The sequence below is a fragment of the Macaca mulatta genome, chromosome 1 (genome assembly GCF_049350105.2).
Source record: "Macaca mulatta isolate MMU2019108-1 chromosome 1, T2T-MMU8v2.0, whole genome shotgun sequence".
Taxonomy (NCBI): Eukaryota; Metazoa; Chordata; class Mammalia; order Primates; family Cercopithecidae; genus Macaca; species Macaca mulatta.
In genome coordinates, this window is record NC_133406.1 from 214,490,171 (window position 1) to 214,624,191 (window position 134,021).

The 134,021-nt window shown below is 47.2% G+C and overlaps 4 protein-coding genes and 4 long non-coding RNA genes across 20 annotated transcripts; 2 read left to right on the forward strand and 6 right to left on the reverse strand.

Annotated features, from left to right (window-relative positions):
• Positions 1 to 2,197: 2,197 nt before the first annotated feature.
• Positions 2,198 to 5,372, reverse strand: LOC144335065 (uncharacterized). The gene is made up of 2 exons (XM_077967909.1): positions 4,781 to 5,372; positions 2,198 to 4,441 (listed from the first exon to the last, which is right to left on the reverse strand). Exon 2 carries the CDS (start codon positions 3,917 to 3,919, stop codon positions 2,990 to 2,992), a length of 930 nt encoding a protein of 309 aa, XP_077824035.1. The 5' UTR covers positions 3,920 to 4,441; positions 4,781 to 5,372; the 3' UTR covers positions 2,198 to 2,989.
• A 29,459-nt stretch (positions 5,373 to 34,831) lies between these two features.
• HMGN2 (high mobility group nucleosomal binding domain 2) lies at positions 34,832 to 37,568 on the reverse strand. Its single transcript, XM_028837570.2, has 6 exons — positions 37,451 to 37,568; positions 36,548 to 36,592; positions 36,354 to 36,383; positions 35,938 to 35,988; positions 35,406 to 35,501; positions 34,832 to 34,957 (listed from the first exon to the last, which is right to left on the reverse strand). The coding sequence occupies exons 1-6, from the start codon at positions 37,463 to 37,465 to the stop codon at positions 34,922 to 34,924; spliced, it is 273 nt and encodes a 90-aa protein (XP_028693403.1). The 5' UTR covers positions 37,466 to 37,568; the 3' UTR covers positions 34,832 to 34,921.
• A 1,201-nt stretch (positions 37,569 to 38,769) lies between these two features.
• DHDDS (dehydrodolichyl diphosphate synthase subunit) lies at positions 38,770 to 83,240 on the reverse strand. Of its 13 annotated transcripts, none has more exons than XM_028837555.2 (9): positions 83,109 to 83,240; positions 82,475 to 82,592; positions 76,614 to 76,730; positions 71,388 to 71,530; positions 67,507 to 67,623; positions 65,693 to 65,794; positions 52,473 to 52,587; positions 50,227 to 50,334; positions 38,770 to 41,157 (listed from the first exon to the last, which is right to left on the reverse strand). In XM_028837555.2, the coding sequence occupies exons 2-9, from the start codon at positions 82,535 to 82,537 to the stop codon at positions 40,921 to 40,923; spliced, it is 1,002 nt and encodes a 333-aa protein (XP_028693388.1). In that variant the 5' UTR covers positions 82,538 to 82,592; positions 83,109 to 83,240; the 3' UTR covers positions 38,770 to 40,920. The 13 variants fall into 13 exon arrangements, with proteins under 13 accessions (XP_028693388.1, XP_028693369.1, XP_028693378.1 ...); XM_028837536.2 differs by having other exon boundaries at positions 38,770 to 41,160; positions 83,109 to 83,238; XM_028837545.2 differs by lacking the exon at positions 83,109 to 83,240 and adding an exon at positions 82,966 to 83,082.
• Positions 42,515 to 47,585, forward strand: LOC144335139 (uncharacterized). The gene is made up of 4 exons (XR_013405601.1): positions 42,515 to 43,002; positions 43,804 to 43,924; positions 46,909 to 46,966; positions 47,471 to 47,585. It is a non-coding gene; the product is annotated as an uncharacterized LOC144335139 (long non-coding RNA).
• LOC144335122 (uncharacterized) lies at positions 57,729 to 64,868 on the reverse strand. The gene is made up of 2 exons (XR_013405580.1): positions 64,252 to 64,868; positions 57,729 to 58,326 (listed from the first exon to the last, which is right to left on the reverse strand). It is a non-coding gene; the product is annotated as an uncharacterized LOC144335122 (long non-coding RNA).
• LOC144335115 (uncharacterized) lies at positions 61,484 to 63,618 on the reverse strand. The gene is made up of 2 exons (XR_013405563.1): positions 63,013 to 63,618; positions 61,484 to 62,384 (listed from the first exon to the last, which is right to left on the reverse strand). It is a non-coding gene; the product is annotated as an uncharacterized LOC144335115 (long non-coding RNA).
• On the forward strand, positions 77,066 to 82,592 carry LOC144335120 (uncharacterized). The gene is made up of 4 exons (XR_013405567.1): positions 77,066 to 77,256; positions 79,368 to 79,455; positions 80,488 to 80,593; positions 82,056 to 82,592. It is a non-coding gene; the product is annotated as an uncharacterized LOC144335120 (long non-coding RNA).
• A 3,118-nt stretch (positions 83,241 to 86,358) lies between the features above and the next one.
• LIN28A (lin-28 RNA binding posttranscriptional regulator A) lies at positions 86,359 to 105,003 on the reverse strand. Its single transcript, XM_015132018.3, has 4 exons — positions 104,898 to 105,003; positions 104,244 to 104,440; positions 90,842 to 91,026; positions 86,359 to 89,777 (listed from the first exon to the last, which is right to left on the reverse strand). Exons 1-4 carry the CDS (start codon positions 104,926 to 104,928, stop codon positions 89,561 to 89,563), a joined length of 630 nt encoding a protein of 209 aa, XP_014987504.1. The 5' UTR covers positions 104,929 to 105,003; the 3' UTR covers positions 86,359 to 89,560.
• Between the last annotated feature and the right edge of the window lie 29,018 nt (positions 105,004 to 134,021).

Consider the following 134,021-nt stretch of genomic DNA (forward strand, 5'->3'; position numbering starts at 1 on the left):
AAAAAGTTTTTATTTTTTTATTTTTTGAGAGACAGTATCTTGCTGTGTTTCCTAGGCTATAATTGGACTCCTGGCATGCACCACTGCACTGAACTTATTCTTTTTTTTTTTTTTTTTTTTTTTTTTTGAGACGGAGTCTCGCTGTGTCTCCCAGGCTGGAGTGCAGTGGCGTGATCTCAGCTCACTGCAAGCTCCGCCTCCCGGGTTCACGCCATTCTCCCGCCTCAGCCTCCCGAGGAGCTGAGACTACAGGCGCCCGCCACCACGCCCGGCTAGTTTTTTGTATTTTTAGTAGAGACGGGGTTTCACCGTGTTAGCCAGGATAGTCTCGATCTCCTGACCTCGTGATCCACCCGCCTCGGCCTCCCAAAGTGCTGGGATTACAGGCTTGAGCCACCGCGCCCGGCCTGCACTGAACTTATTCTTTACTTTTAGCCTTAAAAAATATTTTTATTATACCAAGCCAGGTGGGTATCTATAGTCTCAGCTACTTGGGAGGTTGAGTTGGGAGTACTGCTTGAGCCCAGGAGTCCGAGTCTAGCCTAGGCAACGTAGCAAGACCTCCTCTGTTTAAAAAAAAAAAAAAAAGTAAATAAGAGAATTGGGGCTGGGCATGGTGGCTCACGCCTGTAATCCCAACATTTTGGGAGGCCAAGGCTGATGGATCACTTGAGGTCAGGAGTTTGAGACCAGCCTGGCCAACATGGTGAAACACTGTTTCTACTAAAAATATAAAATTAAGCTAAGCATGGCAGCATGCACCTGTAATCCCAGCGACTCGGAAGGCTGAGGCTGGAGATTTGCTTGAACCTGGGAGGTGGAGGTTGCAGTGAGCCCAGATTGCACCACTGCACTCCAGCCTGGGTGACAGTGCAAGAGAAAGAAAGAAAAGAAGGGGAGGGGAGGGGAGGGAAGGGAAAGGAAGGGAAGGAGGGAGGGAAGGAAGGAAGGAGAGAAAGAGACAATGAGAGAAAGAGAGAGAGAGAAAGAAAGGGGGGGAGGGAGGGAGGAAGGAAGGAAGGAAGAAAGGAAGGAAGGAAATTAGAACAAAAAATAATAAAGATACAGAAAAGTTCTGAGCTTCTTACCATCCAAAACAAAGAGGGAAACAAGAATTATGTTAACCAAGAGGTTTATAAAACCAACAAACCAGCAGTTTCTTGTAATCATAAGGATTCTGGGGCCTGGTGTGGTGGTTCACGCCTGTAATCTCAGCACTTTGGGAAGGCTGAGGCGGGCACATCACCTGAGGTCAGGAGTTGGAGACCAGCCTGGCCAACATGGTGAAACCCTGTCTCTACTACAAATACAAAAATTAGCTGGGCGTGGTGGCGGGCGCCTGTAGTCCCAGCTACTCAGGAGGTTGAGGCAGGAGAATCGCTTGAACCCAGGCGGAGGTTGGGGTGAGCCAAGATCGTGCCTGGGCACTCCAGCCTGGGCAACAAGAGTGAAACTCCGTCTCAAAAAAAAAAAAAAAAAAGTATTCTGGTGGTAGCAAAATTCCCACTCATTATGGCCTACTGATTCACCAGTAGAAAGGCCACTCACCTGTTCTTATTTGACTATAATGAGGGACTGGAAAAGAGCTGGTGGCAACAGAAGGAGCAGAATGAGGTGGAGAAAGGTGGCCCTTACAGGATGGGGAGGAGGAAAGGCAGGGCATTCGGGGTAGAGGGCACAGAATGAGCTATTCTACCAGAATAGCCAGGGAGGCTATTCTATTCTCATAAAAGGAAAAATATACAAAATGTATAAAACCAGTCCCTTTCTCCCTACTTGCGCACACACACACACACCCTCCAATCCAACTCCAAAAAGCACCGAAAAAAAGCAAAAGCCCTTACCAAAGTTCTCTGGAGGACATTGCAAAGGGTTTACACAGCACATCTCACAGCAAGATGTCCATTCATTCATTCATTTCTGAGAGACAGGGTCTCTGTCACCCAGGATAGAGCGGCTGCTCACTGCAGCCTCGACCTCCTGGCCTCAAGTGATCCTCCCACCCCAGCCTCCAGAGTAGCTGGGACTACAGGCGCATGAATTTTGTTTATATTTTGTAGACACAGGGTCTCTCAATGTTGCCTAGACTGGACTCAAACTCCTGGCCTCAAGCAATCCCTCTGCCTCAGGCTCCCAAAGTGTTGATATTACAGACATAAGCCACACACAGAGCCCGGCCGAGATGTCCTTTCTTTACTTTTCTTTTTTTTTCCTTGTTTTGAGACAGAGTCTCACTTCTGTGGCCCAGGCTGGAGTGCAGTGGCACGATCTCAATCTTGGTGGCTCACCGTAACCTCTGCCTCCCAGGTTCAAGCGAGTCTCCTGCCTCAGCCTCCCCAGCAGTTAGGATTACAGGCGCGCGTCTCCACGCCTGGCTAACTTGTTGTATTTTTGGCAGAGACGGGGGTCTTGCTATGTTACCCAGGCTGGTCTCGAACTCCTGGCCTCAAGCAATCCGCCCACCTCGGCCTCCAAAGTGCTGGGATTACAGTCGTGCCTGGCCACTTTTACAGAAAAAAACTTTTCTGAGGGAAAAACAGGTAGGAAGAATTTCCGGGTATTTCCAGGCCGAATGGAAAAACAGACATGACAAAAAAAAAGGGCCCCCAGGACTCTGCACCTTGGTCCTATCCCTGTGCAGTTTGAGCTCTTCAGCCCTCAAAGTGCCCTTCTGGTCACCACCTGGTCCTCTTTTGCAAAGACTGCACGAGAAAGGAACCAGCGGGGAGCTCTTTCTCCATGTGGCTTGAGGTCCCAAGGTTTCCCCAATGCCCAATCCTGTTGAAACTGAATATGAAGGAGGGGCTCTGAGGGACCGCCATCGCTTTGCCGGGTTTTCAGAGTGGGGCCCACCCTGCAGTTGTGGAGAGAGGGAGTCACGGAGTCCCCAAACCCTTGAAGGACAGACCTGGACCGTTCCTGGAATGTGGGAAATGAGTGCGACGGCGTATTGGGGCTGCATAAACCCGTCTCTAGAAAAAACTATCGCCTACAGATCTGGCCCCCAGATTGAGTCCCAGGATTTCCGGGCTGGTTCCAAGAACCTGGTCCGGAAAATGGGCGGGGTTCCTGTCTCCTCCCCTCTCCCCTCGGGCCGGTTGTGCACAGTACTTGGGACCCAAATCAGGACCCAATGCCAAGGCCGCCCATCCAGCGCCCAGACCCAGCTGGCCTTGTGCTCCCTCAAGCCACTCGCGGATGCTGGGGACACCCCTCCGCGTGCCGCGCCCCCCACCCCCATTTCCGCGTAGTCCTGGCTCCCGTCACCCCGCGCGCGCCCCGCGGGAACCGGAGCCCGCAGACCCCGCCCCTCCAGGGCCCACCCCCGGTGACGCCCCGCCCCGGCACGTGCGTGCGCGTGCTCTGCCCGCTTCTCTGGGCCTGCAAGGCGACCCCTAAGCGCAATACCCGGGATCCGCGGTCGGAGAGCTGGGGTGAGGGTGGCAGCGCTCAGGGAAGGAGGCGGAGGCAGAGGCCTCTTTTTTCCCCCGAGGTGGGAGGGCCCCGAGTCGGAGAAGCGAGGGTCGCACCGCTGGAGCCCACTCCCGCCTCGTTCCCCACGGGCCGGCACACTTGGGAGCTGGACAGGACGCTCTTCCTGGGCTCGGAGCAGGGGCGGGCCCGGGTTGAGCCGAGCCTGAGCAGGGGAAAGCTGTAGCTGGGGGCTGGCCTGACGCCCTCCAGGTGCGCAGCGCGTGACCTGCAGCAGGGCGGGAAGGCCGCTCGAGAGTTCTTCGAGGGTGGCGGGCGAGTCACGTGAGCAGGGGTTGGGGTCCGCCGGATAATGGGGGATGCGGGAGCCCGCTGGAGGAGTGGAGGGGCGCCCTGGGGAACGGCGGTTAAGCCCCAGCGACGCTCTCGGCCTGGATGTCGGGCCCGGTCCTGGTCGAGGTCGGGGAGCTGGGCGGAGGAGCCCCATCCCGCGGGCGCCGCCTCCCAGGTGGGGCGCAGAGCTCGGCTCTGCGCCGCCACCGTGTGGCCGAAGGGAGACAGCGCTGCTTGGTGCCAAGAGGGTCCTTAGGGCTGACGGCGGGGACCCGCACGGGGCACCGAGGAGCCTCTGGGCGAACGGCTTTCGAGACCCTGCCCCCTTATGAGCTAGGGTCCAGGAGTGGGGTTGAGGTTGCCATGGCGACGGGTGCGCGGGCTGGTATCTTCCTCTGGCTGCTGTGGGGCCGGGGCGTGGACACCCAGCATCTGTGTCCACCCTGCTCACTGAATCACCTGGTGTGGACGAGGATTATCCTTCCCAAAAAGCAACCAGGCCTCCCAACAACCAACCAGCTTTTTTTGTTTAGGGTTTCACTCTGTTGACCAGGCTGGTCTCAAACTCCTGGCCTCAAGCGATCCTCCCATCTTGGCCTCCCAAGGTGCTGGGGTTACAGGCGTGAGCGCCGGCGCCCAGCCCCAGCTTCCTTTTTTTTTTTTTTTTTTTTTTTTGCTGGAGTTCAGCAGTATGATCTTGGCTCACTGCAACCTCTCTCTCCAAAGTTCAAGCAGTTCTCCTGCCTCAGCCTCCCAAGTAGCTGGGACTTACAGGCACGAGCCACCACGCCTGGCTAAGTTTTGTATTTTTAGTAGAGACGGAGTTTTGCCAAGGCGAGGCCGAGGCAGGTAGATCACGAGGTCAGGAGTTCAAGACCAGCCTGGCCAACATAGTGAAACCCCATCTCTACTAAAAATACAACAATTAGCTAGGCGTGGTGGTGCATGCCTGTAGTCCCAGTTACTCGGGAGGCTGAGGCAGGAGAATTGCTTGAACCCAGGAGGCAGAGGTTGCAGTGAGTCCAGATCACGCCACTGCACTCCAGTCTGGGCAACAGATCAATGCTGTCTCAAAAAAAAAAAAAAAATTATAGGGCCCCCAGGTGTAGTCATGTCCCATTCTGGAAAACACTACCGTAGGGAATTACGGGAAGTACCCTGGGGAGGTAGGATGAAGCCACTGTTGGTTGAGCAAGCTTGTCTGTGTATCAAGTAAGGAGGCTTGCTGCTTTTCATAATTCTTTCTGAGCCCCAGATCTATCAGCATATCTGATCTTAATCTTCCCTGCTGTCAACACTTCGGTGACTCCCAGTTCTCTTCCAGACACAGAGCAAATGTCTTAACATGGCCTGCAAGGCCCTTTGGGATCTTGGGATAGGTCCACCATGGCTCCACTGGCCTGGTGAATGAGAGAATGAGACAGGAGAACCAAGAAACAGGGAGGGCTTCCTGGAGGAAGTGACATTTGAGCAGAAATCTCACCAATTTATGTTCGAGAACCAGGTGATGCTGCGCTTTCTAGGGAGAAGGAACAGCGTGTAAGCAGTTCCTGAGACAGGAGGAAACCTTGTGTGTGTGACCACCTGAAAGAGGCGTGAAGAAGAAACTGGAGGAGTCTACAGAGGCCAGACTCGAGTGCCTGGTGCATCACAGACTGTGATCTTTTTTTTTGTTTTCTGAGACAGTCTCGCTCTGTCACCCAGGCTGGAGTGCAGTTGTGCCATCCATGGCTCACTGTAGCGTCGACCTCCTAGGCTCAAGCAATCCTTCCACCTCAGCCTCCCTAGCAGCTGGGACTACAGGTGTGCGCCACTATGCCTGGCTGATTTTTGTATTTTTTTGTAGAGCCAGGGTTTCCCTGTGTTGCCCAGTCTTAGACTGTGATCTTAATACTGTGCTATCAGAAGCCATTCAGAGTTCCAAGCTGGGGGATGACTTTTATTCAATGAGGTGAACAACAAATACTTCTTGAGCACCTACTACATGTAGAATGCTGGGGATTTTATAGTAACCAGACTCTTGCAGCCTCTGTCACTGGGAAGCTTATACTCTTTTCCTAATCAAAGTTATATATGCACAAAGTTTAAACAGATAAGTTTTTATAAAAGCAGAAAGCAGGCTGGGCATGATTTTCACACCTGTAATCCCAGCACTTTGGGAGGCCAAGGTGGGAGGATTGCTTGAGCCCAGGAGTTCAAGACCAGCCTGGGCAACAGAGTGAGACCTCCATCTCTACTAAGAAAACAGAAAGACATCCCCCATTCCACTGAACCAGAGGAAACCATTTTCAACTTCTTTAACTGACTATATTTCATATTTATCTCCATATCTCGAAATAAATGTGCTTGTTTTGCTCCTTGATGTTTCAGTTATAGGCACTATCTCTTGTTTTTCTACCATGGAAAAAAGTTTTATTTTGGGGGGTTTTTTGAGACAGGGTCTCACTCTCAGCCAGGCTGGAGTGCAGCGGTGCCATCCGTGGCTCACTGCAGCCTCGACTTCCTTGGTTCAAGCGATCCTCAGCTCAGTCTCTTGAGTAACTGACAATAGGCGTGCACCACCATGCCAGGCTAATACTTTTTCTGTTTTTTGTAGAGATGGGGTCTCACTTTTGTTGCCCAGGCTGGAGGAAGATAGCTTTAACACTTCCCATCACCAGCCATACACATAATTCCCATCTTTCTAAACTGCCATCATAATTTTGTTTTGTTCAATTCTCATTGTTTACATTATTCTATGGCACTATGATTCCTTTCCTCTGCAACTTTCTGTTTTCCCTGCAGCTCTCAATTGTCCTGTTTTGCCACTTGTTTAGCGTATTCCACTCCCCACCAGGTATCTAAATCTCTTCTCAAGATGTTCAGACAAATCAGGTGTCTCAGGTTGGTCTCTCTGGAAGTTACGGAGGAGAGGTTTGTTAGGGGTTGACACCTATGAAAGGAAGTGGGAGGAAGCAGGATTGGGCAGAAGTCAAACTACAGTGCAGGCCTGGCAAAGCCTAGGCCAACCTGGCAAGGATCTCTGGAGCGAGTTTTGATCATCAGAGTGTGCCAAACCTGGCTGGAATAGCCAGGCCTTTATACCACTGCCTGGCTCAGTCACCTGATGGGGCTGCCCTGGGGAAGGATGTGGAAGGATGTGATCTTGAGCGAGGGAGCTATCTGCATCTGAGGCCAGCCCTGGAGCTGACATCTGGGCAGCAGGCCCTTCCTTGAAGGGTAGGGGGGTGCTGGGAGGCTCATCTCCATGACTACCACATCAATCTTCTATCACTTTCATGTTCTTGAAGTTTTCTTGGAGTCCTGTGTTCTGCTCCAGTCTGGAGTGTTTGCCCTTTATACCTGGTGAGCAGGTGTCACTCTGGGCAGGGAAAGATCCAGATTGTTTAAGGTCTAAAACTTATGCAGGCATGGTGTGGTGGCTCAGAACTTTGAGAAGCCAAAGTAAGAGAATCTAGGCCAGGAGTTCAAGACCAGCCTGGGCAACATAACAAGCCCCACTTTCTACCATCAGTCATTCAATCCAAAATTACCTGGGTGTGGTGGAAGTTGAGGCAGGAGGATTGCTTGAGCCCAGGAGGTCAAGGCTGCACTGAGGCATGTTTGCGCCACTGTACTCCAGCCTGAGCGAAGGAGTGAGGCCTTGACTCAAAAAAAAAAAAAAAAAAAAAAAAAAAAAAAGGCTTATATATATATTTATTTATTTATTTTGAGACAGTCTGGCTCTGTCATCCAGGCTGGAGTGCAGTGGCGCCATCTCGGCTCACTGCAACCTCCACCTTCGGGGTTCAAACGATTCTTGTGCCTTAGCCTCCGGGGTAGCCGGGATTACAGGTGTGTGCCACCATGCCTGGCTAATTCTTTTGTATTTTTAGTAGAGACAGGGTTTCACCATGTTGGCCAGGCTGGTCTCTAACTCCAGGCCTCAGGTGATCCACCTGCTTCAGCCTCCTAAAGTGCTGGGATTACAGGCGTGAGCCACTGCCGGCGTTTTTTTTGTTTTTGTTTTTGTTTTTTTTTTTTGAGACAGAGTCTCGGTCTGTCACCCAGGCTGGAGTGCAGTGGCGCAATCTCTGCTCACTGCAACCTCTGCCTCCAGGGTTCAAGCGATTATCCTGCCTCAGCCTCCCGAGTCTCAGTGGTGCCATCTCTGCTCACTGCAGCCTCAAACTCCTGAGCTCAAGCAATCCTCCCACCTCAGCCTCCTGAGTAGTAGCTGGGACCGCAGGTGCACGTCACCATGCCCAGTTAGTTTTTTGCATTTTTAGTAAAGATGGGGTTTCACCATGTTGGCCAGGCTGGCTTCAAACTCCTGAGCTGAAGCATCCTCCCGCCTCGGCCTCCCAAAGGGCGGGGATTACAAGTGTGAGCCACTGTGCCTGTTCCTTAAAAAAAAAAAAAAAGGTATAATTTATTTATTTTGATAAAATAAATCAGTATATTCCTGGTTCTTCAGGTCCCTTGGCAGCTCAGGACCTCTCTTCTGAGGTCTCAGGCTGTAGGACCCTCTACAGCCCCAACACTCATGCACTCACAGGGGCCTGTGGAAGTGCAGGAACCTGACACTGAGGCTTTTGGGGCTTCGCAGTGAGTCCACCTCTGACCCTGGGATCTCCTTCACCATCATCCCAGGGTTCCCCTCACCTCTATTCTTATTGGACGTCTTTTCCTCTTTCTTCATTTTGCTCCATTGTTGGTGGAGTACCTACTCTAGTAGTTTCTTGGAAAGATGGTATGGGAGGTGACAGTTTTGAGACCTCGAGTATCTGCAGACTTCTTCATTCTACCCTCATGCTTAATAATTTGGCTAGGTACAGAATATATGAAAAAACCTTAGAATGGTGCCTGGCACATAGGAAGTACAATGAAAAGTTCTGGCTGGAGAGTATTTTCCTTTAGTGTTATTATAGATAAACCAAAGGCATTCTGCCTCCTGGTGCTTAGCACAGAATTTCTTTTTTACTTTCAAAGCTGGAGGATGCTCTCTTTGTCCCCAGGGTACACCCTGGTCATGATGGTGACCTTGCTATGGATCTATATTCATCTATCACACTGAGCACTTGCAGATACCTTTCTTTTTTCTTTTTCTTTTTTTTTTTTTTGAGATGGAGTCTTGCTTTGTCGCCCAGGCTGGAGTGCAGTGGCGCAATCTCGGCTCACTGCAAGCTCTGCTTCCCGGGTTCACGCCATTCTCCTGCCTCAGCCTCCGAGTAGCTAGGACTACAGGCGCGCACCACCACACCCGGCTAATTTTTTGCATTTTTAGTAGAAACGGGGTTTCACAGTGTTAGCCAGGATGGTCTCGATCTCCTGACCTCGTCATCCACCCACCTCGGCCTCCCAAAGTGCTGGGATTACAGGCGTGAGCCACCGCGCCTGGCAGCAGATACCTTTCAACATGGAAATGCATGTCCTTCAGTTCTGGAAATTTTCTTCAATTTTTAAAAATTATTATTATTATTATTATTATTATTATTATTATTATTTTTTGAGACAGAGTTTCACTCTTGTTTCCCAGGCTGGAGTGCAATGCAATCTCGGCTCACTACAACGTCCACCTTCCAGGTTCAAGTGATTCTCCTGCCTCAGCCTCCCGAGTAGCTGGGATTACAGGCATGCGGCACCACACCCAGCTAATTTTGTATTTTTAGTAGAGGTGGGGTTTCATCATGTTGGTCAGGCTGGTCTTGAACTCCCTACCTCAGGTGATCCTCCCGCCTTGGCCTCCCGAAGTGCTGGGATTACAGGCGTGAGCCACTGCGCCCGGCTTGTTATTTATTTATTTATTTTTATTGAGACAGAGTCTTGCTCTGTCGCCCAGGCCAGAGTGCAGTGGTGCCATCTCTGCTCGCTGAAACCTGGACCTCCTGGGCTCAATTGATCTGCTCTCCTCAGCCTTCTGAGTAGCTGAGATAAAGGTGCATGCCGTAGTGCTGGGCTAATTTTTGTATTTTTTCTTTTTGTGAGACAGAGTCTCACTCTGTCGCCCAGGCTGGAGTGCAGTGGCATGATCTCGGCTCACTGCAACCTCTACCTCCCGAGTTCAAACAATTCTCCTGCCTGAGCCTCCAGAGTTGCTGGGACTACAGACAGGTGCGTGCCACCACACCTGGCTAATTTTTTGTATTTTTAGTAGAGACGGGGTTTCACTGTGTTAGCCAGGATGGTCTCGATTTCCTGACCTTGTGATCTGCCTGCCTCAGCTTTCCAAAGTGCTGGGATTACAGGTGTGAGCCACTATGCCCGGCAATTTTTGTATTTTTTGTAGAGACAAGGTTTCACCATGTTGCTCAGGCTGGTTTCGAACTCCTGAGCTCAAGTGATCCGTCTGCCTGCCTCGGCCTCCCAAAGTGCTGGTATTACAGTCATGAGCCACTGAGCCTGGCCTTTCAGTTTTTAATTGATTCCTCCCCTCTGTTTTCTTTCTTTCTCAGGCTGGAGTGCCATGGCTCTGTCTCCTTGTTGCAGCCTCTGCCTCCAGGAGGATCAAGCCATCCTCCCACCTCAGCCTCTTGAGTAGCTGGGACTACAGGCTGGAGCCACCAGCTAATTTTTGTATTTTTTCTAGAGATGAGGTTTCACCATGTTGCCCAAGCTCCTCTTGGACTCCTGGGTTCAAACAGTCCGACAGCCTCAGCCTCCTAAAGTGCTGGGATTACAGGTGTGAGCCACTACGCCCGGCCCTGGTCCCCACTCTTTTCTATGCTTTCTCTTTTTGTAATTTCTTTAATTCAAATGTTGGGTGTCCTGGACCAGGCCCCTAATTATCTTTTTCTTTCCCCTTTTTCATCCCTTTTTCTTTTTGTTCTACTATCTGGAAGATTTCTCCAAATTTATCTTCCAACCCTTTCATTGAATTTTTAAATCCCAAGGACTTTTTGTTGGTGGTGATGTTTCACTGTTTCTTTTGTTTGTTTGTTTTTGAGATGGAGTCTTGCTCTGTCGCCCAGGCTGGAGTGCAGTGGGGTAATCGTGGCTCACTGCAACCTTCGCATCCCCGGTTCAAGTGATTCTTCTGTCTCAGCCTCCCGAGTAGCTGGGATTACAAGTGTGCGCCACCATGCCTGGCTAATTTTTGTATTTTTAGCAGAGATGGGGTTTCACCATCTTGGCCAGGCTGGTCTCAAACTCCTGACCTTGTGATCTGCCTGCCTCGGCCTCCCAAAGTACTGGGATTACAGACGTGAGCCACCGTGCCCGGCCTTGACTGTTTCTTTTAAAATAACATCCTCTTCGGCTGGGCGTGGTGTATTTTTGTATTTTTGTATTAAAAAAATACAAAAATTAGCCGGGCATTGTGGTGCGCACCTGTAATCCCAGCTACTTGGGAGGCTGGGACAGGAGAATTGCTTGAACCCACGAGGCGGACGTTGCAGTGAGCCAAGATCGCGCCACTATACTCCAGCCTGAGTGACAGAGCAAGATTCTGTCTCCCAAAAAAGTAAATAAATAAAATAACACCCTCTTCTTGCATCACAGATGTAATATCTTCTCTTCTCTCTCTGAAGATGTTAAAGGTAGGTCTTTCTTCTTGGCTTGGTCAGATTTCCTTTAGACAAAACTTTTCTTGCTCTCTTGCCTAGGGAGCAAAGCCATGGCGGCCAGCTTTCTGGGAGCCAGTTTGGGAAACGGGGTTGGCATGGGATCTCAGCATTCACAGTGTGTGTGTTCACTTCATCTCCTGATATGGGGAGAATCTCCCCGCCCTCAACCATGCCTGTGATCTCTCTTTCCAGTGATCCTGTTTTCTCCTCTCAGAGAATAAACCTCCAGTGTTCGGCCAGGATTAGGGAAGCCACCCAGGGACCTAATAATTTTCATCCTTGAACAGCAGGGTCCAACTCCTCTTTATTTGATTCCTCCTCACCCCCATAAACAGGTGCCTTAGCCTTTGGGGGAGTCTGTGATCTGGACTGGGTGGGTTCTTCTCTTTCCCCACATCCAGTTTAGGGGTACAGTTTTCATGGGTTTGCTGTGTAGTGACCACCTGACCATCTGCTTCCCAGCTTCCAAATGCTGTGCACTTGTCTCCTCCCTCATTCTCCCCATCTTGGTGGGTTTATGCCTTAAACAGAATCTCTTTACTGTAATTTCAGTGAGGTTATGGGAGGGAGTGAAATTGGATGTGTATGTTCAATCTACCATAATTTGCAGAGCCTCTATTCTCGCCTAAACCAATACATAGATTAATAATTACAGATTGTGAGAGCTACAAAGGAAACAAACAGGGGACAAGATGAAAACAGGCAGGATGACTCAGACTTGAAAAATGCAGATTTGTGTCTTTAAATATGTGTCTTACTGCACTCCCGTCTGGGCGACAGAGCCAGACCCTGTCTCAAAAAAAAAAAAAAAGATAAAATATGTGTCTTGCTGCTGTGCAGAGAAGAGATTGTTCAGGAACAAGCAGGGAGTGTGGGAGACAGCGAGGAAGCCACTGAGATCAAGGTGAGGGATGGGGTCGATTGGAAAGGTCATGGCTATAAAGCTAGAAGGAGCCGTTTAGGATTCAGAGAGACTGTGACCTCCAGGAGGACAGGCACCATGTCCATTTTATTCACTGATGTTTACATACCCAGAGCCTAACACGGTCCCTGGCCACCACAGACATTGTAGAAAATGCTGTGGAATGGACATGGTAGGTGAGGAAGAGAGAGGAGTCCAGGATGACCTTCAGGTCCTCTGAGGGCTATGAGTGTGTAGCCAAAGGGAGCCACAGGTAGTGTGGAAGCAGGGGAATGACCAGGTGAGAGCCTTACCTGTGTCATCGGGCCCCTCCACTTTCTGGCCTGTCTCCCACCACACCCCCCACTCTGGCCTCCTCACTCAAGCACTTCCCTCTGCCTAACATTCCCTTTCCCTAGCCCCACTCGTTCAACCTGGCCACTCCACAAGACCGTCGTCTGTCCTGGCCTCAGGAGGCCTCAGTCAAATTCTTACACCTGTTCTTTTTCTGCAGAGCGCTTTTTTTTTTTTTGAGACGGAGTTTTGTTCTTGTTGCCCAGGCTAGAGTGCAATGTCGCGATCTCAGCTCATGGCAACCTCAGTCTCCCGGGTTCAAGCGATTCTCCTGCCTCAGCCTCCCCAGTAGCTGGGATTACAGGCATGTGCCACCATGCCCAGATTATTTTGTATTTTTAGTAGAGATGGGGTTTCTCCATGTTGGTCAGGCTGGTCTCGAACTCCTGACCTATGGTGATCCACCCGCCTCAGCCTCCCAAAGTGCTGGAATTGCAGGCGTGAGCCACCGTGCCCGGTCTTCTGTAGAACTCTTACCTCAGTCTGCAGTTGTGCAGCCACTGGTGGGGTTCTGTGTTGAATGTCAGACTCCCCCATAGAACATAGGCTTCATGCGCGAAGGAACCTGCCTGTTTTGCTTGTCATTGTGTCCACAGCACCTAGGACTGGACCTGGCACACAGAAGAGGGCTCAATAAATAGTTGTTGAATGAACTAAAGTGTCATCTTGCAAAACTGGTAGGACAGGGAAGAGGCTGAGGGGAGACCACAGAGGAGGCATGGTCACAGCCGGGAGGGAGAGGCACAGTCCGGGCACAAGAGGAGCAGAAGCTCCGAGAGAGGGTCATTGTGGGGATTAAATGAGCACGTGGAGACCACTGTATGAGTGCTATTCCTTCCCTTCCTGAAGCCTCTCTGCTCAGTCTGGGTCCACTGTTTCTCTGGTCAGTGGTGGGCACAAGGGAGTAGAGGTGCTTCTTTGGTCTGGTCTGGGACTGAAGACAAGAAGAAATATAATTTCTTATGATCTTCTTTCAATAGATGAGGAAGCCAGGCCTCAGAGAGGAGAGGTCACTTGCCCAAGGTCACACAGTCAGGGACAGAGCCAGGATTAGAACCCGAGCCTACTCAGACCCTGAGCCTAGGGTCTTCCCTCTGTGCCTCCCAGCATGCTGTCGACCCCTCTGTGGGAGGTTGGGAACATTTCCTTCACCAGGAGATTCACAATGCTCTTCTTCCAGATCTAAGATACGCACACAACTCCCTTAGAAACCCAAGAATGAAGCTGGGCCTGGCAGCTCATGCCTGTAATCCCAGAACTTTGGGAGACTGAGGTGGGCAGATCATTTGAGGTCAGGAGTTTGAGACTAGCCTGGCCAACATGGTGAAACCCCATCTCTACTAAAAATACAACAATTAGCTGGGCATGATGGCGCATGCCCCTAATCCCAGCTACTGGAGAGGCTGAGGCAGGAGAATCGCTTGAACCAGGGAGGTGGAGGTTGCAGTGGGCCAAGATCACGACACGGCACTCCAGCCTGGGTGACAGAAAGAGATTCTGTCTCAAAACAAATAAACAGATGGGCGTGGTGGCTCATGCCTGTAATCTCAACACTGGGAAGCCGAGGCGGGTGGATCACCTGAGGTGAGGAGTTTGAGACCAGCCTGGCTAATGTGGCAAAACCCTATCTCTACTAAAAGTATAAAAATTAACCGAGCATGGTGGCGGGCACTTGTAATCCCAGCTACTTGGGAAGCTGAGGCAAGAGAATTGTTTGAACCTGGGAGGCAGAGGTTGCAGTAAGCTGAGATCACGCCACTGCACTCCAGCCTGGGCAACAGAACGAGACTCTGTCTCAAAACAAACAAACAAACAAACAAAAAACCCAGAAATCCAGGAATGAGGGTCACCCCCTTTCCTCCCATCTCCTGTGCTGGGTCAGAGCCCGCCTGCAACTGTGGCTTAGGAGCTAGTTATAGACCCCAACCTCCACCCCAATCTCCAGTGGACTTGGGATGGCCAGAGAGGGGGAGTTGGGGCACAAAGGCAGGCCCGGGATGGTAAGGGTCCTGGAACCAGGTGGTTTCAGGTTTGCATTCAGCTCTCCACTACCTTACTAATTTACCTTGGCTAAGTCACTTCACCTCCCTGAGCCCCATGTTATTCAGTTGTAAAATGGTTGGGGAAAACCCCTCTTCTTAGAGCTCTTCTGAGGTTGTTGACTTGAGATTGGTGCCCCATAGACACCCAGTCCATATTTATTGAGTGACTGGCTGGTTGATCAAATGCATGTTAGAGGTTTGTTAGCACAGGGCTTGGCTCTTGGGGGTTCCTGCTGTGCTTCTCCTTGGTGCCTGGCCCTACTGTGTGCTGCCCCTTTAATGCAGTCACCTCTCCAAGCCTCAGTCCTATCCCACAAGGTCCTTCAGCCTGTTGGGCCACCCCGACCAGGCGATGCTGCTATGACAAACCAGCCCTCCCCTTTCCCCTATTTATGGTCTCTTCAATGCTTTCCAGCCAAGCCCCACCCCCAGCTTATATCCCTCATTGTCCCACCTGTGGCCTTGCTTATGACCTCCGACTTGAAGCTTGTCTCTTTTCAACGTCTTGTGTTTGCCCTCAACCACAGATGACTTGGTCTCATAACATTATTTGGTTCCTGTATACCATCCAACAGTCAAGGCCTGGTTTGACAAATTATAACACTGCATATTATGGGTATCCACGGCACACAGCAGTTAATAACTTTTTTTTACGCTGTTGCCCAGGCTGGAGTGCAGTGGCGCGATCTCGGCTCACTGCAAGCTCCGCCTCCCGGGTTCCCGCCATTCTCCTGCCTCAGCCTCCTGAGTAGCTGGGACTACAGGCGCCCGCCACCGCGCCCGGCTAATTTTTTGTATTTTTAGTAGAGACGGGGTTTCACTGTGGTCTCGATCTCCTGACCTTGTGATCCGCCCGCCTTGGCCTCCCAAAGTGCTGGGATTACAGGCTTGAGCCACCGCGCCCGGCCAGCAGTTAATAACTTAATTGATGAACTCAAAATGCCCGAATTCAAGTCCCAGCTCGACCACTCATTGGCTCTGTGACTTTGGGAAAATTATTTACCTTTTCTGCATTTCAGTTTGCTCATTTATAAAAGGGAATAACAAACAGCCTGGGCAACATATTGTGACCCAGTCTCTACAAGAAATAATAAAACTAGCCAGGCATAGTGGTGCATGCCTGTGGTCCTAGCTACTTGGGAGGCTGAGATTGAGGATCACTTGAGTCTAGGAGTTGGAGGCTGCAGTGAGCTATGATCCAGCCTGGGTGACAGAGCAAGGCTCTGTCTCTTTAAACTTTTTTTTTTTAATTAAAGAGAGTCTTTTAAAAAATTTTTTTATTTTTATTTTTTTATTTTGAGGCGGAGTCTCACTCTGTCTCCCAGGCTGGAGTGCAGTGGCGCGATCTCGGCTCACTGCAAGCTCCACCTCCTGGGGTCATGCCATTCTCCTGCACAGACTCTGAGTAGCTGGGACTACAGGCGCCCACCACCAGGCCCGGCTAATTTTTTTTTTGTATTTTAGTAGAGACGGGGTTTCACTGTGTTAGCCAGGATGGTCTCAATCTCCTGACCTCGTGATCCTCCTGTCTCGGCCTCCCAAAGTGCTGGGATTACAGGCGTGAGCCACCGTGCCCGGCCTTTTAAAAATTTTTATTTTTATTTATTTATTTTTTTTAGAGATGGGGTCTCATCATCTTGTCATCTTGGCCAGGCTGGTCTTGAATTCCTGGGCTCAAGTGATCCTCCTGCCTCAGTCCTCCCAAAGTGCTAGGATTACAGGTGTGAACCACCATGCCCAGCCAAGACTCTGTCTCAAGAAAATAATTAAAACATAAACATAAAATAAAATGGGGTTGGGCATGGTGACTCACACCTGTAATCCTAGCACTTTGTGAGACCGAAGTTGGAGGATTGCTTGAGCCCAGGAGTTTGAGACCAGCCTGAGCAACATAGGAAGACCCCACCTCTACACACAAAAAAACTTAAAAATTAGCTGGATGCGATGGTGCTCATCTGTAGTCAGGAGGCAGAGGTCGGGGGATTGCTGGACCCCAGGAGGTCAACTTGCAGTGAGCTGTGATCCCACCATTGCACTCCAGCCTGGGTGACAGAGTAAGGCCCTGTCTCAAAAAAAATTAATTAAATTAAATGAGATAACAATAGTTTTTACCTGGTAAGGTTGTTGCTAAAAAATTAAATGACTTAAAATGGAAGCTCTATAAGGGCAAGGATTTTGTTCACTGCTGCATCCCCCATGCCTAGCCTAGTGACTGGCACAGATAAGCTATTCAATAAATGTTACAAGTGTGTGGAGTAGCAATGCACATAAAGCAGCGCTGTCAAACAGAAATATAATGCAAGCACACATGCAGTCTTCAGATTTCTAGTAGCCATGTGAAACTAAAAAGAAATGGGAAATTGGCCAGGCGCAGTGGCTCACACCTGTAATCCCAACACTTTGGGAGGCCGAGGTGGGTGGATCACAAGGTCAGGAGATCGAGACCATCCTGGCTAACATGGTGAAACCCTGTCTGTACTAAAAATACAAAAAATTAGCTGGGTGTGGTGGTGGGCGCCTGTAGTCCCAGCTACTCAGGAGGCTGAGGCAGGAGAATGGCGTGAACCCGGGAGGCGGAGCTTGCAGTGAGCCGAGATCACGCCACTGCACTCCAGCCTGGGCAACAAAAGCGAAACTCCCTCTCAAAAAAAAAAAAAAAAAAAAAAAGATTCATTCTTACTGTAATCTTAGCAACCTCAGTGTATAATTTTTTTTTTTTTTTAGACGGAGTCTCGCTCTGTCACCCAGGCTAGAGTGTAATGGAGTGATCTCCGCTCCCTGAAAGCTCCGCCTCCCGGATTCAAGCCATTCTCCTGCCTCAGCCTCCCGAGTAGCTGAGATTACAAGCACGCGCCCCCATGCCCGGCTAATTTTTATATTCTTTTTAGTAGCTACAGGGTTTCACCATGTTGGCCAGGCTGGTCTTGATCTCCTGATCTCGTGACCCGCCCTCCTTGGCCTCCCAAAGTGCTGGAATTACAGGCTTGAGCCATCGTTCCGGGCCTGATTTTTTTTTTTTTTTTTTTTTTCCCCTGAAGTAGAGAACTTTCACCTTTTCACTTAAAGAAAGAAAGCACTTTGTGGCTTCTCTTCGGCATATCCACATTATGAGTATCACTCCTCCTGTGCTTTGAGGGCTTTTTTTTTTTTTTTTTGAGACAGAGTCTCGCTATGTCACCCAGGCTGGAGTGCAGTGGTGCGATCTCGGCTCACTGCAATCTCCGTCTCCCGGGTTCACGCCATTCTCCTGCCTCAGCCTTCCAAGTAGCTGGGAGTACAGGCACCCGCCACCACGCTCGACTAATGTTTTGTATTTTTAGTAGAGACGGGGTTTCACCGTGTTAGCCAGGATGGTCTCTAGACCTTTTGATCCGCCCGCCTCGGCCCCCCAAAGTGTTGGGATTACAGGCGTGAGCCACTGCGCCTGGCCTGAGGCCATTATTAAAATAAGGGCTACTTGAACACAAGCACTGCAGTACCCGACCAGCGATCTGATAACCGAGAGGGCTCTGAAGTGACCAACGGACAGGGAGCACAGACAGTATGGACATGCTGGACAAAGGAATGATTCATGTCTTAGGCAAGAGGGAGAGAGATGGCGCAAGATTTCATCATGCTACTCAGAATGGCACATAATTTAAAATTATTATTTCTGGAAATTTCCAATTAAAATTTTCAGACCTTGGGCAACTGAAACCACGAAAAGTCAAACAGAGGATTAAGGGGGGACTACTGTACCTGACAAAAAGAAAGGCATTTTACTTCACTGCGTATCTGGAGGGTGGGAGCTCTCAAATTGGCTTGACAGCTCAGTGCTGTCCCAGGCTTTCCTCTGCTCTGCTATCGTCAGTGTATTGGCATTTGACCTTAGGGTCATAAGGTGGTTGTTGCAGCTCCAAGCTTCAGATCCGCATAAATATCTCAAGGAGGAAGCAAGGAGGGAAGGAGCAATAAATCCTTCCTTTCTAGAAACTCTTTTTCCCCTCAAGAAAATCTTTCTCAAACTTCGGGCGGGCACAACAATCACCTAAACAGTTTTCTTTTGTTTGTTTGTTTTTGTTTTTGTTTTGTTTTTGAGATAGGGTCTCACTCTGTTGCCCAGGCTGGAGTGCAGTGGTGTGATCATGGTTTACTGCAGCCTCCACCTCCTGGGCTCAATCAGTCCACTCACCTAAGTCTCCCAAGTACCTGGGATTACAGGTGCATGCCACCACAGCCAGCTAATTATTAAAAATTTTGGGCTGGGCACGGTGGCTCACACCTGTAAACCCAGCACTTTGGGAAGCCGAGGTGGGTGGATCACAAGGTCAGGAGATCGAGACCATCCAGGCTAACATGGTGAAACCCCGTCTCTACTAAAAATACAAAAAATTAGCTGGGTGTGGTGGTGGGTGCCTGTAGTCCAGCTACTCGGGAGGCTGAGGCAGGAGAATGGTGTGAACCCAGGAGGCGGAGCTTGCAGTGAGCTGGGATTATAGGCGTGAGCCACCACGCCCAGACTTTTCTTTTCTTTTCTTTCTTTTTTTTTTGAGACGGAGTCTCGCTCTGTCGCCCAGGCTGGAGTACAGTGGCTGGATCTCAGTTCACTGCAAGCTCCGCCTCCCGGGTTTACGCCATTCTCCTGCCTCAGCCTCCTGAGTAGCTGGGACTACAGGCGCCCGCCACCTCGCCCGGCTAGTTTTTTGTATTTTTTAGTAGAGACGGGGTTTCACCGGGTTAGCCAGGATGGTCTCGATCTCCTGACCTCGTGATCCGCCCGTCTCGGCCTCCCAAAGTGCTGGGATTACAGGCTTGAGCCACTGCACCCGGCCTCTTTTTTTTTTTAAGACAGAGTTTTGCTTTTGTCACCCAGGCTGTAGTGCAGTGGCGTGATCTCAGCTCACTGCAACCTCCCCATCCTGGGAAATTCTGCTGCCTCAGCCTCCCGAGTAGCTGGGATTACATGTGCCCACCACCACGCCCAGCTAATTTTTTGTATTTTTAGTACAGACGGGGTTTCATCATGTTGGCCAGACTGGCTTCAAATTACTGACTTCAGGTGATCTGCCCACCTTGGCCTCCCAAAGTGCTGGGATTACAAGTATGAGCCACCATGCCCGGCCTCATTTATTTATTTTTTATGTTTTGAGACAGAGTCTTACTCTGTCTCCCAGGCTGGAGTGCAGTGGCACGTTCTCTGCTCACTGCAACCTCCGCCTCCTGGATTCAAGCAATTCTCCTGCCTTAGCCTCCCTAGTAGCTGGGACCACAGGCGCCTGCCACCACACCCGGCTAATTTTTATATTTTTAGTAGAGACGGGGTTTCTCCATATTGGCCGGGCTGGTCTTGAACTCCTGACTTTGTCCTTGTGGTCTGCCTGCCTCGGCCTCCCAAAGTGCTGGGATTACAGGTATGAGCAGGAGCCACCGTGCCGGTCTTTTTTTTTTTTTTTTTTGAGACAGAGTCTTGCTCTCTCACCCAGGCTAGAGTGCAATGGCACGATCTCAGTTCACTGCAACCCCCGGCTCCCGGGTTCAAGTGATTCTCCTGCCTCAGCCTCCTGAGTAGCTGGGATTACATGCACCCGACATCATGCCCAGCTAATTTTTGTATTTTTATAGAGAGGGGTTTCACCCTGTTGGCCACCAGGCTGGTCTCGAAATCCTGACCTCAGGTGATCTGCCCACCTCAGTCTCCCAAAGTGCTGGGATTACAGGTGTGAGCCACCGTGCCTGGCCTGTATATCTTTTGTTAAAGAAGGGTGTATTCACATCCTTTGCCAGCTTCTAATTAGGGAGTGTGTGTGGGTTTAACATGCTCCTCAGGAAAGTATTTTTTCTGGGTTGTTTTTATTGTTGAAGTATAAGAGTTCTCTTTCTTTTCTTTTCTTTTTTTTTTTTTTTTTGAGATGGAGTCTTGCTCTGTCACCCAGGCTGGAGTGCAGTGGCACGATCTCGGCTCACTGCAACCTCTGCCTCCTGGGTTTAAGCAATTCTCCCTGCCTCAGCCTCCAGAGTAGCTGGGACTACAGATGACCGCCACTGTGCCCGGCTAATTTTTTTGGAATTTTAATAGAGACGGGGATTCGCCATGTTGGCCAGGCTGGTCTCAAACTCCTGACCTCAGGTGATCTGCCTGCCTCGGCCTCCCAAAATGCTGGAATTACAGGCGTGAGCCACTTTTTCTTTTCTTTCAATTTATTTTGAGATGGTCTTGCTATGTCCCCCAAACTAGAGTGCAATGGCGCAATCTCGGCTCACTGCAACCTCTGCCTCCCAGGCTCAAGAGATTCTTGTGCCTCAGCGTCCCAAGTAGCTGGGATTACAGGCATGCACCACCTCGCCTGGCTAATTCTTGTATTTTTAGTAGAGACAGGGTTTTGCAATGTTGGCCAGGCTGATCTCGAACCCCTGACCTCAGATGATCCAACCACCTCAGCCTCCCAAAGTACTGGGATTACAGGCGTGAGCCCCTGTGCCTGGCCTCAGAGTTCTTTCTATATATGTATATATGTGTGTGTGTGTGTATATATATATAGAGAGAGTTTTTTATGTTTGAGACAGGGTCTTACCGTGTCTCCCAGGCTGGAGTGCAGTTGTGCAAACACAGCTCACTGCAGTGTTGATCTAGGCTCAAACAGTCCCCCCTTGTAGGCAGGACTGCAGGCACACAGCACCGTGTCCTGCTAGTTTTTTGTTTTGGCGGGAGTTTTTGAGGCAGAATCTCAACTCTGTCACCCAGGCTGGAGTGCAGTGGTACAATCTTGGTTCACTGCAAACTCCGCCTCCTGGGTTCAAGCGATTCTTATGCCTCAGTCTCCTGAGCAGTTGAGATTACAGGCATGTGCCACCATGCCCAGATAATCTTTTTTTTAGATTGAGTCTTGCTCTGTCACCAGGCTGGAGTGTAGTGGTGGGATCTTGGCTCACTGCAACCTCTGCCTCCCGGGTTCAAGCGATTCTCCTGTCTCAGCCTTCCGAGTAGCTGGGATTACAGGCGCCCGCTACCATGCCCGGCTAATTTTTCTACTTTCAGTAGAGACAGGGGTTTCACCATGTTGGCCAGGCTGGTCTTGAACTCCTGACCTTAGGTGATCTGCCCGCTGCCTCCCAAAGTGCTGGGATTACAGGCTTGAACCACCTAGCCATGCCTTTTTTTTTTTTGGTCTCCCCTGTGTCACCCAGGCTGGAGTGCAGTGGTGTGATCTCAGCTCACCACAACCTCCACCTCCTGGGTTCAAGCAATTATCCTGCCTCAGCCTCCCAAGCAGCTGGGATTACAGGTGTCTGCCACCACACCCAGTTAATTTTTGTATTTTTTAGTAGAGACGGGGTTTTGCCATGTTGACCAGGCTGGTCTTGAACTCGTGACTTCAGGTGATCTGCCCACCTTGGCCTCCCAAAGCGCTGGGATTACAGGCATGAGCCACCAACCCTGGCCTAATTTTTGTATTTTTAGTAGAGACGGGTTTCGCCATGTTGGCCAGGCTGATCTCAAACTCCTGGCCTCAAGTGATCTGCCCACCTCAGCCTCCCAAAGTGCTGGGGATTACTGGCATGAGCCACCACACCGAGCCTGAGTTCTTTATATATTTTCCATATTAGATACTTATAAGATCTGTAATCCCCTCATTCTGTGTGTGTGTGTGTGTGTGTGTGTTTTGTTTTTGAGATAGAGTCCTGCTCTGTCACCCAGCCTGGAGTGCAGTGGCATGAACACTGCTCACTGCAGCTTCAGTCTCTGAGCTCAGGTGATACTCCCCCGTCAGCCTCCTGAATAACTGGGACTACAGACGTCTCATGATGCCCAGCTAATTTTTAAATTTTTTTGTAGAGACGGAGTCTAACCATGTTGCCTAGGCTGGTCTTGAACTCAAGGAATCCTCCTGCCTCAGCCTTCTCGAGCATTGGGATTACAGGAGTAGCCACTGTGCCCGGCCCTTCTTCACTTTCTTAATACCGTCCTTTGACAAACTAAGTTTTTAATTGTGATGAAGTCCGGTTTACTTATTTCTGGTTACCTGTGCTTTTAGCGTTATATCTGAGAAACCATTGCCTAGTCCACAGTCATGAAGATTTACACGCATGTTCTCCAAGAGTTTTAAATAGTTTTAGCTCTTCACTTTGGATCTTTGATCTATTTTGAGTTAATTTTTGTATAGTGTGTGAGGTAGGAATCCAAGCATTTCCTCCTTTTAAAAACTTTTCTTTTTTTTTTTTTTTGAGATGGAGTCTAGCTCTGTTGCCCAGGCTGGAGTGCAGTGGTGTGATCTCGGCTCACTGCAAGCTCCACCTCCCAGGTTCACACCATTCTCCTGCCTCAGCCTCCCAAGTAGCTGGGACTACAGGCGCCTGTCACCGCGCCCGGCTAATTTTTTTTTTTTTTTGTATTTTTAGTAGAGACGGGGTTTCACTGTGGTCTCGATCTCCTGACCTCGTGATCCGCCTGCCTCGGCCTCCCAAAGTGCTGGGATTACAGGTGTGAGCCACTGCGCCTGGCCTAAAAACTTTTCTAGACCTCTTTCTGGGCTAGAACTTCTAGTTTCCGAGATACCATTCCTCCAGCCCCTTTGCAATCCCCTCCTCTTCAGTTTTTCCTCATGATGTCATCTAGTGACTCACATTTGCATCCCTTCCAATCTCTCTTGAGGTCAGTATTTCCGTCAAACTCCTGTGTAGTCCCATCCAGATGTACCACAGGCACCCCAAACTCAACATGACCAAAATTCAACTCTCCTTGCTCTTCACAAGCCCACCTCCTCTACTTCCCCTCAATCTTTTAGAAGTATTACAGGAAAGAGATCTTGATCCAGACCCCAAGAGAGGGTTCTTGGATGGCAAGCAAGAAAGAATTCAAGGCAAATCCACAGTGCAAAGCAAAAGCAAGTTTATTAAGAAAGTAAAGGAGGCTGGGTGCAGTGACTCACACCCATAATCCCAACTCTTTGGGAGGTTGAGGCGGGTGGATCACCTGAGATCAGGAGTTTGAGACCATCCTGACCACTATGGTGAAACCCCATCTCTACTAAAAAATACCAAAAAAATTAGCTAGGCGTGGTGGCGGGTGCCTGTAGTCCCAGCTACTCGGGGGGCTGAGACAAGAGAATTGCTTGAACCCAGGTGGCAGAGGTTGCAGTGAGCCGAGATTGCTCCACTGCACTCCAGCCTGGGCAACAGAGCAAGACTCCATCTCAAAAAATAAAAAAACATTAAAAATAAAAGAAAGGGCCGGGTGCAGTGGCTCACGCCTGTAATCCCAGCACTTTGTGAGGCCAAGGCGGGTGGATCACAAGGTCAGGAGATGGAGACCATCCTAGCTAACATGGTGAAACCCTGTCTCTACTAAAAATACAAAAAAAATTAGCTGGGCCTGGTGGCAGGCGCCTGTAGTCCCAGCTACTTGGGAGGCTGAGGCAGAAGAATGGCGTGAACCTGGGAGGCAGAGCTTGCAGTGAGCCAAGATCGCGCCACTGCACTCCAGCCTGGGTGACAGCCAGCCTCTGTCTCGAAAATAAAATAAAATAAAATAAAATAAAATAAAATAAAATAAAATAAAATAATAAAATAAAATAAAATAAAATAAACAAAAAATAAAAAGGAATAAAAGAATGGCTGTTCCATAGACAGAGCAGCCCTAAGGTCTGCTGGTTGCCCATTTTTTTGGTTATTTTTTGATGATATGCTAAACAAGGGGTGGATTATTCATGCCTCCCCTTTTTAGACCTTATAGGGTAACTTCCTGACGTTGCCATGGCATTTGTAAACTGTTATGGCACTGGTTGTGAGGATGACCAGAGGTCATTCTCATTGCCATCTTGGTTTGAGTGGGATTTAGCCGGCTTCTTTACTGCAACCTGTTTTATCAGCAAGGCCTTTATGACCTGTATCTTGTGCTGTCCTGTTATCTCATCCTGTGACTTAGAATGCCTTAACCATCTGGGAATGAAGTCCAGCAGGACTCAGCCTCATTTTACCTAGTTCCTATTTAAGATGGGGTTGCTCTGGTTCACATGCCCATAATAAAAGCACCACCACCCATTCCACCCCTCAAGCTAGAAACCTGAAAGTTATCCCAGATTCATCTCTCACTCCCCATCATCACATATTTCTAGTGAGTGTGTTCAGTCATGGTGACTTGACTTTGAAAAAACATCTTATTTTTGTCCTGGAGAATTTCAAATGTGTGCAAAAGTAAGATAATACAATGAGCCTCATGCTCCCACCACACAACTTCAACACTTACTAACTTCTTGCGGTTCTTGTTTATACCATTGTCCACATTAATTTCTTAATATTATGAAATACCCAAATTTTAAAATTTCTAACTGTCCAAGTATCTTCTTTTGAAAATGCATTTGTTTGCCGGGTGCGGTGGCTCATGCCTGTAATCCCAGCACTTTGGGAGGCCAAGGCAGGTGGATCACAAGGACAAGTTCAGGAGTTCGAGACCAGCTTGGCTAACATGGTGAAACCCCATCTCTACTAAAAATACAAAAAAAAATTAGCCGGGCGTGGTGGCCTGTAGTCCCAGCTACTCAGGAGGCTGAGGCAGGAGAATGGCGTGAACCCGGGAGGCGGAGCTTACAGTGAGTTGAGATCGTGCCACTGCACTCCAGCCTGGGTGACAGAGCGAGACTCTGTCTCAAAAAATAAATAAATAAATAAATAAAATAAGAATGCACTTGTTTGAATTAGAATCCAATCCAGGTCCTTGGCTGGGCACAGTAGCTCACAGCTATAATCCCAGCACTTCTGGAGGCCAAGGTGGGAGGATCATTTGAGGTCAGGAGTTTGAGACCAGCCTGGCCAATATGGTGAAACCATCTCTACTAAAACTACAAAAATGCTCTGGGCGTGGTAGTGCCCACCTGGAGTCCCAGCTACCTGGGAGATTGAGGCAGAGAATTGCTTGGACCCAGGAGGTGGAGGTTGCAGTGAGCCAGAACACGCCATTGCAATCCAGCCTGGGTGACAAAGAGAGACTCCGTCTCAAAAAAGAAAAAACAAACAAGAAAGTCCAATCCGGGTCCATACATTGCATTTGGTTGGCATATCTCCTACATCTCTTTGAGCCTGTAGATTCTGTCTCCATCCCTGTTTCTCCCACTCTGAGCTTTACTGATTATATCTCTATATGTAATTTCTAACCATTTTCTCTATTGTTTGTATATCCTGTTAATTAGGGATGTATCTGGAGGTGTGATTGGATTCAGATTTTGTGGCAAGAAAACCTCACAAAAAGTGTGTTGTCATGATGTCTGGTTGGCTTTCTTTTTGTATGTTACAGCCATTAAAAACACCTGCCTTCATTAATTCATCAAGGGTTGTAAAATGGTGATGTTCTAATTATTCCTTATTTATATGGTACCTGAAATACTTATAAATGTTCACTCATCTGTTGTTTGGTTACCCAGAGTTAAAGTTCACGTTGGAAAAAGAAAATAAATATCCAGATATTCTCTTTCTGCCATTTCCAAAATAAGAGTTGGTTTACTAGTATCCTCCTTAGGTGACTAGTAAGTTGTTTAGTATTTTTAGTATCATGATCACTAAATTGAATATATTTCATGTGTTTCAGTTCACTGCAATTATTAAACTTACTGATGCTCAAACTGTCCTTATTTTTGGCCAGTGGGATCTGTGTAAGTTGGCTCCTGAGTCCTTTTGATACAACCTTAGTAGTATTTGACAACTTCCTTGCTATCTAACATGATAGAAGTTCCAGACTTATCTTGTATATTTCTTGCTCCAAACCTGGAATCAGCTATTTCTAGGAACAAACAAACCCTGGTTCCTTTTAGTGGTGATTGGCATTACAAGACCAAAATCTAACTTCTAGAATGCCTTGTTGCCACTGTGTTTGGGGGGACAGAGCATAAGGCACATGTTTTGTTTTTTTGTTTTGCTTTTTTGAGACCGAGTTTCATTCTTGTTGCCCAGGCTTGAGTGCCCAGGCGCGATCTCAGCTCACTGCAACCTCCGCCTCCCAGGTTTAAGCGATTCTCCTGCCTCAGCCTCCTGAGTGGCTGGGATTATAGGCATGCGCCACCATGCCTGGCTAATTTTGTATTTTTAGAAGAGACAGGGTTTCTTCATGTTGGTCAGGCTGGTCTCGAACTCCTGACCTTGGATGACCTGCTTACCTCAGCTTCCCAAAGTGCTAGGATTACAGGCATGAGCTATCGTGCCCCGCCAAAGCCCTTTTTTTTTTCTGAGATGGAGTCTCACTCTGTCACCCAGGCTGGAGTGCAGTGGTGTGATCTCGGCTCACTGCCAGCTCTGCCTCCCAGGTTCGAGCGATTCTCCTGCCTCAGCCTCCCGAGTAGCTGGGACTACAGGTGCCTGCCACTGTGCCTGGGTAATTTTTTGTATTTTTAGTAGAGACGGGGTTTCACCATGGTCTTGATCTCCTGACCTCATGATCCGCCTGCCTCAGCCTCCCAAAGTGCTGGAATTACAGGCATGAGCCAACGTGCCTGGCCAAGGCACATGTTTTAAGATAAAATACATCTTTTGCTCTACAGACATTTCCAATTCAAATCAAGACTTAAGAATTTATCTCACATCTGTATACCTTTTTTCAACACTGAGAATCCATTTTCAGTGATACCCTGAATTATAAAATTAAGAGTATCATAATTACTCAGTTCTTTTATCCCATATTACACAAGAGTATTAGAATAACAAAAGGCAGGCTGGCACAGTGGCTCACGCCTGTAATCCTAGCACTTTGGGAAGCTGAGGTGGGCAGATCACCTGAGGCTGAGAGTTCAAGACCAGCCTGACCAACCTGGAGAAACCCCATCTCTACTAAAAATACAAAATTAGCTGGGTGTAGTGGCGCATGCCTGTAATTCCAGCTACTCAGGAGGCTGAGGCGGGAGAATTGCTTGAACCCGGGAGGCAGAGGTTGCAGTGAGCCAAGATTGTACCACTGCACTCCAGCCTGGGAAACAGAGCAAGACTCCATCTCAAAAAAAAAAAAAAAGTTTTATTTGTTTACTTATTTTTTGAGACAAGGTCTCTCTCAGTCACCTAGTCTGAATTGCAGTGGCACAATCTTGGCTCACTTCAACCTCTGCCTCCCAGGTTCAAGCGATCCTCCCACCTCAGCCTCTCGAGTAGCTGGGACTACAGGCACACACCACCATGCCCAGCTAAATTTTTTTTTTTTTTGAGATCGAGTTTCGCTCTATTGCCCAGGTTGGAGTGCAGTGGCGCCATCTCAGCTCACTGCAAGCTCCCCCTCCTGGGTTCATGCCATTCTTCTGCCTCAGTCTCCCAAGTAGCTGGGACTACAGGCGCACGCCACCACGCCAGCTAATTTTTTATATTTTTAGTAGAGACAGGGTTTCACCATGTTAGCCAGGATGGTCTCGATCTCCTGACCTCGTGATCCACCTGCCTTGGCCTCCTAAAGTGCTGGGATTACAGGCGTGAGCCACCGCGCCCAGCCATGCCCTGTTAATTTTTAAAACAATTTTTGGTAGAGATGGGTTTTCGCCATGTTGTCCAAGCTGGTGTTGAACTTCTGGGCTCATACGATCCACTGGCCTCGGCCTCCCAAAGTGCTTGGATTACAAGCATGAGCCTTCGTGTTCAGCCCACTTAAAATATAGTTCTTTTCTTTTTAAAAAAAAAAATAGAGACAGGGCCGGGTGTGGTGGCTTGCAGGGCAGATCACATGAGGTCAGGAGTTCAAGACCAGCCTGGCCAACATGGCAAAACCTCATCTCTACTGAAAATACAAAAATTCACCAGGAGTGGTGCTGTGTGCCTGTAGTCCCAGCTACTCGGGAGTCTGAGGCAGGAGAATCACTTGAACCCAGGAGGCAGAGGTTGCAGTGAGCCAAGATCGTGCCACTGCACTCCAGCCTGGGTGACAGAGTGACACTCTGTCTCAAATAAATAAGTAAGTAGAGACGGGGTCTCACTATCTTGCCCAGCCTGGTCTCTCACTTCTGTGCTTAAACAATCAATTCTGCCTCAGCTTCCAAAGTGCTGGAATTATAAGTGTGAGCCACCACGCCTGGCCTATAGTTCTTCATATGCAGTCTTTTTCTTACTTTTTAAAATTATGTTTTTTTGTTATTTAGGAATGTTTATGTTTTTAGGAAAGTTTTTGTTATTTAGGAAAGTTTAATAATAGGATTATTAATATAAATATGTAATAATCTTAGTCTTTTCCAGCCTGAGACTTCTAATCCATTGACACATTTTTTTTTTTTTAATAGAGACAGGGTCTCACTATGTTGGCCAAACTGGTCTTGAACTTCTGGCCTCGGTGACCCCCTGGCCTTTGTTGATCCTCTTGCCTATGTTGGCCAGGCTGGTCTTGAACTCCTGGCCTCAGTCATCCTCTTGCCTTGGCCTCCTGAAGTCCAAGGATTACAGGCGTGAGCCACCACACCCAGCCGATTAACCTAACTCTCACCTTTTCTCCACCAGTCACCTCCTGTCTTCACATACCTTCTTTGTCAGCTTAGATTCTATGGTCCAGCACGAAGGGAGTTAGACACTGAATGCCCTTCTCTATCACACTTAACCCAGTACTTAGCTGGCACCTGTACCCAAACAGCTGGACATTGCATAAGAGTACTACACCATCGTGCTAACTAGATGCACCTCATAGTTACAACCGCAGATTTCAAATGGGCCCTCAATACTGCAAAACTCTCTAATTACACTTCCCTAATATAGGCACCTTTCCTGTCTTGGATAGACTATTTCACACCTTCACCTCATTCCCATCTCCAACCTCCTGCTTTCTTCACCCTCATCAGCAATTTCCCTTCATACTTCATGGTGATAGAAGATGTGGTGAGAAGAGAGCTACCTTGTCTTCCCACCATCTCCTCTACTACCTACCTGCAGCACAGTGCACACGCCCTTTGGGTCCCTTCCTATGATGGGGGAAATCTCTAAAGCCAAACTTTCAACTTGTGATCAGGACCTATCCCTCTGCTCCTCTAAGACTAAGCCCACACAGGTACCTCCTCACTTGCCTTATCCATTACTTCTGTTTGGATCATTCTTGCACCTCCCAAATAAAGTGTCAGCTTTTAAATTGTTTAAATATATTTTTAGGGGGCATACATGAAGTTGCATTATGTGGATACTTTGGTTAGTGTTGAAGTCTGGGCTTTTAGTGCAACCATCACCTGAAGAGTGTGCATGTATGCACTGTATCCATCAGGTAATTTCTCTTTTTTTTTTTTCTTCCCCCCGAGATGGAGTTTCACTCCTGTTGCCCAGGCTAGAGTGCCCAGGCGTAATCTCGGCTCCCTGCAACCTCTGCCTCGCAGGTTCAAGCGATTCTCCTGCCTCAGCCTCCCGAGTAGCTGGGATTAGAGGCATGCACCACCACGCCTGGCTAATTTTTTAATTTTAGTAGAGATGGGATTTCTCCACGTTGGTCAGGCTGGTCTCAAACTGCTGACTTCAGGTGATCCGCCCACCTTGGCCTCCCAAAGTGCTGGGATTACAGGCATGAGCCACCACGCCCAGCCTCCATCAGGTAATTTCTCATCCCTCACCACCCTCCCACCTTTCCAAGTCTAGTATTGGCATTTTAATCCTTTCCTCAGTCACCTCTTTCCCAACGGCCAAGGTTAACACCAGGATGAGACACAACCTAGTCCACGCCACCATTCTCTTGGGGACTAGTGCATCAGCATACCTGTGAACTTAGCAACGCAGTTTTTGGGCCCTGCTTCAGACCCACAGAGTCAGAATCCTTGGAGATGCGGCCTAGGACCATGGCTTTAAAAACTGTTTAGGGCCAGGCACGGTGGCTCACGCCTGTAAACCTAGCACTTTGGAGGCTGAGGCAGGTGGATCACGAGGTCAGGAGTTTGAGCCCAACCAGTTCGAGACCAGCCTGGCCAACATGGTGAAACCCCATCTCTACTAAAAATACAAAAATTAGCTGGGCATGACGGCACACATCTGTAATCTTGGCTACTTGGGAGGCTGAGGCAGGAGAATTGCTTGAACCCGGCAGCAGAGGTTGCAGTGAGCCGAGATCGCACTACTGTACTCCAGCCTGGGCGACAGAGACTCCGTCTCAGAAAAACAAAAAACAAAAACTGTTTATGTGGCTGGGCATGGTGGCTCATGCCTATAATCCCAGCTCTTTGGGAGGCGGAGGCAGGAGGATCACTTGAGCTCAGGAGTTTTAGACCAGCCTGGGCAACATAGTGGGACCTTGTCTCTATGAAATTTTTATTTTTATTTATTTTTTTGAGACGGAGTCTCCCACAATGGAATGTTATTTGGAAGTACAAGTTATCAAATACATACGACATGGAAGAACCTTGAAAACATGCTAAGTGAAAGAAATCAGTCGAGAAAAACCACAGACTGATTCCATTTAGATGAAATATCCAGAAAAAGTCTAGAGACAGAAATTAGTGATTGTCTAGGGATGGGGGGAGGAAGAAATGGGGAGTTAACTGCTAATGGGCATGGAGTTTTAGGGTGATGAAAACATTCAGAGGCTGGGCAGGGTGGCTCATGCCTATAATCCCAGCACTTTCGGAGGCGAAGGCAGGCAGATCACTTGAGGTCAGGAGTTCAAGACTTGTCTGGGCAACATGGTGAAACCCTGTCTCTACCAAAACCAGAAAAAATTAGCCAGCCGTGGTTTGTGCCTGTGGTCCTAGCTATTTGGGAGGCTGAGGTGGGAGCTTGAGCCTGGGAGACAGATGCTACAGTGAGCAATGAGCTGAGATCATACCACTGCAATCTAGCCTGGGTGACACAGTGAGACCACTCCATCTCATAAAGAAATATATATATATAAAATATATGTATATATGTGTGTGTGTATATATATACATGTGTATATACATGTATATATATACACACACACACACGTATATATTCCAGAATTAGTGGCAATAGTTATACACACATACATACACATATATATTCCAGAATTAGATAGTGGCAATAGTTGCACAATGTTGTGAATGTACTAACACCACTGTAGTATATGCTTTAAAATGGTGAATTTTGGCTGGGTGTGGTGGCCAGCACTTTGGGAGGCCAGGGTGGGAAGACTGCTTTGTGCCCAGGAGTTGAATACCAGCCTGGGCAACACATCAAGACTCCATCTCCTAAAATAATAATAAAGTGGTGACGTTTAATGGCATATGATTATTTCTCAATTTAAAGAAGGGGAAGAGTAATTCTCAGCAGTGTTAACTGCTGCAATCAGTCAGGCCAGGCCTGAAGAGACCATGCAGCAGGCTATCCACACAACAGCCATTTTCCTCTATCATGATCCCTCCTCTATTGAATTCCAACAATCCTGACTGGTCTAAGCAGATTCTGTGGTTTCACTCCTCTTGCTACGATTGGTTTAGGAATGGAGAGGTAATCCAGATCTGCCCAATGAAACACAGGCTGCTATGGTACTTGAACGAAATATTTCATTATTATTTTTTTTTTTTTTTGAGACGGAGTCTCGCTCTGTCGCCCAGGCTGGAGTGCAGTGGCCGGATCTCAGCTCACTGCAAGCTCCGCCTCCCGGGTTTACGCCATTCTCCTGCCTCAGCCTCCCGAGTAGCTGGGACTACAGGCACCTGCCACCTTGCCCAGCTAGTTTTTTGTATTTTTTTTAGTAGAGACAGGGTTTCACTGTGTTAGCCAGGATGGTCTCGGCCTCCCAAAGTGCTGGGATTATAGGCTTGAGCCACCGCGCCCGGCCATATTTCATTATTCTTAAATACAGGGAAAAAAGCAGCAGTCCTCCAGCCTCTTGCCATTGGTATGGCAAGTTACAATGCCTGGAACAACTGCCTTGAAGGTGAGGTGGCTGGAGAACATGTTGAGGGCAGCAGAGCAGAAAGATGGGAAGCCCACCTGGGTCCTCACAACTGCCCAACCTCGGGACTTGTATCAGATGAATCCTCTAGTTAGTGCCATTTATTTTACTTTTTTTTTTTTTTTTTTTACTTAGAGCCCAAGCATCTGGTGACTTTTCCTGAGATCGTAAGAATGGGCCTGGAGACAGTGCTGGCACTGAGCATGCTACTATGGCTGTCTTAGTGAATGGTCCTTACCACGTTTTGATGTCTGGTTTGGTTTTAGACCCAGCTACTTTCATGGTCCAGAGCCAGTCAAATCAGTATTTTCCAGGAAGGGAAAAAAAAAAAACTCCAAAAAGTTCAAGCTCACCCTACTCATCGTAATTATTTGGCAACAAGAAGAGGGCCAGAAAATAAGTAAAAACAGACTATCAAGTTTAACCTCAGCCAGTTGCTTCACATCTGAGCCTCACTCTCAACTACAAAATGGGGCTACACCTGTATCTCACAGGACTGACTCAAAGATTAAAGCGCATGAGGCAGAGATGCTAGCATAGCTCAGGGCTCAGCAGACTTGCCACCGACAAAGAACCCCAGCTATAGCTTTCTCAAATTCTGCAACCTCTGCTCAAATAGCAGCCTACTACCCCTGACCACTCTAAGACATCTCTGTTTCCTATGGAAGAGGACACCACTTTTAGAAAGAAAATTACCCATCTACAACCTAGAATGACTTCAGCAATAATGAAAATGGCTAGTAATTGGCTACATGGACAGATGGTATTTTATCCTGAATGTCTGTCAGAGATGACTTTTTTCTAGTTGAGGGTCTGAATCCTGACTCTGCTGCTCATGAGATGTACACATAACCTTCAACAAGTTTCTTCATCTGTGCCTGCTTCCTCATCCATGAGTGTGGTACTTACATTACACAAACGTCTCAACACTTGAGAGATAATACACAAAAAACCTCATGAGCTTAACTGATACTTTTTTGACCAAGGGAATGGACAAGGCAATTGTAGTCTCCAACTTTCTTTATTCCTGTCCAATACAGCCAGGAGGTCTGTGAAAGCAAATTAAAGGTGCAAACATCAATTTGTTACAAGTTCCATATTCTAACAAGTAACTTTTTGCCATTTCACTTAGAGAAACGTGGGGTTCTCTGCATCTCCAAACTAAAGAATCAGGAAAGACCCCATTCTGTCTTTGCCTGCAGGTCTACTTAGAGCAAAGTGTCATCTACCTTACAAATAGACAATTGTGCACACATTCACAGGGGCACAGGCCCTCTCTGACATGAGTCTATTAATTTACTAATTTTATAGAGGTTGCAAATGCAGATTGAAGTAGAGACTCCTGTCAGCTACCAAGGCAAAACCTCAGATCTACCAAAAATCTGCATTTAATACACTTCATGTATTCGGAGTCATGCAAAAAACAAACACTGCAGGGAATGCTGCATAACCAAGTACAGAAATCACTCCATACTCCCAGCCTTTCACCACTAGCTAAATCTACTCCTGGAATCCTTCCTAACTCCACCTAGCACTGTGTGTTTTGGAAACTGACTATTAATCAGTGAAAGATCATCATTAGACTGTACACAGAATACCTCAAAGCAGAATGCACCCTGTTCCAAGAGACTTGGATAAACCAGGTTACCCCACTTGTGGGAAAAGATCAGAGGCAGCATTCCAAGCCAAACTGTATCCAGCTTTATTAAAGATACTTTCCATAAACAATCATGGTATTTCAGGCAGGACATGGGCAGACAATCGTTAACAGTATACAACAACTTTCAAACTCCCTTCTTCAATGGACTACCAAAAATCAGAAAGCCACTATAAAACCCAATGAAGTCTTCATCTGATGCTCTGAACAGGGAAAGTTTAGAGTGAGGGTTGACATTTCACATTTAGCATGTTGTTTAACAACTTTTCACAAGCCGACCCTGACTTTCAGGAAGTGAAATGAAAATGGCAGAATTTATCTGAAGATCCACAATCTAGAAATGGAACCAATGCTGTTTTGACAGGTGCCATCTCAGTGGCATCACTGGAAAGTCCAGATTGCCTGACACACTGGTAACCAATGACTACGGGTCAGGTCCCAACAGATGTCTGGGCTTAAGGGAGTTAAGTCTATGCTGAAAGATGGAAAGGGAGAAGAGGACATAAAAACAAATTTGTTTTTCCATACCACAAGGCTTTTGTGCCAAGGTGGCCATGTGTGTCAAAAGTCAGGGACTCCCTCCTCCTGGGAACCAAGAGGAAGTCTCTCAAAACTAGAAGGGAAAGGTGTTTTCCCCACATTAATCCAGCTTTGGAGACATTCTATTAGTGACATATGTCCCTTCCCCCAAAAACAACAATGAAGTGTTCTGTGTGCTAACAACATAGCTTTAAAAAAAAAAAAAAAAAAAGTAAAACAAAATTCTGCATTTTTATAAAACTTGATAAAAAATAGTATTTCAAACTGTACAGTCACCAGAAGTACACAGTTATCAAAAATGCACACACTTCACTTGGCATCTCCAGCACCTTCAGCTTTCTGTGCCTAAAAGAAAACAGACAAATTAATGAATGTGTAGATTTCAAAACTATCTTTGTTCACATTCCACCTACAGCATCATTTTGCTCCCAGGCCAAAGTTCAGGTTTCAGGTTCTGAGACTCAGTATTTCTTCTGAGAATGACTTACTAGGTAACTATGCTAAGTCACCTCTCCTCTGGGCCTTATTGTAAAACTGAGGTAGAAGGAACACCAGAATTAGAGACCTGAAGTTACTTCTAGCTTGAAAACTTTATGTAGTATAAAACACAATGCCCTTCAGCTGACAGTAGAGATTTCAAGAATCTAGGCCTTAAAAGTTAACAGGAAAGCCACAAGCAGATTCTGGACCAAATGGTACATTTGGAGTGATATTAAAAAAAGGCAATTAAGTTTTTGAGATCAGCAACTAACTGAATGAGCAAATGTAACAAAGGGTGAAACAGCAGTTATACCTGGTCTGTTTTGGCATCTCCGTTTTCTGCAGGGTTATTCCCCTCCTTGCCAGCATCAGCTTTTCCCTTTTTCCCTTTGGGTACCTTCTCTCCCTTCTGAAAAAGGGGAAAAAATAGAACTATTTCTCCCCATTTCATATTCCCAAGGTATGGTCTGCAAAGTTCTGCACAAGGTAGGATTGTTTACTGAAGATAAAACACAAACCCTTGATCAGTTGACAAGAACAACTGATCAAAACTAGGCTAAATTATATGTAATTTGCTATAATCTTTACTACTTAAAATTTCCTATCTAAGTAACAGAAAAATAAATCAGTTTAAACCCTGGGGTATTTAATATTTAAATAGATATTTTCCTACAAACTAACGAAACAACTCTTGATCATGAAACCAACGGTATGAATGACAGGGATGAGGCAAACTATCCAGTTTATAACCTCCATTAATGGAGGCACCATTATGCTAATTAAGTTAAGGCACTAAGAACAGTCCTCATTCTGTGAAAATGATCAGTTCCAATGTTAGCACTTACCTTTGCAGGGGCCTTTTTAGGCTTGGGCTCTGGCTTTGGAGGAGCAGGTTTCTTTTTTTTGGCAGGAAGAGAGGAAAAATTGAACATCAGTACAATGGACTGAAGAAAACCACCCACGACCGACCGACCAACCAACCAACCAAAAGTACCAAAGGCAGAGAAGTTTCTCCTCCTCAAAGTTTTTGTGGCTCGCTTTCTTCTAGAATGTTCGATCTCCAGAAGCCCACTCAAATGTCCCACTTTGGCTACACGCATCAAAATTTCAGAACCAGCAAAACCCAAAGGGGCAAGAGTCCGAAGTAGAGGCAATCATTCAAAACCAGGCACTAACCATAACTCATGGGAAGCAAAGGGAATTGTTTTTTGATGTTTTTTGGTTCAGGGACAAATACGAAAATTCAAAAGCATACACTTACAGCAGACAACCTCGCGGATCTTCTCTGTGGCTATTAAAGACAACGAGAAAATTAGAACAGGTAAGTCGCTTTGAAAAGTTTGGTATCAACTGGCTCTAGATTATAAGAGTGTAAATTCAGGACACAGGTTAATCACCGAGTCCAGTGGCCTCTGCTAGTCCAAGGCTTTGACCCTTGAAGAGAGAATGACTTACTTCGTCCTTCACCTTGGCTTTATCTCCTTTAGCATCCCCTTCAGCCTATAAGAAACAAGAACAAAACACTGCAGCTTCTGACGTGGTTCTTAGTTCTTTACTAAACTTTAGAGTGCTAACAAAGAAAATTAAAGCAGTCGTCCACACAACTTTTTTAGGACATAAACAAATAAGTGAGCCCGACGTTCGTATAAGAACGAAGCGCGCGCAGGAGCCCCAGCTCGCCGACCCCGAGAAGCCAGGGCTGAAGCCGGAGCGCAGCCGGGGAGGGCAGCCGAGCCCGCACCACCGCGCCAGGCAGGAGCAACAGCTGCAGATGGCGCAAACAAACCCCCTCCGGAGGCGGAGCCCAGCGCCGTTGCCATGGCAGCCGTCGAGGGCGGGAGAGGGAGGCGCGCGCAGCCCGGGGAACTCGTGGGCGGCGGCAGCGCGCGTCTCGTGCGCCGGGAACGTGGGCGAGGGGGCGGGGCCATACCACACAAACCCCGCCCCCTCACGGCGGCGGTTTTTTGGCGGCAGCGCGTTCCCCCGCCCGCCAACCCCGAGCGCCGCCTTCCCGCCCTTTCGGGTTTGAATTGCCCGCCCGCAGGGAGGGGAGGGAAGGGGCCCTGGCGATGGGGGAGGGGGCACGAGGCGGGGGCGGCGAGCCCGAGGAGAGCGGGATAAACAGCCGCCAACATGGCTCCTCCTGCCGCGGCCGCCGCTCCTCCAATATGGCCTCTGGCGCCCGCGGGCAGCCAAGCCACTCAGGGTTAGCCCCGAGACGCCCGAAACCGCCTCGAGCCCCCGCGCGGGGAGGCCGCGCTAGCTCCTGCCCGGCGCCGATTCTCGCGCCCTGCACCAGGGAGGCGGCGGCGGCGGCGGCAGTGGCGGCCCAGCGCCTGCGGCCCTCGCGCCACGTACCTTTCTCTTGGGCATGGTGGCGACGGCGGCGGGACGTAGGTGCTGGACGCGGGATGCAGCGCGCGCGGGCTTTGGTCGGTCCGGGGGTCGTTCTCGCCTCTTCTTCTTCACACTGCTCGGGCTCCGGGGGGTTTATAAAGTTTTTATAGCGCTGGGAGCCCCGGACCGGTTAGAACCGGATTTCACCTCCCGCCGCCGTTCATTGGCCCAGCTGGGGTCACGTGGGCGGGGTTTAAACTCACCTCCTCTGGAGGGAGTGAGGAGGGGGGTGTGGGGGGGGTAGTGCGCGCGAGACGGCGGCGCGCCGAGGGGGTGGGGGCGCAGTCGGGGAGGCGCGCGTCTAAGGCAGTAAATGAGGAGGGGTGCGCGAGTCGGCAGGCTCGGGGTTCCGGCTCCCGCCAAGAGCTGTCTTTTGCAAACTAGCAAGTTCCTTCCACCTTATGCAACCCAGCAACCCACTTCTCCAAGCCATGCGACACTCAGGGCGCATCTCAGCGGCTTTCCTTCCTGCTCCCGCTGGGGGCCCCAGAAGAGGGGTTTGCGAGGCCTGGCTGCACTGCCCTGCTCCACTGGAGGCAGAAGGAAGCGCGCGGCTGGAGGCACAGGCTGCAGTTCCCAGGGCCCAGGCTGACGCCGAAGTGGGAAAAAGGCGGGGAAGCCAGCTTGGCGCAGCCGGACGTGCATCCTTCCGAGCTGCCACTTCGGGAAAGCCTTTCGTGCACCTCACCTGAAAGACGGTCCCACTCGAGGTGGGCTAGGGGTTTCAGGGGGAGACTTTCCATGCAGAGGTGCCTTTTGGGTGCCGTGGGGCAGGTAGGAGCTGTCCTTTCAGCACCCGTTGCGCAGCCGCCTCCCCAAATACTATCGAAGCCCCCACCCCCAACGCCTGTCGGGTGGCTCCCTTAAGGTCCCTATATTCCCAAACCTCCAGACCCTGTCACAGTATGGTGGAGAGCGGCCGCCGAGGTCTACCAGCACTCCCCTCCCCCTACAACTCTACCCCCCTCGGAGACATCTAGCCCAGCTGCCCCCACCCGACGCGGCCACCAAGCCTGGGCACTGCAGCCGCAGCTGGCGAAATCCCTCCTTCCACACTGTCAAGCTGGCTGCCTTTCACTTGCGCGAGGAAAAGGAGGGTGGAGGAAAGCGCCTGGGAATTAGGAAACAAGTAGAGGAACAGGTGGTGTCATGGCAAAAGGGCTCTTCCAGTGCCTCCTAGTCCAAAGCCAGGGTCTTGGAGCTAGCCAAGTGCACCTGAGGGAGGGTAGGCAATTGCAGCAGCAAAACAAGGTGTTCTTCCGTTGCAGTTAGCAAACAAGTTTTACATCTAAGAATCTTTAAAAATTCTATTTGAAACCCAGAACACAATACGATATATGTCCTCAAATGGGGGCTTCGCTTACAGGTGCAAGGACACTAAATTGGTCCCATCTGATTTCTTGAGGCAACGGTTGAACCTGGCTTGTACAAATCATACATGTCCAAAGCAACCAGGAGTTCAACTGTTTTGCAGCCCTTGCTGCTGGGCGACGACGACGACCTCTCTGCCTCTTCTTTCCACCCCTACACCGCCTCCTGGGGCGGCTTCTCCCTACTCCACCCTGTGTACCTTTCCCAGAATAGAGAACCTCAGGCCAAAGAGCGATGCCAGCCCCATTAATCACCTCTACTGTACCCCAATCATATTACGGAAAGTCAGACCCAGGAGACAGGATTCAACAGCCACACTCATAGGGCAGATTCCATTTGCTGCCTCCAGCCCCTCATTCCCGCCTTAATTGTAGGGCTCTGCACTACAGCCGCATAATTCATGCCTTCCTAATTATGGCTGTCAACAGCCCCATTGTAAAGCTGGAAAATGTACAGCACCTGCTCTCCAGGAACCCTGTGCCAGGGATTGGTAGAGGGGAGTGCCAGGTGTGGATGGGGGCTTGCCAAAGGGTGCATTGATTGGCTTCTCAATCGCCTTGTCTGGCATTTATGCTTGATTCTGGGAGCAAGGACAATAGCCAAGAGGTCTCTTGCCGCCAGGTATTCGGGGACAGAAAGGGGAAGAGAGGGTTGGGGTATAGGAAAGTTAGGGGTTTCCTGTGTGCTCTTGCTACTGCTTGCAAGATCTCACCTCTCCCCTAGAGGGAGCTGCTAGGGAAACAGCTTGCAGAAAGTAAAATGGGAAGTCTGGCACAGTGGCTCATGCCTGTAATTCCAGCACTTTGGGAGGGTGAGGCCAGCGGATCACCTGAGGTCATGAGTTCGAGACCAGCCCGGATAGGGTGAGGCTCTGTCTCAAAAAGTAAAAGTAAAATGGACTTTACTAAAGAGAGTAGCATTTGGTTGGTGTTACTGGCTGGTACTTGCCGGTGTGGGGCACCTGAAATGGAGTTGCTCAGGCAGACAGCTCTTCAAAGGCACTAATCCTCTCAGCAGCTCTGCAGCAAGTCCTGGCAGAGGGAGGTAAGGAAAAGGACACAGCTTTGACCCTCACAAGCAGAGGACCTAGAACAAGCTTTGCCATGCCAAGAATAAATCGGGAGCCAGATCAAAAAGCTGAGAGAAACCTCGAAGAGTGGAGTGGGAATCAGAGTTTGAGATGGTGAGGGCAGGGAGCAGAGTCAGTTGAGAGAAGTGTTTGGTTCTGCTCAGTCCTGTTGTCTTACAGGGGAGAAGGCCTGTGCTGGATTCGATTCACCAGGGCCTACAGACCCTTCTCTTACCCTATACCATGGAAGGGGCCAGTCTCACTTGGGAGTGGAGCCTGGCCCCACGCCCTGCAAGAGGAGGAGAAAAGCTTGTGTGGGCTGAGTCGACAATAGGTAATTGGATTGTAATCGCCCGCCTGGCTTCCGCACACCATTGGGGGTGCTGAGTCTTTCAGTGAGCAATCAGTACTGCGTGGTGGGAGAGGGGTAGAGATTCAATAGCAAATCCCAGGTGGAGAGCCAAGGGGGAGGAGCAGCAGATGGGCAAATTTTCTGTCTCTCCCGCCCCTTTTTTTCCTTACCCAAATAACTGGCTGCCTATTAGTTATTTACTAGCAGATCCAAGGTAGAGCCAAATCTTTTGTGGAAGCTGGGTGGAAGGCTAAAATGGATGGGTAAAGAGCTAGGGTTTTGGGGAGAACTCTTCCCTGAAATTCTGTGTTGAAGGATGTGCTGGTGGAAAAACAAAGTGCATCTAAGAGACAGGCAGCTGATAAGTTGGGGACCTTTGTCTCCAAACCCTATTGGTGACCAGACCTGGGTTTAGTGTACTCGTGGGAGACTTTCACCCTCCATCCTCCCCAGGAGCCTGTCCCAGGCATCCCAAAGGTATCTATGGCCAGCAGACCTGGCCTGGGGGGGGCGCTCCCCAGCCAAGCAAAGGGAACACAATTCATTATCAGGAAAGGAGATGCCTTTCACCAAGAAAAGGAAGGGGAGTGGGGCCCTGGAGGCAGAGGGCAGGGCAAAGTGGCAGGTGACCAGCCCCACTCAGGCTGATGCAGTGCCCAGACGGGCCAGCCAGTCAGCTCGCTTGAGTTCCAAGGCCTGCAGGAAGCCTTGGACTCGCTCTTCCCGTCTGGCCGAGAGCTTGTGCAAGCGTGTCCTTCGGAGCTGGGCGTCCCCACTGGCTTGGAGCCCCTCTCGCAGCAGCTGCTCTGTCACTGTAGCCTGGTCCCTCTCCAGCTGCTGCCTCTTCCGCTCCTCTGCATACATGTCTCGGGCCTTCTGCTAGAGAAAAGTGGGGATTGGGGTGGGGAGACCATTTTTAGGAGTGGGTGAAACTGGGATGGAGGAGGTAGGGGGTGGGGCACAGGGTGGGCCAAGTGAAGTGGAACAGTAGAAAGTAGGTACCAGATTTGAAAAGGCTTGGGAGTAGGTATGCAGTGGGTGGTGCTCATGTTGTACAGGCAGGGCAGTGGTAGTTCTGGGTCCATCTTGGTTTGTTTTGTGTGGAAGCATCTGTACCTCTTGAAGTTTTTCTCATGCACTTGGAAGGGAACCAAGCAAATGTGGGTCTGACTTCTGATTTCCCCATCAACTGGCTTTGTGGCTTTGGGCAAATCCTGTCCTAACCTCATTTCTTCATCTGTAAAGTGGGGGTTGTGCCTACCTTGAAGAGTGGTTTTAAGGATTAGAGATAATATATGCAAAATCCTCTCTAGGATATTAGCAGGCTCTTAGACAGAAACAGCATTTTTACAAGTTGTTATTGCCTATTCTCTGCTGCAAGAAAGGTCCTATTCTTGTTGGGGACATGTCCATTGGGTCACTTTCTTTGATCTCCCCAGGTTTTCCTCTGAGGGCACCATCCTCCCAACTCCCTAGGCTATTTTTCAGAGCTCCACACTTGCCTTCTGTATGAAGACCAGCCTGATCCTTCCAGCAAATGACCCTCCTATGAACATTCTGAGAAGTAGGTTCAACTCTCTTAAGCCACTTATTGCATTCTGCATAGTAGAATAAGTGTTAGTGTTCATAGTCTACTCTTTCTCTTAGAAAATAAGCCCTTGGAGGTTTGAGAGCCTCCAGGCCTCTTGGAACCAGCTCTGACACCAGGTGATGATCATAATCCCTGGCAGTAGTTATCATCCCAAGTACTAGAGGGCAGAGACTGGGCTTCTTCCTCTCTAGCACTTGGGGTGCCCTGTACATGTGAAACACTCAACTGACTGACCACGTGATCCCAGGAGAGCAGTGAGGATGCTCCTGATACAAGAGAGTGGAAAATCCCTTTGGAGCAGAACCAAGGCTTTCCTGTGCCTCACTGATCTTCTCTGTTCCTGCCAGTCTAACTGACCTGCAAAGCCTTTGCACCAGAGCTCCTCCTGCCAAATATATTCCATGTGTGAGAAACTCTATTTTCCTATGGTATCCTATACCCTGATGACCCTTCCCACATTCTACCTTGTATTACGGTAAACTTGTATACATGTTTTTGTCCTAATCAGCCTGTAAGCACCTTGACTGCTCTGTCTTCACAAAGAATATCTTACATGTGCACAACCACTTCATCTGTTGCCTCACTTCACCCTCACAATGGAGCTGTGAGGGAGGTACTTTCTGCTGGAGACAGACATGGAGCAGGGAACTGATTTGCTGTCTCTCAGCAATAAAGGTTTACTGCATGGATAAGGATGACAAATGAGAATTCTGGACTATCCCCCCTGGCTCCTGAATAATTCCAGGCATTCAAGGGTACTTCTCTTCTGCTATTATAATGAATTACATGTGGAGCTATGAAGACTTCGGGCTTGAACAGCTGCCGCTAGAGCTCTCCATCTTGCTGGAAGGGCTTCTTGCAGGCCTTGGTCAGGGGGCTCCCTGGGTGCTACATACAGGATTTTTTTTGAGGATATGGAGATGTGCAGGACACAATCCCAGCAATCCAGGTGCTTACAGGCTGATTATACAGCCATGCACACAGAGTGCCATAATACAAAATAGGATGTGGTAAGGTTCATGCAAGTTCAGAGGAGAAAGCAAGTGTGGCTGATGAACATCACGGAGCAGTGACCTTCATGGACAGAATTTGAGCTGGCGCTTTAACCAATGAGGAGGATTCAAACAGAGGTGAGGTGTATGGGGGGCAGGGAGAATATTCCAGCAGTGGGAGTAATGAGCAAAGATGCATGGAACTGAAGAGTCTGTTCAGGCCAGAGTAAGTCCACCTGGAGCAGTGGGGTTTGAGAATTTCCTGTCTAAGGCCTCCCTTACCTCTCTAAGGCTATTTCTTATTCTGTAAAACTGGGATAAGAGTACCCACCTCACTGGGTTGTTTGAGGAAAAATGAGATAATGAATTTCCAGCCTACTGCTTGGCTATTAACTGTTAGCTGTTCTATCACCACCATTTGTGCACTGGGTTAAGTAGTCTAAGTTCTGGCAGAACAGAAAGGATGGGGCGCACTCAGCAACAGAGGGAGGAAATACGGAGCTAGCTAAAGCCACTTCATGAGGTGCAAGCAAGGATGGGGGGCACTCAACAACAGAGGGAGGAAATACAGAGCCAGCTAAAGCCACTTCATGAGGCGCAAGCTTCTTCCAGATGGCGTCAGAGTGTGTGCCAGCAATGGGGGCTGTAGCCCAGGGGGCTGTAGCTAATTCCTGTCTGAGAGGAATCAGCAGTTCATTGTTCAGATAGCAGAGTTGGGAGGGTGCCTACTCGTCATTTGACAGAAAATGACAGCAAGGCTGAGATGGCTGAAGTTCCCTTGGCTTCTCCACTAAGGTAATTTCTTGAGAGTACAGTGTGAAGTCTATCTTGTGCCTGTGTATAAGCTTTACTTTCTAGGGGTGGAAAAGCTGGTGACCTGTATCTGGATACCTGTCTATCCAGCTTCCACATGGTCTGGATCTACCCTTTCAATCTCAGAGATGTTTCCGGTTCTTCTCAAGTACTTACCCTTGGGAAATCCAAGCTAACAGAAGTCCTAGAGGTCAACTTTTCTCTCCCTGACCATTTGTCTACTCTCTTTGTATAATGACCAATCGGGGTAAGTGAGGGCATTAATTCTTTCCTTAGAGACTTTTTGTACAGACTTTATCCAATCTTGGTGCAAGGGCTCCAAGAAGCTCACTTTGAGAAATATGATTCTAACCTGTGAATCTAAATCCTCCTGGGCATTATCCCTCTGTGCTCTTATTCTCTCCTTGGTAGAATCAGAGAACAAGACGTAATAGTTCCTCCAGTACTTAAATCTAAAAGTCCTCCACCACTCTGCGGGCACCTGGAGAGAGGCTGGAGGTCCTTGGCTTCAAAACATTAGCCAGTGAAAAGTCCTTCCCCAAGCTGCAACCAGCTAGCCCAGGTTAGCAGCATGAGGAATGCATTTCTGAGGGCTGCCCTCAGGCAGAGAAGGACACCTCCTACCAGAAACATGATATTCTGAAGCACCCTCAGAGTCTCCTTGCCTGGGGAGTTGTACTGGGGACAGGATGTGCAGGGTGCTTTTTCAGAGATAGGAGTCTGAGGAAAGGCCCAGAGACACACATGTGGGGAACAATATTGGCCACTATTCTTGAAAAATGAACTCTGTTCCAGGCACTGCACTCAGCACTTGATACGTGTTAGCTTACTGAATCCCTATCACAAACCTCCAAGGTATGTATTACTGTAAACACCACTTCTCTCATTTTACAGGTGAGGAAAATGATGCACTGAGGGGGTTAAGTAACTGTACAGTCACATAGCTATGTAGGCAGTGCCAATATTCAAAGTCATGAACGTCTGAGACATTAACTCAAGCTTTTAGGCCAAGGCAGGAGGCTCGCTTGAGCCCAAGTGCTGGGCAACATGGCGAGACCCCATTTCCACATACATGCATATATACATACATACATACATACATAACTCAAGCTTTTATCCTAAGACAGTGACAACCTGAAGAGCACAAGAACTATAATGTTCAGTCCAGCCTGTTTAAATTGTGACAAATGTACTACAGGAAGCTTCGTGGGAACATGTGTCTTTTCCCTTTCTAATATCGTCCTTGGAGATGAGGTGAACAAACACTTTTTACTCATCTCCATCAGTGACCTCTCAAGGACCTACCATCCATGCAACTTGTGATTGAGGATCAGCTGCTCTGCACTCCACACACCCCCTCCCTGGCCTGATTCCCTATTTGTCCCTGCCTCCTTGCTGACAAGTCCTACTGCATCATAGTCAAGATTTCCCTTTGCCAGCCTTTAAGACTGGTTAGGTGGCCGGGCGTGGTGGCTCACACCTGTAATCCCAGCACTTTGGGAGGCTGAGGCGGGCAGATCACCTGAGGTCAGGAGTTTGAGACCAGACTGGCCAACATGGCAAAACCCCGTCTCTACTAAAAATATAAAAATTAGCCGGGAGTGGTGGCATGTGCCTGTAATCCCAGCTACTGGGGAGGCTGAGGCAGGAGAATTGCTTGAACCTGGGAGGTGGAGGTTGCAGTGAGCTGAGATCATGCCACTGCACTCCAGCCCCATTTCAAAAAAGAAAAAGAAAAAAAAGAAAGAAAGAAAAAAAAAAAGACTGGCTAGGTGACCACCTGGAGACTGTCATGGTCCATTCAGATACCAAGGTCTGGCTCCCAACAACTTGTAGCCAAGTCCCTGCTTCCCTTAGGATCCACCAGCTGCCTTCCTCCTATTAAGCTACTCCAGGTCCAGAGCCTAGCCCCTTGCCCTGGCTTCCTGCAGAGAATAGGGACACATTGGGCAGGGCCTAGAGACAGAGCAGCTCAGATTTTGACAATGGGAATTTGGGTGATAGGGCAAGAGCACAGACATACAGGTAGGAAACTGGAGGGCATGGAACAAGTAACTGGGAAGAGTCCAGTTTGGTCACACTACAGAGTCTGTAAAAGGGAGACATGAGAAAAGCCTGGAAAGACCTTTCTGGTCTGAAAACAAACTGGTGAGGATGCCATTAGTCTGGATTCTCCCCTTAGTATGTCTGCCAAGGTGATAACAATCTCTAGAAACAGAGCTTTGAAGCCTCTGGGGTAGAGAAAGCCTAGCCAGGACCTCCAAGGGCTCCTGCTGGAGAAGGCTTCAAGATAATCAATATCTCTATTATAACTGGTTTCCTTGTTCTAAAAACAGAGGCAATAATCATAGTATCTGCCTTAAAGCAGTTCATAGAATTTACTGAAAGGATGCCTGACATGTGGTAAGAGCTCAATAAAAGTTTGCAAATATAGGACAGGCGCAGTGGCTCATGCCTGTAATCCTAGTACTTTTGGAGGCCAAGGCAGGTGGATCACCTGAGGTCAGGATTTTGAGACCAGCCTGGCCAACATGGTGAAACCCTGTTTCTACTAAGTCTGAGTGTGGCAGCATGTGCCTGTAGTCCCAGCTACATAGGAGGCAGAGGTTGCAGTGAGCCAAGATTGTGCCACTGTGCTCCAGCGACAAAGCGAGATTCCGTCTCAAAAAAAAAAAAGGTTTGCAAATATGATCCATAGGTAAAAATGGAACACTTAATTGTTGACCTCAAACACCTCCCACCCCATCCCAGGAAACAGCAGAACAATTGCTATGGCCACAACCTATGTGTCTTGGTTCCTAAAAATATTATTATTTGTACTTATTTGTTTTAGCCTACAAGAAACAAGAGTTTCAGGCTGGGTGCGGTGGTTCACGCCTGTAATCCCAGCACTTTGGGAGGTCGAGGCTGGCAGATCACCTGAGGTCGGGGGTTTGAGACCAGCCTGACCAACATGGAGAAACCCCATCTCTACTAAAAATATAAAACTAGCCAGGTGTGGTGGCGCATGCCTGTAATGCCAGCCACTCGGGAGGCTGAGGCAGGAGAATCGCTTGAACCCGGGAGGCGGAGGTTGCAGTGAGCCGAGATCGCGCCATTGCATTCCAGCCTGGGCAACAAGAGCGAAACTCCGTTTCTAAAATAAAGAAAGAAACAAGAGTTTCATAATTACATTATCAACATTGCCACTAACAATAAACCTCTTAAGTAATGTTTAAGTTTGTGTTGCAGTTTGTATTATCCTGAGAAGAAATTCCACTAAAGATGAATAGCAGAGAACTGTGTTCAGGTAAGCTGAATTAATTCCTTTCTCTGGGGAGTTATGTTATCACCTTGATATAGTTAGTTTCACTTGTTTCTATTTCAACGTTTGTTTTTATCCCATCTTCACTCCTCCCCGTCCTTACTGCCACCACCCTACCTCGAGGCACATCCTCTCTCATCTGGACTACTGCAGGAGTTCTGTCTCTTGGCTTTAACTCCAGCCCCTTGAAAATTCTGAATGATTTTTACAAAATGCAACTCAGATCCTGTCATCCCCTGATTAAAGTCCTTCAGCTTTGTTACCATGACCTACAAGGCTCTGTATTAGCCAAGGTCTGACTCTAGTCTCATTTCATGCCCTTCTCCCTTGGCACACTGCCTCCTTTTTGTTCTTCTAAGACCCGAACTTTTACCTCAGTCTCTTTGCATTCTCTTCATTACTTTCTAGCACATCTCTCTGTATTCTTCACTGCCTTATTACAATCGGAACTTATATATTTGTTTACTTGTTTATTTCTGTCTCCTCAAGAATACAAGTTCCACAAAGGTAGAGATCTTGTCCATCTGGCTAACTATTGACTCTCCTGTGCCTAACACAGTGCCTGATTCATACTACTCAATAAATACTTATGGAATAAATGAAACTTGAGTTAACTCCTCTGACAACCATGTGCAAAGTATCTGAGAAATGTGAAATTACTATAAAAGACATCTGAGCAGCCCAAGTAGAGATAAAAACACAAAAACTCATGTACCAAGCTCCTCTGGGCTTCATGCAGAGCCAATTCACTCTCATTTTATATACATAATTCCAACAAGCTTGACTAACTGGTTTCCTTGTCTATAGCCGATTTAAAACAGTAAATACTATGGAAGAGGAGAGATACTGTCAAAATTAACTGTTGACAGCAGTAGGAAATTAAAGAGGGAGGACACAGAAAAATATACATGAAATCTCAAACCCAGGTATTCTGGGACCATCTAACTTAGAGCAAACAGCCTTACCCCTCAAGGATATTGTTGTACAGTGAAGTATTTAAAGATAATTATTATTATCATAATAATCAGAATATGACAGCCAGGCATGGTGGCTCATGTCTATAATCCTAGCACTTGGGGAGGCCGAAGCAGGAGGATCACTTGAGCTTAAGTGTTCAAGACCAGCCTGGGCAACATAGTGAGAACTTATCTCTACAAAAAATACAAAAATTAGCCAGGCATGATGGTGTGTGCCCACAGTCCTAGCTACTCAGGAGGCTGCAGTAAGCAAAAGTTGCACAACTGCACTCCAGCCTGGGCAACAGAGTGAGACCCTGTTTGTAAAAAAAAATAAAAAATAGAATGTGATTATCCTAATCATCATCATTATTAGCAAGTGCCTGGTATATAGATGTCAATGAATTATGTACAAGATACATTTTAGAAATTTTTCCATCAAAAAAGGAGAAAGTTTTAGTTTTTAGAGGGATCTTTGGTCATATGGAAATATCTGATATTCATTCCCCACTGGCAGTAGATAATTGTGCTTTTGCTGTTTTTCTTTTCACTAATTCTAAACTTCTTTCAATTTCCTCATATTCTGAGACTAAGTAATTAAATACATGATCAAGTCTTTGTGATTTGATTGACTTATACCAGGAGTTATGGACTTGGGATTCAGGGGCAGATTTCAGCAGTTATGTGAACCCCTTTAAAGTATTCTATGTGTGGCCAGGCATGGCGGCTTCTGCCTGTAATCCCATCACTTTGGGAAGCCAAGGTGGGCGGAGCACCTGAGGTAAGGAGTTTGAGACCAGCCTGACTAACATGGAGAAACCCCATCTCTACTAAAAATACATCTCTACTAAAAATACGGGAGTGGTGGCACATGCCTGTAATCCCAGCTACTCGGGAGGCTGAGGCAGGAGAATCACTTGAACCTGGGAGGTGGAGGTTGCGTTGAGCCAAGATCGCACCACTGCACTCTAGCCTTGGCCACAAGAGTGAAACTCCATCTCAAAAAAAAAAAAAAAAAAAGAAAAAGTATTCTATGTGTTTCCATGATAAGTTTACAATTCTATACAAAATTCCACATTTGAGTGATCTGCAATTTTTCTAAGGAGATGGTCTGTGGCTTTCATTAGACTCTCCAAAGGGACCCCAATCCTAAGGAGATTAAGAATCCCTGACTCACATCATTATTTCCTTCCGGCATTATCTCTCCAGACTCAAGAAGCAGCACCAGCTTTGATTTTAAAATTCAGGTTCCTTAGGATGGACGCGGTGGCTCACACCTGTAATCCCAGCACTTTGGGAGGCCAAGGTGGGCGGATCACCTTGAAGTCAGGAGTTTGAGACCAGCCTGGCCAACATGGTGAAACGCTGTCTCTACTGAAAATACAAAAATTAGCCAGGCATGGTAGCGCGTGCCTGTAATCCCAGCTAGTTGGGAGGCTGAGACAGAAGAATCGTTTGAACCTGGGAGGGGGAGGTTGCAGTGAGCCCAGATCACGCCACTATACTCCAGCCTGGGCAACAAGAGCAAAACTCCATCTCAAAATAAATAAATAAGATAAAATAAAATTCAGATTCCTTGGGACAGTTACTTAAGTCTCTCTGTCCCTCTGGTTCCATATATGAAAAATGAGGACACCAAACTTGCTGGGTTGTTAGGTTAAATAAGAAAACTTACACCTAAGTGCCCTTGTAGATCCTCAATATGTTAGCTACCACTACCATTATTATAAAGAGACCTAAGCATATACAGGTGACTCTACCTGCTAATAAAACCTGTTTCAAGATTTGGTGATGAAAACTGAAAGTCAAACTTCAAGTCTTGACACAACATAGTTTTACACAATGGAAAGACAATGCTATTTAGTTCTTAATCCCTACTGCTACAATCTTTTATTAGGGTAATACTTTAAAGGAATAATGGCCAATTTCTCTGAGAAGCCTTTTCCTCCTGAGTCTTTAAAAGATAAAAGACCTGTAGCTTAAATCCTATTCCAAACTCTTACTGATTATGTGTCCTTAACTAAATCATTTCTATTTGCTTACTTACATAAGGGATAGGGCTAATAAGACTTCTCTCATTGGGTTCTTGGGAACATTAAATGAGACGCAGCATGTAAAATGTTCGCAGTGCCTGACAAGTAGTAGATACTAAGTAGGTGGTAGCTACTATCATCATTATCATCATCTTATTAGGATGTGCCTGGTATATAGTAAGGTGGTTGTCAATCAGTGCGAACTAATCTTTTCTTCCATCCCATCCCATCTGGCCAGCCCTGAACTCTTTCTTACCTGAAGCACGCTATGGTTCATCTGGAACTGCAGGATGGCCTCGAAGAGGTTCCAAAATGTATACTCTGGCCACAGAACAGGTTGGAACACCAGGCAGGAGTGAGAGGTCTGGGAAAGGAAGGGAGGAGAGTATGATTTAGTAACATGTTGCTGGGCTGCACCCCTGGTCAGTCCTCCGAGGAAAAAGCAGGCTAAGCAGGACCCAGAAGCCCTGAGATGAGAATGGTACAGGCATCCTGAGCTATAGCTGCAGCTGCTGCTGGCCCTGATTCACTCACTAGTAGGGGGAGGAGTCATTTGAGGCAGCCAGATCACCTGCCTGTGGCAAAGCAGAACTAAAACGAGACTAGATCAACATTTCCACCAGGATTTTTCTAAGAGCCAATTTTAGGACTATGAAATAACATCTGGATTATGTTATTGGCTCTTGGCCCTTAGAGGGCATCTGGAAGACATACTGTCTGATAAAGGTCAGCAAGGAACAAATGGTAGCTGCCACTGTTATTTTTAAGTAGCAGCAGCAGGGCACAGTGGTTGAGAGCATAGGCTCTGGAGCTAGACTGCCTGGCTTTGAATTTTGGCTCCAACCATTTACCATTTATTCGAGCAGGGGTAATTTCACCTGGGCCTGAGATTCCTCAAATGTAAAACTGGATAATAGAAATACCTAATTTTTGGGTACTGTTTAGATTAAATGAGGTAACATATGTATAGCAAAGAGCCAGGTGTACTTTAATAATAATCACTGATGAAGAATCCCTTTTGGAACACTCTTGACAGCCACTGCCTGATATCTCTAGTGGTGAGGAGTTCAGTACATCATGGGGGATTACTAGTTGTCAGATAGCCTGTTTGGCTTTTTATGCTAAACCAATGTCACCTTCCCTACAACTTCTACCAAGGTCCCAGGTATTTTTTCTGGAAAAGGTTTGTTTCTTCTTCAAAGTGACATTCTTTCAAATGTTTCAAGGCTAGATTAGAGCTGCCTGTTATCAGTTCCCAAAGTTGTAATGACTTGTTCAGAGTTTGTCTTTGCTAGCAAACTATAAGTTTAAAGACAGTAGGGATCATTTCTGACTCGGTCACTGCTATATTTCCAGCATATAGAAGGAACTCAACATTTTTTTCCAAGGGAATACATTTGTCACTTACTTCCCTTTTCCAGACCACTATCCTTTCCTCATTTTTTTAAGACATGAGATTCCTTGCTTTCCAGTTTGGCCTCTTCCAGTAAGTCCTCAAGTTTTTCAATGTAACTAATCTGTACACTGAGTAACTGACTCTGTAGTCTCTTAAAATTCAGCCCATCTGTAAACTTCCCAAACGTGATCTGAGCAGCACAGTGGGCCACAGAACCAATAGGTGCACATTGTACTTTTTTTTTTCAGACGGAGTCTCACTCTGTTGCCCAGGCTGGAGTGCAGTGGCACGATCTCGCCTCACTGCAACCTCCGCCTCCTGGATTCAAGTGATTCTCCCACCTCAGCCACCTAAGTAGCTGGGACTACAGGCACCTGCCACCATGCTGGGCTAATTTTTGTATTTTTAGTAGAGACAGGGGTGTTCACCATGTTGGCTGGACTGGTGTCAAACTCCTGACCTCAAGTGATCCACCTGCCTCAGCCTCCCAAAGTGCTGGGATTACAGGCGTGAGCCACCACGCCCCGCATTAGCTCGTTTTTAAGATTGTGGTCCATTAAAATTTCTGGAGCTTTATCATGTGAGCTGTTTCCAAATAGAGTCTCTCCCTCCAACCTATCCTAGAACAAGGACTTCCCTTAGTTATGTGCTATCCAGGGACCAAGTTAACAGGGGATGGAAACTTGAGTGTTTGCATATTGTTTATATCCCTCATGGACCATGTTTGCATAGGTATGGCCCTTTATCCTGAAGAGGAGGGACTAGTAACTGCAAGGCAAGCTTCTAACCCAGAGGGGCTAGGGTCCCTGGCAGGTTACCAAGGCAAGAGCTTAATCTCAGGGATGCAAGACAGAAGTCCCATTCCTTGAATAGGGGCACAATGAAGTTTTCACTACAGTTGGATTTGCAAAGCCAGCGACAGATGAGGAATGGACATCAAATATTATCAGACACAGCCTAGAGATGCTTCTCCAGATTTTAGCTTTCCCCTGAAGTACTCTGGCCCCAGCCTGTCTGGGAGTGGGGATGGACCACTCTAATCCATTCTGTGGATACAGTTGGTTTTCCCCATGACACAAACATAATAGTACTTGGAAATGACCAACCTGCCATAGCAAGAAGTCACTCAGCCGCACTTCTCCAGAAGTCCGTATCAAGATGTCAGGGTGAGGAGAGCGGTTGGTATAGAGGCACTTATCAAGCAGAGACTCAGAGATATCACTAAGGTGAGCAAGAGGAGACACAGAGAGGCACACATCCTGTAGTATTCTCTTTCTGTAGTATTCTCATGGTGAACTTCCATACATAGGCTTCCCAGTTTATACAATACCATCAAATACACTAGCCAATACTACGTGATACACAGAAGGCCCTCAACAAATGTTTGCTAAATTAATGAATGAATTTAAATCTTCACAACTACATAAGGTATTTCATTTCTTTTTTAAGAAAACACAATGTAAAATTCTTTCTTTTCTCTCTCTTTTTAAATTTTCTGCCTTTTTCCACCTGTTCTGATACATAAGGTATTTCTTTTTTTTTTTTTTTTGAGACAGAGTCTCACAGTGTTCCCCAGACTGAAGTGCAGTCGCATGATCTTGGCTCACTGCAAGCACCGCCTCCTGGGTTCACGCCATTCTCCTGCCTCAGCCTCCCGAGTAGCTGGGACTATAGACACCCAGCTAATTTTTTTTTTTTTTTGTATTTTTAGTAGAGACAAGGTTTCACCGTGTTAGCCAGGATGGTCTCAATCTCCTGACCTAGTGATCTGCCTGCCTCGGCCTCCAAAAGTGCTGGGATTACAGGCGTGAGCCACCACGCTCAGCAGATACATAAGGTATTTCTATCCTCATTTTATAGATAAGGAAACTGAGGCTCAAAGATGAATAATTTGCTGAAAGTCATTTAGCCTCAGGCCCAAAACCAGATGCACCCACAAGAATATCTGTTGTCTTTTGCTTAAAACATCTTGTTTTTTAAGATACATATATCCTGTGACCCAGTATTTGATGAAATACTATGCAACTGCATTCTAAAAATAAAGATAATCGAAATGCACTGATTTGGAAAGATGTCCAAAATCTAATGTTAAATGTAAAAGGCAAGTTTCAGAAAATATATAGTATAAAACACACAGGCCGGGCGCGGTGGCTCAAGCCTGTAATCCCAGCACTTTGGGAGGCCGAGACGGGCGGATCACGAGGTCAGGAGATCGAGACCATCCTGGCCGACACGGTGAAACCCCGTCTCTACTAAAAAATACAGAAAACTAGCCGGGCGAGGTGGCGGGCGCCTGTAGTCCCAGCTACTCGGGAGGCTGAGGCAGGAGAATGGCATGAACCCGGGAGGCGGAGCTTGCAGTGAGCTGAGATCTGGCCACTGCACTCCAGCCTGGGCGGCAGAGCGAGACTCCGTCTCAGAAAAAAAAAAAACAAAACAAAACACATACACACACATTCAAACATTCACACATGCATATAAGTACACATAAACAAAGAACAAAGTCTAAAAAGACACATCATACTATTAACAGTGGATTGGATAAGGAAGAAAAGACTCTCTTTTTACTTTATGCACTTCTGTTATTGTTTGAATTTGTGTAAATACCTTTTTTGGCCAGGCGTGGTGACTCATGCCTGTAATCCCGGTACTTTGGGAGGCTGAGGCAGGCAGATCACCTGTAATCAGGAGTTCAAGACCAGCTTGGACAACAAGGTGAAACCCCATCTCTACCAAAAGTACAAAAATTAGCCAGGTGTGGTGGCGTATGCCTGTAGTCCCAGCTACTTGGGAGGCTGAAGCAGGAGAATCACTGGAACCCGGGAGGTGGAGGTTGCAGTAAGCCCAGATTATGCCACTGAACTCCAGTCTGAGTGACAGAGCAAGGCTCTGTCTCAAAACACAAAAACACAAAACATTTTTTTTTCCAGACAGGGTCTCCCTCTGTTGCCCAGACTGGAGTGCAGTGGTGTGATCTCAGCTCACTGCTACCTCCACCTTCCATGCTCAAGCAATCCTCCCACCTCAGCTTCCCAGGTAGCTGGGACCACAGGTGTGCAACACCATGCTCAGCTAATTTATTTTTAAAACCTTAGTTAAGTCATATGGACCCCGAAACATTGCAAAAATTCCACATTACTCAGAATTTTAAATAAACAGCAATATGATCAGTTCTCCTGTGTTTGATAAGAGCTACTTTCCCAAGCACACAGATGGTCAGAAAGGAGACAGAATTGAAGAAAACTGGTGACTGAAAGCATTTATCTGAAGTAAAAGTATCCTGTCCACAGAAAGAGGGCATGGCTGGTGTCTATTGGCTCCACGAATGCTGTTTACCTGTCCTACCAACTACCCAGAAGCAGAATTCAGAATGTCCAGGTAGTTAAGAGTTGCATCTTGGAAAGGGTCCAGAAGACAAAATTTCTTGGTGGGAACATGCTTCTGGATGCATGGTCAGGAAAGCAGAAAGATCTGGGCTGAGTGTTCAAAACCAGACTCTACGCTTACTAGTTGTATGTCTTTAGGCAAGTTATTAATCTTTTTTTTTTTTTTGGAGATAGAGTCTTGCTCTGTCACCCAGGCTGGAGTGTAGTGGCGCAATCTCGGCTCACTGCAACCTCCACCTCTTGGGTTCAAGTGATTCTCTTGCCTCAGCCTCCCAAGTGGCTGGGACTACAGGCAGCCACCACCATGCCCAGCTAATTTTTGTACTTTTAGTAAAGACAGGGTTTCACCATGTTGGCCAGGCTGGTCTTGAACTCCTGACCTCAAGTGATCTGCCTGCCTCGGCCTCCCAAAGTGCTGGGATTACAGGTGTGAGCCACTGCACCCGACCAAGTTACTCGGTCTCTCAGTCCTCTTAAGGCAAACCACAGAGACAGCTTTATTTTCCTTATCATCATCACAGAAGAAACAGTATTCACTTATAATTGAACAATAAGAAGGGCTCTGGTTCAGATTTCTCTGGTAATCTGATAGTCTTGTCTTGGCAGCATGGTCTTAATTCTCCAAGTTATGTAAGACCCTGTACAATCCATATAATTTCTCATTCTCTTATCTTTAAAATGGGCCCATTTGCTCTTTCCCTAAGCGGCCTGAGGTAATCTGTGAAAATGGTTCGCTATTCACTTAACCCGGAGAAACCCATGATATCATGCAAATCAAGAGGTTCCAATCTTCGTGTTCACTTTAAGAACACTTGTGAAACTGCAGGCCATCAAGGGTATGCATATACGAAAAGCCACGAAGTATCTGAAAGATGTCACTTTACAAAAACAGTGCGTACCAGTCCGACGTTACAATGGTGGAGTTGGCAGGTGTGCCCAGGCCAAGCAGTGGGGCTGCACACAAGGTCGGTGGCCCAAAAAGAGTGCTGAATTTTTGTTGCACATGCTTAAAAATGCAGAGAGTAATGCTGAACTTAAGGGTTTAGATGTAGATTCTCTGGTCACTGAGCACATCCAAGTGAACAAAGCACCTAAGATGCGCCGCTGGACCTACAGAGCTCATGGTTGGATTAACCCATACATGAGCTCTCCTTGCCACATTGAGATGATCCTTACTGAAAAGGAACAGATTGTTCCTAAACCAGAAGAGGTTGCCCAGAAGAAAAAGATATCCCAGAAGAAACTGAAGAAACAAAACTTATGGCAGGGGAGTAAATTCAGCATTAAAATAAATGTAATTAAAAGGAAAAAAAAAAAGGGCCCATTTGTCCTATCCACCTTATAGGTTATCATGAGGGTCAAATCAAATGAAATAATAGATTTGAGCACACTTTGGGAACTATAAAGTGCTATACAAATAATAATAATAATAAATTATTTTCAGTCCCACCAACTTGCAGTGTGACTTCAGAGACTCAGTATCTCTGAGTTTACAATTTATCTGCAAAGAGTTTCTTCTACCTACTTAAGGCAGTGGGCAGAATTCTCATGGAAAAAGCTGAGATTGTGCCAGTGCATTCCCGCCTGGGTGATACAGCAGACTCTGACTCCAAAAAAAAAAAAAAAAAAAAAGGGGATAACTCTAAGGTGGATGGAAAGATGAAACTGACAAAATCAAAATGGAACATCTGTAGACTTTGGCCAACAAAAATCCATCACTAAATGGAATGGTGAGTTAAACTTGTCTATGTGAAGACTTTTCAGAAACGATTTACATTTAATAACGGTAAAATATCCATTTTTATCTATGAGAATAGGTTTTTTTGTTTGTTTTGTTTTTTGAGACAGGATCTGGCTGTTAGCCAGGCTGGAGTGCAGTGATATGATCTTGGCTTACTGCAACCTCAGCTTCCTGGGCTCAAGTCATACTTCCATCTCAGCCTCCCAAGTAGCTGTGACTACAGGTGCATACCACCACACCCAGCTAATTTTTGTACTTTTAGAGACGGGGGGTTCACCATTTTGCCCAGGCTGGTCTCGAAGTCATGAGCCAAGCTATCCAACCCGCCTCAGCCACCCAAAGTGCTGGATAACAGGTGTGAGCCACTGCACCTGATCAAAACAGTTTACATTTTAAAAATCTTGGCAAGAATAAGGTGAAATGAGCACTTTCAAACTCAGATCCTGAGGAAACAAAAAATGCAGACAAGTTCAGTCAAATATTTAATTGTGGCATTATTTGTAATAATGAAATATTAGAAACTGCCTATATGCCCAACAAATAGAAGACTGGTTAAATAAATTAATGCAAGATATATTTTACAGCCATTATAAATAATGATATGAAGAATTATTAAAAACATGGGTCATGGAAAAGTACTCATAACACTGAATGAAAAAAGCATGAGTCGGGCCGGGCGCGGTGGCTCAAGCCTGTAATCCCAGCACTTTGGGAGGCCGAGACGGGCGGATCACGAGGCCAGGAGATCGAGAGACGATCCCGGCTAACACGGTGAAACCCCGTCTCTACTAAAAAATACAAAAAAACTAGCCGGGCGAGGTGGCGGGCGCCTGTAGTCCCAGCTACTTGGGAGGCTGAGGCAGGAGAACGGCGTAAACCCGGGAGGCGGAGCTTGCAGTGAGCTGAGATCCGGCCACTGCACTCCAGCCTGGGTGACAGAGCAAGACTCCATCTCAAAAAAAAAAAAAAAGAAAAAAGAAAAAAGCATGAGTCAAAGTGTAAACTATTCATTATGTGACTTCATGTGTTGTAAATACTTATGTCAAAAGTGAGTGTGTGTGTGTGTGTGTGTGTGTGTGTGTTTGAGACAGGGTTTCACTCTGTTGTTCAGGCTAGAGAGCAATGGTGCAACCACAGCTCATTGCAACCTCGACCTGCTGGGCTCAAGTAATCATCCTCACTCGGCCTCCCAAGTAGCTACAGGCGTGTGCCAGCACACCCAGCTAACTGTTTTATTTTTGTAGAGACAGGGTCTTGCTGTGTTGCCAGGGCTGCTCTTAAACTCCAGGGCTCAAGCGATCTTCCTGCCTCAGCCTTCCAAAGTCCTGGGATTATAGGCATAAGCCACCATGCACATCTAATTTTTTCTTTTTTACTGCCTTATTGTTCATTTCAACTTTCCTATGAGGAAGTCAATATACCAGTGAATGAGAACACAGGCTCTGAAGCTAGGTTGAAATCTTGGCCCCAAGGTTTGCCAACTATGTGAACTTGCACAAGTTATCCATGTCTCAGTATTCTCACTTTAAAATGGGCATAAAAACAGTATATACCTTATAGGGTCTAAGGATAAACGTATGTGGAATACTTAATGCTTGGAACAGAGTAAATGCTCAGTAAGTGTTAGCAATTACTATTAACACTATTGTTTTATAAGAAAGACAGAGGCCTACAGGGAGTCAAGTAGCCCATTCAAGGTAATGGTGGAATAGAATTTATTAACTATCCTTTGGTCTCAGTCTAGTTCCTTCTTCTATAATTTCCAGACTTACAAAACAATCTATTAATTTAACTGCTGGCCGGGCATGGTGGCTCACGCCTGTAATCCTAGCACTTTGGGAGGCTGAGGCGGGCAGATCACGAGGTCAGGAGATCGAGACCATCCTGGCTAACACGGTGAAACCCCGTCTCTACTAAAAATACAAAAAAATTAGCCGGGCGCGGTGGTGGGCGCCTGTAGTCCCAGCTACTCAGGAGGCTGGGGTGGGAGAATTGCTTGAACCCGGGAGGCGGAGCTTGCAGTGAGCTGAGACTGCGCCACTGCACTCCAGCCTGGGAGATAGAGTGAGACTCCGTCTCAAAAAAAAAAAAAATTTAACTGCTAAAAATATACATATATACCTGGGTCAGGTGCAGTGGTTCAAACCTGTAATCCCAGCACTTTGAGAGGCCAAGGCAGGAGGATCACTTGAGCCCAGGAGTTTGAGACCAGCCTGGACAACATGGCAAGACCCTGTCTCTACAAAGAAGTCAAAAAATTAGCCAGATGTGGTAGGAGGCACCTGTGGTCCCAAATAGGAAGCTGAGGTGAAGGGATCTCTTGAGCCCAGGAGGTCTAGGCTGCAGTGAGCCATGTTCATACCACTGCACTTCAGCCTCAGCAACAGAGTGAAACCCTGTCTCAAAAACAAAACAAAACAGGCCAGGTGCTATGGCTCACACCTGTAATCCCAGGACTTTTGGAGGCCAAGGTGGGCAGATCACTTGAGGTCAGGAGTTTGAGATCAGCCTGGTCAACATGGTGAAACCCCATCTCTACTAAATATTAAAAAAATAGCTGGGTGTGATCCCAGCACTTTGGGAGGCCAAGGAGGGCAGATCGCGAGGTCAGGAGATCGAGACCATCCTGGCTAACATGGTGAAACCCCATTTCTACTAAAAACACAAAAAAATTAGCCGGGCATGGTGGCGGACCCCTGTATTCCCAGCTACTCAGGAGGCTGAGGCAGGAAAATGGCGTGAACCCAGGAGGCAGAGGTTGCAGTGAGCCAAGATCGCGCCACTGCACTCCAGCCTGAGTGACAGAGCAAAACTCCGTCTCAAAAAAAAAAAAAAAAATCCAAGTGTGGTGGTGTGCGCCTGTAATCCTAGCTACTCAGGAGGCTGAGGCACGAGAATCACTTGAACCTATAAGGTGGAGGTTGCAGTGAGCCGAGAGCACGCCACTGCATTTCACCCTGGGCAACAGAGCAAGACTCCATCTCAAAGAAACAAAAACACAAAAATATATACATACACACACACACACACCCTGGAAGAAATAAGAATGAGGAGTTGGATGGTGATGTGAGAAAGCAGGAAAATTCCAGCTATTTGAAGCATAGAACCTAATTGTAATTAATGCACTGACTTTGTTATAAATGTAGGTTTGTCTAAATTTGAATAATATAAAGTATACTGCCTCAGGCCCTGATTAGCCCAGTCTGAGCACACTAAGTTTCAGGAGTTGGTGGGTTGAGATATTGGCCTCCTGACCCTGGTGATACTGCCCAGCCCACACCCTGTCTGCATAACTAACCCCATAGAGGCAAGTTACTAAACCATGCAGGACAGAGAAGGATATGGAAAAACTTGCTGGACAAGAAGCAGGAGATAAGGTCAGTGGTTACTGCAATGTGGTATGAGGGTAGAGCATGCTGGACTAGGAGTCAAGATCAGAGTCCTAGGCATAATGCATATTAGATCTGCTTGTCAAATGGCTTTCTTTCACTCTAGAGTCAACACTTGTCCCTTAATATTTATTTCATACACCCAAGAACATTTGAAACATATTCATTATAAAGCACAAAAATATAATGAACTATGTAACTACCTCCAAACTAAGAATTTTAAAATTATCAAAAACATGCTTCTATTCCTATACCCCTTTTCTGTCTCATCCTCTTGCCTGCTACCCGTCAACTCCACCAGTCTCTTAATTGTTTTACCAACAGCTAATTTTCACTCTACATGTTAATTGACCTCTCTACAGCATTTGACACCATTGTTTCCATGGGTGCCCTACCCCTTCCCAACCTACACCAATACACTCCCTCTTTTCTTGGCTTATGTAATGCTGGCTGCCCTGGTTTTCTTCCTGCTTTTGTGTGTGTGTATTTTGTTTTGTTTTGTTTTATTTTTTTGCTTATAAAGTTTATTCTCCTCTACCCAGCCAGTAAAGGGCAGAGTTCCTCAAAAACACCATCCTAGGCTCTCTCTTCTTCTCACTCACTCCTTTGCAGGCAGGGCAGAGTGGCTCACGCCTGTAATCTCAGCATTTTGGGAGGCCAGGGCAGGAAGACCACTTGAGGCCAGGAGTTCAAGACCATCCTGGGCAACAAAATCAGACCCTGTTTTTACAAAAACTAAATATAAAAAGTTAGCTGGGCACGGTGGTGCACACCTGTAGTAGTAGGTACTTGAGAGGCTCCTTTGAGACCAGGAGTTCCAGGCTGCAGTGAGCTTTGATTGCCCCACTGCACTCCAGCCTAGGAGACAGGGTGAGACCATCTCTAAATAGATAAATAGACAGATAGACAGACTCTCCTTAGCTTTGTCATCCCCTCTTTGCTCAGGTTGCCTTACACACAGATGGCTTCCATACTGGTGACAGAGATAAACCCTGTCTGAACTGTTGACCTGACTATACCAACCCCTCTCTGAACTGTTGAACTGACATCTCTGTTCAACATGTACGGGATATCCAAAACCAAACTCCTGGATTTTCTTTCAGGGTTACCTAGCACGGTGAAGGGCACCACTATTCATTGTAATATAAGTCTAAAACCCTGGAGACACCCTTAACACTCCTTTCCCCAGAGTCAGTCAATTAAATCCTATTGATTTTAGCTACTTCATAACTTTTTTTTTTTTTTTTGAGACAGAGTCTCACTTTGTCATCCAGGCTGGAATGCAATGGTGCGATCTTGGCTCTCTGCAACCTCCGCCTCCTGGGTTCAAGCAATTCTCCTGCCTCAGCCTCCTGAGTAGCTGAGATTACAGGTGCATGCCACCACACTGTTTTTTGTATTTTTAGTAGAGACAGGGGTTCACCATGTTGGCCAGGTTGGTCTTGAACTCCTGACCTCAGGTGATCCACCCACCTTGGCCTCCCGAAGTGCTGGGATTACCACCACGCCCGGCTGCTACTTCATAACTCTTTGCATAGTCTATTACGTCAGCACCACTACCAGCACCACTCTACCACCACCACCATAATCCAAGCTGCCTTCCAGGTATTCTCTACTTAAATTGTTCCAATAACTTTTTAGCAACCAAGGAACTCCTCACTCTCCTGCCTCTTACCCTGGTTATTGCTTATTCCTCCTCCTTAGATCACTTATCATTTTCTCAGGGAGCCTTCCCTACTGGGTCCATTCTTCTTCTTATAAATTCTTGTTTAGTTTGCAAGTCGGGTAAAAAAGCTAAAAAAAAAAAAAGGGTCAGGCGAGATGGCTCACGCCTGTAATCCTAGCATTATGGGAAGCCTAGGTCGGTGGATCATTTGAGGTCAGGAGTTTGAGACCAGCCTGGCCAAGATGGTGAAACCTCATCTCAACTAAAAAATACAAAAATTAGCTGGGCATGGGGGTGGCTGCCTGTAATCCCAGCTATTTGGGAGGCTGAAGTAGGAGAATCACTTGAACCTGGGAGATGGAGGTTACAGTGAGCCAAGATCACGCCACTGCACTCTAGTCTGGGCAACAGAGAGAGGCATTGTCTCAAAACAAAAAAACAAAAACAAAACAAAACGAAACAAAAAAAGAAAATTCAGAAAGAAAAATTCTTGTTGTACCATGCACCACTGCCTTTATACCAGTTGTCACCATTATAATTTTATGCTAACTTGCATAATCTTCATTAATGTTTTTTTCCTTTACCAGAGCTCCATGAGGCAGGAAATATGTATTTTTATCCCCTATGTACAGCAATGTGCCTACCTATAGTGCACACTTAAAAAATATTTGAATTAAGAGGCCAGGCGCAGTGGCTCACGCCTGTAATCTCAGAACTTTGGGAGGCTGAGGCAGGTGGATCACTTGAAGTCAGGAGCTCAAGACTAGCCTGGCCAACATGGTGAAACCTCATCTCTACTAAACATACAAAAATTAACTTGGCGAGGTGGCGCATGCCTGTAATCCTAGCTATTCAGGAGGCTGAGGCACAAGAATCACTTGAATCTGGGAGGCGGGTGTTGCAGTGTGCTTAGATCACCCCATTGCACTCCAGCCTGGGTAACAAAGCGAGTCTCAAAAAAAAAAAAATAAATATTGAATTAAAAAATTAGCCGAGTAGGGTCCGGGTGCGGTGGCTCACGCCTGTCATCCCAGCACTTTGGGAGGCCAAGGCAGGCAGATCACGAGGTCAGGAGATCGAGACCATCCTGGCTAACACGTAAAACCCCATCTCTACTAAAAATACAAAAAATTAGCCAGGCGTGGTGGTGGGCGCCTGTAGTCCCAGCTACTCGGGAGGCTGAGGCAGGAGAATGGCGTGAACCTGGGAGGTGGAGCTTGCAGTGAGCCAAGATCTGCACCCCAGCCTGGGCGACAGAGCAAGACTCTGTCTCAAAGAAAAAAAAAAAAAAAAAAAATTAGCCGACTGGCCAGGTGTGGTAGTTCGTGCCTGTAATCCTAGTACTTTGGGAGGCTGAGGTGGGTGGATTACCTGAGGTCGGGAGTTCGAGACCAGCCTGGTCAACATAGTGAAACCCCGTCCCTACTAAAATACAAAAATTAGCCGGACATGGTGACATGCCACTGTAATCCCAGCTACTCGGAAGGCTGAAGCAGGAGAATCGCTTGAGCCCAGGATGCGAAGGTTGCAGTGAGCCGAGACTGCACCATTGTACTCCAGCCTGGGCAAGAGACTCTGTCTCCAAAAAAGAATTAGCTGAGCATGGTGGCACACACCTGTAGTCCCAGCTACTTGGAAGGTTGAAGTGGGAGGGTTGCTTGAGCCTGGGAGGCACAGAATACAGTGGGCTGAGATCACACCACTGCACTCCAACCTGGGTGATAGAGCGAGTCCCTGTCTCAAAATAAAAATAAAAATAGGCCAGGAGTGATGGCTCATGCCTGGAATCCCAGCACTTTGGGAGGCTGAGGCAGACAGATCACTTGAGGTCGGGAGTTTGAGACCAGCCTGGACAAAATGGTGAAACCCCATCTCTACTAAAAAGTACAAAAAATTAGCTGGGCGTGGTGGTGTGCGCCTATAATCCCAGCTACTTGGGAAGCTGAGGTGGAAGAATTGCTGGAACCCAGGAGGCCGAGGCTGCAGTGAGCCAAGATCATGCCATTGTACTCCAGCCTGGAGACAGAGCGAGACTCCATCTACAAAAAAATAAAAAATAAAAATAAAATATTTGTTGAATGAATGAACTATGTGACAGAGAAATGTCACCCAGCTGTTAGGAAGGAGAGGCATTCATAAAATAGCCTCAAAAACTGTCTCCTTTCCTTTTTATCTAATTCTATTCTCACCAAGTAAACTTTTTGATTTTTAATCTAGTTTCCTAGGTCAATCAAATTGGGAAGGGAACCAGAAAAAGTCCTAGTTCCCAAGATCCCACATAATAGAGGTAAAGGATAAGAATCCTAAAATCAAACAGCTTTAGATATGAGTCCCAGCTCTGGCACTTACTAGTATAGTAAAACTGGGCAATTCACTTCAATGCTGAACTCAGTTTTCTCATCTACAACATGGGTAACAGCCTTGAATCTGTCACACATAAGGTTAATGACTTAATGAAATACAGAACACAACATATCTCCTGGGTTATTTTTTGTTACTATTATTATATTATTGCTATTAGTTTACAAATATTGAAAGTTATATGAACAATAATGTGAGAGGGACCAAATATTTAAATGGCTTAAAAAGTCCCTCCAGCTCTAATAATTAGGATTCCACTATGTTGACAACAATTAATAATTTTCTTTTTGAAAAATACCTGAATTCGCCGGGCGTGGTGGCTCACGCCTGTAAGCTCAACACTTTGGGAGGGGGTGGGCGGATCATGAGGTCAGGGGTTCGAGACCAGCCTGACCAATATGGTGAAAACTGTCTCGACTAAAAATACAAAAATCAGCTGTGCATGGTGGCGCACGCCTGTAGCCCCAGCTACTTGGGAAGCTGAGGCAGAAGAATGGCTTGAACCTGGGAGGTGAAGGTTGCAGTGACACAAGATCACATCACTGGACTCCAGCCTGGGCGACAAAATGAGACTTTGTCTCACAAAAAAAAAAAAAGAAGAAAAGAAAAGAAAAGAAAATCACCTGGGCCGGGCGCGGTGGCTCAAGCCTGTAATCCCAGCACTTTGGGAGGCCGAGACGGGTGGATCACGAGGTCAGGAGATCGAGACCATCCTGGCTAACACGGTGAAACCCCGTCTCTACTAAAAATACAAAAAAAAAAAAAAAAAAACTAGCCGGGCGAGGTGGCGGGCGCCTGTAGTCCCAGCTACTCAGGAGGCTGAGGCAGGAGAATGGCGTAGACCCGGGAGGCGGAGCTTGCAGCGAGCTGAGATCCGGCCACTGCACTCCAGCCTGGGCAACAGAGCGAGACTCCGTCTCAAAAAAAAAAAAAAAAAAAAAAAAAAAGAAAATCACCTGAATCTTGTGTGAAACTAGAACATGAGAGACCTAAAGAACTCTAGCGCCAACAAACTGCATTCATGAAAAGTCATTCTTGGAAAAACACTACCAAAGGGCCAGGAGGGTGTAATTTGTAAAGGAATAATAACATGGCTTTGTCATCTGCTTTGCTTTTTCTCTGGGGTTTCTTGGTGTGTGGTGAACTCTAGTTCTGAAGCAGGTTGTAATAAGCCAATCCTAATCTCTAAATTTGGGAGATCCCCTTAAATCTTTCCACATGGCCGGGCACGGTGGCTCAAGCCTGTAATCCCAGCACTTTGGGAGGCCGAGATGGGTGGATCACGAGGTCAGGAGATCGAGACCATCCTGGCTAACACGGTGAAACCCCATCTCTACTAAAAAATACAAAAAACTAGCCGGGCGAGGTGGCAGGTGCATGTAGTCCCAGCTACTCGGGAGGCTGAGGCAGGAGAATGGCGTGAACCCGGGAGGCGGAGCTTGCAGTGAGCTGAGATCCGGCCACTGCACTCCAGCCTGGGCGACCGAGCAAGACTCCATCTCAAAAACAAAAAAAATCTTTCCACATGCTCCCCTAATTAGACCTCTGGCCAAGTACATGGCACAGAGGGGTTTTATGGTTTGGTACAGGCCTAGTTTTTTTGTTGTTGTTGTTTAAGAGATGGAGTTTTGCCATGTTGGCCAGGCTGGTCTTGAATTCCTGGCCTGCCTCAAATGGACTGCCCACCTAAGCCTCCTAATGTGCTGGGATTACAGGCATGAGCTGCCATGCTGACCCAGGCTTGTTTTCCTTAGTAATTACCATGCAAAACAACTCGGGATACCTGGGATCCAACAGGCCTTGCTCCACCCCCCACGCCATCTCTCTCACAGCATTGCTGATCTCATGACGGGATGTGTATGCAAAACAGACATTCAGGAAACACCTGAGGAGGGAAGAAGAGAATAATTTACCAAAGGGGGACAGGGAATGATGACTGAAGTCACTGATTACAGAGCAGCCCTTCCAGCCTTTCCCTAGAAAAACAAATACACACCAAATGTTAACCGTGGATACCTCTGAAAGGTGAAATTATGAATTTTTTGTGGTTTCCAAGTTTTCTTGGAATAAACATGTAACTAGTTTTATAATAAGACAAGTACTAAATGGCTCCTTTTTTTTTTGAGACAGAGTTTTGCTCTTGTTGTCCAGGCTGGAGTGCAGTGGCGTGATCTCGACTCACTGCAACCTCTGCCTCCTGGGTTCAAGTGATTCTTCTGCCTCAGCCTCCCAAGTAGCTGGGATTACAGGCGCACACCACCACGCCCAGCTAATTTTTGTATTTTTAGTAGAGACAGGGTTTCACCATGTTGGCCAGGCTGGTCTTGAACTCCTGACCTCAGGTGATTCACCTGCCTAGGATTACAGGCGTGAGACACTGTGCCCAGCCACTAAATAGCTCCTATTGTCCTCCTAACCCTCTCCTCTTCTACTGTACACCGGCTTTCAGAGGAAGATTCCACTGTGACATTGGCACAAACAAAGGAAAATAGGAAGGAGGTTTGGTGTAAAACAAGTCCACTGGCCGGGCGCGGTGGCTCACGCCCGCACTTTGGGAGGCCGAGGCGGGCAGATCACGAGGTCAGGAGATAGAGATCACAGTGAAACCCCGTCTCTACTAAAAATACAAAAAATTAGCTGAGCGCAGTGGTGGGCGCCTGTAGTCCCAGCTACTCGGGAGGCTGAGGCAGGAGAATGGCGTGAACCCAGGAGGTGGAGCTTGCAGTGAGCCGAGATCGCGCCACTGCACTCCAGCCTGGGCGACAGAACTAGACTCCGTCTCAAAAAAAAAAAAAAAAAAAGGCCGGGCGCGGTGGCTCAAGCCTGTAATCCCAGCACTTTGGGAGGCCGAGACGGGCGGATCACGAGGTCAGGAGATCAAGACCATCCTGGCTAACGCGGTGAAACCCCGTCTCTACTAAAAAAAATACAAAAAACTAGCCGGGCAAGGTGGCAGGCGCCTGTAGTCCCAGCTACTCGGGAGGCTGAGGCAGGAGAATGGCGCAAACCCGGGAGGTGGAGCTTGCAGTGAGCTGAGATCCGGCCACTGCACTCCAGCCTGGGCGACAGAGCGAGACTCCGTCTAAAAAAAAAAAAAAAAAAAAAAAATACAAGTCCACTGCCAAAATACATGTTATGTTTCAAACATCACGGAGTTTGGATTATTGAATTCTATTCCCCGTAGGTCTGTATGACCTCCCAAGGTCATCCTATCCATAGGTTAAAGGAGTGTAACAGAAAAAGAATTTCTTGAAGGATCTGTCTTCAAAGACAGGGATAAGAACTGTTGTATTCTGATCCCATCCCCTGTCAAGTAAAAACATATATACATATACACACATACACATTTACTTGGTGGGGGGTAGGCACAGAAAGGAGGAAACTATGCATATGTGTCAGTATACACACATATAACATGTTATTGCAGAATCATGTCTGGTGTGCCCTGCAGTCAGGAGAAAGTCTCTAAGCTGCTCAACCTACTCTCTCATTGCCCGTTGCACCAATCTAGACCAAGAAAAGCCCAGGTCGTCTCCCTAAAGCCAGCAGGGAATCAAATATTGAAACAGCTCCCTACAGGGAAATCTGAGAACTTACTTGTTGTAGTTCTTTGTGGCCTGTACAGCTTGTGCAATCAGCTCCTGGAGATCCAAGGGTAACAAATGCAGGTCGCCCAGGACCCGGATACACACCCCATGCTTCTGCAGTTTCTCCCTGATCAGGGAAAAGAGGCAGCATTGGGATAGGGCCCCTGCTGAGCTGGAGAGAGCAAGGTGCTCAGGTAATAACTGACAACCAGTTTTTTGAGGGCTTTCCTGTGTGTCAGACACTGTTCTACATGCTTGCATCCCCTCAACAACTCTGAAAGCTTACTTCAGTGCCGAGGCTCAGACAGGACAGTCAGATGGGGACTGCCCAAGGTCATACAGCCATCAAGTGCTCTGTTAGGATTGAAACGCTGTCTGTCTGACTTGAGAACCCAAATTATTTTTCTTGAGACGGACTCTTGCTCTGTCACCCAGGCTGGAGTGCAGTGGTGTGATCTCAGCTCACTGCAACCTCCACCTCCCAGGTTCAAGCGATCTTCCCACTTCAGCCTCCCAAGTAGCTGGGATTACAGGCACCCGCCACCATGCCTGGCTAATTTTTGTATTTTTAGTAGAGACGGGGTTTCACTATGTTGGCCAGGCTGGTCTCGAACTCTTGACCTCAAGTGAGCTGCCTGCCTCGGTCTCCCAAAGAGCTGAGATTACAGGCATGAGCCACAGCGCTCAGTCCCAAACTCTTTTTTTTTTGTTGTTTGTTTGTTTCCTTTTTTGGAGACAGGGTCTTACCCTCACCCAGACTGGAGTGCAGCGGTATACTCATGGTTCAATATAACTTCCAAATCCTGAGCTCAAGCGATCCTCCTGCCACAGCTTCCCAAGTAGCTGGGACTAAAGGTGTACACCACCATGCCCGGCTAATTTTTGTATTTCTTGTAAAGATGAGGTCTCACTATGTTGCCCAAGGTGGTCTCAAACTCCTGGCCTCAAGTGATCCTCCTGCCTGAGCCTCCCACAGTGCTAGGATTACAGGTGTGAGCCACCATGTCCAGCAAGAACCCAAACTCTGGCCGGGCGCGGTGGCTCACGCCTGTAATCCCAGCACTTTGGGAGGCCGAGGCGGGCGGATCACAAGGTCAGGAGATCGAGACCACGGTGAAACCCCGTCTCTACTAAAAATACAAAAAATTAGCCGGGCGCGGTGGCGGGCGCCTGTAGTCCCAGCTACTCAGGAGGCTGAGGCAGGAGAATGGCGTAAACCCAGGAGGCGGAGCTTGCAGTGAGCCGAGATCGCGCCACTGCACTCCAGCCTGGGCGACAGAGCGAGACTCCGTCTCAAAAAACAAAACAAAACAAAACAAAACAAAACAAAACAAAAAAGAACCCAAACTCTTTACTATACATTACACAACCTCATGTGTCCTTTTTGGGAAGTTGCATTTTATGTATCTGTGAAGTCCCATTTGAGAAGTGAGTAAACTCCTCAAGGGAAGGAGCTGTATTATTGGTTACTTTTGTTACGTTCTAGTGAAATATGATGATAATGGTGACAGCTAACATTCTATGTTTACTAAATTCCAGATATTGGTCTAAGTGCTTTACATGTACCAACACATTCCATTCTTACACCAACCTCTGAGTTATATACCATTATTATTCCCCTTTTACAGATGAGGAAGCTGAGGCACAGGGACGTTAGGTAATTTGTTCGGACAGTTGATTAATGGAGAACCAGGATTTGTACATAGGAAGTCAGCCTCCAGAGCTTGTCTTCTTAATTATGACATTATATTGCTTCCATACAATAACTCCCAAACTCTGCATATGGTGACAATGAATTCAACCAGTTTCTCTCATCCGGAAATGCTATGAAGAAACCAAATGCTTCACATTTGGAAAATGGGAGCTTAATAGAAGGAAGTATACTAGAAGACCTTGATTCAGCTCTTCCTACTAGCTTGTGGTATAGTTCTGCCACTAGCTTGATGTGTGACCAGGCGTGAGCCCTCGTCTTCTGTTTTTTAAATTTTTAATTTACTTATTTTTATTTTAATGAATTAATTTTTTGAGACAGCATCTCACTCTGTTGCCCAGGATGGAAGATAGTGGTTCAATGACAGCTCATTGAAGCCTCAACCTCCCCAGACTCAAGTGAGCCTCCCTCTTCAGCCTCCCGTGTAGCTGGGATTACAGGCATGTGCCACCATCCTCAGTTAATTTTTTTTGTATTTTCTTGTAGAGATGGGGTTTTGCCATGTTGCCTAGGCTGGACTCAAGCAAATTCCTGGACTCAAGCAATCCACCCTCCTTGGCCTCCCAAAGCGCTGGGATTACAGGTGCGAGCCACCCTGCTCAACCTCTTCTCTTTACCAGGGTTTTGTTTCCCAACTGATGAAACAGAATAAGGCCAGTGGTTTTCCCACTTTCTTTCAGCCAAAGAACCCTTTCTTCAAATCAAATTCTACACAGAAGCCTAATACATAAAATAGGTAAATGCAACTCAGCACCCTCTACCCTACTCCCACTGGGTTCTTTCTACACCTCCTCAGACCTTGGGGTCTGTGGCACATTAATGGTAAAGCACCTCTGAGGTTTCTTCTTGCTTTCGCCAGGACTTCATGATAAACGAAGTCCATTTTCTCTACTATTAACTGATCAGAGCAATGTCATTAGCATCTCTTCTGCCGTGCATTTTGATCTTGCAGGAATTGTAAGATGGCCTGTCTCTCAGAGCACAGTGTAGATGATAGCTCAGCTCTGGAGTCAGAAAGACCCAGGTGTGCACTTTGGCTCTGCCTGATAGCTGTGTGACCCAGGATATATGCCTTAACTTCTTTGATTTCTACTTTCCTTCTCTCTAAAAATGGGCCAATAATATCTTTGTCATGGTATAATGTGATTACAGGATGAGTAAGAATATATTTTAGGCTCAAAGCCTGGCATATAGTAAGCACTTTAAAAAGGTAAGATTAGTGGGATGTGCCCCCCATGCCTCCATCCCCGGCTCCTTAGGTGTAAACTCTGAGCCACACAGGCTCTGCTGGGGACCAGGGAGCAATGTCTGTAGCCCAGAATCTCACCATCCTAATATAGACAGAAGGAAGCCTGGCTACCCTCCCTACCACCCATTGTTCTAGGCTTACCTTCACTGGAGTTCTAGGCTCACTGTTCTCTCATCTTCCTGGTATAGGTAGGAGCTGGGCACACAACAGTTGTAACTAAGGCTTTTGGGCAATTCTGGCTGGTAAGGGCTCCATACTTTGAAGCAAGCAGTCTCCACTGAACTTCGTCTTTGCCCCTCTCTGGCTTTATTCCCTAAGTTAAGCCTAAACTTACTGACAGCTAAGAATGGTACTGACGCTTCCCCATAATTGTCTCTTATGCATCATCCCATCCCTCCCAAAAGACTATGCAGGGGGAGTACAGTAACTTTTTAGGGTTCACTGTGCAGCAGAAAATGACTTCCTTAATGTTTTCTTTAACTCCACTTCCTTGGCCATAGTTTATTGGCTCTGGGGTAGAAATCTGATAGAATTTAGGGATCCCAATTAAGGGATTTTATTGATTCTGGGTTGCTCTTTTAAGGCAGAGAAAACTGGTCTGCAGAGAGAGATGGAAATAAATGAATATAGAGGTTCTACCTAGTGGGTTTAATTCCTGGTTTCAGTTTTGCTTGAGGTTGGCTGTACTTGTTCTTAAATCATGTGACACACCTCAATATCCTCAAATAAATGCCCCTTTTTTAATTTAAAAAAAATGGAAGAAATAAAGAATGAAAGACTATCTTGTATTTCTGATATTTGCCACCCAAGATGTCTAACCAACATTAAAAAGAGTTGGGAGTCCCTTAAGCCTCAGATAACAGAATTTCAAGGGTTAGGATAAGGCTGGGGGTGGTGGAAGAACATACTCTCCCCTCTGATAGCATCTTACTGTTCTTCCATCAAGCGGCTGAACTTCTGCCGAGCCAGATCCATAAGCCCGTCTACCTCACTCTTGGAGCGTTTGAAGTTCTCAATGCTGAATGCGTAGACCGTCACCTCTAGGATGCCCAGGTTCAAACACCACCGCAGAGTCTGAGAGGGGAGAAGGCAAGGAGCTAGGATACAAGGAAGAGTGGGAAGGGAAATAAGAGGTACTTTTTGGTCCTGACTCAGAGCTGGAGATGGGAGGCAGACTTTTCTCCTCCCAAAGCTGGGTGAAGCTAGGATAACATCAGTGTTTATGTTAGAATTAATGAATCAAACAAGGAGAAAACCACCATTGAAGAAACTGAAAAATGTGATCTTAGTGAATGCTGATGGCATTGTGCATTACAAGAAAGAACTCTGCACTGAGAGTGTAAAGACCTAGGTTCTAGTCCCTGACTCCATCATGCACTTATGTGACTAGAATCAAATCACTTAATCTCTCTAGGTTTAAGTCTCCTTACCTGTAATAGGAATCACAATCCATCCCTTACAAGGTGGTTAACGAACAATATAAAAACACAAGGTGTTATTACTCACAGCGTAACTTCATTATTCTGGTAGGTTGGGAGGCTGATGAGTCAAAAGAAAAAAAGCAATAACTGGACAGCTGTGTAACATTTAATAGCCTGCAAAGGGGTTTCACATAATTTCATTCGATTCTTTGAACACCCACTTTAAAATGACACTGCTGTTTTCATGCCTACTTTACAGATGATAAAACAGGCTCAGAGTTGAAGAATATGTCAAAAATCCTCAACTCAACTGTCTGATTCCATTATATGGAGTTCTAGAACAGGAAAAACAAATTTATAGTTACAGAAATCAGAACAGTAGTTGCCTAGAGAAGAAAAGGAGGAGGTGGAACAGAAGTTGATTGAGAAAGGGCACCAGGGAACTTTTTGGAGAGATAGAAATGTCCTACATCTTTTTGTTTTTTTTTTTTTTTGTTTTTTGGTGGAATCTCGCTCTGTCACCCAGGCTGGAGTGCAGTGCTACAATCTTGGCTCACTACAACCTCCACCTCCTACGTTCAAGTGATTCTCCTGCCTCAGCCTCCCGAGTAGGTGGCCTACAGGCATGTGCCACCACACCCGGCTAACTTTTTGTATTTTTAGTAGAGACAGATTTCGCCATGCTGGCCAGGCTGGTCTCGAACTCCTGACCTCAGGTGATCTGCCTGCCTCGGCCTCCCAAAGTGGTAGGATTACAGGCATGAGCCACTGCGCCCAGCAGGAAATGTCTCATATCTCAACAGGGGTATGGGTTAAATGAATGCATTGTCAAAACCTAAAATCTGTGCATTTCACCATATGAAATTATAATTCAAAAAGAAATGAAACTGGCTGGGTGCGGTGGGTCACACCTGTAACCCTAGCACTTTGGGAGGCCGAGGTGAGCGGATTACCTGAGGTCGGGAGTTCAAGACCAGCCTGGCCAACATGGTAAAACCCCATCTCTACTAAAAATACAAAAACTTAGCTGGGTGCAATGGCGCATGCCTGTAATCCCAGCTACTTGGGAGGTTGAGGCAGGAGAATTGCTTGAACCCGGGAGGCACAGGCTGTGGTGAGCGGAGATCTTACCACTGTACTCCAGCCTGGGCTACAGAGCGAGACTTTGACTCAAAAAAAACAGGCGAGGCATGGTGGCTCATGCCTATAATCCCAGCACTTTGGGAGGCCGAGGTGGGAGGATCACGAGGTCAGGAGTTCAAGACCAGCCTGACCAACATGGTGAAACCCCATCTCTACTAAAAATGCAAAAATTAGCTGGGCGTGGTGACGCAGGCCTGAAATCCCAGCTAGTCAGGAGGCTGAGGCAGGAAAATCCCTCGAACCTGGGAGGCAGAGGTTGCAGTGAGCCAAGATCGCGCCACTGTACTCCAACCTGGGCGACAGAGAGAGCGACTCTGTCTCAAAAAAAAGAAAAAATGAAACTCACACTTAAACTTAGTCCTGGCTGGGCGCGGTGGCTCACACCTGTAATCCCAGCACTTAGGCCACGGGGGGCAGATCACGAGGTCAGGAGTTTGTGACCAGCCTGGCTAACATGATGAAACTCCGTCTCTATTAAAAACACAAAAATTAGCCAGGAGTGGTGGCACGCACCTGTAATCCCAGCTACTCGGCAGGCTGAGGCAGGAGAATCGCTTGAACCCGGGAGGCGGAGGTTGTAGTGAGCTGAGATCACGCCACTGCACCCTAGCCTGGGTGACAGAGCAAGACTCCATCTCAAAAAAAAAAAAAAAAAAAAGGGCCGGGCGCGGTGGCTCAAGCCTGTAATCCCAGCACTTTGGGAGGCCGAGGCGGGCGGATCACGAGGTCAGGAGATCGAGACCATCCTGGCTAACACGGTGAAACCCCGTCTCTACTAAAAATACAAAAAGAAATTAGCCGGGCGTGGTGGCGGGCGCCTGTAGTCCCAGCTACTCGGGAGGCTGAGGCAGGAGAATGGCGTGAACCCGGGAGGCGGAGCTTGCAGTGAGCCGAGATCGCGCCACTGCACTCCAGTCTGGGCGACAGAGCGAGACTCCGTCTCAAAAAAAAAAAAAAAAAAAAAGAAAAAAACTTAGTCCTTTGGGGCTGCTCTAATCCTGTACCACTAAAGGTGGAGAACAATGCTGAGAGGTGAAGAACAATGTTGAGAGATAGAGAGCTGGAGAAATGTTGAGAGATGGAGAACAGAAGAAACAAAGCTAAAGAGCTACCTCTCTAACCCCTTAACAAACATACAAGCAAACAAATCTATTGTTATCTTAGGAAAATTACCAGTGAGAACCTGACACTTGAACAGCCTCAGGCTCTAAAGACCTTGCAAGGCAGCCACTGTGGATGGCACATCTGGGTTGGAACCCACCACTGACATCAGTCAATATAATTGCTAATAACAAGTTTGATTTTTGAGCACTTCCTTTATGTCAGGGCCTGTGCTACATGCTTTCCATTGTGCCATCTTATTTATCTTCAAATAATCTACTGAGAGAGATTGCTAACCTTGTTTCATAGATGAAGAAACTGAGGCAAAAGGAAGCTACATAACTCACTGCAGGTCGCAAAGCCAGACAGTGACAGAGCAGGGGTGCCAATGAGTTCTGAGGGACTCCAGAGCTTAAGCTCTTAAGCATTAGGCAAAACTGCCTCTCAGTTACAAAACAGAAGCCAGAGTCAACAAACTCCATAAAGTAAAGACTTCTACAAAGTGTTAGTGAGAACCCCACTGCCACTCATTCAAGAAAAAAACATCACAGCCCTGGCATCACGCTGTGCCCTTGTGCCAGGATACTGGGACCTGTGAACTACAGACCATATTTCCATTCTTTTTTTTTTTTTTGAGACGGAGTCTCACTCTGTTGCTTAGGCTGGAGTGCAGTGATGTAATCTCAGCTCACTGCAAGCTCCACCTCTCGGGTTCATGCCATTCTCCTGCCTCAGCCTCCTGAGTAGCTGGGATTACAGGTGCCTGCCACCACGCCCGGCTAGTTTTTTGTATTTTTAGTAGAGATGGGGTTTCACTGTGTTAGCCAGGATAGTCTTGATCTTCTGACCTCATGATCCGTGTGCCTCGGCCTCCCAAAGTGCTGGGATTACAGGCGTGAGCCACTGCTCCCGGCCCTCCATTCTTCTTAAAACTTTCACCAAGATTGTCATATTCCATTCTTTTGTTAAACTTAATGTTTTCCAATTTATAACATGCATTATACCACAAAATGTTCATGACCTCTGTGTAGAGTGATGTCCTGGTTTGCTGGGGACTTTCACCAGTTTTAGCACTGAAAGATCTGCGTCCTGAGAAACCTGTCAGCCTTGCCAAAGCAGAATGAATAGTCACCCAATGTTCATCCAGAAATGTCACTTCTAAGAATTTATCCAAAAAGAGTACTTTTTTTTTTCAGACAAGGTCTTGCTCTGTCACCAGGCTGGAGTGTGGTGACATGAACATAGCTCACTGCAGCCTCAACCTCCAGGGTTCAAGTGATCCTTCCACCTCAGTCCCATAAGTAGCTGGGACCACAGGCATGCACCACCATGCTTGGCTAATTTTTTTTTTTTTTTTTTTTTTGTAGAGACAGGATCTCACCATGTTGCCCGGGGTGAAACAGTACTATTTATAATGTTTATTGTAATGTCAAGTAATAGTGGAGCAGTTAAATTGTATCAGATCCTCTTGATAAAATGTTCTATAGTCATTGAAATATACAGTTAGAAAGCTTATATATACACCCTAAAAAATGCTTCCCCAAATGTTGGCCGGGCACAGTGGCTCATGACTGTAACCCCAGCACTTTGGGAGGCTGATGGGGGTGGATCACTTGAGGTCAGAAGTTCGAGAACAGCCTGGCCAACATGGTGAAACCTCATCTCTCTCAAAATACAAAAGAATTAGTTGGATGTGGTGACAGGTGTTCAATCTCAACTACTCAGGAGGCTGAGGAAGAAAATCACTTGAACCCGGGAGGTGGAGGTTGCAGTGAGCAGAGATCATGCCACTGCACTCCAGCCTGGGCAACAGAGCGAGATGCTGTCTCAAACAAACAAAACCAAAATGTTAAAAAATAAGGTTACCGAAGCTACAGATGCAATTTTATTAATGTTAAGTCATGTAGAGCATACAATAAGGATTGGATGAGGCATAGAATATAAACTGTTGATTTATTAAAATAAGAAGAGGCAATTTTGTTCCTATTTCCAATATTTTATGGTCATTCACTGGATGATTACTTCTTTGTTAATGTCATTTTTTTTTTTTCTTGAGATGGTGTCACTCTGTCACCCAGGCTAGAGTACAGTGGCACAATCTCTGTTCACTGCCGCCTCAAGCTTCCTGGGCTCAGATAGTCCTCCCACCTCAGCCTCCTGAGTAGCTGGAGGCACAGGTGTGCACCACCAAGTCTGGCTAATTTTTAAATTTTTTTGTAGAGACAGGGTTTGACTATGTTGCCCAGGCTGGTCCTGAATCCCTGGGCTCAAGCAATCCTCCTGCCTCGGCCTCCCAAAGTGTGGGATTACAGGCATAAGCAACCACATCTGGCCAATGTCAAGATGAGACCTATAGCTAGCAAGCAAACAGTAAAACACAGAGACAGATACACAAAACACTCTTCAACCACAGCAAACTCAGAGCCTGGTTTTCTAGCTATAATCCACCTCTCCACAGACTATTCACTTTGGGCTCTGCCATACAAACCCACCTCAGCTAGCTTGTTGAAGCCCTGTGAGTGGCCTTCCTGCCGCTCCACCTGGCACTTCTTGGCATAGCGACGGTTCCCGTCCATTATGAATGCAATGTGTTTCGGCATTGGGCCTGCCTGTGGAATAGGAAGACAAATCATGAACAGGTTTCATATTCTTCAGGGATAAAGGAAGACACTACACCCCAAGGTGATAAGTTTGGGTTATGTGATGAAAACCTCAATGAAGGGAATTGGGTACTTTGTGCTTTTAACTCAGTAAAAAGACATTAAAGTTTACTTACTTAGTTACTTAATTTTGAGGCAGGATCTCACTCAGTCACCCAGACTGGAATGCAATGGTGTGATCACAGCTGACTGCAGCCTTGGCCTCCTGGGCTCAAGTGATGCTCCCACCTCTGCCTCTCACTGACTAGCCAGGGCTACCAGCACATGCCATCACACCTACCTAGCCTTTTTTTTTTTCTTTTTTTTTTTAAGAGATGGAGTCGGCCAGGCATGGTGGCTTACGCCTATAATTCCAGCACTTTGGGAGGCTGAGGTGGGTGGATCACTTGAGGTCAGGCGTTCGAGACCAGCCTGGCCAACATGGTGAAACTTGGTCTCTACTAAAAATACAAAAATTAGCCAGGCATGGTGGCATGTGCCTGTAGTCCCAGCTACTCTACTCTGGAGGCTGAGACAGGAGAATCGCTTGAACCCAGGAGGTGGAGGTTGCAGTGAGTCGAGATCATGCCACTGCACTCCAGCCTGGGCGACACAGTGAGACCGTCTCAAAAAAAAGAGATGGGTGGGGTATTTTCGCATGTTGCCCAGGTCTCGAACTCCTGGGCTCAAGCAATCCTCCTTCATCAGCCTCCCAAACTGCTGGGATTAAAAAAGGTATGAGCCACCATAGCTGGCCTACTTATTATTTTTTTGAGATGGAGTCTCGCTCTGTTGCCCGGGCTGGAGTGCACTGGTGCGATTTCGGCTCACTGCAAGCTCCGCCTCCCGGGTTCACGCCATTCTCCTGCCTCAGCCTCCCGAGTAGCTGGGACTACAGGCGCCTGCCACCACGCCCGGCTAATTTTTTTTTGTATTTTTAGTAGAGACGGGGTTTCACTGTGTTAGCCAGGATGGTCTCGATCTCCTGACCTCGTGATCCACCCACCTTGGACTCCCAAAGTGCTGGGATTACAGGCTGAGCCACTGCGCCCGGCCTACTTATTTTTATTTACATATTTACTGAGCACTTACTCCATGGCAAATACTATGCTAAGCTTCTTTTTTTTTTGAGACGGAGTCTCACTCTGTCGCCCAGGCTGGAGCGCAGTGGCCGGATCTCAGCTCACTGCAAACTCCGCCTCCCAGGTTCACGCCATTCTCCTGCCTCAGCCTCCCGAGTAGCTGGGACTACAGGCGCCCACCACCTTGCCCGGCTAGTTTTTTGTATTTTTTAGTAGAGACGGGGTTTCACTGGGTTAGCCAGGACGGTCTTGATCTCCTGACCTCGTGATCCGCCCATCTCGGCCTCCCAAAGTGCTGGGATTACAGGCTTGAGCCACCACGCCCGGCCTGCTAAGCTTCTTATACTTCATCTTATCATACAAGTCTATAAAGTAAATAGCATTATCTTCATTTTACAGATGGAAAAACAAGCTCAGAGACTTCTAGTGACTTGCATAAGTCACACAGTTAAGAAGAGACAAATGGGGATTCAAACTGATGTCCCTCTGCCTCCAGAGTTAATCTTTCAACCATATGCTCTTAAGTACAGACTTGGTTTAGAGCAACTAGAGAGCAAAGGGAAAAAAAAATTTTTTTTTCCTTGAAAAAGGTCTTACTCAGGCCAGGCGCGGTAGCTCACACCTGTAATCCCACCAGCACTTTGGGAGGCCGAGGTGGGCAGATCACGAGGTCAGGAGATGGAGACCATCCTGGCTAACATGGTGAAACCCTGTCTCTACTAAACATACAAAAAGTTAGCCGGGCATGGTGGCAGGCGCCTGTAGTCCCAGCTACTCGGGAGGCTGAGGCAGGAGAATGGCGTGAACCTGGGAGGTGGAGCTTGCAATGATCTGAGATGGCACCACTGCACTCCAGCCTGGGCAACAGAGTGAGACTCCGTCTCAAAAAAAAAAAAAAAAAAAACAGGGTCTTACTCTGTTACCCAAGCTGGATGGAGTGTGGTGGTGTTATCTCAGCTCATTTGCAACCTCCACTTTTTGGGAGGAGAAAGGTTCTCCCACTTCAATTTCCCAAGTAGCTAGGACTACAGGAATACACTACCACACCCAGCTAATTTTTTTATTTTTTGTAGAGATGGGGGTCTCACCATAATGGCCAGGCTGCTATCAAACTCCTGGGATCAAGAGATCCACTCGACTTGGCCTCCCAAAGTGCTGGGATTACAGGTTTGAGCCATTGTGCCTGGCCAGGAAATTTTTTTTTTTTTTTTTTTTTTTTTTTTTTTTTGAGATGGAGTCTTGCTCTGTCACCCAGGCTGGAGTGCAGTGGCCGGATCTCAGCTCACTGCAAGCTCCGCCTCCCGGGTTCACGCCATTCTCCTGCCTCAGCCTCCCCAGTAGCTGGGACTACAGGCGCCCGCCACCTCACCTGGCTAGTTTTTTTGCAGTAGAGACGGGGTTTCACCGTGTTAGCCAGGATGGTCTCGATCTCCTGACCTTGTGATCCGCCCGTCTCAGCCTCCCAAAGTGCTGGGATTACAGGCTTGAGCCACCGCGCCCAGCCGAAAAATTTTGATGGGTATAGTGAAATGAAGATGTTACCTTCTACAGAAAAAAGGAACTCATATGGCCAGGTGCAGTGGCTCACACCTGTAATTCCAGCACTTTGGGAGGCCAAAATGGGTGGATGACTTGAGGTCAGGAGTTAAAGACCAGTTTGGCCAACATGTTGAAACCCCATCTCTACTAAAAATGCGAAAATTAGGGCTGGGTGCAGTGGCTCACGCCTGTAATCTCAGCACTTTGGGAGGCAAAGGAGGGCAGATCACGAGGTCAGGAGTTCAAGACCAGGCTGGCCAATATGGTGAAACCCCGTCTCTACTAAAAATACAAAAATTAGCCAGGCGTGGTGGCAGATGCCTGTAATCCTAGCTACTTGGGAGGCTGAGGCAGGAGAACTGCTTGAACCTGGGAGGCGGAGGTTGCAGTGAGCCAAGATCATGCCACTGCACTCCAGCCTGGGCAACAGAACAAGACTCCATCTTGGGAAAAAAAACCAAAAAATACAAAAAATTAGCCAGGTATGGTGGGAGCCTGTAATCCCCACTACTCAGGAGGCTGAAGCTGGAGAATGGCTTGAACCCGGGAGGCAGAGGTTGCAATGAGCCAAGATGGCGCCACTGCACTCCAGCCTGGGTGACAGAGTGAGACTCTGTCTCAAAAAAAAAAAAAAAAAAAAAAAAAAAAGGGCACTAATTCCTGACCTCTAGCCAACTGCTGACACACAGGAACTGGGGCGCAATATTGTTGGATCTGTTGATCTTGCAAGAAAACCAAACATCAGGATTTTTATAAAAATTTTGCTTTTCGGCCGGGCGCAGTGGCTCATGCCTATGATCCCAGAACTTTGGGCAGCCGAGGCGGGTGGATCACAAGGTCAGGAGTTTTAAGACCAGCCTGGCCAACATGGTGAAACTCAGTCTCTACTAAAAATAAAGAAAAATTAGCCAGGTGTGGTGGCGGGTGCCTGTAATCCCAGCTACTTGGGAGGCTGAGGCAGGAGAATTGCTTGAACCCAGGAGGCACAGGGTGCAGTGAGCCGAGATCATGCCACCGCACTCCAGCCTGGGTGACAGAGTGAGACTCTGTCTCAAAAAAAAAAAAAAAATTGTTTTTCAAAGCAAACCAAAAAGACTTTTTTTGAGCCAAACAAAACTTACTTGGAGCCAGACACGGTGGCTCAAGCCTGTAATCCCAGCACTTTAGGACGCTGAGGTAGGCAGATCACTTGAGGCCAGGAGTTCGAGACCAGCCTGGCCAACATGGTGAAACCCCAACTCTACTAAAAATACAAAAAAAATAAAATAAAATAACCAGGCGTGGTGGCGGGTGCCTATAATCCCAGCTACTTTGGGAGGCTGAGGTGGGAGAATCGCTTGAACCCAGGAGGCGGAGGTTGCAGTGAGCCAAGATTGCACCAGTGCACTCCAGTCTGGGCAACAGAATAAGACTCTATCTCAAAAAAGAAACCATAAAAAACAAAACCCTTATCTGGCTTGGAGCAGCTTTGAGTTATCTCCCATAACACAAATGGACTCCTTAGCCTACTTTTCCTCACCTGGGAGGGCTCTTCCCTGACTGCTTCCTCATCAACACTTCTTCTTTTTCTACTTCTGTCTCCCACATACAGCCTTTCCATCCCCCAAAATCCATTCAAGTTATGCAGCTTGTTCTTCCAAACATACCACTGCAGTGGTTCCCCAAGGAGATACTTCCCATTCCCTGGACTGCTTGAGATCCCTTGGCATTTGTTTGTGAGCATGTGTGGGGCTTGTATAAAGGTTACTGACTCATGAATTCATTACTGCCTGCTGCTTGACAGCCTGTGGCTGAAAAACAAAACCAAGCTGACTGGCCCCAATCTCAAACCTGTCTTAGGCAGATACAATATTGCTGTGATTCCTAGAGAAAAAGCTGAGGGAAGATTTGGGGAAGATGGGAGATAATAGTCTTCAAATGGCTGAAAGACAACCCTAATAATAATTAAGAACTGCTAGACATTATGCTAACTGCTTTATATTAATGTCTCATTTAATTCTCATAACAATTCTATAGTTGTTAAAGTCACATGATTACTAAATGATAGAACAGGACTTTCAGACCAGGTGCAGTGGCTCAGGCCTATAATCCCAGCACTTTGAGAGGCTGAGATAGGTGGATCACCTGAGGTCAAGAGTTTGAGACCAGCCTGGCCAGTATGGTAAAATCCCATCTCTATTAAAAATATAAAAATTAGCCATGTGTGGTAGCACATGCCTGTAACCCCAGCTACTTGGGAGGCTAAGGCAAGAGAATTGCTTGAACTTGGGAGATGAAGGCTGCAGTGAGCCAAGACTGTGCCATTGCACTCCAGCCTGGGTGACAGAGCAAGACTCCGTCTCAAAAAAAAGAACAGGAATTTCAGCCACGTTTGTCTGCCTCTATAGCCCAAACTCCTTTTGTTTTTTTTTTGAGACAGAGTCTCATTCTGAACTTTTTTTTTTTTTTTTTTTTTTTGAGACAGTCTCGTTCTGTCACCCAGGCTGGAGTGCGGTGGCACAATCATGACTCACTGCAGCTTTGACCTGGGCTCAAGAAATTCTCCCACTTCAGCCTTCCGAGTAGCTGGGACTACAGGTGAACACCACCAAGCCCGGCTAATTTTTGCATTTTTTTGTAGAATCAGGGTTTTGCCATGTTGCCCAGGCTGGTCTCAACTCCTGAGCTCAAACAGTCTGCCCACCTCGGCCTCCCAAATTGCTGGGATTACAGGCCTGAGGGACCAGGCCCAGCCCCCAAGCTCTACTGCCAGATCAAAGAATATATCAAAGATTAACCTATTTAAATCCAGAGGACAGTACAAGGAACAGTGGATCAACATTCCAAGGAAACAAATTTCAGTTCTCTATAAGGAATACTTAGCAGTCTAGGCGGCCCACTGATATTGAGAGGCCTCGGCTTCCTGAAAATGTCAGAGTTAGGACAAAAGTCTACCAGAAATGTAGACCTGGAAGTTACCATTCTAAGACTCTTTGGTTTCCTTGCTAAATTCCACGAATTTAAATCATGAATTGCTCAACTTTATTAACAGATTTTGATACAAGATTATCCAACTGACCAGAAGGCCAACTAGTGCTCTGAGCCATTGCTCACCTTTATGATGTTGGCACAGAACCGCTCCCAAAGTGACAGCTCTCCTTCCTTGATCCATGACATAGTTCTTTTCCAGTCAGAAGATCACCCCAGAACAACCAAACACCAGCCAGGTAATCTTGGATAAAGAAGAAAGAAAATAAGAAGCCACCAAGGTTTGCAAAGAGCTATAACTGACTTCTGGGGAATCAGATGGACTGTGGAGAGCAGCCAGCATTAGAATCCAAAGACACTGGTGTAAGCCTATAATCTTTTACCACCCACAGTTTTATAAGGCAATGAGACCTCTGGGGGGCAAAAGCCTTTCCTCGGTTCTCGTGCCTTTGCAGACTTGTTCCCATTCCCATTTCCTCAGTATCTGCACTGACTTCTTCTGAACATCTAAGTCAGCTTCCTGCCACATCATGGTGCCCACATCTTGATCATTCCCTGTTTCTTCCTTCTCCATCTTCCCTCAAGCTGTTTCCCACTCTGCGCTCCCAGTTACTAACCCCTTCAGTTATCGCACCGCCGGTACTTCACGCCTCAGTGGTCTCCTGATTATCCCCCTCAGTCGTCCCTTTGCTTCTCCCGCAGCTGCTCCCCGCCCAGTCACCCTCTTCTCCTCTAGTTCACCCCTTCAGTTCAGTGGCACCTGATTCGCTCCGCTGGGCGCGTCCCCACCGCTTCAGTGGGCCGGCACTTCCTCACGACGTGGCGCTAGAAGAACACGTCATCTTTGGGCGCTGCGACACGCCCCCTCCGTCACCCAAGTTGGGGGGGCCCTGCCCTGCGCCTGCGCCTGCGGGCTAGAGGGAGGGCAGTTCTCAGTCCTGTGGGGTGTGGACGCCGGCTAGGGTGAGAGCCAGGCTCACGTGACCCAGCGGGGCGGGAGGTTGGGCTCCAGGCCACGTGCTGGGGGACCAGCTGGGGAAGACGGGGTTGAGCCCAGTGTGGGGAGCGGAAGGGTCGGTAGACTCACAGATTGGGAGGCTTCTGGAAAACGCGCTAGTGAAATGAGCCAGGGGGAAGAATCGAGGCGCTTCTCGGCCTTTGAAGGCAGCTTAGGACTGCTGAGAAATGGGGTAAGGCAGCGTCCTAACCTGGGAATGCCGCAGAACCGGGCTTCATTAGAGCACTGGTACATACTCTTAAAAATTATCTCGTTACGTTTCGTGTTTTATTTAGTGGATTTAATCGTCTGGGAAGAAGTTTCTAGCCGCAGCCAATCTTACAGACGCGCAGAATATTAATCTATTTTGTGCCGATTTAAGGCACGCATATTTTAGGATTTGTGGATTACCAAGACCTGTCTCAACGAACTCAGGAGAAGCGGTAAGGCCAGAAGGATCTCTGCCATAAGAATGACTTCTAGGCCAGACGCGGTGACCCACGCCTGTAATCCCAGCACTTTGGGAGGCGGAGGCGAACGGATCACCTGAGGTTAGGAGTTCGAGACCAGCCTGGCCAACATCGTGAAACCTGGCGCCTGTAGTCCCAGTTACTCGGGAGGCTAAGGCAGGAGAATCGCTTGAACCCTGGAGGCGGCTGTTGCGGTGAGCCAAGATCACGCCACTGCACTCCAGCCTGGGCAACAGGAGCGAAACTCCGTCTCAAAAAAAAAAAAAAAAAAAAAAGAATGACTTCTAAAATAACAGAAAGGTGCTCGCTTTGGCAGCACATAAACGAAAATAACAAATTAACCCTGGTAGAAAAGCTAAGGGCATTAGCTCTGTACTGAACCTTTACGAAAAAAAGGGTTGCAAGGATTCTAGGCTCACAAAAGAAATTCGTAGTTAAGGCTGGGCGCGGTGGGTCACGCCTGTAATCCCAGCACTTTGGGAGGCCGAGGCGGGTGGATCACGAGGTCGGGAGATCAAGACCATCCTGGCTAACGCAGTGAAACCCCGTCTCTACTAAAAATACAAAAAATTAGCCGGGCGTAGTGGCGGGCATATGTAGTCCCAGCTATTCGGGAGGCTGAGGCAGGAGGATGGCGTGAACCCAGGAGGCGGAGCTTGCAGTGAGCCGAGACTGGGCCACTGCACTCCAGCCTGAGCGACAGAGCGAGACTCCGTCTCAAAAAAAAAAAAAACGTAGTTCAATCTTCTCAAAATTGAAAAAGGAGGAAAAATTTTTTTACAGATTCTTATACAACCAGTATTATTTTTATTTATTTATGTATTTATTTTGAGACGGAGTCTGGCTCTGTCACTGAGTCTGGAGTGCAATGGCGCGATCTCGGCTCACTGCAGCCTCCGCCTTCCGGGTTCAATCGATTCTCCTGCCTCATCCTCCCGAGTAGCTGGGACTACAGGCGCGCACCACCACGGCTGGCTAATTTTTGTACTTTTAGTAGAGACAGGGTTTCACCATTTTGGCCAGGATGGTTTGGGTCTCTTGACCTGGTGATCTGCCTGCCTAGGCCTCTCAAAGTGCTGGAATTACAGGCTTGAGCCACCTGGCCCGGCCACAACCAGTATTTCTTGCAAAGCATAATACAACTTTATCATGCATTATGTCTTGAGTGGAATAAAAATTCACAATTGTCAAAGAACCTTTTTGTCGCATTTCACTTTTCAATATTATTAAATAAATGAGGCAAGGAAGAGATTTTTTATTGGCAATTTCTAATTGATTATGTCTTCCACTCTTTCTTTTTTTTTTTTTTTGAGACGGAGTCTCGCTCTGTTGCCCAGGCTGGAGTGCAGTGGCTGGATCTCGGCTCACTGCAAGCTCCGCCTCCCGGGTTTACGCCATTCTCCTGCCTCAGCCTCCCGAGTAGCTGGGACTACAGGCGCCCGCCACCTCACCCGGCTAGTTTTTTGTATTTTTTAGTAGAGACGGGGTTTCACTGGGTTAGCCAGGATGGTCTCGATCTGCTGACCTCGTGATCCGCCCGTCTCGGCCTCCCAAAGTGCTGGGATTACAGGCTTGAGCCACCGCGCCCGGCCGTCTTCCACTCTTTCTAATGAAAGGGGTTATTTTAACACAGCAACATGATCAGAGAAAGCCCTAGAGATGAGTAGAAATGAATAGTATTGAGCTTTTCTATCCTTCCTGCTTTGCAACCTGGGGAGTAAATTTCAGTCCGACTTACTTCATTTTGCAGCAAGACAATTTAACTAAGTCCACTAGTAGTTTGCTGCTTTATGAGGTTCTACTGTCAGCTTTGACTTTTGGTACAATTAAGGAGCCACAAAGTCCCTGGAGTAGATGTATGAAACTTCTTTCCCTTGCTCTGACAATGTCAGGCTTGGGGATTTAAACTGGTTTCCCTGTTTCCTTGCACGTTGTGTTAATATACTTGGTTTGCCTCCAATCAAGTTTTTTTTTCCTTTTTAAAATCCTTCCCTTAGTGGGAATAGATGTTTAAAAATCAGTGTTCTTGCTTGATGACTTGTGATATATAAAAAAAATTCGATGCTCATAAAAAGCAAACTTTGGCTCAAAGAAAATGTTGCATTTATAGTTAGTCAGTGAATCTCCTCTGGCCTCAATTTCCCCAGTTCCACAACACATTTCTGTCCTTGGGATGCTGCAAGGGGTTAATTAATTAAGATTTGTAAAGGACTTTGAGGAGTAGGGGACAAAGTATTATTAGGGTCTCATGCCCCAAGCCATGGCCCCATCCTTTCATCCCAGCCAGTGGCACAGGCAACCCCATTCTTATGCATGCCAAGCCCCTAATCCCCTCTTGAATGTGGAAGCTTCCAAGGAAAGGACAAGAGGCTTTAACTAGAAACAAAAATCCACTGTAATGAGGTGCTAAGAGGACTGAACTTTCAAGATTCATTCCTAACAAAGTGGCTGAACAGAAAAATGTAATGGTTCTTCTGTGACTTCTGAGTCCCAATCCAAGAAAGTGGGAGTTATGGGAAGGGCAAAGACATCTGACAAGGGGATGACAGTTTGAGTACCAATAAGTCTTTATTTATTCATTGTATTTTCCCAGGGAAAGGAGAAGGGAAGAGAAGAGTCAGCATGTGTTAAAAAGTGATTAAAAAATGGGAAAGGAAGTACCCAGTACAGCAAAATCAACCATCAAATAAACACACCCCAGTGATGGGGTCACCAAAGCCCAAAGGGGCTCAGTCTCCTGCAGTTCAGGAATGAGGGAAAGGGATCAGGAAAAAAACAGACAGGTACAGGCTTTCCTACCCTCCCTTCCCATAAATTCAAGATTTTACACAAAGCTTTGGTTTCTAGCAGTAAACATGGAGTTACATTCGTTCGTCTCCTATTAAACAATCTTGTGGCCACTTTGACATAAGTTTCTAGCACCTGCATAAAAGTTCCTGAGTGACTTGGATTTACATTCATATTCCCTTTCTTGGCCTCCTGACCCCACTTTCTACATGGAAGGCCCCAGTTGCATCTCTCTACTTTAGGATTAAAAATTAAGTAGGTTTGATCCATCCAAAATACAGCAATGTCTTTTTTTTTTTTTTTTTTTTTGAGATGGAGTCTTGCCAGGCTGGAGTGCAGTGATGCGATCTCGGCTCACTGCAGCCTCTACCTTGCGAGCAGCTGGGACTACAGGTATGCACCACCACACCCAGCTGTTTTTTTTTTTTTGTATTTTAGTAGAGACAGCGTTTCACCGTGTTGGCCAGGATGGTTTTGAACTCCTGACCTCGTGATCCGCCCACCTCAGCCTCCCAACATGCTGGGATTACAGGCGTGAGCCACTGTGCCCGGGCTACAGTGTTTGGCATGAATATATCAAGAAATAGTCGGCCCAGCGTGGTGGCTCATGCCTGTAATCCCATCACTTTGGAAGGCCGAGGTGGGCAGATCACCTGAGGTCAGGAGTTCCAGACCAGCCTGGACAACACAGTGAAACCCTATCTCTACTAAAAATATGAAAATTAGCTGGGTGTGGTGGGCACCTGTAATCCCAGCTACTCAGGAGGCTGAGGCAGAATTGCTTGAACCCAAAAGGCAGAGGCTGCAGTGAGCCAATCACTCCAGCCTGGGTGATAGAGACTCCATCTTAAAAAAAAAAAAAGAATTGGTAATGGTCTTGACTTAGGTGGTTGGGAACAAGGGATAGAGGGTTTTCCTAGCTTCAGGATTTTTGCATACATCGTTTAAGAGTTGTGGAGACACTCCAAGTGTTAAATGTGTATGAGTGTGGGTGTGTAAGTTTTCTTTTGGGAGTGAACAGAAAAGAGGACAGGGTAGAAGACAAGTTTTTAGGACAGAAGATCTGGTCTAATAGGTAATAGGGGAAGGGGAATACAAAAGAAAGGATGGTTCAAGATCCCCACTTTAAGAAGAGGGCCCCCCAAACTAATGTTTCAGATCTTTTTGCCTGGTGCAGAACCTTCTGTCAAAGATGCTTTGGCTATTTTTCTCTCAATACAAAAAGAAGTTTGTAAACAAAACCCCCAAAGAACACGGAGAAAGACCAATACATTATATTTACACAAACTAGGCCACCTAGCAATCAACTTAGTGAAGTCCTATAAAGCCCAGACAAATACAATAACTAGAGGGGGGGCAGCATTTAGGGGAGACAAGAACCCAGGAAGAGACACACACCACCCAATGCGTTCTATTGCATTTGTCCCGTTTCAACACAGTGAGGTAGGTTTGCGGTGATCTCACAGCATGTAAACGAAACCCCCTTTTTCTCCTTTAGCTACCATGACACTATTAATCACTACTGCAGCAGGGCAGGACACAGGCCCCAGGCACCACAAAGCCCTCACTTGTGTGTCTCCCTGGAACCCGAGAATTTTGACAGGTTAAGAATCTTAGACCTTACTTCATATATCCATCCTTGGACAGCACAGGATTAAGTACAGGGGTATTGGTCTTAAAACTTATCCTTGGCAACTGCAGTTTTACAAACACACACACACCCTGTGGTGCATGGTAGGCCTAGCCTTATCTGGTGAAGAATGGATCTGGAGATGTAAAACACGTCCTGTGCCCTAGGATTAGACAACCCTCACCTAATCTTGGCTTGCTCTCTGGGCCTTTCACTTGGCCCAGCCTCTGCTAGCCTCTGTACCACCATTTCCTGTTTAGACTAATTCCCAATCTTCCAGTAGGAGGCAATCAAGTCATGGGGCAACCCAGTTAAAACCTAGTCTCCCATAAAACATTTTCAAGGCAGAGGGGGTTTCAAGAGGACACTATGGCAGAAAAGCCAGCTCTTATTGGCAAAAATGAGGTAGTTCAATAGGCTGTGCACTCCAAATAGTTGCTCTCCATGGTGGCAAAAACAACAAAAAGTATTCCTGCTGCGCAGACCTGGAGCTGCTGCCGGCTTATCCCTGAGATTGCTCATGTACCTGAGAACACAGTGCAGGAAATGAGGGCCTTAGATTAAAATATACAAAAATACAAAACCAGAATATTTATATTAAGGGAAAAAAAGGTTAAAATGCACAAGATACGTCATTCGCACACAGCTAGTGCAGTTGGCATCCTGGAGAAAGTGGGATCCAAGGTGCAGTATCCAAGGGAGCAAATAAATAAAATCACATTGGCTCAGAATGGGGCAGGAGTGAGCACAGGAGCAGCAGGTCTGCAGCTGTTCCCCCAAACACCCTTTTTGCCATCATCATTACCCATTGCTTGGGACAGTTGCCAGCACCCTATCCCAAAAGTGGGTATGAGGATACAAGATGTGAAAAAAAAAAAAAAAAACACTGCTTACTCCTGAGAGATTCCCTTCCACAGAATGTAGTGGCTTGTCTCCATGAATCTGGTCTTATACTTAATCATTTCACTCTGGCATGGGAATTATTATATATCCTTCTTTAAAAGGAAAACAACTTCCCTATCCAGGCCACTTTCAAAAGCTGGAAATTCTGGGAATGGAGCCTCAGATAAAGTATGCAGGTTGCAGGGTGATTCCCCCATCCTGGTTGCCCCCAGAACCCTCACTTGCATTTGGACAGAGCGTGATTGGAGTTCCTTTGACTCACCCTTTCCCCCCACCTAGAGGAAAGAAAGGGTGATGGTGTGAATCCCAGCCTGAGATACATGGCAGTGCCAACTAGCCCCAATGCACCCTATTCCCACTTTCTCCACTCTGCCTGCTCCTCAAAACTTCCTGATAGCAAAAGAATAGCCCCCACCCATTGTGGCTCAATTCTGCGCCTCCGGGAGCAGGGCAGGGCTGTGAATTTCTTCTTCTTCCTCCCGAAAGTAGGTTGGCTTTCCCTGTGCACTAGGGCCCTGCTGGGCCTTCAGCGGACATGAGGCTACCATATGGCTGATGCTCTGGCAGAAGTGGCACTTCTTGGGCTGGGGTGGCAGCTTGCATTCCTTGGCATGATGGTCTAGACCTCCACAGTTGTAGCACCTAGTACAAAGCAAGATGGTAAAAGTAAGAGAAAGGAGCAAGAAGAGGCCAGATGATTCCCATGAATGAGGACACCTTGGCTGTGGTACAGGTTTGTCACTTACTTCCCTTCCCAGAGACCAAACTTCCCACTTACAAAAGGAGGACTATTACTAAATGATCTCTTAAGTCCTTTCCACATCTAATTGTCTAGGTGATCTCTTCAGATTCATGTCAACTTGAAAATACCAAGACACCAGAAATAGAAGTTACTGACCCCAACTGGGAACTGCAACTTGGAGGATAGGAGAGATTCTTCCATACCCTTAATATAAGAGAAATTAAAGAAGCCAAATTATAGTATCTGTTCAGAGCTAAGGGGCTTTAAGACCAAACAAGATGGCCGGGCGCGGTGGCTCAAGCCTGTAATCCCAGCACTTTGGGAGGCCGAGACGGGCGGATCACGAGGTCAGGAGATCGAGACCATCCTGGCTAACACGGTGAAACCCCGTCTCTACTAAAAAATACAAAAAACTAGCCGGGCGAGGTGGTGGGCGCCTGTAGTCCCAGCTACTTGGGAGGCTGAGGCAGGAGAATGGCGTAAACCTGGGAGGCGGAGCTTGCAGTGAGCTGAGATCCGGCCACTGCACTTCAGCCCGGGCGACAGAGCGAGACTCCGTCTCAAAAAAAAAAAAAAAGACCAAACAAGATTAAGGAAACCCGCCATTTGCAGACCTGGTAAAGCAACAACAGATACAGATAATACTATCTTGTCGCATCATTTGCAAATCCATGATTTCCTTTAATTCTAAAACCATCCTAGGATGTTAGTATCACTGGCCTCACTTAACAATTGAGGCTAGAGCCCACAGAGCAAACTTACTTGTCCCAAGTAGAAGCACTAAGTCACCCCCAGTGCCCTCCTCACCTACTGCCCTTGCCCACACCTATTGCAGGCACTCAGCCTTCCAGATGCTGCCAGGGACCACAGGCTTCCCTTCGTGTTTTGCTGTGTGACCCAAAACTGACAGGATTGGGAGACTGGGGATGCTCCAGCAACCTAAAAGCTGCCTTCCAGTCCATACCTGTCTCCTTTTGATCTGCGCTTCTGCATGTTCTTCCCTTTTGGCCGCCTCTCACTCCCAATACAGAACACCCCACCAGGTCCGGTGACACGGATGGATTCCAGACCCTTGGCTGACTTCTTAAAGGTGAACTCCACTGCCTCACCCTCCTTCAAGCTCCGGAACCCCTCCATGTGCAGTTTACTCTGGTGAAGGGAAATAACATTAGTTTCCATTATTACACCGAAAGACCAGGAGCACTTATTCCTGTAGGGCAGGAATCAAATGTGATGGTACTCCTATTTTACTGGTAAGGAAACTGACTCAGAGTCACTACAATTACGAACAACAAAAGTCTACCAGTACATTAACAAAAATCATAATTATATAAGCAGATGCCATGATATTTTATAGCTATTAAATTAAGAATTTAAAGTTCTTAATAAAATAGAACAGAGGGCCTGGCACGGTGGCTCACACCTATAATCCCAGCACTTTGCGAGGCCGAGACGGGTGGATCACCTGAGGTCAGGAGTTCGAGACCAGCTTGGCCAACATGGTGAAACACCATCTCTACTAAAAATAAAAAAAATTAGCCAGGCATGGTGGTAGGCACCTGTAATCCCAGCTACTTGGGAGGCTGAGGCAGGAGAATTGCTTGAACCCAGAAAGCGGAGGTTGCAGTGAGCCAAGATCATGCTACTGCATTCCAGCCTGGGCAACAGAGTGAGACTTTGTCTCAAAAAACAAAACAAACAAAGAGAAAAATTTCTACATATAAGCATTTGGAAGAAATCAACAAATATAAAATTACGAAATTTGAGGTGTCAAGCTATAGAGGTTGCAGTGAGCCGAGATGGCACCTTTGTACTCCAGCCTGGGCAACACAGCAAGACTTTGTCTCAAAAATAAATAAATAGATAAATAAATAAATAAAATACAATAAAAATAGCTGGGCATGGTAGCTCAGCTGCGTGCAGTGGCTTACGCCTGTAATCCCAGCACTTTGGGAGGCTGAAGCAGGTGGATCACGAGGTCAGGAGTTCAAGACCAGCCTGGCCAACATGTGAAACTGTGTCTCTATTAAAAATACAAAAATTAGTCGGGTGTGGTGGCAGTCGCCTGTAATCCCAGCTACTCGGGAGGCTGAGGCAGGATAATTGCTTGAACCCTGGAGGTGGAGGTTGCAGTTAGCCAAGATCACACCACTGTAGTCTGGTTGGCAGAGCAAGACTCCATCTCAAAAAAATAAATAAATAAAATATAAAGTGTCACACTATAAAGTACTGAAACATTCATTTTTCACATAATGCCTCACTTAGTATTTATACCATCATCAAAAGACCAAATAAATAGAATACTGGAAAAAATACAAAATCAAGTGGTATTTTTATTTCAAAGCAATATTATATGCCTTATTTAGGAAAGAAAAAAAACCTCAAGATGCTCACTGATTTAAGAAATAATAATAATGGGCCGGGTGCGATGGCTCATGCCTGGTAATCCCAGCATTTTGGGAGGCCAAGGCAGGTGGATCACCTAAGATCAAGAGTTTGAGACCAGCCTAACCAACATGGAGAAACCCTGTCTCTACTACTAAAAATACAAAATTAGCCAGGTGTGGTGGTGGGCACCTGTAATCCCAGCTACTTGGGAGGCTGAGGTAGGAGAATCACTTGAACCTGGGAGGAGGGGGTTGTGGTGAGCCGAGATTGCGCCATTGCACTTTAGCCTGGGAAACAAGAATGAAACTCCGTCTCAAAAAAAAAAAAAAAAAAAGAAATCACAATAATGGCTGCAAAACATGTTAAACAAACAAATAAATGGAATAGGCCAGGTACCGTGACTCATGCCTATCTGTAATCCCAGCACTTGGGGGAGGCAGAGATGAGCAGATCACATGAATCCAGGAATTCAACACCAGCCTGGCCTAAGTGGCGAAATGCCATCTCTACAAAAAATACAAAAATTAGCTGGGCATGGTACACAGACCTGTAATCTCAGCTACTCAAGAAGCTGAGGCAATCATTTGAACCCGGGAGGCAGAAGTTGCAGAGATGGCACCACTGCACTCCAGCCTGGGTAACGGAGCCAGACACTGTCTGGCTCACTCCTGTAATCCCAGCAGAGGTGGGAGCATTGCTTGAGCCCATGGAATGGAGGTTGTAGTGAGCCGAGATTATGCTACTGCATTCCAGCCTGGGCAACAGAGTCTCAGAAACAAACAAAAACACCAAAACCCTCAGAATACATTTAACAAGGTTAAAAAGCCTATATGAGGAAAAAACTCAAATTATATTAAAGGAAAAAAATGAAAAAACATACCACGATCTTGGATTGGAAGATTCAGTGATTCTAAAGGCTATGGGAAAATATAAATTGCCAAGAATACCAGTTATTACAATTTAAATTGGATATCATCAGCAGCGTAGCAACTACAAAGCGAAAAACAGCAAGTTTACAGTGGAGAAAACTGGCAAATAATACCCTAGTCAAGTTCTTTGCATTTTGCTTTGCCTACAATAGGACACACATATCTCCTGATATGATGCACTAAGGACTTATGACTTTAAATCTAACGACTTTGAATCTTATGACTATGAATCTAACCTTGAGGGAACATCAGACAAACTCAAACTGAGGGACATTCCTATAAAACAGAACTTCAAAAATGTCAAGGCTATAAAAAGACAAAGCCTGAAGAACTGAACAGTTCAATGCAATCCAAGATTCCAGATTGAATCTTGAAACAGAAAAAAAAAATAGGACAATCGACAAAATTTGCATATGGTATATAGATAAATGTATCAGTGTTTAATTTCCTGATTATGATTAGTGTACTGAAATGATGTAAGACTGATATTCCCAGTCAGGCACAGTGGCTGATGCCTGTAATCCCCAGCACATTGGGAGGCCAAGATGGGCGGATTGCTTGAGCCCAGGAATTCGAGACCAGCTTGGGCAATATGGCAAAAACCCGTCTCTACAAAATAATACAAAAATGGGCCAGGCATAGTGGTGCATGCCTGTAGTCCCAGCTACTGGGGAGGCTGAGGTGGGAGGATCCCTTGAGCCCGGGAAGCAGAGGTTGCAGTGAAAAGAGATGCTCCAGGCTGGGTGACAGAGTGAGACCCTGTCTCAAAAAAAAAAAAAAAAAAAGATCACTATTCCCATTCTTGGGAAATACGCACTGAAATATTTAGAGATAAAGGTGCTTACTGTCTCCAATTTACAGTTTTAAAAAATGAAATAAAACTATCTGTACCAAGATAAAGAATGATAAAGCAAAGGGGGAAAATGTTAAGAGTTGATGAATCTGAGTAAAGGTTATGTGGGAGCGTTGGGTATTGTTCTTGCAGGCTTTTTAAAGTTTGAAATTATATTAAAATAATGTTACCAAAAGACAGTATAACCCAAGCAGATGGATCAGAGGATTAAAATGGAAAATCACAGAGAGATCTGAGAATACATGGAGAAATCAATAAGCAAGGAAAATAATCCAATAAATCCTGCTATAAAAATTAATAATCCATTTGGAAAGGAAGCCATATTCCTACACATTGTTTGATACACATGCAAAATACATTTCAGAGGATTTAAACACCTCATTGTTAAGAAAAATACTGAAAAGTTAAGACAGATAATCAGACTGGTAAAACTACAAAAATATACCATGAATCACTAAGAAAAAAGAATTACACAACATAATATAAGTAGATATCAGTAGGAAGTCTTAGCATGACACATATATTCAGTATCTCATTGTTGGTTTAAAAAAATTGGAAATAACCTACCGGTTTATTTGTAGTTGCTATGCTGCTGATGATATCCAATTTAAATGGTAATACCTGGTATTCTTGGCAATTTATATTTTCCCATAGCCTTTAGAATCACTGAATCTTCCAATCCAAGATCGTGGTATGTTTTTTCATTTTTTCCTTTAATATAATTTGAGTTTTTTCCTCATATAGGCTTTTTACCTTGTTAAATGTACCGGTTGAATAAATATGGTACATCTATAATAATGAATACCATGCAGCCATTAAAAACAACGTAAAGTCTTTGGTTTGTTCACAGCCACATTTTGGTACCTGAAATAATGCCTAGCACATTTTTTAATGAATTAATGAACCAGGAGGCAAATTTTTAATCATTCAGCTGAGAAAGATAACCACAGTATTGTTAAAGAAAAAACAAAAAGCAAGATTTAGAACAATATGTATGGAATAATCCCATTAGAACACTGCATATTTGTACCAAAATTTAAGGACACTGATATTTATAAAGCAGTTAGCAAACAGCCAGCAGCCATCAAGAAAAAAAAAAAAGTTATTCATACAGCTAGTTCTGTAGCAAAGCCAGAGTCAGATGACCCAGAGTTCCTGATTTAAAGCTCAGAGCTCATTCTATCATGCCACTTACTGCACCACCAACTTGACATTTAGTGGAGGTGACAGCATCTCAGACCCTACCCTGAATAGACTTCATTACAGCTTCATTTATTTTAGTAAAACAACAGTGTCAATATGTCAACAAGGAGTAGTCGTCATAGAAAAAAAGCAAAAGGGATCACTGTGCACCTACCTAGTCCTCGCTCAAGGAAACATGAGTAAGTAGCATTAGTATTTTATGTTGGTGACTGGGGGGGAGTATTCCAAACTGGAACTTAGATGAAGCATGCTCTTCATCAAGATGGGAACCACAGATTCCTCATCACTTCTTTTTTTTTTTTGGAGACACAGTCTCACTCTATCGCCCAGGCTGAAGTGCAGTGACGCGATCTCAGCTCACTGCAACCTCCACCTCCTGGGTTTAAGCGATTCTTCTGCCTCAGCCTCCAGAGCAGCTAGAACTACAGGCACACGCCACCACACCCTGCTAATTTTTGTATTTCTGGTAGAGACGGGCTTTCACCTTATTGGCCAGGCTGGTCTCAAACTCCTGACCGCATGATCCGCCCACCTCTGCTTCCCAAAGTGCTGGGATTACAGGCGTAGCCACTGTGCCTGGCCAAATTTTTGTTTTAAGATGATATTGCGGGCCGGGTGCAATATCTCTCTTGCTGTTGCACAGTAACCACCCTGAGTTTAAACTTAAATTTGTAAGGTTGAGCATGGTGGCTCACAACTGTAATCCCAGCAATTTGGATGGCTGAGGCAGGTGGATCCTGAGCTTGAGGCTCAGGAATTGGAGACCAGCCTGGGCAACATGGCAAAACCCTGTTCTCTACAAAATAATACAAAAATTAGCTGAGCATGGTGACATGTGCCTGTGGTACCAGCTACTTGGGAGGCTGAGGTAGAAGGATCGCTTGAATCCGGGAGGCAGAGGTTGCAGTGAGCTGAGATCGCACCACTGCACTCCTGCCTGGGTGACAGCAAGAATCCATCTCAAAAAATAAAAATTATAATTAGATTTGACTTATTTTTTATTGAGCTGGGTGGGACAAGAGATGCAATTAGTGGGTGAGTCGGGAGGTCTTAGAGGAGCCAGACCAAGAGCCTTCTGGACCCAGGCAATTCCAGCTTCACTCGCTTGCCCAGCCTGTGTTAGGCTGGGACACTCTTAGTTCTAGCTGTGATTCAGGAGGTAAATGGTTAGGAACAAGGGTTGATTGAGTCTGAGGGCCTGTTCCCTCCTTTCTTTAATCATCTATAAAATGGAGTAAATACTAATTTTATGGTAGTGCTGTGAGGTTTTATGCATGAGAAGTAGTTAGCACTTCGCCTGCCACACATAAATCCTCAGGGAGTGGCAATTATCAACCTCTTCCGACTGGATGGGGCGGGTTAACAGAGAGAACTAAGTGCCAAGCATCTGGTTTTATCCTAACTGGCTATAGAAACTCAGAAGACTATCCCCTCTGAGCCCCAGTTTACTGGAGAGTAACACCTTCCTCTATGGACACCTCATAGGCTTATTTTAAGAGGATCTTTAAGTGGGGACATGCAACAAGAAATTGACTAGTCCTCTCAGGTCACTCACTGCATCACTGGAGGATCTGAGGTCTAAGACTTTTACAGAGTGAACCCCCACCCCTGCAGGCATCTCAGTGTAACCGGCTGGCCAAGATTTAAACCGGTGGTCTCCAGGGGTGGCTCCCTGCCCTCCTCCCCCGCCCCTTTCTAAAACACATAGTTTGAATTCCTCTCTTATCAGATAGGTAATCAGCGTGCAGCCCCACAGAGCCAGCCTCCCAGGGCCTGCATCTGAAAAGCGCCTGAAATTCTTGTACCACCCCCATTCCACCCCCAACCACACACAAAGCAGGGCCCCGCCCCTTTCCCCACCCCCTCCAAAAAGAAAAGACCTTGGGGGGAGGGGCATGGCCTGAGCTCCCCCAATAGGGCCCAGCCCCAGGAAACAAAGAGTTGACACTGGCTGGTTCTGGTGGTCAGATTCCTGGAGTTCCAAGGCACAGATCCCTCTTGTATCCCCCTCTCCCTCCTCCCCACATTCAACAGTTTCTTCCTTCCTCTCCATGTTGGGGTTATGGTCACGGTAAGAGAACTAGATGTAGAAAATCCTTCCTTCCCCAGGCAGTCTTGCCAAAGTCACCATCAGCAGCCATCTTCCCTTCTCTGGCTTGCCCACTGCCCACTTCATGGATAGAACCAAACAGAACCACCTCCCCTTGGGTCTCTTCAGTCCAATCCTCAATTATTGATTCAGATAAATTGTTTTAAAGGGGAGGAGGAAAGGAGGCATGACTCACATCATCCTTTCCCAATTTCTTCAAGTTAGGACAGTGGGGAGCCTGCCTGGGCCTACTGTGTTGGGGAATGTGGCATCAGACAACAGAAAGCATTTTTTTCTTTTTTTGATGGCAGGGAAGGAAGCTCTCCAGTTAAAGTACTTAGGCCTTCTGATCCCTTCTTAATACCTCAGTAATTGCCTGCATTACCCTATACAGCCCACACTAAGTACCTCATCTCAGCATCAATTTATGCCTTTACAAGTTTAGAGATAGAATGAGCCTTAGGGGTCACTTAGGAAATGTGGAGTTAAAAACAAAACAAAACATTATAGAAGAAAAAAAAGGTATGAACAAAAAAAAAAAAAAAAAAAGAAAAAAAAACCACGCAGGAACCTAAGTGTCCCTCTTTCTACATAAGTGGCAACAGAATTTCAGGGTACTTGCTACAGTTGTGCAGATTAAAGCTGGGGTTCTTGGCTCTTCTGCAAGAGGCTATTCCAGCTCTTCTTCCAGGCCATTCCAGCCGAAGATTCCATAGTGCAAGTCTCTACCTCAGTTCTAGGTTCCTAGCTTGCACAATCATTTGTCGAATGTCTATGTACTATGCAAAATAACTGTTACTAATTGATGCTTACTGTAGGCTAAGTGGCATTCTAACCACTTTACATGTTGCAACTCACTTAACCCTTGTAATAAACTGGTGCAGTGGGGTGTTATGAAGACCCTCATGTTACAACATGAGGACATGGAGTCAGAGGGGTTAATAAGCACCTTCGTTAAAGCTGCAGTACGAGGCAAGAGCTGAGCTGAATGCAGCTGGCCTAACTCTCGCCAATGCAATTCAATATGATGCAAGTCACATATATAATTGAAAACTTTCTAGCAGCTACGTTTAAAAAAGCATCTGATGAAAGTAATTATAGTGACTCAGTCCTGTGGTGTCACATCCCTATCTTGCTTCATTCCTGGAGGTAAGATATGGTAAGGGTTAGGAAACCAACCGGTTCTCCCAGAAGCAGTTATTTGATGGTGTGTGTGTGTCAAGGAGGGTGGTGAAAGGGGTGTCTGGAACCCAAGGCTTCAGGCAACCAATCCCTCTGATCCCCTCTGCTCAGCCACAGCCAGGCCGTGTAGTTCCTGCCTGGAGTTCTCCACCAGATGGCGCTGCTCAGCCTGTCTGGCCAAAGGTAAGCCCGAGGGCGCCTATACCAGGAGGTACTGAGTAGCTAGCTACCTGGTCTGGGCTGTGAACAAGTGTCCAGGTAGATTTATCCTCCACAGCTCCTTAGGGCAGTCATCTCGTCCTCCACGTCCCACCCTGGCCCCACCCAACCACCTGCTCTATCGGGGATAAGAATGAAAGGTTCCTAGACTTTTAGGCCAGAAACTCAGTTCTTACAGTCTACTGCTTAGAAAAGAATACTGCTTAGAAAAGTCAAGTCTCGTCTAAATTAAATAACTCCACGCTGGGCCAGTCGCGGTGGCTCATGCCTGTAAACCCAGCACTTTGGGAGGCCTAGACGGGCGGATCGTCACGAGGTCAGGAGTTCGAGACCTGGCTAACATGGTGAAACTTCGTCTCTACTAAAAATACAAAAAATTAGCCGGGCATGGTGGCAGGTGCTTGTAATCCTAGCTACTTGGGAGGCTGAGGCAGGAGAATCGCTTGAACCCGGGAGGCGGAGGTTGCAGTGAGCCAGGGCCACACCACTGCACTCCATCCTGGGTAACAGAGAGAGATTCCGTCTCCAAAACAAAACCAAACAACAACAAAAAAACCTCCATGCTGAGATCATGTTAAATAAGTCTCTATCAACTGTGTATTCTCCCCCAACTCCTTTGACCTCCCACTCCGACTATGTGGCCAGTGGTTGATACTCATGCCTGCAGGAAGAGAGGAGATGTAGTTTTACCTAGGGCAGTTACTCCAAAAAACAATAATTCCAGTAGAATGTGATTAGCAATGTTAAAGACACTAAATGGCCATGGTGAATGTTACTGAAAACCACTTGTAAGGCAGGCAGCAGTGTCAACAACCACAGGGTAGAAACTTCCCATATTTGAAGCTTTGTTCAGGATGGTGTCACAGCCTTTACTTTACACTGTCACCGGGCACGGTGGCTCATGCCACCCAGCACTTTGCAAGTCCCAGGCAGGTGGACCACTCCAGTTTGAGACCAGCCTGGACAACATGGTGAAACCCCATCTCTACTAAAAATACTAAAATTGGCTGGGCATGGTGGTGTACATCTGTAATCCCAGCTACTTGGGAGGCTGAGGCAGGAGAACTGCTTGAACCCAAAAGTCGGAAGTTGCAGTGAGCCGAGTTCGTGCCACTGCACTCCAGCCTGGGTGACAGAGCAAGACTCAATCTCAAAAAATAAAAATAAAAGACATTGTCTAGAAGCATGTCTCAGAAAGAAGAGGACCCCAGAAGATTCCACCATGTGTTCAGGAACCTTCCTGCCTCTCTACCAACTTTCTGAAAAATCAAGTTAATTTATTTTTAAGCTGCCTTTTCCTATTAGGACAGAAATAACTCATGGATGGCCACTAAATCTGTGGCTTCCACTCTATCAACAAAAATGAGAGGAACATCTCTGGGCTCAGAGTTGTGATCTACTGACATTCATTCCACAAACTTTCATAGTGCCATGTTGTGCCCAGGCCATATTCTATGTTGTGCCCAGGCCATGTAGCCAGCCCAGAAAGCGAAAGATCTCTGCCGACATGGACCCCAGACTGCTAAGTGTCCTTCTGATTCACCAAGGTCCTCAAGATGCCCCTTTTCTTATTCATTCCTCAGCCCACCGAGTGCATACTAGAAAATTAACCAGGCAGCTAAGTTTCTCCCTTCAAAGAGCCTATGGGTTACATAAAGAAGGGTATAAGAGCAGTACATCAATAACTAGACACGAGGTGAGCAATCAGAGGTGCAGTGTTACAAACCAGGAGGAAAGATCTCGTATATTTCCCCACCCACCCCCACAACCCTGCCACCAAACCCAGCAGTCCTAACCTAGACCCTGAATAAGATTGCTCTTACCACCTCCTCACTCATGGCTTCCAGAAAAAGCAGGCCACGTGGCTTCAGGGCAATTTCAGCAGTTCGTCTAGGTATTAAAAACTTTTTCTCCTAAACCAACTTGGTCCCTTGGTCAAATCTGGGCTTTTCTTTTGACTCCTAGTCTTCTAATACAGCATTTTAGCCAGAAAGTCAATTTAAACATATTTGAGATTTAAACATATCTGGGTCCTGAGGAACTATGGGAAAGCAGGGAGTTTTCCTTATTTCCAAATTTTTATAAATCTTGAGAGTTTGCAAATTGAACCACAGGAAACATGAGTTACACCAAAACTCTTAAAATGGCCCAAAATGAGGATTTTTGAATTCTTGATGAATCCCAGGGAAATAGTTGACAGTTTAGCTTCTTGCTCCAGCTTTCCTGTATAACTATGTTTCTCAAGCAGGGATGAGACTTTGACTCCAAGGGGACATTTGAAAATGTATGGAGATGTTTTTGATTGTCACACCTGAGATGCAACTGGCCTCTAGCGGGTAGAGACCAGCAACACTGCGGTACATCCTGTAATGCATAGGACAGACTCCCCAGAACAAATTATCCTGCTCAAAACATGTCAATAGTGCTGAGATCGAGAAACTCATTTAAGGGCTTGCTATCTATTTCCCTAACTCTAGAGACAGGCAGATTTCTAAATCTAAAGATGTGTACCTGAAGAGTTGTTATAGAAATCTCTTTGCTTTGTGTTTTGTTGTTGTTTTGTTTAGTTTTTGGCTAGGGGGTGGGATTTTTCCCCTACTTATCTACTCTTGAAGAGGATATTACAGCATTTGGGAGAGAGCATAAGAACATTAGTTAATAGGGCGTTGGGATCCTAATAACCCCAACTTTGGAAGGGAAAAGAAAATGTTTTTAAATTGCCTTTCCCCCTTCCTCTTTACTTGCAAAAGGGCTTCCTGACCCCCTCCCTCTGGTAGATGCTATCTTAGGACAATTACCTTCCCACCAGCCCACCCTAACCCCAGGGTGCCCAACCCCAGCAGCCAAAGAATGGGAAGTTTTGTTAAAGATTTCTTACTCTCTGCTTCGGGAACACTTTCCTCCCCCAGTAAACAATTTATCCTGTGTTTACTAAATTCCTTTACCATTACATTTCCAGAGAGTCATTTCTAACCACAAGTGCAGAAGGGCCAGGCGCGGTGGCTCACGCCTGTAATCCCAGCATTTTTGGAGGCCGAGGCAGGCAGATCACCTGAGGTCGGGAGTTCAAGACCAGCCTGACCAACATGCAGAAACCCCGACTCTACTAAAAATACAAAAAATTAGCCGGGCATAGTGGCACATGCCTGTAATCCCAGCTACTCAGGAGGCTGAGGCAGGAGAATCGCTTGACCTGGGAGGTGAAGGTTGCTGTGAGCAGAGAGCGTGCCATTGCACTCCAGCCTGGGCAACAAGAGCCAAACTCCATCTCAAAAAAGCCAAAAACCAAAAAACAAAAAACAAGTGCAAAGACCGGAATCACTAATCTAACTTACCGCTAAGGTGGAGTTGGAGGACCCCTGACCCAAGCCCTGCCGGCATGCTACCATTATCAGAGCTACCAGGTAAAAGTTCAGGGAATCGCCACCCATCTTTGTGCTTTCTGAGTAGAATGGGAAGAGCTGGGGATTAGAGAGACAAATTCTTAGTTCTCTTCCAGCTCAGCTCCCTCTTGACAACTTACTCAACTGTGGGTTCCTGGATGTTCCAAGAGCCTAAAATCCACAGTATTTCCAAGCCAGTACATCTGACCCCGTAGTGTAGACTCAATGCATGCTCTATGCCATCCAATAGTTTTCCAATTGCTCTAGATCCTGAGGTGAAGCCTGCTAGGCCCAAGTCCCCATTTGCTCAAAAAACAAAACCAAACAAAAAACCACCTTCCTTGGGGTATGTATATCACCAAGGAACCCAAAAGATGAGGGGATACGTTCCCCTCAGCCCTTCCCTATCAGGCAGCCTTTGGGTGGGAGATGAGGAAACGTTGGGTCTGAATCTTTTATTCCAGCCTCCCAAAGTTGGGGGAGCTGTCCAGTCCCCAGACCAGGAAAGATTTTAATCTCTTTGTGATCAGATAAATGGGAGAGTGGGGGAGGCTTGCTACCCTGCTGAGGAGGGCCATTCAAAGCTGGTTCCTGTAATAAAGTGATTTAATAGATCTAAAGAGGCCAATTCCCTTCTTTCTCCCACAATTACTTCCTGTGGGTTATCATTCACATATGTAAATGATACAGAGAAGGGAGAAAAGCCACCAGTGGGAAACTAGCTGTCTAATGGGGGGTTGGGGGGGATCAGGATGCTGCAAGGGGTCAGCTCAGTATCCTGCTACAGGTCCTCTTGGCAGATGTTCAAGTAGCCCACTGACCCCATGGCCCCAGCACTAAGTAGTGGCTCCCCATCTCTCTGCATCTATTCCCCTGGTTTGTTCCTCACTGAAGGCTGTGCTCAAAGATGTCCCTGCTGCCTCCAACTAGTCCATCCAGCATCTCCCTTCCCCACCCCTCCCCCCAAGAATGCCATCCCTCAGGCTCCAGCCCTTAATCCCCACATCCTCCTTTCCCCTCCCCCACACCTCCTAAAGCCAACCTCCCTTAAGTAACCCCTCCCTGCCCGGCCTGGGTGTCAACCTACACGATCTGGGATTAGCAATTTCTTCTTTCCAGATCCAGCCGCAAACCTCCAAAGATGGAAGGGCCACAGGCAGCAAGCAACTTCCTTTCCATGGTCTTTATGGGTAGCTGGTGGCCCAGGACCACCAGAATGCCTCTAGGATATTCAGGAAGGGGAAGCCTGGGAGGAGGGAGACCTGAAGTCTCTGGCTTCTTGTTTGAGGCCAGGAATGTTGAGACAGCAATCAATGGCTGTCTGGGGCCATAAATGCCAAGCGGAGAATAGGTCCAGAGGCCAGCCTCCCTCCACCCCCTGCCCTGCGACACTGAATTTCACCCCCTACTGTGCTGCCCTGCTTTAACTGAGAACTTGGGGTTGCGACCTATCCACTTCCCTCCCAGCCTGGCCCAGCAATGTAAGGAAGGCCAGGGCTCCTTGGGTTTTCCTTCTTCACGGGAAGTGGACAGCAAAGACCCCAGTCCTGAGCTTACAAGCTCCCATGTGGATCCTTCAGGGATCGGCCAAACCCAGTTTTTAGTGACCAGCCAGGTGAGGTCTGCATTAAAAAGGGGATGTGGCTGACTTCTCGGCTTTATGCCCCTTGGGTCCAGTAGCCAGTTGCCCTCACTCTCTCCCGCCTTCTGAGCTCCATTCAGACGTTGGAGGCGCTGGGCGCCCGGCTCAGGCCCGGCATGTGCTTCCCTGGCCGGCCTGCTCGCCCTCCCCCCACCGGCAAGCACAATACAACCTTAGTTTCTGCCACATGGGGTCACCTCCCTGCCCCCTACCCCTTCCCAGGGGAAAGAGGTAATAGACACGTGGTGAGCCGGAGGGGTTCCCGGAAGGGGGCGGGGGTGCTGATAATTGGTGCTGCCTCCAACTACTCCCCCCGAGATAGTTAACAGGGACTCAGAATTGGGGTGCCGAAGCAAAGACAGGGACGCATAATGAGGGCTCCCGAAGGCCCTCAATTCAACAGCGAACCCGGAGCCCACCCGTGGATACGTGCACCTAGACGCCCTTCCCTGGACAAAGTTACCGCAATCAGTCTCACCTGGTGCACAAAGACGTCCACTGGGGGGTCGAGCGCGACCCCGGCGCGGGCGGTCATGGACAGGAAGCCGAACCCCATGCGCACGTTGAACCACTTACAGATGCCCGCACCGTGCAGCAGCTGAGGCTCGTCCGCCGCCCGGGCCGCGTCCTCCGGCGCCTCCTCGGGTGCCTCTTCTGCCGCCTTGGCGCAGCCACCTAGAGAGAGGGAGGGCCAGGCACTCAGCTAGGGGGCACGGAATCGGAAGGCGGTCTCGGGCTCCAGGCAGGGAGACCCGAGTGTCCAACCCCATAAGTGGACAGTCAGGAGGGGGCAGCTACCAAGGAACAGAAGAAACCTATCCCGGTCGCCTCCCGCGCTCCCCTAGCGTACACCGGGACAGTGGTGCCCCGAAAGTTTGCTCCTCTTCCCACAATGCGTTTCCCGGAGACTCATGGCGAGACAAACCTCTCCCCTCCATCCACCCACGTAGTCTGGCGCGCACGCCACTGGAACACCAAGGTTCCTTGCTCCAGAGACGGCCCTATGAAGAAGGAGGCCGCACCGTCTTGGGGTCCTTTGGGCAGCCTTGGAGTCAGTTCTCCACCTTCCTTCTACGTGGCTCCTGGCCGCCCCTGCCTCCTAAGGTGTCCCAGCTAAGTCCCGAGCTCGAACCTGCAAACTGCTGGTTGGACACTGAGCCCATGGTCGTCGGCTGAGCCCGTGGCCCCGGGCCCCTGGTCGGGCGGCTGCTGGCCCCGGAGAAGTCCGAAGGCAAAGGGGTGGTTCGGAGAAGAGGCTGCTACATCTTCCCCCGCACAATAGCGGTGGGAGGGCCCACGGCTTTTCAAAGGCTCCCAAATTCTAAAAGACAATGACCCAACCCCCCGCGGGCAGCCCCCTCCCCTCCCCTCCCTCTCCTTTCCCCTCCCTTTCCCTCCAGCTCCAGCTCCGGCCCTCCCCCACTGCTCTGGTCTCTGACACCTCTGGGGTGTCCCTTCTCAGAACCTTGAGGTTTGATACCCCCTCCCCACACACACATCTGGAGATGGGGCTGTCTGCTCTAGAAGGCTTGAGTACCCCGGAATTTGGGATCCTGCATTTTGGACTCAATAGGGGTCCCCAAAGCAGATACAGGTGGGGGACCTGGTGGGGGGGGTAGTTTTAAAACCACGTGACTGCTCACACACACACACACACACACACACACACACAAACACACACACCACCCCCACCCCCCGCGCAGATAATTATACATTCCAGAGAGTTGGGGGAGGGAGGTGTGAGCCTGGCAGCGCTGGCCAATCAGAAACACAAACCACCTGTCAAGGGAGAAATGAATGGGCCCTCCCCCTCCCCCAGCTCTTGAGCGCCCCTCCCCCTCTCTTCCCCCTCAGGCCTCTGAGCTGACCCGGCTGCTTGGCGCTGACCCGTTCTCACCCCCCACCCCCGTGTGCTTAGATAGACCTGGAGTTCTGGACACTAGGAAGCCCGGGATGGGGGAGCAGGGGGGAGAGGCTGGGGACACACAGGGCTGGTCTGTCCTGACCAAAGCGCTGCCTTCCAAAGTCTGTCTGCCTCTGACTACATCTGAATGTCTGCCTCCCAGAGTTTCTGACACAGAGTTTTTCTGGGCCTCCCCCAGTTAGAAAAGAGAAAGTGCTCTTAACTGATTCGTTGTAAATAATTCTTCCCTCTTTCCTCCCTCCAAACCTGTGTGTCTAAAGTTAGCCCCAGGTAAGCTCCCTGAAGAGCAGGAGGAACCCAAAGAGTCTTGAAGCTGTTTCTCCGCCAGCTGCCTTCTCGTCCCACCCCCACCCCATCCCCATCCACTGCTGAGAGAGGGACTGGGTGGGCTGGTGGGTAGAGGTACTTCCTCTGTACTCCTCACACTCTTAGATTCCCAGGCCCTCCTTATGCGCTCCCATCCCCATAGTGGGGTTAGTGGAGGAACTGGACTGGGGGGCCTCCTCATTTGAAGAGGTAGCCTCCCCTTCTAGGAGATAAAGAGGGCTGGCTAGTGGGGGTGGCTACTGCCCTGGTCGGAGATGGACAATGGCCCGGGGCTCCGTGCACGGCCCTGGCCCTGCCCCTTCACTTCCGGTGCTCAGTTCAAACTGGACAATGCCAGCTCCGGCCAGTTCCCTTCCCCCACCACTACAACCCATTTAAAGGGACAGAGCCTGCTTTCGGGGGCATCCGCTTGCTCTGAATTCAATCTTCTCCACCGAGTGTGCAGAACCTTTTGGGCTTCTCACGCTGTGGCTCTGTGTGTGTGTTTGTGTGTGTGTGTGTGCACGTGCGGATGTGGGCACATGTGTATTTCAGAGAGACCGGATGAGTGGGGGTAGGGAAGGGGAAGATGGGAAGGAAAGCAAGAGACTGCAGAAATTATCTCCTACGAGGTGCTCTCCAAGAAACGAAAACTTGAGCATGAGGAATGGGAGGTGGGACTTCGTGGGATAAAAAGGACAAGTGTGGCCCTTTGCTACTCCGCCTAAAAAAATACATATTGTTAACAAATATTGTTAGCAGTGCCCCACTCCCAACTGAGGACTCTAATTAGAATTTTCAAGAGTTCTAGTACATCAGCCAGAGCCATTTTTATTTACATAATCCTCCCCTCCCAAAAGTCTTATCTCCCGCTGTTAGTGGCGCCCTTAAAATATATTCGCTCCCTGTACCTCTGTTCCTAAGACTCAGGAGCAGGTGGCTGAGGTCTGGGAGAAGAAAAGGGAGGGAAAGGGGAGTTGAACTCTCTAGTTTCGCTTGGTGGGTTCTCAAGTGATGCGAATTCGGTTACCCGGGATTGAGCGGCCTGCTTCTCTGTCCAGGGTCCTGAGGGCTTCGGCAGCTCTGTCCACGGTGCTGAATTGAGTCACGCTGTCTTGGTTCCCAGCTCACAGTTTTGAGAATACCTTCTTGAGTTCCCACCTCCAAGTCTTTCCCAGAAAACCTGATTTTTCTCAATGCAGGTTCCCGCTCTGGTAACACCGACACATTTCAGATGAATGAAGACTTTTTTATTTTTTGAGACGGAGTCTTGTGTTGCCCAGGCTGGAGTGCAGTGGCACTATGTCTGCTCACGGCAAGTCCGCCTCCCAGGTTCCAGCAACTCTCCTGCCTCAGCCTCCCGAGTAACTGGGATTACAGGCACGTGCTACCACGCCTGGCCAATTTTTGTATTTTTATAGAGGTGGGGTTTTACCATGTTGGCCAGGCTGGTCTTGAACTCCTGACTTCAAGTGATCCGCCCACCTCGGCCTCCCAAAGTACTGGGATTATAGGCGTGAGTCAGCGCACCCGGCCTAAGAGACTTTTTTTTTTTTTTTTTTTTTTTTTTTGAGATGGAGTCTCGCCCGTGGCCCAGGCTGGAGTGCAGTGCGCTATCTTGGCTCACTGCAAACTCTGCCTCCCAGATTCACGCCACTCTCCTACCTCAGCCTTCGGAGTAGCTGGGACTACAGGTGCCCACCACCGGGCCCGGCTAGTTTTTTGTATTTTTTAGTAAAGACGGGGTTTCACCGTGTTAGCCAGGATGGTCTCGATCTCCTGACCGCGTGATCTGCCCGCCTTGGCCTCCCAAAGTGCTGGGATTACAGGCGTGAGCCACCACGCCCCAGCCAAGAGATTTTTAGAATGCTAAAGAGATGGCATTTTCTACTGGGTGTGGTGGCTCACGCCTGTAATCCCAGCACTTCGTGGGGCCAAGGTGAGAGGATTGCTTGAGGCCAGGAGTTAGAGACCAGTCTAGGCAACATGATGAAACCCCATTTCTACAAAAAATACAAAAATTAACCGAATGTGGTGACGCATGCCAGCTACTTGGGAGGCTGAGGTGGGAGGATCGCTTGAGCCCAAGAGGCCGAGGTTGCAGTGAGGAGATAGTGCCATTGCACTCCAGCCTGGGTGACAGACTCATCCAGGCCTTGTCTCAGAGAGAAAGAGAGAGAGAGAGAGAGAGAGATTTCCAGTAGTATATGATTTTGTGAGAGTGATGCAGGTATCTCAAACTCTTGTTCAGAAAAATGGGAAACCTACTTCCTCATATTATGACTGTAAAGGGTTAGGAAAGAAGAGATAATATTTTTTGAGTCGAAGAAGATCAAAGTAGAAGAAAAACTAATCTCGGTCTTTAAGTTATTTTATTTTTTTGAGACAGAGCCTCACTCTACTGCCCAGGCTGGGGTGCAGTGGCACAATCTTGGCTCACCGCAACCTCTGCCTCCCAGGTTCAAGCGATTCTCCTGCCTCAGCCTCCTGAGTAGCTGGGATTACTGTATTCCTCTGTTTCTTCCTCTGTCCTATGGGAATAATGAGAATACTGATGTCTCAGAGATATTGTGAGGATGAAGTTAGATCATGTAGGCAAAGCTTTTGAAACAGTTCCTGACATGTAGTTAGTTGGTTTTGTTTGTTTGTTTGTTTTTTGAGACAGAGTCTTACTCTGTCACCCGGGCTAGAGTGCAATGGTGTGATCTCAGCTCACTGCAACCTCTGTGTCCCGGGTTCAAGCGATTCTCCTGCCTCAGCCTCCCAAGTATCTGGGATTACAGGTGCCTGCCACCATGCCCGGCTAATTTTTGTATTTTTAGTAGAGACAAGGTTTCACCACATTGGCCAGGGTGGTGTCGAGCTTCTGACCTCGTGATCCACCCACCTCGGACTCCCAAAGTGCTGGGATTACAGGTGTGAGCCACCATGCTCAGCCAACATATAAAATGTAGTACACACTAAGTAGCATGAGGATATACAAAAGTAAAAAAGGAAAGAAAAAATATTCCCTGGCTTCTGAGAAGTTATAGTCTAGTAAGGAAGACAAGACTGAAATAGCTGAGTGTTGTAGGTTTCTTGGGTACTGGTTTCTGAGAGTAATAATATCTAGGTAAAAGGAGGGTAAATGTACTCTTTAGAGAAGACAAGGGTGTCCAGTATCAACACAAAGAACATCCCTTTCTTTAAGGCATTTTGCTAAGTTCCTTTTATGCAGGTTCATAACTTCATAAAAGAGCTGCAAGAGGTCTTAGTAATAATAATAATTCATCCAACAATTGACAAATATTTGTTGAGCACTTCTTCCTTGACAGACATTGTTCTAATTGTTAAGAATACATCAAAGCGCAATACAAACAAAAATTCCTGCCTTTGTGGAATGGGCATTCTGCTAGATAATAATAATAACAACAGGCCGGGCGCGGTGGCTCACGCCTGTAATCCCAGAACTTTGGGAGGCTGAGACGGGTGGATCACGAGGTCAGGAGATCGAGACCATCCTGGCTAACACAGTGAAACCCCGTCTCTACTAAAAAAATACAAAAATTAGCTGGGCGTGGTGGCTGGCGCCTGTAGTCCCAGCTACTCGGGAGGCTGAGGCAGGAGAATGGCGCGAACCTGGGAGGCGGAGCTTGCAGTGAGTAGAAATCGCGCCACTGCACTCCAGCCTGGGTGACAGAGCGAGACTCCATCTCAAAAAATAAAAAAAATAAAAAATAAAAATAAAAAAATAATAATAACAACATCCAGCATTTATCAGGAATACAGGCACATTTTTAAAATCTCATTCAAGGCCGGGCGCGGTGGCTCAAGCCTGTAATCCCAGCACTTTGGGAGGCCGAGATGGGCAGATCATGAGGTCAGGAGTTCGAGACCATCCTGGCTAACACGGTGAAACCCCGACTCTACTAAAAAATACAAAAAGCTAGCCGGGCGACGTGGCTGGTGCCTGTAGTCCCAGCTACTCGGGAGGCTGAGGCAGGAGAATGGCGTAAACCCGAGAGGCGGAGCTTGCAGTGAGCTGAGATCCGGCCACTGCACTCCAGCTCGGGCGACAGAGCAAGACTCCGTCTCAAAAAAAAATAATAATAAAATAAAATAAAATAAAATAAAATCTCATTCAAGACTCTCAATAATGCTGAAGAATAAGTATTAAATTTGTACTTTACAGGAGAGGAGACTAAAACTTAATTGAATCAATGTATTAATAGCTTGCCTAATGTTGCTCAACTAATACATGGCAGAGGCAGATCTGAACTCACACATGTTTGACTGCAAAGCCCACATTATTCCCACAGTTCTAGTATGTGGTTATCATGACTAGTGCCGTCACCATTTTACCAATAGTGAAAAAAGATACAGGCAGACAAAAACACTGGAGGGAGACTATATGGAGACTATATATTCCACCCTGTTGATAAATATAGGGCCCAAGTTTGTGATTTCTTTTCCATGGGCCACAGCTCTAGCCTGTCATTTTTTTTTTTTTTTTTTTTTTTTTTTTTTTTTTAGACAGAGTCTCACTCTAGTTGCCCAGATTGGAGTGCAATGGCACGATCTCAGCTCACTGCAACCTCCGCCTCCTGGGTTCAAGCAATTCTCTTGCCTCAGACTCCCAAGTAGGTGGGATTACAGGTGCCTGCCACCACCCCTGGCTAAATTTTTTTTTTTTTTTTTTTTTTTTTTTTTTTAGCAGAGACAGGGTTTCACCATGTTTGCCAGCTGGTCTTGAACTCTTGACCTCAGGTGATCCGCCTGCCCTGGCCTCCCAGAATGCTTGTATTACAGGCGTGAGCCACTACGCCTGGCCTAGCCTGTCATTTCTATTGATCATTCTCCCATAGCTCCTTGGCTTTCTAAGTCAAAGAACTGGCCAGAGTCAAAGCAAGTCCTCTTCTGGATAATCATCCACACTCAGCTCTCATTTCTGAAGTACGCTAAGAATTCTGTGGTAGAGTCCAGAGTGGTGTTTGGAGTGAAATATCCTGACCATCTTCTAACATGAATGATGGTATGCATTTGACAGAAATATTTCCTGTAGTGTGTCCCTCCAGATAGTAATTCCATGGGATGAATAATATGTATTATCACTTTCAAAACATTTAAAAGTGACATCATTTGGAAATGAGATGTTAACTATGTTTCCTATGCAGAGGTTTTCTTTTTTTTTTTTTTTTTTGAGACGGAGTCTCTCTCTGTCGCCCGGGCAAAGTATGGCAGTATACGCTGTAATTCACCATGAAGGGAATACAGTACATATTTCTATTTATTCATCTATTCATTCACTCACATACCTAACAAATATTTATTAAACATATACTGTATATCAGGCAGCACCATTTGAAGCATTGTAAATACATTAGTGAACAATACAGATGAAATTTCTGACTCAGGCCGGGCGCGGTGGCTCAAGCCTGTAATCCCAGCACTTTGGGAGGCCGAGGCGGGCAGATCACAAGGTCAGGAGATCAAGACCACAGTGAAACCCCGTCTCTACTAAAAATACAAAAAATTAGCCGGGCGCGGTGGCGGGCGCCTGTAGTCCCAGCTACTCAGGAGGCTGAGGCAGGAGAATGGCGGGAACCCGGGAGGCAGAGCTTGCAGTGAGCCGAGATCGCGCCACTGCACTCCAGCCTGGGCAAGAGCGTGAGACCCCGTCTCAAAAAAAAAAAAACAAAAAAAAAAAAAGAAATTTCTGACTCATAGTGCTAACATTCTAGAAGAGAGAGACAGACAATAAACAAATACTTAAGTAAAATGTATCTATACATATAGTTTCAGCCTGATTTTTGTTTGTGTTCCAGCCTAATTTTTCTGTTTGTTTTTGAGACAGAGTCTGGCTCTCTTGCCCAGGTTGGAGTAAGTGTCATGATCATGCTCACTGCAGCCTTGATCTCCCAGTCTCAAGCAATCCTCCCGCCTCAGCCTCCTGAGTAGCTGGGGCTACAGGTGTGCACCACCATGCCCAGCTAAATTAAAAAATAAAAATAAAAAAGTTGTAGAAAGAAGGTCTCACTATGTTGCCCAAGCTGATCTTGAACTCCTTGGCTCAAGCAGTCCTTCTGTCTTGGCCTCCCAATGTGCTGAGATAACAGGTCTGAGCCACTACACCTGGCCCCAGCCTGCTAATTTGCTCTGTGAAAATTTGCTCAAGAAAAGTGCCCAGTTGTACCTTTGAGAGTAAAATGAGAGAGTTGGATTTGTTTTTAGACAAATGTTTCTTCCAGTTCTGACATTGACATTTTTAGATACGATTTGTATAAGTGTGTGTGTGTGTGTGTGTGTGAGAGAGAGAGAGAGAGAGAGAGAGAGAGAGAGAGAGATCTCCCATTCCCCCATTCCTATTACACAGAGAAACAATCTGTTTTTGCCCCATGCTGTCATCCTCATCCCACTCAGGGACTAGGGCTTCCTGCATTGAGCAGGATCGTGTGCCTCTTGCTTTTCAGGCCTATTGAGTTGGCAGTGGCAGGAGAACAAGCCAAGGGGGTCCCACCCTTCTTTCAGTGTGCTCCCCATGCTGGCCCTGCTTCACAGAGCAGGATGCCAGGCACTTGCTTTCATCAATAATGGCTTCATTAGATTGAAAGGAGACGAGAGTGACCTCAGTGAAATAGACTTCCTGACCCCAGCTGACCTCCGACCCTCACCCTGACAGCCTCTAAATCTTTTTCTTTTGACACATCCCCCACAAGGAATAGGCAGGAAGAGAACATGATGATCCTGCTATAGCTCACTGTCCAGGAACTGTAACTCTCCAGGCGTCCTCTTGCAGTGGAACTCCTGATACCCAACTGTGATTTCCTCATGGCTGCTGATCCTTCCAGCAATCCCCAAGTCTGGTTTGTGGGTCACAGCCCACACAACTGTCATTCACCTGGTGCCCATTTGTTTGTATCCAATGGTTGTCATGTGCTGTGGAGGCAGGAGGCAGGTATAGCCAAATGCTTTCATTTCTCAATGCTACTTTAGTCTGAGCCTTGAACCTACTCTTCCCTGATTCTGCAGTTACTGTTTATTATGTGCTGATTATACACCAGGCATGCATCATGCATCAAGTGCTTTGTGTGCATTTTCCTTTTCAGTTCTCAAACATCCTAATATGCTCCCCACTTTAATGGAGAGGAAGCCAAGACTTATTGAAGTTAGGTGACTTGTCTCAACTTACAGAACATAAGGGGTGGATCCCACGTCGAGCTCACTCCAACATTCTTCTTCTTTGCTTTTTAAGAAATACTGTAGTTCCTCATAAATATGTACGCCTACTATGTACCCACAAAAATTAAAAATTAAAAATACTGTAAAGCAATTAATGCATGCAGTTCAATTAATACTGAAAGAATTATAATAAAAGTCCTCTGGCCACTCCACCCCCTCGACGCCCACAAAGCAACCACTCTTTCAGCCATTTCTTCTGGAGAACATTTCTATATCTCTAAATAATATGCATGCATGTCTGTTCCTTGATTTATTGATTTTAGATATTATCTATTTATTTCCTGTTATGGTAGATGAGGACTTACCTCTCTTACAAGGCCCATTTCCCCGTCCCCTTCCTCCCAATGTAGTTAAATAACCACCTTCAACTAAATTGATAGCCAATGTTTATACTGTCACGATTATGGAAATGTTCATTGCATTGCCAAGTAGTATACTAGGTGAAAATTTTCTTTTTTTATTTCTTTTGTTTTTAGAGATGAGGTCTGGCTATGTTTTCCATGCTGGACTCAAAAACTGGGCTCAAGCAATCCTCCCACCTCGGCCTCCCGAGTAGCTGGGACTACAGGAAAATTTCCTTTCTTCCACCACTTTCTATTTTCCCTGGACTCTCTAACTGCCTTTCTCCCTTTACTGTCTTGCTTGTCATTAAAATATCCTCAGTTGTTTTCTTGTTTTTTTTTTGAGACAGAGTTTTTGCTCTTGTCACCCAGGCTGGAGTGCAATGGCGTGATCTCGGCTCACTGCCTTCCGGGTTCAAGTGATTCTACTGCCTCAGCCTCCCAGGTAGCTGGGAATACAGGTGCCCACCACCACGCCTGGCTAATTTTTGTATTTTTAGTAAAGACAGTTTCACCATGTTGGCCAGGCTGATCTCCAACTCCTGACCTCAGGTGATCCACCTGCCTCAGCCTCCCATATGCCGAGATTACAGGCATGAGCCACCACACCTGGCCTCCCTCTGTTGTTTTGAAAGCCTCCATCATACTATGTTTTCCATTAAGTCCTTTTTCCCAGAGCCCCCTCCATTTTGGATGCTCTCTGGGCCTGCTTTCCAGCAGTCCCCTTAGCACTTCCTTCTCACTGCTTTCCAGCAGTCCCCTTAGCACTTCCTTCTCACTGCTTTCCAGCAGTCCCCTTAGCACTTCCTTCTCACTGCTTTCCAGCAGTCCCCTTAGCACTTCCTTCTCACTGCTTTCCAGCAGTCCCCTTAGCACTTCCTTCTCACTGCTTTCCAGGTTGGAGACAGTGTTTTCTGGATCTCATGTCAACATATTTCTTTTTTTCACACTTGAGAAGTACATCTTCAAGTAATTGCTCAGGAAAGGGTGAATGGGAGTGCAATTTCTGTATTCCACATGTCTGAGCATATTGTTATTTTGCCACTACTTTTGGATGGTTTCAGATCCATGCTCTTCATCACTCTGCTCGGCAGACCTCTCCCAGAATGAAGACAGACTCTCACCTTGCTTTGAGGACATTAAAGTTGGAGGTGTCTTTTCTGGATTCTGAAGCTGTGAACCCAGGGTTAGTAAAATAAAAATAATAAAAAATAATGAGAGCTTACTCTTTTCAAAGGTTCACCATGGGCACCAGGTACTGTGATAAGTGCTTTATATATAAATTATCTGTTCGAATCCTCACAACTCTTATGAGACAGGCATGGTTATTATTCTCATTTTACAGGTAAAGTTGAGGCACAGAGGGGTTAAGTAGCTTACTCAAAGTCACAGAGTAAGTGATAGTCAGGATTCAAAGTCTGGTAGGTTGACTCTAGAATGAGCATTCAGAGTCAATAATCTATACTTCCATTAGAAGAGGCTTAGGTGGCCAGGTGCGGTGACTCACACCTGTAATCCCAGCACTTTGGGTGGCTGAGGCAGGTGGATCACCTGAGGTCAGGAGTTCGAGACCAGCCTGGCCAATATGGTGAAACCCTGTCTCTACTACAAATACAAAAATTAGCTGGGTGTGGTGGTGCACACTGGTAGTCCCAGCTACTCAGGAGGCTGAGGCAGGAGAATCGCTTGAACTTAGGAGGCAGAGGTTGCAGTGAGCCGAGATTGTACCACTGCATGATGCCAGCCTGGGCGACAGAGCAAGACCCTGTCTCAAAATAAAAAATAAAAAAGAGGCTTAAGTAGGCCGAGTGGGTGACTCATGCCTGTAATCACAGCACTTTGGGGGCCAAAGTGGGAGTGGGAGGATCCCTTGAGGCCAGGAGTTCGAGGTTACCGTGAGGTGTGATGCATTCCAGCCTAGGCAACAGAGTGAGACCTTATCCCTAAAAAAAAAAAAAAAAAAAAAAAAAAAAAAAAAAAAAAAAAGAGAGAGAGAGAAAGAAAAAGAGGTTTAGGAGTTAGTATTTGCAGACCTTGTCTTTCATCCATTCCATTTTGTAAATGTGAAAACAAGATCTAAAATACAAGTAATTTGTTCAAGGTGCCACAGATAGTAAATAACAAGAACTAGGTTTCTGGCCTCCTTGTATACTCCTTTCAATCAGAGAACGTAGATTCGAATTGACGTTTCTGGCAGGGCATGGTGGCTCATGCCTGTAATCCTAGCATTTTGGGAGGATGAGGATGAGGCAGGAGGACCCCTTGAGCCCAGGAGTTTGAGACCAGCATGGGCAACACAGGGAGACCCTGTCTCTATAAAATAATAATAGTAATAAAATCAAAAATTTAAAAATTCACATCTCTCCCGTCTGTTTGGTTGGGAGAAAACTAGTGGAGAAGACAGATATGTAACTAGACAAATGCATCAGATTGTGGCTGGGACATAACATCGTACTATGGAACCAACGAAAGCTAACACATGGGATATGTTATGGGAGGCTTCATTGGCATTGGGTTAGACCTTGTATACGATTTTAAAAGCCAGAGTGGGCAGGGCATTCCAGAGTAAAGGAACAGTTGAAACCAAAGCAGGGAGGCTTATAAGAACAGCTTGTGGCTGGGCATGGTGGCTCACACCTGTAATCCTAGCAATTTGGGAGGCTGAGACAGGCGGATCACTTGAGCCCAGGAGTTCCAGATCAGCCTGGGCAACATGGCAAAATCCCATCTCTACAAAAAACACAAAAATTAGCTGGGCATGGTGGCATGTGCTTGTAGTCCCAGCTACTCAGGAGGCTAAGGTGGGAGGGTCACATGAGTCCAGGAGTTCGAGTATACGGTGAGTAGTGATTGCACCAGAACAGCTTGTCTGAGGAACAACTGCTGCAAAGTTTGGTCCCCACATCAGCAAATCCTCCACGTCCCTGGGAACATATATAGAGACCTTCACTCCATTCATTCAATCTTCAATGATACATTCATTCAACATTTTGTCAATAATAGAGATAGAATGGTATGGCATGGTAAGAAAGTTCTGGTTTCCAATCCCAGCTTTGTCACTAACTCACTGTGTGGGGCCTTGAGCAAATCTCTTCCTCTCTGGGCGTCAGTTTCCCATCTGTCAAACGGAAGAATGGATTTATGATCTTTATACTCTCTTGGTGCTCACTGCGTTTGTGACATTTACAGATGGAGAACAGGACAAAAATTGTCAAAGTACCCCTGACTCCCATCCTTTCTTCTTCTTTTTTTATTTTTTTATTATACTTTAAGTTCTAGGGTACATTTGCACAATGTGCAGGTTTGTTACATAGGTATACATGTGCCATGTTGGTTTGCTGCACCCATCAACTCGTCATTTACATTAGGTGTTTCTCCTAATGCTATCCCTCCCCCAGTCCCCCATCCCCCGCCATCCTTTCTTCTTTTAGAGTAAGGATTGAAAATAACATTTGTGGCCGGGCGCGGTGGCTCAAGCTTGTAATCCCAGCAATTTGGGAGGCCGAGACGGGCGGATCACGAGGTCAGCAGATCGAGACTGTCCTGGCTAACACGGTGAAACCCTGTCTTCACTAAAAAATACAAAAAACTAGCCGGGCGAGGTGGCGGGCGCCTGAAATCCCAGCTGCTCGGGAGGCTCAGGCAGGAGAAAGGCGTAAACCCGGGAGGCGGAGCTTGCAGTGAGCTGAGATCCGGCCACTGCACGCGAGACTCCGTCTCAAAAAAAAAAAAAAAAAAAAAAAAAAGAAAGAAAATAACATTTGTGGCCACGCCCGGTGGCTCACACCTGTAATCCTAGCACTTTGGGAGGCCAAGGAGGGCAGATCTTGAGGTCAGGAGATCACGACCATCCTGGCTAACACGGTGAAAACCTGTCTGTACTAAAAATAGGAAAAAAAAAAATAGCCGGGAGTGGTGGCAGGCACCTGTAGTCCTAGGTACTCGGAAGACTGAGGCAGGAGAATGGCGTGAACGCAGGAGGCGGAGCTTGCAGGGAGCCGAGATCATGCCACTGCACTCCAGCCTGGGCGACAGAGTGAGACTCCGTCTTAAAGAAAAAAAGAGAAAATAACATTTGTGGGCTGCGTGCAGTGGCTCACGCCTATAATCACAACCCTTTGGGAGGCCCAGGAAGGCAGATCACTTGAGCCCAGGAGTTTGAGACCAGCCCTGGCAAGATGGGGAAACCTTGTCTCTACAAAAAATTAAAAATTAACCAGGTGTGGTGGCACATGCCTATAGTTTCTGCTACTCAGGAGGCTAAGGTGGGAGGATCTCTGAGCCTGGGGGAGTGAAGGTTGCAGTAAGCCGAGACAGCACCACTGCACTCCAGCCTGGGTGACAAAGTGAGACCCTGTCTCAAACAAATAGCATAGAAAATAACATCTGTCAACTTCTGCTATGTGCTGGACACAGCTTCCTCCAGCTATCCTGTGACATAGGTGTTACTCTTCCCATTTAACAGAAGAGAAAACTGAAGTTCAGTGTTTGAATAACTTCTTCAAATTGCCCCAGCAAGTGACAACAATAAAATACAGATAGTCCCTGACTTATGATGGTTTAATCTACCATTTTTTGGCTTTATGATGGAGCAAAAATGATACCTATTCAGTAGAAACTGTACTTTGAGTACCCATACAATCATTCCATTTTTCACTTTCAGTACTGTATTCAATAAATTATGTTAGATAGTCAACACTTTATTATAAAATGGGCACCGTGTTCGATGATTGTGCCCAACTGTAGGCTAATGTAAATGTTTTCAGCATGTTAACAGCTAAAATGTATGACTGCCTACTATGTGACAGACATTGAACCTAGGCCCTACCTTAGCTCATGTAATCCCCCCGCAAAACTTCCCAATGTGGGAATTATTGTCTCCATTTTTATTTTACTTTATTTTATTTTATCTTATCTTATATTGAGATGGAGTTTCACTCTTGTTGCCCAGGCTGGAGTGCAACGGCATGATCTCGGCTCACCGCAACCTCCGCCTCCTGGGTTCAAGCAATTCTCCTGCCTCAGCCTACGGAGTAGCTGGGATTACCGGCTTGCGCTGCCACGCCCAGCTAATTTTGTGTTTTAGTAGAAACAAGATTTCTCCATGTTGGTCAGGCTGGTCTCGAACTCCCAACCTCAGGTGATCCGCCTGCCTCAGCCTCCCAAAGTGTTGGGATTACAGGATTACAAGCGTGAGCCACCCCGCCCAGCCTATTGTCTCCATTTTTAAAATGAGAAAGCAGAGGCTCAGAGATTAAACAATTTGCTCATGGTAACTGACAGGAAGTGGCCCATGCAGGTCAGTCCCATGCTGCAGTTCATGCTCCTAACCACTAGGGTACACTGCATTTCAGCAATAGCATCTGAGATGACACCAAACTCTATATAAGCCATGCCGGACTCAAGGCCTCCAAATGATAGGAGTCTGTCCCTTTCCTCTCTTTCCTCTCCTTACCACTGGGTCCCTGCCATGATGGAGGAAGGATGACAGAAAGGCAGATGCTTGGAGCTGTCCATTTTCCATTCCAGCCTCTCCTGAATGCAAGCAGCACCATGAGGTTCTAAAAAGAGCCTCCATTCCTGTTCTATTAAAGGAGAGGGAATGGAACAAAGGGAATGGACATTCCAAGATCCTTGATTCTAAGACTCTCAAAGTCAAATAGACCTTGCAAATCAGCCGACCCTCTCCCATACTCCAAGCTTGACACCAACCATTGTCCAGATCAGCTTGCAAACTTCCAGCAACAGGGAACTTACTGCTGTGAATGCCTTGCCCATCCACAGATAGTTGGGATTGTTAGAAAGTTCTTTCTTCTGGCGAGGCGCAGTGGCTCTCAAAGTGCTGTAATCCTAGCACTTTGAGAGGCCGAGGCGGGAGGATTGCCTGAGGTCAGGAATTCGAGACCAGCCTGGGCAACATGGTGAAACCCTATATCTACTAAAAATAAAAAATTAAATTAAATTAAAAATTAGCCAGGCATGGTGGCACATGCTTGTAATCCCAGCTACTGGGGAGGCTGAGGCAGGAGAATTGCTTGAACCCAGGAGGCGGAGGTTGCAGCGAGCCCTGATCGTGCCACTGCCCTCCAGCCTGGGCAACAGAACAAGACTCTGCCTCAAATAAATAAATAAATAAATAAAAAATAAAAGAAGTTATTTTTTCCATTGAATTCAACCTAGTCTCTATAGCTTCTATCCACTGGGGTCCTTAGAACAAGTCCCCTTCCTCTTTTGCAAAGACTCTGTGGTCATGTTTTCTGTTCAAACTCAATCTTCTCTAGTTTTGTGACCTAAGTTTTTTAAAGGCTCAATGTCTCAATTTTGGTTAATTTTCCACTGTTTTTCCAGAAGTTAGCCCAAAGCCAGATTTACCCAGCTTGATCCTCAGTGATCCACAGCTCTTTTTCTTTTTCTTTTTTTCTTTTTTTTTTTTTTTTGAGGTAGAGTCTTGCTCTGTCGCCCAGGCTGGAGAGCAGTGGCGCGATCTCAGCTCACTGCAAGCTCCGCCTCCCGGGTTCACGCCATTCTCCTGCCTCAGCCTCTGGAGTAGCTGGGACTAAAGGCGCCGGTCACCACATCTGGCCTTTTTTAAAAATTTTATTTCTAGTCTAGACAGATTTCACCGTGTTAGCCAGGATGGTCTCGATCTCCTGACCTCGTGATCCACCCGCCTTGGCCTCCCAAAGTGCTGGGATTACAGGTGTGAGCCACTGCGCCCGGCCAGATCCACAGCTCTTTTCTAGTGTCTGTGTACTACTTTGTACAGTGCTTTTCAGACCACAAAGTATTTTCCCATTCATTATATCACTAGACCCTGGAAAACAAGGCAGCCAGAAAAAGAGGGAGATGAGGTGGGCACATTGTTATCGAATTTTTGCAGATGAGGCAGATCTCTGCCCCCAGTACCAGCCTTACTGCCGACTGTACTCCTTGTCCTTCCCCTTCTCACTTCTGTCACAATGCACACTCTAGGGCCTCCAATAGCTTGACTCTCTTTCTCCTGAGGGTTTCCCCATGATTACCCCTCTGCCTGAAGCACCATTTCCTTTATTTTCACTTTGCTGATCACTATTAATTCTCTTTTCTTTTTATTTTTGAGACACAGTCTTGCTCTGTCTCCCAGGCTGGAGGGCAGTGGCACAATCACGGCTCACTGCAGCCTCTGCCTCCTGGGTTCAAGCAATCCTCCCATCTCAGCCTCCCGAGTAGCTGGTATTACAGGCATGTGCCACCACGCCTGGTTAATTTTTGTATTTTTAGTAGAAATGGGGTTTCACCATGTTGGCCAGGCTGGTCTTGAACTCCTGGCCTCAAGTGATCTGCCTGCCTCAACCTCCCAAAGTGCTGGGATTACAGGCATAGGCCGCCGCGCAAGGCCTCATTTTCTTTATTATTATTATTATTATTCTGAGACAGGGCCTCACTCTGTCACCCAGACTGGAGTGCACTGGTGTGATCTTGGCTTACCTCAACCTCTGCTTCCCAGAATCAAGCCATTCTCTTGCTTTAGCCTCCTGATAAGCTGGAATTGCAGGTGCGTGCCACTACCGCCCGGCTAAATTTTCTATTTTTAGCAGAGGAGTTTCGCCATGTTGGCCAGGCTGGTCTCAAACTCCTGACCTCAGGTGATCTGCCTGCTTCAGTCTCCCAAAGTGCTGGGATTACAGGCATAAACTACCGCGCCCAGCCACCTCATTTTCTTTTCTTTTCTTTTTCTTTTTTTTTTTTTTTTTTGAGATGGAGTCTTGCTCTGTCGCCCAGGCTGGAGTGCAGCGGCGGGATCTCAGCTCACCGCAACCTCCACCTCCCACGTTCAAGCAATTCTCCTACCTCAACCTCCCAAGTAGCTGGCATTACAGGCACATACCACCACACCTGACTAATTTTTGTATTTTTAGTAGACATGGGGTTTCACCATGTTTGCCAGGCTGGTCTCAAACTCTTGACCTTGGGATCTGCCTGCCTCGGCCTCCCAAAGTGTTGGGACTACAGGCCTGAGCCACCGTGCCTCACCCCATTCTCTCTCTCTTTTTTTTTTTTTTGAGACGGAGTCTCGCTCTGTCGCCCAGGCTGGAGTGCAGTGACAAAATCTTGGCTCACTGCAAGCTCCGCCTCCCAGGTTCATGCCATTCTCCTGCCTCAGCCTCCCGAGTAGCTGGGACTATCGGTGCCCGCCACCATGCCCAGCTAATTTTTTGTATTTTTAGTAGAGTCGGGGTTTCACTGTAGCCAGGATGGTCTCGATCTCCTGACCTCGTGATCTGTATGCCTTGGTCTCCCAAAGTGCTGGGATTACAGGCATGAGCCATTGTGTCCGGCCCCATTTTCTTTTTGTAAATTAAAAACATATTTTTATAAAGATGAGATCTTCTTATGTTGTCCAGGTTCACCTTGAATGGCTGGCCTCAACCAATCCTCCTGCCTCCCAAAACACTGGGATTACAAATGTGAGCCATAACTCCCAACCCCTTTCCCAATTTTTTTTTTTTAATTTTTTTTGAGATAGAGTCTAGCTCTATCGCCTAGGCTGGAGTGCGGTGGTGTGTTACCAGCTCACTGCAACCTCTACCTCCTGGGTTCAAGCAATTTTCCTGCCTCAGCCTCCAAAGTAGCTGGGATTATAGGCGCCCGCCACCATGCTTGGCTAATTTTTTTTTTTTTTTTTTTTTTGAGACAGAGTCTCACGCTGTTACCCAGGCTGGAGTGCAGTGGCGCGATCTCGGCTCACTGCAAGCTCCACCTCCCGGGTTCCTGCCATTCTCCTGCCTCAGCCTCCTGAGTAGCTGGGACTACAGGCGCCCGCCACCGCGCCCGGCTAATTTTTTGTATTTTTAGTAGAGACGGGGTTTCACTGTGGTCTCGATCTCCTGACCTTGTGATCCGCCCGCCTCGGCCTCCCAAAGTGCTGGGATTACAGGCTTGAGCCACCGCGCCCGGCCGCCTGGCTAATTTTTGTATTTTTAGTAGAGATGGGGTTTCACCATGTTGGTCAGGCTGGTCTCGAACTCCTGACCTCAGGTGATTCACCTGCCTTGGCCTCCCAAAATTGCTGGGATTACAAGTGTGAGCCACAGCCCCCAGCCCCCTTTCCCATTTTTTATAGTATTCTGCACATCTATGACAGAGCATTTGTCCCACCATATTATATATATTTGCTTATTTGTCTTTCTCTCTCACTGACCACTAGAATGTAAACCCTGTAAGCCAGGGACTATGTCTGTTTTGTTCATTGTGTCAGCACATACGCAGCACAAAGCTTGGCATAACATAATTGCTTATTTAATATTTGTTGAATGAATAAATGCATGACTTGCCCCTGTTTCCACAGTTAATAATGGCCAAAATTAGAATGCAGATTTTATTTCCAAGTGTAAGAATTTGTTTTTACCATCTCCTTAACCCAACCTAGTTCCTACTCCTAACCCCTACTATTAGCCCTGTCCCCACTAATTCCTTAGAATCTTAGATCACTTATCCGAAAGGGAACTTAGAGCTCATCTGATTCAATTCCTTCATTTATAGATAAGAGAACTAAGACTCATAGAAGGTAAATGCTTTGTCAAGGCAACACAGCAAAAATTGTGGCCATTCTTTCTTCCTGACAACCAGATTGGTGTGTTTTTTAAATGGCATTCACCAATGAGTTCGTAGACTCCCAGAGCTTTGTCTTGGGGATGGGGGTAGAGTAGTAAATAAATAATTCCATCTAAGGCTCTCCTTTTATACTCCCTAGACACCCCAAAGGCTGGACACCCAAGAGTCTATTCTGAGACATCCCATCAGGCAGAAATTTCAAGCAAGACAGGTTGGAGGGCTGTGTGTGTGTGTGTGTAGGATCATGGGGCACCAAGGATGCAGACGTGAAAACTGGACTGCAGCACAGCCCCTCTGTTGTGGGGTCCCTCGAGGCTCCCACCATGGCAACACCACTCCCTCTGCCCCTGAAGCTGACCTTTGGGGCCAGAGATCAATAACTTGGACTTTGGCTTCGGTCCCCTTTGGCCCCCCAGTGACCATAGGCTGCCCAGAAGAGCTATCGGGACTCAGGGTCATTAAGTAACTGTCACTCTTCTCCAGTCCCACTTTAGGGCATGGCTGGGGGAGGGGCCAGGGATGGGGCCATATGAAGAGTCACAGGTGTGGTCTGGTTCTTCCCATCCTCACTGGAAGAGAAGTGATCTCTATCTCTCCTTGAACCCCACCCACTTCCCCTTTTTACCCTCGGCCAAGAAGGCTTCCTCCTGCCCTATCTACTCCCTTCATGTCCTTAGCACTGAGCCCTGACTTCCCTCACGGAAACCCTGTGCTCCTCACTATGTTCCTTTTAGTCCCATCTTTTATTTTTATTTTTTATTATTTATTTATTTATTTATTTATTTATTTATTTTTTGAGATGGAGTCTCGCTCTGTCGCCCAGGCTGGAGTGCAGTGGCGCGATCTCGGCTCACTGCAAGCTCCGCCTCCCGGGTTCACGCCATTCTCCTGCCTCAGCCTCCCGAGTAGCTGGGACTACAGGCGCCCACAACCGCGCCCGGCTAATTTTTTGTATTTTTAGTAGAGACGGGGTTTCACCGTGGTCTCGATCTCCTGACCTTGTGATCCGCCCGCCTCAGCCTCCCAAAGTGCTGGGATTACAGGCGTGAGCCACCGCGCCCGGCTAGTCCCATCTTTTATGAACCCCCTCTCCTCCCACTGTGCTCACACGTTATGTAAACTGGAGGTATTTTACCCTTTTGTCAACCAAGACAGTAGTCAGAAGCCAGCTGCGGTGGCTAACTCCTATAATCCCAGCACTTTGGGAGGCTGAGGTGCGTGGATCACCAGAGGTCAGGAGTTCAAGACCAACCTGGCCAACATGGTGAAACCCTGTCTCTACTAAAAATACAAAAAATTAGCCAGGCGTGCTCGCGGGCACCTGTAATCCCAGTTATTTGGGAGACTGAGGCAGGAGAATCACTTGAGCCCGGGGGGCAAAGGTGGCAGTGAGCCAAGATCGCGCCATTGATTGCACTCTAGCCTTGGCAGCAAGAGCAAGACTCATCTCAAAAAAAAAAAAAAAAAAGACAATAGTCAGGAATTCCTCATTCACCTTTTTCTAAATACCTCCTCCCAGGTGTCGTCTCACCAACTATTCCCCTCCAGAGGAATCCACTGTTCTGCTCTACTTTTAGCAGGACCCTGTTTCAGAACCACACTCCCCTACCCCACCCCCACCCCACCAACTTTCTGTGCTCTTCACCCACCATTCCTTGTCCACCTCCACCCCAGTGCCCCAGCCAATCACTACTGATTGATTGATTTGGGAGCAGGCGGGGAAAGAGGATCGATGGAGGACTCTGGGTCTATTTTTATTCCAAGCAAAAGGTTTAAGAGGGGGTGGATATCATTGTGAAGAGAATGCAGAAGTCGCTGTGGTGCTCCACAGCTTAGCTGACAGGGTCTGCAGCGTGGGGGAGGATGGGTCAGGCCATTGGGGGTGGGGATGGATGCTCTGAAGGCTGGGAGGAGAGTGGTGTGGGGGCTGATAAGGTAAGAAGAAAGCACGCATCAGGAGTCTGGGCATAAGGTGAGGTTCCCCAACGCTGCCCCTCAGGGAGGAAAATTATCACCCGAAGTCATTCTTCTCAGCTCAGAGAGGATGTCCTGGGTCCCCAGTACTCTCAATGTCCAGCAGGGGACACCCTCACCCCACATGACCCCTTTCCTCATCCACCATTACTAAGTTCCTTTGTTCATTCATTCATTCATACATTGAAATGTTGTTTGAGTGCCACTATGTGCCAGACACCGTGCCACAGACTGGAAAAATACAAGGATGAACAAGATAGACACACAGATAAATGAGGTTCCAGGCCTCTGGCACGGGTAGGGCAGGACTACAGTGAACAAATAGTTATAGTGATTTAATTTAAGGGAAAGGAAATCAGAAAAAAGCTTTCCTCAGAAACTGACTTTGAAACAAAAACTTAACAGATGCCTAAATCTTGACCAAAGAAAATGTGGAAAAGATTTAAAGAGGGTGAGTGTGTATGTGTGTGTATGTGTTAAGGGTGTGTTTCAGGCAGAGGGAACAATCTGTGCAGACCTTGAAGCAGAAAAGATCAAGGCCCCTTTAGAGGGTTGAACAGAGAAACCTGTGCATGGATGGATTCAGGTTTAGTTGGAGGTTTAACCCTTTAAATTGTAGAATGCACATGTGTGGACACACACACACGTTCACACAGACGGCTGGGGCCTCCATTTCCCAAGGCGCAATTTTCTTGGTAATCACTTTTTTTTTTTTTTTTTGAGATGGAGTCTCACTCTGTCACCCAGGCTGGAGTGCAGTGGCACAATCTTGGCTCACTGCAAGCTCCGCCTCCCGGGTTCACACCATTCTCCTGCCTCAACCTCCCAAGTAGCTGACAGGCGCCCGCCACCACGCCTGGTTAATTTTTTGTATTTTTAGTAGAGACGGGGTTTCACCGTGTCAGCCAGGATGGTCTCGATCTCCTGACCTCGTGATTCGCCCGCCTTGGCGTCCCAAAGTGCTGGGATTGCAGGCATGAGCCACCGCGCCCAGCCTTTTTTTTTTTTTTTTTTTTAAAAAAGAGTAGGTGAGGACAGAGAGCCAGCAGACCTCTGAGGCCTTTCCAAAGTAATCAAACTCAAAACTTGTCTTCCAGAAAGGAGTGGAACAGAGGTAGATTTAGCTTAAGCTTCAGGGCTTCTCCTTGGGAGGAGTTAAGTAATGAGTGCAAACGAGATTTTTTTTTTTTTTCTTTTGAGACGGAGTCTCACTCTGTCGCCCAGGCTGGAGTGCAGTGGCCGGATCTCAGCTCACTGCAAGCTCCGCCTCCCGGGTTTACACCATTCTTCTGCCTCAGCCTCCCAAAGTGGTGGGATTACAGGCGTGAGCCACCGCACCCGGCCTTTTTTTCTTTCTTTTCTTTTTTTGATATGGAGTTTCTCTCTTTTGCCCAGACTGGAGTGAAGTGGCACAATCTCGGCTCACTGCAACCTCCGTTCCCAGGTTCAAGCAATTCTGCCTCAGCCTCCCAGGTAGCTGGGATTATAGGCGCCTGCTGCCACACCAGGCTAATTTTTGTATTTTCAGTAGATACAGGGTTTCACCATGTTAGCCAGGATGGTCTTGAACTCTTGATCTTAAGTGATCCACCTGCCTTAGCCTCCCAAAGTGCTGGGGTTACAGGCATGAGCCACCATGTATGGTCAATCTAATATTAATAGAAGGCACAGAGCACCCCCTGTGGGGGCCTGTCACTGGCACAACACAGCTGCTGTGACAGCTAGCTTGAGGGAAACTGCAAGACCGGAGGCTGAGCCTCCCAACTGCTCAGGGAAAGTCAGGGATAGAGGACAGTGGGGAACAAGGTCCCTGCTTGGCAAACGCAAGTGGGCACAAAGTAAGGTGCAGGAGCAGGAGGCTCTGGTGTTACAAAAGCAGCCCCAGGCCCATAGAATCCTCTGCTCAGGAGTCTGTCTCTGAGGGGACATTGAACAGCAAGCAGGTGCCCTTCTTCCTGGCACCCATTTTAAGATGTGGAAACTAAAGAAGTGACTTGAAGACACTTCTAGAGCAAGCTAGTGACAGAACAAGGCTAGAATCCAGATTTCCCAGTTCTGTCCAGTGCCCTCTTTCTGCAATCCCAATGGTCCCTTCGCCAAGAATCTAGGATTTTCCAAACCCATGGCCCAGTCATGGCACTGGATTGTAATGCCTGACTGACTTGTCTCTTTCATCACAGCTTAGGGGCCCCTTGGGGGCAGGGACACTGTTTCCCTCTCCTTTATATCCTTTGCCCTCCAGCATGGGGCCTAGCACCTGTTTGAGACTTAGGACACATTTGTTCAACATACAAATCGACAAAATGAATGAAGTGATTTCGGCTGTGGGCTTCTGGTTGTTAACTCATTCATTGCACATGCTTTGTCAAATAGCACCTATGTATGTGAGACTGTGTGGAGGTGTGAATGTGGGTAAAAAAATGCTTAGGCTTTTTTTCTGCCCTGTAGGGTGCTATAATCTGGAAGGAAATGTCAGGAGAGGGGACAGGAAGGGGAAATAGCCATCTGTTGAGTAGTAGTTAGGCCCTGAGTAAATTCGTTATGTAGGTGACCTCTCCAACAAGGTAGGTATTAGCAACCCTATTTCACAGGTGCAGAAAGAGGTTCACAGAAGCTCAATAACTTGCCCAAGGTAGGCTGTGGCTGATGGGTCTTAGAAGTCATCCAGGCCTCATACCCTTTCTACTGTCATCATGACATAAAGTAGGATAGACCTGAGGAGGTGTCTGTCTGTACTGAGGGCTGGGGACCCTCAGAGGTAGGATAGCTTGCTGAATTGGGATCTTAGAGGCTTTTAGAGGGAGGAAGTTGCCCAGTGAACCTTAAAGTTGAGGTCATTGGTGAGATGGGGATTGGGGATCCTCTCCAAGGGTATGAAAGCCCTGGGACCCTGGGAGAGTGTCCTTGGAGTGCTCTGCAGCTGGCTAATGGACAGAGAGGGTGGATTCATGGTCCTGATTTCTTGTTAGATCATGTGCTTCTTTTTTTTTTTTTTTTGAGACAGAGTTTCACTCTTGTTGCCCAGGCTGGAGTGCAATCTCAGCTCACTGCAACCTCCGCCTCCTGCATTCAAGTGATTCTCCTGCCTCAGCCTCCTGAGTAGCTGGGATTAGAGGCGTGTGCCACCATGCCCGCTAAGTTTTTGTATATTTAGTAGAGATGGGGTTTCACCATGTTGGCCAGGTTCATCTCGAACTACTGATCTCAGGTGATCCACTGGCCTTGGCCTCCCAAAGTGCTGGGATTACAGGTGTGAGCCACCATGCCCTGCCGTTGATCACACGGTTCTTTAAGAAGGCTCTGGGCCCAGTTCCTCCTGCAGCCCCATGGCACCAACCATATCTCTTATTTTTGGTCAATGTCAGTTGAATAAGCAGATCTTTCTCTCCTGACTCCTTGGGTGAGCAATAAAGATTGGCAGATCTTGGTCCCATCTTGGCAAAGGACCTGCTGCCTTCCAAGCCCTCCTTGTGGTACCCAAATTGACTCCGTTTTCTGGGGCGGTAGCCCATCCAATCCAGGGGCTTGCTCATTGAGATGCTTTCTCATTGAAATGAGGATGCCAACTCTTTTCCCAAGCTGAAAGGAAAAAGAATCATGGGCTAAAATTAACAAGCTCAATACAGAGCACTGATAAAAGGGCTCATGCTCTGGAATCAGACCAATGTGGCTTCAAATCCATTATGTCTGGCGCAGTGGCTCACACCTGTAATCTTAGCACTGTGGGAAGCTGAAGTGGGAGGATCAATTTGAGTCCAGGGGGTCGAGGTTACAGTGAGTTTGATTGCATCACTGCACTTCAACCTGGGCAACAGGGTGAGACCCTGTGTCTTAGAAAAAATGTTCACTCTCTGCTTACTGATCTTAAACAAGTCCTTTATCTTCTCTAAGCCTCAGTTTTCTCTTCTGTGAAAGAGGACTAATGACACCTAGATCGTCTAAATCCTAATCTGATCATCTTTCCCCTGCCCCAGTCTCTCTTGGCTGATGTGAAGTACGATTAGACATTGACAGCTTGGCTCTGAGTCAAGGAAAGATCAGGAAAGAGATGGGAACGATCAGGACAGCCGGGCGGGGTGGCTCATGCCTGTAATCCCAGAACTTTGGGAGGCCGAGGTCAGGATATCGAGACCATCCTGGCTAACATGATGAAACCCTGTCTCTACTAAAAATATAAAAAAATTAGCTGGGTGTGTGGTGGGCGCCTGTAGTCCCAGCTACTCAGGAGGCTGAGGCAGGAGAATGGCGTGAACCTGGGAGGTGGAGTGAGCTGAGATCGCGCCACTGCACTCCAGCCTGGGCGACAGAGTCAGACTCTGTCTCAAAAATAAATAAATAAATAAATAAATAAATAAGTAAATAAATAAAGGAAAGATCAGGACAGTCTCTGGAAAAAAAGAAAATACAGGCTGTCTGTTTGGTGTTCACAATGGATGAGCTGTGGATACTCCAGATACGATATTAATAAAACATAACTTCAGGCCAGGCGTGGTGGCTCATGCCTGTAATCTCAGCACTTTGGGAGACCGAGGCAGGCAGATCACCCAAGGACAGGAGTTTGAGGCCAGCCTGACCAACATGGAGAAACCTTGTCTCTACTAAAAATACAAACATAAGCTGGGCATTGTGGCACATGCCTGTAATCCCAGCTACTTGGGAGGCTGAGGCAGGAGAATCACTTGAGCCTCGGAAGTGGAGGTTGTGGTGAGCCAAGATCATACCGTTGCACTCCAGCCTGGGCAGCAAGGGTGAAATTCTGTCTCAAAATAAATAAATAAATAAATAAATAAATAAATAAATAAATAAATAATAAAACATAACTTCAGTTCATAAAACTATTGTCAAGTAGTGTGGTAGGCACTTAACATACTTCTTAACATACTTCATATCTTTTTTTTTTTTGAGATGGAGTGTCACTCTGTTGCTCACCCTGGAGTGCAGTAGTGAGATCTTGGCTCGCTGCAACCTCTGCCTTCTGGGTTCAAGCGATTCTCATGCCTCAACCTCTCAAGTAGCTGGGATTATAGGCGTGCACCATCACACTTTGCTAATTTTTGTATTATTATTATTATTATCATTATTATTATTTTTGAGACAGACTCTTGCTCTGTTGCCCAGGCTGGAGTACAGTGGTACGATCTCATCTCACTGCAACCTCTGACTCCCCGGTTCAAGCGACTTTCCTGCCTCAGTCTCCCTAGTAGCTGGGATTACAGACATGTGACACTATGCCCAGCTAATTTTTGTATTTTTAGTAGAGATGGGGTTTTGCCATGTTGGCCAGGCTGGTCTGGAACTCTTGACCTCAGGTGATCCACCTGCCTCGGCCTCCCAAAGTGCTGGGATTACAGGTGTGAGCCACCGTGCCCGGCAAAGTTTTGTATTTTTAGTAGAGATGGTGTTTCACCACGTTGGCTAGGCTGGTCTTTTTTTTTTTTTTTCTTTTTTTTGAGATGGAGTTTCGATGTTGTTGCCCAGGCTGGAGTGCGATGGCGCAATCTCAGCTCACTGCAACCTCTGCCTCCTGGGTTCAAGCGATTCTCCTGCCTCAGCCTCCATAGTATCTGGGATTACAGGCACCCGCCACCACGTCCAGCTAATTTTTTGTATTTTTAGTAGAGACAGGGTTTCACTATGTTGGCCAGGCTGATCTTGAACTCCTGACTTCAGACGATCCACCTACCTCAGCCTCCCAAAATGTTAGAATTACAGGCATAAGCCACCACTCCCAACCTTAACATATTTCATAGCTAATCTTCAGAGAGGTATTCTTACTCCCATTCTAAAGATGAGGAAATAGAGGTCTCAGAGTGATTGTCTTCATGCAAGATCACTTGGGTGAAGCAGGTGTATCTATCAGGACTCAGCTGCAGATAACATAAATTCTATTGCCAAGAAGAAAGGGATGTCATACAGGGCATTAAGTGCTTCCAAAATAATTGAAAGGGCTCTACTTCTAGACTAGGCTTGCAGGAATAACTTTAGAACTCGGCAGAATTGAGCAGCCAGGGGAGCTGTTTCTTTTGCTACATTCAAAGATGGTGAGGATCAGGGAGTTCACACTGCAATGCTGGCTCCAGACCTGTGCTAGATCCATGCCAGCAAAAAACAAAAACAAAAAAGATTCCAAGTTTTAGCTATGCAACATGAATAAGTTCTAGAGTTCTGCTGTACACTGTGTCTATAATGAACAATACTGTATTTTGCATTTAAAATTTTTTAGATCCCAGCACTTTGGGAGGCCAAGGCAGGCAGATTGCTTGAGACCAGCCCAGGCAATATGGCAGAACCCTGTCTCTACAAAAAATACAAAAAAATGACTGGATGCGGTGACTCCTGCCTATAATCCCAGCACTTGGGAGGCCGAGACGGGTCAATCACCTGAGGTCAGAAGTTCGAGACCAGCCTGGCGAACATGGTGAAACCCCATCTCTACTAAAAATACCAAAATTAGCTGGGTGTGGTGGCAGGTGCCTGTAATCCCAGCTACTTGGGAGGCTGAGACAGGAGAATCACTTGAACCCGGGAGGCAGAGGTGGCAGGTTGCAGTGAGCCAAGATTGCGCCATTGCACTCCAGCCTGGGTGACAAGAGTGAAACTCTCTCTCAAAAAAGAAAAAAAAAAAAGAAATCCACTGGGCATGGTGACACACACCTATAGTCCCAGCTACTAGGGAGGCTGAGGTGGGAGGATCGCTCGAGCCCAAGAGGTCGAGGCTCCAGTGAGCCATGATCATGCCACTGCACTCCAGCCTGGGAGACAGAGCGAGATTCTGTCTCAAAAATAAACTTTTTTTTTGGTAGGAGGCTAAGATCTTTTTCTTTTTTTTTTTTTTTGAGACAGAGTCTTGCTCTGTCACCAAGGCTAGAGTGCAGCGGCACAATCTCGGCTCACTGCACACTCCACCTCCCGGGTTCACACTATTCCCCTGCCTCAGCCTCCCAAGTAGCTGGGACTAGAGGCGCCTGCCACCACGCCTGGCTAATTTTTTGTATTTTTTTTTAGTGGAGATGGGGTTTCACCATGTTAGCCAGGATGGTCTCGATCTCCTGACCTCATGATCCGCCCGCCTTGGCCTCCCAAAGTGCTGGGATTACATGCATGAGCCACCGCACCCGGCCAGGAGGTTAGGTCTTATGTTATGTGTTCTTTTTTTTTTTTTTTTTTTTTTTTTTTGAGACGGAGTCTTGCTCTGTCGCCCAGGCTGGAGTGCAGTGGCCGGATCTCAGCTCACTGCAAGCTCCGCCTCCCGGGTTTACGCCATTCTCCTGCCTCGGCCTCCCAAGTAGCTGGGACTACAGGCGCCTGCCACCACGCCCGGCTAGTTTTTTGTATTTTTTTAATAGAGACAGGGTTTCACCGTGTTAGCCAGGATGGTTTCGATCTCCTGACCTCATGATCCGCCCGTCTCGGCCTCCCAAAGTGCTGGGATTACAGGCTTGAGCCACCGCGCCCGGCCTGTTACGTGTTCTTACCACAAAACAACAACAATACCTACAGCATGAGAAAACCTTTGGAGGTGATGGATATGTTTATTACCTTGACTGTAGTGATGGTTTTGCAAGTATATTCATATATCCATACCCATCAAGCTGTACACATTAAATATGAGCAGTTTTTGTGTATCTATTATACTCCATTAAAGTTGTTTTTTTGTTTTGTTTTGTTTGAGATGGAATCTCGCTTTTGTCACCCCAGGCTGGAGTGCATGGTATGATCTCTGCTCGTTGCAACCTCCGCCTCCCAGGTTCAAGCGATTCTCCTGCCTCAGCCTCCCGAGTAACTGGGATTACAGGCGCCCTGCACCACGTTCAGCTAATTTTTGTATTTTCAGTAGAGATGGGGTTTCACCATGTTGGCCAGGCTGGTCTCGAACTCCTGACCTCAGGTGATCCACCAGCCTCAGCCTCCCAAAGTGCTGGGATTACAGCCATGAGCCACTGCACCCAGGCTAAAGCAGCTTTTAAAAACAACTTTATTAGCCAGATGTAGAGGTGGGTGCCTGTAATCCCAGCTACTCAGGAGGCTGAGGCAGGAGGATCACTTGAACTCGGGAGGGGGAGGTTGCCGTGAGTCAAGATCATGCCATTGCTCTCCAGCCTGGGTGACAGAGTGAGATTCCATCTCAAAAAAAATTTTTTAAAAAGTTGCTTCAAATCCTGACCCAAAGACTTCTCCTGACACTGCTGCAAAATGGCTTTGATTCAAAGCCTTTAACCTCTTCTTCCACCTTCCAAATCTCACCCAAATATATCTAGATTAGTAGATCCACATTCACATCCAGAGCCCTAGCTGCAAGGGAGTCTGGGAAACGTAGTTTTTCACTTTCCATCTGTGCAGTCCAGGAAGCCATGCTAGGAGGGAGGAAGGAATGTTGAATGCCAAACCACCATTTCTGCCACTGCAAAGCCTGTGCCTTTTCATGGAATTACCTGGCCCAGGTCCTGCTTTTGGTGTGGGGAATGCTGACGTATAGGTTTTAGTGGAAACTTCAGCTGGTCCCTCATTTCTTAGAGCTCCCATTGGAACAGGAGGCATTCATGGGAAACTCTAGGAAGGCAGTTTAAGTGTCAGGAGAGCAGGAATATTCCTCTATTTCTCTCTTTCTCTCTGTCTCTTTCTTTAACAGCTTTATTAAAATATAATAACATATTATACAATTCATTTATTTAAAGTGTACAATTCAATAGATTTTAGTCTAGTCACAGAATTGTGCAACCATCACCACAATTTATTTTAGAACATCTTCAGGCCGGGCGCGGTGGCTCACGCCTGTAATCCCAGCACTTTGGGAGGCCGAGGCGGGCGGATCACAAGGTCAGGAGATCGAGACCACGGTGAAACCCCGTCTCTACTAAAAATACAAAAAATTAGCCGGGCACGGTTGTGGGCGCCTGTA

Coding starts and splice junctions, on each gene's coding strand:
- DHDDS (XM_028837536.2), bottom strand. CDS start 82,537: ATGTCATGGATCAAGGAAGGAGAGCTGTCACTTTGGGAGCGGTTCTGT. Junction 50,335..52,472: donor GTGACTTCTTGCTATGGCAG/GTTGGTCATTTC, acceptor TTCCTTTCCCAG/ACCTCTCACTCCTGCCTGGT. Junction 41,161..50,226: donor TGAACCATAGCGTGCTTCAG/GTAAGAAAGAGT, acceptor ACTTTTCTCTAG/CAGAAGGCCCGAGACATGTA.
- HMGN2 (XM_028837570.2), bottom strand. Junction 36,384..36,547: donor AAGCCAAGGTGAAGGACGAA/GTAAGTCATTCT, acceptor TGTCTTTAATAG/CCACAGAGAAGATCCGCGAG. Junction 35,989..36,353: donor GATCCGCGAGGTTGTCTGCT/GTAAGTGTATGC, acceptor GCCAAAAAAAAG/AAACCTGCTCCTCCAAAGCC.
- LOC144335065 (XM_077967909.1), bottom strand. CDS start 3,919: ATGGGGCTCCTCCGCCCAGCTCCCCGACCTCGACCAGGACCGGGCCCG.
- LIN28A (XM_015132018.3), bottom strand. CDS start 104,928: ATGGGCTCAGTGTCCAACCAGCAGTTTGCAG. Junction 104,441..104,897: donor GTCCAACCAGCAGTTTGCAG/GTTCGAGCTCGG, acceptor CCCTCTCTCTAG/GTGGCTGCGCCAAGGCGGCA. Junction 89,778..90,841: donor CGCAGATCAAAAGGAGACAG/GTATGGACTGGA, acceptor GCTTTGTACTAG/GTGCTACAACTGTGGAGGTC.